General features: G+C 42.1%; 6 protein-coding genes across 11 annotated transcripts; 3 read left to right on the top strand and 3 right to left on the bottom strand.

Moving 5' to 3' along the window:
• Nucleotides 1-5376: 5376 nt before the first annotated feature.
• Nucleotides 5377-27466, bottom strand: LOC115354974 (serine/threonine-protein kinase 38-like). The gene is made up of 14 exons (XM_030045552.1): nt 27077-27466; nt 20390-20529; nt 18645-18696; nt 18202-18324; nt 17756-17839; nt 17280-17403; nt 16328-16482; nt 15718-15820; nt 15362-15423; nt 14639-14756; nt 13138-13261; nt 12404-12499; nt 11831-11922; nt 5377-10569 (listed from the first exon to the last, which is right to left on the bottom strand). Exons 2-14 carry the CDS (start codon nt 20521-20523, stop codon nt 10454-10456), a joined length of 1383 nt encoding a protein of 460 aa, XP_029901412.1. The 5' UTR covers nt 20524-20529; nt 27077-27466; the 3' UTR covers nt 5377-10453.
• Nucleotides 27467-30235: 2769 nt separating this feature from the next.
• Nucleotides 30236-36803, bottom strand: med21 (mediator complex subunit 21). The gene is made up of 4 exons (XM_030045782.1): nt 36706-36803; nt 34868-34982; nt 34023-34123; nt 30236-30825 (listed from the first exon to the last, which is right to left on the bottom strand). Exons 1-4 carry the CDS (start codon nt 36745-36747, stop codon nt 30646-30648), a joined length of 438 nt encoding a protein of 145 aa, XP_029901642.1. The 5' UTR covers nt 36748-36803; the 3' UTR covers nt 30236-30645.
• Nucleotides 36804-37397: 594 nt separating this feature from the next.
• fgfr1op2 (FGFR1 oncogene partner 2) lies at nt 37398-46042 on the top strand. 3 transcript variants are annotated; one of them, XM_030045781.1, is made up of 6 exons: nt 37398-37440; nt 42039-42172; nt 43226-43343; nt 43583-43725; nt 44486-44599; nt 45565-46042. In XM_030045781.1, the coding sequence occupies exons 2-6, from the start codon at nt 42041-42043 to the stop codon at nt 45700-45702; spliced, it is 645 nt and encodes a 214-aa protein (XP_029901641.1). In that variant the 5' UTR covers nt 37398-37440; nt 42039-42040; the 3' UTR covers nt 45703-46042. The 3 variants fall into 3 exon arrangements, with proteins under 3 accessions (XP_029901641.1, XP_029901638.1, XP_029901640.1); XM_030045778.1 differs by lacking the exon at nt 37398-37440 and adding an exon at nt 39742-40027; XM_030045780.1 differs by lacking the exon at nt 37398-37440 and adding an exon at nt 40201-40355.
• A 2412-nt stretch (nt 46043-48454) lies between these two features.
• On the top strand, nt 48455-76664 carry tm7sf3 (transmembrane 7 superfamily member 3). Of its 4 annotated transcripts, XR_003927864.1 has the most exons (13): nt 48455-48745; nt 54976-55130; nt 59750-59900; nt 61191-61311; nt 63529-63700; nt 64471-64648; nt 66302-66388; nt 70209-70289; nt 71952-72104; nt 73121-73221; nt 73951-74113; nt 74706-75333; nt 75695-76664. XR_003927864.1 is itself a non-coding variant. In XM_030045991.1 (12 exons), the coding sequence occupies exons 1-12, from the start codon at nt 48673-48675 to the stop codon at nt 75715-75717; spliced, it is 1458 nt and encodes a 485-aa protein (XP_029901851.1). In that variant the 5' UTR covers nt 48455-48672; the 3' UTR covers nt 75718-76664. The 4 variants fall into 4 exon arrangements, 3 of the variants coding, with proteins under 3 accessions (XP_029901851.1, XP_029901849.1, XP_029901850.1); XM_030045991.1 differs by lacking the exon at nt 74706-75333; XM_030045989.1 differs by having other exon boundaries at nt 74706-76664.
• A 2471-nt stretch (nt 76665-79135) lies between these two features.
• LOC115355335 (nuclear factor 7, brain-like) lies at nt 79136-80577 on the top strand. The gene has a single exon (XM_030046095.1). It carries the CDS (start codon nt 79136-79138, stop codon nt 80531-80533), a length of 1398 nt encoding a protein of 465 aa, XP_029901955.1. The 3' UTR covers nt 80534-80577.
• Nucleotides 80578-84665: 4088 nt separating this feature from the next.
• On the bottom strand, nt 84666-124646 carry gas2l3 (growth arrest-specific 2 like 3). Its single transcript, XM_030046094.1, has 9 exons — nt 124478-124646; nt 107504-107559; nt 99040-99226; nt 96107-96225; nt 94612-94753; nt 91985-92048; nt 91203-91344; nt 88836-88940; nt 84666-87102 (listed from the first exon to the last, which is right to left on the bottom strand). The coding sequence occupies exons 2-9, from the start codon at nt 107525-107527 to the stop codon at nt 85741-85743; spliced, it is 2145 nt and encodes a 714-aa protein (XP_029901954.1). The 5' UTR covers nt 107528-107559; nt 124478-124646; the 3' UTR covers nt 84666-85740.
• Nucleotides 124647-143698: the final 19052 nt, after the last annotated feature.

The following is a 143698-nucleotide window of genomic DNA, read 5'->3' as shown; positions in this document are numbered from 1 at the left end:
GTTGGAGGTGAGCCCATCAGTGCAAACAACTCAGTCACTCAAGAGAAAACAAAAACACAACAGCCACATCAAACACACCCCAAAAAAGTATTTCTGATGCGGCCATAAGCGTCACTTCCAGTTTACACACCCTGTGGCCACTTAATCGGCTCCACCTGTACAGTCTAATCCATAAAGTTTCCTTTTCTCAGCTTTTCTTGTTGTCACGGTAACAGAGGTGTTCATTCACTTCTGTGTTTGGCATTGAGCTCATAGTTAGTGCTGCTGTTGTACTGGACTGCATTTTACTGACAGCTGTTTCCACTATTCTGTCCCTGCTGATTGTATATAAATAGGGGAGGACAAAAAACTAGAAACACTTCTCAATATAATGTAGTCCAGTACAAGAGCTCTGCAAACTACAACCTCAGTAATTAACACAGAATTAAAGTGACACATTCTGCACAATGTCAACACAAACTGAGCATGATAAACTTTGTTCAAAGGTAGAAAGGTAGCATTAGACTGGACAGGTGGAGCTGATAAAGTGACACTGAGTGTGTACATATATATATATAAGGTCTGGGCCAAGTCTACAGTATGCAAATGCCCCATGGAGACCTATAACTTTGAAATCATCCATGTGCTAATGTAGAAATATACAAAAGAAAATACATAAGTAAACCACAACACATTTTTGGGAGAACATGTCCACCTAAAAGGGAGAAAGGAATCCTCGATCATTAAAGATTAACAGCCAGTCAAGTTCAGATCAGTTAAGATTAATCAATAAAGGGGTGAGACCTAGACCCAAGCTTCACAGCATAAAAAAAGTCCAAAAATCCAACATTAAAACACATTGATCAGTCATCTAAAAAAAAAAAAAAAATCTGTTTCAGGGATTTGGGCAGACGGCTGGGAGTCTGCGTCACCACACGTTTTACATTTTCACAGGAAAAGATGTGAGATTCAAGTCCTTAAAAAAAACAAAACAAAACAAAAAAAAAAAACTGGATTTCCAGATTTGTGCTTGTCTGGTTGTTTGTGAATGGAGCGTCAGACTGTGCGTCAGAGAAACTCCTCCTCCGGCCTCTGCGGCCAGGAACATTGTGTCACTTCTTAGTCATTATGGAGGAATTTCACTCTTCCTACAACTCAGCGTTCCCAGTCAATTAGCTAAACGAGCTCCTCGGCTCCCTCCCAGCACCTTTTCACAGCGGCTCTGTTGCCATATGAACACAAGGACTCGATCTTTATTTACAGCCGGGGATCAGCACAACAGCAAACCACCAGCTGCAGGCGCCAAGAGGCTTTTAGGAGAGGCATTTGTTTTCAATTCTTACAACTTAAATCAGCTTCATAATGATGTAAACAATCGATTTATGTGGAAAATAAGTACAGTATCCAAAGTGCCCTGCGAAGAAAAAGCCGTCTGAATCTGAACCCAGTTAAAGCTGGCTTCCTTTCCCACCATCTGCGTATAGAGCAAATATTTTATGGCGGACAAATTCACACAAGAATGTGAGCACACAGAAAAATAAAAGGTGCTCACTGGAACCAAAAATGGTTCTTTGGAGTGATGCCATAGAAGATGGCAGAGATTTTTTGGTTTCACAAAGAACCTTTTAGCAAGACGTTCCTTAACCATTTTTGCAGAAAAAAAAACCCAAAGGCACCTCAAAGAAACATTAAAAATGAATCCTTTTCAAGAGACTTGAAAGATAATTGTGTGCAGGTTGAAAACCAACGTGAATGTGTTGTTGGCCGGTTCTCCACGTTCCTTGTTCCTTCATTGGGTTCCAGACGAGCTATTAAAAATGTCAGCTGTGACGCTGTGGCATTTCTCCGTTTGCTGATGGTTTATAGAGCGAGACATTAATCCATTCACTGAGGAAATAATCTGCACATTAATCCACAAGGAAAAGAATTGTTAGCTGCAGTCCTAATGTCATGCCTTTACTGCTTTAAAGAAGCACAGAGAGTGTGTGAGGAACCAGACCCCACATAAAGAGGTTCTTCAGCTGCTGGTGGCTTTTGGAGAACCAGAGAGCATTCTGAAGAACCATTTAAGAACCAATATTTTTCAGAGAGTGTGATGCCAGAGGAGAAAGAGAGAACAGAGAGAGAGTCAGCTCTTCATAGTTTCACAGAGACGCTCGCCCACTGCTGTTTCCAAACACACTCTTCAAGTTAAAAGCAGCAGGAAAATGTTTTATTTCATGTGAGAGCGATGCTGGGGAGCGTGCCGGGAAGTCAAAATGAGGAACAGGATGAGAGGATGAGCAGATGAGAGGATGAGGAGGGGAGAGGTTTTGAGGTTTGAATCTGGACGTTAGTTTGACGTCACAGTTTCCTCTTGGCTCGGCCTTGTGTGTTTCACTGCATCTCAATCTGCTCTCAGACTGAAGTCTTCTTTTGATTTGTCCATCCTGGTTAAGAATTTGTCACTTGAACCTTTTTTTTTTGCACCGACAGTTTAAACTGAATTACAAGTTAGTGTTCCCATTTTCAACAGGAGGCCGACCTGCAGCGTCAGTCTGCTGGAAATTTCCCACCAATGTTGTTTCCCAAGAACATTAAAATGTTCATCTAAAGGCCAAACGGAGGAAAGTCAACTTGGAGGCTAAAAGTTGCATGCTGGGCAATTTGAGCTATTAGCATAATGAGCTAATTAATCACCAAAAACCACAAAATGGCTTTAATTTTTATTTCTAGGCGACTTGGAAAAGCTGCATGACTTCATTATGGAGAAGAGATTCACTTCTTGACATCCAAACACAGACTCAGACTCTACAGTCGCCTTTCTAAAACTGACTAAAAGCACAAATACAGTCGTTTCCTGGTTTGTGCTTAATTACTAGGCTTCTTAATTTATGCAAATTATGCCAATGTGGACACGTTGTTATGGAAATAGAGTAGTTTCTGGACAACAAACTATATTAGACTCCAAGGTCGCCTCTCTATGTTGACTAAAAGTGAAAATATAGCCATTTTGTGATTTTGACCTAATTTTTACATCATTTATTTATGAAAATTATGCAAATGAGGAAAGTTTGCATGACTGCACCGTGATCACAGATGGATTCATGGATGCCACAAACATGGATTTAGACTCTTTGATCATCTTTTCAAAGCAAAATTAGAGCCATTTCCAGTTTTTGGTGATGAATAAGTATCTCATTATGCTAATTATGCAAATTGCCCGACATGCAACTTTTAGCAACCAAGCTTAATCTCATCTGCTGAGCCTGTAGATGACATTTTAATCCCAAATGTTTTCATACACACCGTACAGGAGTGTTTCCAATAGACTGCATATCAATAAACGCCTGAAACAATGAAAATATTGGGTTAATATGCTGCTTTTTTCCCCTGGAGTTGCTTTTTCTCTCATCTTTTCTGCTGCTCCGCTGTATAAAACACACACACACACACACACAAACAGGCATGCCACAAATCCATTGAAATAGTTTATGTGTCAGCGTTTTCCCCCTTGAATGGAAACGTGTTTGTGTCAAGTATTACGAGGCGAGGTTTTGTTCCATTCTTGTTGAGGATGAATGGCAGCAAACTCCCGCTGCTTTAGAGAAGAAAAAAAATGAAGGGGTTGGGGAATTCAGGCCAAAAAAAAAAAAAAAAAAAAAAACTGTGGCAGCTGAGAAATGGACAGGGGTGACCCATATCACCACCGTGATTTTGGCTGCCACACACAGAGATGACTCGGGGCAGATGTGGTGACACAAAACTGAAATGTGTGTGTGTGTGTGTGTGTGTCCATCACTGAGACAGACAGTCCAGAGGAGAGGAACATCGCCTCAGCAGCCACGCAGCAACAAGCTCATCTGAACCTCCGTCCATCTAAAAATGCCCATAAAACTAATAAAAACAACAATGATGTTAATTAATTTGTACAGCACCTTTCATACAGGGGAGGGTGTAGCTCAAAGTGCTTTACAATAAGAGAATAAAATAAAAACAGTGCAAATGAAACCAGGAGATCAGTTGAACAAACAAAAGAGGCAAAAAAAAGAAGAAAAAAAAAGGCAGTAAGACATAAGAGACAAAGGAAGGGTGTTAATAAAAATGTAAAATGTTAAGGAGGACATAAAACAGTAAAATATGTAAAAGAATAAAACAAACATGCCATTATTCATGGGGTTTTACTTGTTTGTCACTGATGGATGAAAAAAAAAGAATATGAGGAGATAAAAGCTGCATTTTTAAGTTTGTTGGATTAATTTTCCTCAGCTCAGACAGGATCGCGGAGTGAACTCAAACCTGACATCAGTACCAGAGCACAGATCAGCTCCTAATGCCAGCTCTCAGTGGAGAGGCTGGCTGCTATCCTCTTTTGTGTATCGAGGGCGCCCTCTAGTGGCCTCTGAAAACCACAGCAACATTTCTCTGGTTTCTCTGCCTCTAGGATAAACAACAACCAAACTGTGCACGTCACACATCTGTAAAATATTACGAAAACTATTCTGTGGTAATATATATTTTTTTTTTATCTGACCCACTCTTGTGCAAATTAAATTCCTTTTTTCCAGCTCTGACCTGCTTTTCTGTGCAGTGTTCCTGAATTTAATCTCCCTGTTCCATGTTCATGAATCCCCTGTTCTGTAGGCCTGAGCTCTGTGTTTCATGAATATACTAAAATACATACGCCTGATGACTGGGGCTAATATTCTGAGAAAAAAACAAAAACAGAATTTATGAGATTAAACTTGTAGATTTAGGAGAAAAAAATCAGATATTGTCTAAAATTAAAGTGATACATTACCGAGAAAAAAACTGAGCTTTTTTCTCGTAAATTTGCCTCTATAATCTCAAGAGAATGAGTTTTTTTCTCAGAAATTTCCGACTTTAATTACAGAATTTTTTTTTCTTGAAAATTTACCACTTAAATCTCGGATATTCTGAAATTTAAGATTTTCCCAGTTTTTTTCTCTTAAATTTCTGACTTTATAATCTGAGTCTTTGATTATTTTTTTCTCACAAATGTATGTTTTGTTTCTTTGTCAATTCTTAAACTAAAATAAACAACAACACTGCTTTAAAAGTGTTTTATTTATTTTTTATTTTAATTTTTTTTTTTTTTTTTTTAGCATTTTATTGACATAAAAACTCAACAACGGGAATATATTAATGAGTATTTGCACCATCGCTCTGCAGACAGTTCCCTTCAGACGTCTACTACAGTATGTACACATCGTTACACAAAATACACAACAGCATATTCCTGGCCAGTGAGGGTGGTTTCTCTTTTCTTTCTTATTTTCTTTCTTTTTTTTTTTTTTTTTTTTTTACACGTGGAGACTGAACTCTTGCTGTAATGAGGCATGAAGTGCTGATGAAACAATAATTAGTAGCCTATAATCTGGGGGGTGGGGGGTGGGAGGGGTAGCTGCAGGGCTTTAGTTTAATTTGCTGAAGCAGAAAACTGTTTCAGTCTGATTAAAAATAAATAAGAGGGTTTTTTTTTTAGGCCTGGGCAGCGATTCAGTGTCGTCCCTCAGTCGTTCAGTGGAATCAGATCGTCATGTTGTGGACGGCGAGCAACTGACAAAATGAGGTTTTCGAGTTCACGTTATTTTTAACGTCACATCGCGGTTCAACACGCTGGACTTTGTTTTGAATATTTAAAGTCACAGTGAAATGAACCTCGTGAGCTCAGTTCCTGTGTTTCCTGCAACAGACGGGTAGATGCCCCTGAAAAATTGTTGTTTTTCAGAAATAATTTTCCACTAATACAGAAAGCAGTGCGTCCTGGTGGGCTCAAGCTGCACCAAGTAGCCGGGAATAAAAATGACAACCGATGTGATGTTAGAGAGTCTGAGCGGTCGTGCTCATTTTGGCCTGGTGAGGCTGCGTGGGACATGTGGAAGATTGAAGTACGGGAGGGCCGGTGGGACAAAAACCAACATGCAGAACGCGGCCATTTATTATCTCCTAACACAGGCTGAGAATAAGAAAATAAAAGCACTGAGGCAGCCGTTCCTGATATTTGCATTTCTCTTGGTGCAGCACCTGTGGAGATTTAGGGGCATGTTAAAAAAAAAAAAAAAAAATTATCTTATGTTGATATTAATGAGCGAGTGGTGCGGTCGACCCCGTATGGAAGGTCGACTGTGCCCACAACGTGAAGAAAAACACAAACATGACATCGGAGTTTCAGACCGCATTAACGTCCCCGAGAAATGACCTCACATGACCCCAGACGGAGCATCCTGAACGGTGACATCATCAAACTGCACCTTGACCTCAAAGTTCAACCAGTAAAACCTTCATAAACCTTTAAACCCCCTCTCTCATCCTTCAAAATAAAATGCTTCTTTGCACTTGTGAGTGATCCTGCCCAAACTTCCTGTTTCAACACATCAAATCAAGAAAATAAAAGTCCATTTCTTGGCGTCTCTATGAGGTAATAAACAGCCGTGTGGACAGATATTGTGCAGAGGGAGTTTTGGCACCGCCGACCCTCCGTATAAAAACAGGCTTCTGAACTCTTATTTTGTTTTTTGTTTTTGTTGTTTTTTTTAACCTCAAGTCATGATGCTTTAGCCCCCCTTCAGATAAAGTGACACAGTAATGGATTTCAAGTCATTTTAAATATATAGATATATATATTTCTGTATATTTATATGTATATGTGAATCTCATGGATCCCAAATATTTGCCCTCCCGAACCTCGTTAATCTGCGTTTAATCTACATGGAAGAGACAGGAGGGAATAAACATCTAATGTGGAACAAATGGAGAGAGTTCGATGTTTCAAGCTGAGCGTGCACGCACACACACACACACACACACACACACACACACACACACACACACACACACACACACACACACACACACACACACGACGGGTTGCCATGTTGGTTTCGTCGTGTTCCAGTGAGTCGACACATCGAGAACGCGCCGCGGCCACCCGCAAAAATCTCCCACCCTGCACCTGTGCTGCTGCTCGCCTGCACCATCCAAGGGTTTACGCCATGACCTTTGACCCCGACCTGCACTTTCTTTTTTTTCTTGGTCAATTTAAAAAATCATGTTCAGGTTTTTTTTTTTTTTTTTAACCCTTTGGAAACCAGGGGCCTTTTTTTTTTTTTTATTTTGTTTTCTTTTTTTTGGTAATTTTTTTTTTTAATTTTGTGATAATTTTATGGCAATTTTCTTAACTTAATTTAACTTATATATTGCAGGGTAAGGGTTAATAATTGTGACTTTCTCTTAATTTTCTGCTGTTTTTCTTCGCATTTAAATATATCATTTTAATAAGTAAAAATATAGCTTTCTTGTACTTTAAATTTTTTTTTTTGCCAATTTTCATGTAATTTATTTTTAATTAATTAAATTATTTTTGCTATATTTTTACTGGTAATTTTTTTTGTGTGTGCGCTATTTGTCACTTTTTCCCCCACACGTTTTTGAGAGAAATCAAGTGAGTTTGCTGAGGTTTCAAAGGGTTAATCCTGGATATCCATTTGACTGTTTCCAGATTCTTCCTCTCGGAGTCGGAGCAGCAGCACTAAAAGGCTGGAGGGGAAATTTGCACGACGGCTGCAGCTTCAGTCGGATCGCCTGTTCGTACGACCTTCATGCCTCCACTTTGCTTTTTTTTTTGTTTTTTTTTTTTGTTTTTTGACAGCGAGCAGATGCGGTAACAGGAAAGCTTCAGTCTCAGATCTCTTTCTGTCTGACAGGCGCAGGACACAGAAAACAGCAGATCAGTCTCAAAACGTACACGAGCTCGTCTGTAAAGGTGATTTTTTTGTTGTTTTTTTTTTTTTTTTTTAGTTTTTTTTGTTACAAGGTAGTCTGGAAGGTTAAGTGCAGCAGAGGCAGCGGCTACATCTGTTCTTCTGTTTGGATCGAGAGGTGGTGATCTTTGGTAACTACTGTCTTCAGCCTCCTTCTGCTCACAAATCCAAGCAAACGCCGAGATTTAACAGCTTGTTCTGTCGTGAAGCACAGGCCTGATTTTTTTTTTTTTTTTTATTATTATTTTAATTTTTATTTTTTTTAACACTGATGACTCCAAGAGAAACACAAATCTAAATTACTCAACATAACGTGAGGACGCTAAAAGCCACAAATGTGTCATTCTCTTCTTATATTTACCAAATCAACGCCTTTTTTTTTTTTTTTTTTTAAATTATTGTTAGTTTGTGATCTACTTTAGTTGTATCTTTGCTTGTCATCTTGATATTTTGTTGGTTTGCTTTGAGGCAATATGATAAAAAAAAGAAAAAGAAACCATAACTATAAAAACTTTGTGCCAACATCATCGTTTATCACTGAGTTTTCTCCCCTCAGATCGGTTTCACCGGGCGCGAGCGTTTCAGTTTTAAACGCAGAGATGATTTTACTCGTCTTTCTCTGTCAGTAGTCGTCTCTGTTTCACAGTTCCTTGTTGCCATTCTTCTCGCTCAAGCGTTCTTAATCCAAAGCCTGACGATTAATCCTCTGATAATGTCGATAAAACATCTGATCAAATATTTTCTATCGGCTATTCAAAGGCACTTTGCACGTTTTAGAGAAAGAAGCGATTGGCTCTCGGGTTGATTCTAATTGAAACACGGGGGCGGGAAATGTACAACGGTTGGTTAATTGTGGCACTGATTTGATTAAAAAAGAAAACAAAAAAACAAAAACAAAAAACAAACAGATTTATCTACACAGAATCCGTGAAGACAGGATGGGCTTCGTCGAGACGGACGTCGTCGTTTGCAGCGTCAGGCGGCGTTCACGCAGGACGGTACCACACGGGTCTGATTTGAAGTGTTTTTCTTTTTTTTTTTCCTCAGGAACAGGTCGCCCAAAAGCTGCTCTGACTTCAGGGTTTCTGCATTTCTTTACCAGTTTGACTCCAAGACTTTTCCATTAACACGTACCAGACTTCCACGACTGTATTTTTGCGGTGTCACACTGAAGCAACATTTACAATTTTGAGGAGTGGAAACCGAAAACAAATAAAATAAATCTCAATCAACAGCTGCTTTGGAGGAAATAAAAATATCTTCCTTTTTCTCCCATCTCAGGCTGGAGCTCGACCAAATTTCAGCAACTTTTTAAATTTTTTCAAGGATATTTCATCATTTTCCAGAACATTTCCGGCAGATTTTTCAAATTCCATTACATTTCCTGGATTTTTGTGTCTAATTTTGTTGATTTTCCTCCAAGTTTTGCCTTTTTCCTTGTGGGACACTTAACAGCCTGCAGCCTCTTGGCCTCTGATCAAATCAAAAGAGTGTAAATAGAGAAACATTGCTTGGTTTTTGAGTCATAAGCACAAAAGAATCACTAAATTACAGCTATTTAAATCCATGGAAGAGTCACAAGTGCGTAAGGATGGCAATGAGGCATTTTGAACACACTGTGAGGATCTCAGCCACCGATATGGAGGACATGAATTTTTGTATGATATTCTGCTTTCATTTTCCAAAACGTTTCCAGGCCTGTAAAGCACATTTTCAAACTCGGTGACATTTCCAGGACGTTCTCATGCGTGCAGAAACCCACAGCGCATTCCTGTGTGACTTGGTGAGTCTGCCTCCCTTTCCTTGCCTGGAGCTCAAACGGTCAAAAATGTTCATGTGGAAAAACCCGACAGCAGCGGCTCTTTCCCAAAGAGAACGACACGGGACACCCGATATGAGCCACAGCTGCCGGAGGCGACGGGATTTGTTGGGAACTATTTCCCCGCCAAAGAACGCCGTCAAGCTGGATCCACCTGCCCCCCCTCAGCGAGCACCAATTAGAGGCAGATGGATCCTCGCTTTCAGACGTTTTCACAAGTAAAGTTTTGACAGTTTGAGCTCCACAAAACAAAACCATCTCGATGCAGCCCCACTGTGCCGGAGTGAAGGGAGACAGACTGGAAACCTCAACAAATCACACAGAAACTACCTGGATGCACAGAAAACACTTGGGGAAAATACCATTTTGTTTTGTATTTTGGGTGAACTGCTCCTTTAAACTTTTTAATGCATTCGGTTGTGATATTTTAGTTATCATCGAAATGAATTTCATACCGTCCGTATTTTTTTCTTCTATTTTTTCGACGCACGAGAAGCGTCCGTGTGAGCGCCGCCTGAAGACGCTGAAACGCTGACTCATTCTGAAGTTTTTTTTTTTGTTTTTTTCCCGGTGAAGCTCCTCTCCACAAGCCGCTGAACATGCAGATTTGCTGACTTAGTGTCCTAGTTAGTGAACTGGCCTGAGACCTACGGCTAAAGACGGCACATGTATGATACAAACACCCGAGGTAATGCGTTAACGTTCCTCAATTCCCGAGTTGTTGGGTTTTCTTGCGGCGGCTGAGCGAACCTAAAGAGCTTGTTTTGTGATGAGGGCTGAATTGGGACGGCGGCCCGCGCTGGCAGGACGCCTGCAGCACCGGCGGGGCTCGGCGGCCCGACCCTGTGTCCGTAAACGTCACGTCCCCTTCTTCTTCTGGCGCTTCAGGCCTTCATGCCTTCATGTAGGTGGGGATGGTGCCGCGCTGAGTCAGACCCTCGAAACGCTTGTAGGTGTAGTTGAGGAAAACCCAATCCTTCGACTTGAAGTCCGGCTCCGTCACGTTGGCTGGTGAAAAACAAACAAACAAAATATATTAGTGGTCACACACTTTGTTTAAAGGCGCTTTACAAAGACTATTCCATGGTTTCTGCGTAAATTCAATCTAATCTTTACTTTCCATGAGGAAAACAAAAAAGTGCCTATAACTGCCTGTATAAGTGTCTGTAATTCAAATTCTACAGATGAGCCAAAAGTGGCACATGATGTTTAGTGTCCAAAAAAAATATAAAAATAAAATAATAATAATCATCCAAACAAGGTGCTCTTTAGTTTAGAGGATGCAGCAAAGTTAAGATGAAATAAAGGCTATTACCATTTTTTCCCCCCAAAGGAGAATGCCTCAGACTTTCATTTCATTTAATTCAACCTCTCTACAACAGACAGACATTCAAGTAAGCTGTTTTTTGTGTTTATATAAATATAGATTGCTATGTATACCGTGCTGCAACACAAGACTGTCCCAATTTGGGAGTGATAAAAGTACATCTATCTATCTATCTATCTATCTATCTATTGTCCTCTCTTTCTCTCTCTCTCTCTCTGTCTATCTATCTATCTATCTATCTGTGTAAATGGCTCAATTATTCCACCCTCTGTTCATTATTTCTTATTAAGAATTTCAAGCCTTAACAGAGATTTCCGACTGACACAACTTTTCTACAAATTGACATTTTCCATAACTTTTCCAGAGGCTGGAAGCTGGCGTTCCCATGTTCCTCTTGACTGCTAACACTGCACTGGGGGTCATTCTTCTCACTGCCACTAGAGGGCGACACAGACTGTGCCTATCGACTGTCACTCCTTGAGCACCTGCTCTCAGTCTGGAGGTCAAGACCCTCCAGGGTCGTGCCAGCATCATTTTGCAAAAAGAGAAAAAACATATTTCCACTACATATTTATATTATCATTTCTGTTTTTGTTAATTTTCCTCCAAGTTCTGCCTTTTTTCTAGCGGCACTCTGATCAAATCAAATGAGCCTAAAAAGAGAAACTCATCCTGTGACTGGGGGTCCTGAGGAAATATCACCTGGATTCATGAGTCAGTAGCCAAAAAGTGAGTGAGGTTGAAAATAAAGATGTTGTCATTTTCAAAACGTATGACAGAAATCCACACGTTAGCTCTCCTCACCCCCTAAAGTCTGACAGAGAATATTTTGGATCTACATTTTGAACACATTGTGAGGATCTTAGACGTTGTTATGGAGCAGATAAATATATGCATGATAAGTATTTATTTTTTTTTTTTATTTCACGCCTGGTGACCGACCTGGCTGCAGGATGTCTGATTCAGGGAAGTCGTCGAAGTTTGATGTGTCGTCGATGCTTCTGATTTCGATGGAGATGGCGGCCGGACGTTCCCTGTGGAGGCGGCACAGAGGGAATCATGGGTTGGAAATAAAAAATACAGCGATGACGATCCAAGAAAATAAAAGCACAAATCTGTACATTCATTTCCTGAAAGAGAACATCAGCTCTACTCCACATACTGTGTTATTGTAAATACGCCACTCCAAAAATCACTCACAAATCATTTCATTTTGCTTTGATTCTGCTCCTGTCAGGCCGCACTTTACAACACTGGAGTGCGTTTCTGCTTCCTCTTTTTCTGTGCAATACATAAACCAACTCTTCTGCTGTCCAAGTTGCACAACACTTTGCTTCTGTAACCGTTTTTATTATTTAAGCAGAGACTCGCAGTGACTCACAGCACAAGCAGAGTCGCCTTTCCTTCCTGCCACACGCTGTGCAGGCGGCTCATGGCTTTACAGACGGACAGGTTTTTATGCTAAAACGGTGAAAACGCTGCACGTTGGGGTCTTAACAAACGCAGAGGGGCTACCTGATGTGCTCCCAGTCCACCGGCTCGAAGAACGGGTGGCTCTTGATCTCCTCCACGCTCACGGCTCCGATCCGGTTCTCAGCGTCAGTGCAGTACCTGGAACAACACGGTGACGATAAAAATCACACGTTCCCCTTCCACTCCCATAAACTTTATCTGTACAAACTGTTGGAAAGAGGAAATTATGGCGACCGCTGCGTTTTTGTTCCTGAAACGACTCATCGAACAACTTCAATTAGTAACATTTGCTCAGATCTAGGGCTGCAAGTATGGATTATTTTAAGTGTTGATTAGTCAAATTATGACAAATGCTCTTGGGAAAAGATCAGAGCCCAAAGTGACGTCTGATCAGCAGCCAAAAAATCCCCAAAGGAATAATTTATTTAAGATATTAATGGAGAAAAGGAAGACAATCTTAGCATCTCAATGTTTGGGATTTTTACTTGGTAAAAGACTGAAACCATGACTCCAATACAAAAAAATGTAATCAATTAATTTTCTGTCAACTGACTGATCAGTTAGATCAGTCATTTCAACACTGCAGAAGGAGAAGTGACGGAAATATGAATATCAGCAGGATACGAGCAGTTTCAGAGGCGTAGAGAAACAGAGGACGTCATGTGACAAAAGATAGAGCTAAAGTTTTGAATTTTAAACTTAAAATGCATAAATAAATGAAACTGAGTAACACAGTGTATACAAATACACACACACACACACACACACACACACACCTTAATATCAAGTCCTTGGCTCTCTCTGAGATGGGGACTTCGGGCGGGAAGACGAGCGTTTCCTTCCAGTTCATCACCTTCCTGTACGTCTCCTGCGGCGTCTCCGAGCAGAAAGGAGGGTAACCTGAGCGACAGGACGACGTGATTAATTGATTGGCGATTAATCGGTTAAGTCGATCAACAGGAAGTAAATCACTAAAAAGAGCAAGCGTACATGAACGTGCACAATATCAATATATAAAAAGGAAATTATATGGACGATATCAAATTTATCCGTTTGGATCAATAAAATACTCTGTGAAGTAACTGCATTTTCAGAATCAGGATCAGAAATACTTGATTGATCCCTCAAATCCTTAACACAGGGATTAAATTATAAGAAATAGAAAAAGAAATAAGAAATATAAAACATTTGCCTTAGCAACTTCGCCTCATGAAACTTAACATCCACAAACTAGAGGATAATAAAAAAAAAACAAAAATCGTAATAAATCATAATATCGCAATACCTAAGAAATCAATACATATCGAGTCAGCAGCCAAGTGTCATGATAGTATCGAATGAGGAGATAAATAAATATATATACACTACTCACAAAAAGTTAAGGATATTCGGCTTTCGGGTGAAATTTCAGGATGAACCTAAAATGCATTATAACCTTTACAGGTGAACTTAATGTGACCTTCTGTAAACTTTTGAATGCACATGTCCAACTGTTCAATGTTTCAGTACTTTTTGCACAAGTTGCTGTTCTCTAACAAGGAGTTTAACGGCAAAATTCACATCAGGTGTTTGATGCTCCAGCTCATCGAGGTCGTATCATTAGGGAACGGCTGCTGGAGACTGGGGTACCTCAAATGGAGTGGCCTGCACTTTCTCCAGACCTGAATCCCATAGAAAACCTATGGGATCAGCTGAGTGGCCGTGTAGAGGCTCGGAGCTCTGTACCCCAGAACCTCAATGTCCTGAGGGCCGCCCTTCAAGAAGAGTGGGATGCCATGCCTCAGCAGACAATAAGTCGACTTGTGAACAGCATGAGACGTCGTTGTCAAGCTGTAATTGATGCTCAAGGGCACATGACAAGTTATTGACACTGACATTTTTTGTTGTGGTATATCCACCACTGTTGTTGGCTTTTGTTTCAAGAAATTGTTTGAGATGAGGAAATCACCAGTGCATGGTTCTACTTAAATGTCCTACTTTCATGATACAATATCACTGTAGCGTGAACTTTTTATATTGTCCATAAATTTCACCCAAAAGCCAAATATCCCTAACTTTTTGTGAGTAGTGTATATATACGACACTATTCACTGTTTGTAGATTTTCCAAATAAAACACAAACTTTATCTCTTGTGCACCGGTGGCTCAGTCGTCCAGTTTAATTCATGTCACTGTGACTTTCAGCAAAAAAATGCCACAGAAATCTTCATCTTCTTGCATAAAACATATATCGCCTTTAGCTCGATCTCCCTGTGCGGGCGAGCGGCTGCTTCTTACCGATGAGCATTTCGTACATGATGACGCCCAGAGACCACCAGTCACACAGCTTGTTGTAGCCCGTCTGCATGAAGACCTCGGGGGCGATGTAGTCCGGCGTTCCCACCGTCGAATAAGCCTGCCGGTCACGACGAGAGAAAAACATCAAATAAAATAAAACATAACTGGAATCCATGTTACCCTTTGAATACTTTGAGGAAGGAAATGTTGCCAGGTTGAACTTGAGTTCAGCCTTGTTTATATTTTCAGATATCCGTGATTCACTGGCTCATTTATAAACTATGTGCACTACTTGGAGAAAACCTTTCATGCACTGGTTAATATTGTATAAAGGCACAATGCTCTTGAGGATATTCTCTCGAGGATTACAGCCAGGTAAAATTGCTCTGTACCTGGCTGTAATCCTCGAATGATCGAAAAAAAAAAACAAAAAAAAAACAAACATTTGATTTAAGTCCAAATTAACCTGACACACTGGAAACAGCACATTTATTCACAGTCGAAATGTGATTTAACTGCAAAGCCTCCACATCGATCTTAAGATGAAACAGCTTAATGTGAGACGGTGATAATAGTAAGATTTATGCTGTTTACACTGACAAACAGGTGCGGCGTGAACAGGGATTATTTATTACACTGTTTACTCATGTGGCATCGGTTCAATGTGAAAAAAAAAAACAAAAACGTAGAAAATATGACAAAAAATATGAGACAAAGTGTTACCAGCTGCCTCCGGTTCTTCTTCCAGGTCTCTGCTTTCCTCTTGGAGTTCATGTTTTGAAAAGCTGCAGGTTGTTTAGAAAGAAAGAAAAAAAAAAGAAGAAAGACAGAATGACTCTTTAATATTTACATGTCTTAGCAGAATAACTTTTCAAAGAGTGAAAAATACTCTGGATTGCTTCTGTGTTGAGTTTTACCTGAGACTTTGTGCTAAAAATGCCACAATAATAACCCTCTGGTCTCTATAAATCATATGAGAATGTGCTTATAACTGTATTATTATAGTCCCAGGTGGTTTTGGTCTTTCTTCCTGCTGTCAACTTTGCACCTTTTCGACTCAACAGTGGATTTGAACTCACAGAAGTCGCTGGGCGGGTTGTGCGTCAGGTTCCGGTAAAACTCCGTGCGATGAGCCTTTTTCAGTCCCGTGCACAAACCGAAGTCTGACAGCTTGACGTGACCCTGTGAGAAAACAAACGGTTAAATTATTACACTCGATGGAGAAATACATGACCTCACACGGACAGAAAGAGGAAGAAAAGGATAGAAAGAGGAGGGGAATTTTCTGAAGTAAGACCATTCTGTCGCCGTTCTTGTTCACAGACGAGACAAAAAAAACATCAACATCAGGATTCACAAATCGAACATCATGTCTCTGTATCTTCTGTCTATTTCTGGAAGACTCGTCGATGCTGTAATAATATACAAGGACAAACTGGCTGTGTCCTGCTGGCAGCTGCTCACAGGACACTGGGAAGCTGGAATGCATCAAATTAATTCAGCCTTTGACTTTTGGGGGAAAAAAACCCCAAAAAAAACCCAAAACAAAAAAAAAAAAAACAGACATCGCTAATCTAAAAAAATACAGACAGAAAAAGACAGGTAGAATCTCACAAGTAAAGCAACACAAACACTCTTCTCTCTGTGTGTGTGTGTGTGTGTGTGTGTGTGTGCGTGTGTGTGTCTCACCCGGGAGTCCAGCAGCAGGTTGTCTGGTTTGATGTCTCGGTGGATGAAGCCCAGCTGGTGGATGGAGTCGATGGCGAGGACCGTCTCGGCGATGTAGAACTGAGTCGCCTCCTCAGACAGAGTGTCCTTCTTCATCAGCAGGGTCATCATGTCGCCTGGCAACAAGGTCAAAGGTCACACGCTTTTTAAAAATTTTATTTATTTTTTATGTTGTTAAAGAAAATACACGATCCACTGTGTAAATAAGACAGCTTTGGAGTTGCTGTAAACTTTATTTTTTTACTTTTTGACGGAGCCAGGCTAACGACTCCCATAGACTTTAAGTCTTTATGCTAAGCTAACATGAAATGCTACCCATAGGAACTGAACCACTGGACGTAGAGAGGTGAAAATGGTGTCCAACATCTTGTCTCAGTTTGGGTTAAGTCAGAAAAAAGGGTATTCTGCTCAAAACATTGGATTTCTCCTTTAACTGCATGTTCAAATCCTGGGATTTATTAGTCGAGTTAGTCAAAAACTGTGATAAAGCTATTAGAGACTAATGAAGTAGTGGAAAATTGGTAATTTATTGGTGAATTACTTCTTGGCTACTTTAAGATAAAGAGAAATCCAGTCATGTTTAAAAAAAAAAAAAAAAAAAACAAGGATAGGGAAAAACCTAACCCGATATCTTCTGATGCCCTTTCCTGATGTTTTAAATAATTAAACGGAAATAAAACAGGTGAAGCTTTCACACGAGCGTACCTTCAAATAATGAATATAGTGTATAAATATAGTGTTATGAGTGTTGTGGGGGGGGGGGGGGGCAGCACCGCCCATAAAAAGTGATGACTCAGGCATGCGCATTAAAAGAAATTCCACAACGCAGCGTTTTATGGGCTTGCATGCAAATTTAAAACAAATTCAAATTCAAAACACGAAAGCCCGTCGTCACCGAGCGACACACACACACCTCCGGGCAGGAACTCCATGATGAGGTAGAGGTTCCTCTTGTCCTGGAAGCTGTAGAACATCTTGACCACCCAGGCGCCGTCCGCCTCCACCAGGATGTCCCGCTCCGCCCGGATGTGAGCCACCTGCACCGAGGAAACGCCGCGAAACACGCTCACAACCACGAAGCGACGGCATGAAAAAACAACAGAGCCACCGAGCCCCATTCTTAAGATTTACACATAAACATTTCTGTGTTAATGCAATGCTATTACCACTGTTATCATGTGAAAATGATAGAATTATCATGGAAAAGAGTCAAGGAAACACAAGAAACTGTTCGCTCTTGCAATGATGGCACTTTCTCGTTAAGCACGTTACTTTAAAGGAACGTTTTTTTAAACAGTTGGTGACTCTGCGTAAAAATAAAAGCCATGGCACACTTGAGGATGTTGTTTACAGTCGTATCACTGCTCTAAAAATCCATGACGTTCATACCTGCTCCTTCTCCAGCATGTCTGCTTTTCTCAAAATCTTCATGGCGTAAATGTGTCCTGTGTCTTTTTTCTGCACCAAACGGACCTGAGGGCGAAAATATTAAAATATATCTGAGTAAAAAACAAACAAACAAACAACTGCATGTCATGGAAATGTCATTATTCTCTATTACCTTGCATCTTTGCACCAAATTTACATTGTAAAATCACTTTTTTTCATATTATAATTTCAGTACAACTGTCACTTAACAGTCTGGCACAAAGGAAATGAGATAAATGATGTGTTTAAACTGCACAAAGTTGGTTCTTAAAACCCAAGTTTCTGACACCTTGTGCACTCTGCTGGCTTACAAACGTCTTTTTTATGCCCCACAGCAAAGGTTTAGAGGACGTTTTAGGAAGTGTGAAGGCTTTCCACTCTCTCATTTTGCTAAAAGCTGAGCGCACCTCTCCGAAGGCGCCTCGCCCGATGACCTTGAGGGACTCGAAGTCGTCGAGGCCGAGTCGCGTCCTCTTCAGCCGCAGGAACTCCGTCTCCTTGCGGGCGTGCTGGGAGCGCCGCATCACCTTCTGCAAAACACAACGAGACACCGAGTCATCTGAGGAAGAAGAGGTGGAGGAAGGACAAGAAGAAGGAGGAGGAGAAGGAGGTGAGGGAGAGGGTCAACGCAAAGCAGAACAATTACAAGAACAAGAGGAAGTAGAAGGAGAAGAAGAAAAAGAGGAAGAAGAAGGAGGGGAAGGAGAAAAACACTTGCGGCTGCAACAAGGAAGCAGAAAATCACACTTGGCAAATAGTAAATACGTCTGTTTCATTAATATTTACAGAAATATGACTTATGACCTTTCACTGTTTTGATTCCTTATTAAGGAGCATAAACGTACTGTACCTCTTCGTCTGGCAAACCCTCTTCATCCATGACTTTCTCCAGCTTCTTCTGCCTGCAAGGAAACAAAAAAACACTGAAAAAAACCTGCTTTCAAAACACAAAACAGCTATAAAAAAAAAAAAAAAAGGAGACCGGCAGCACAAATATGACCAAACTGTTTTCTCAATTACACTGAAAGATATTTTTTGAATCAATGATGAATCCCATGAGTTATTTGGACTGTTTTCTGAGGAAATATGTCGGGGGAAACTGACAAGAGAACAGATGAGGAGGGATTAGGTGACAAAAAAAAAAAAAAAGGATGACAGCTTGGAACCAAATCCCTTGTTGGTCAAATGGAGGGGCGTTTACTGGGGCGTCTGCTGCCTTAAAGAGACGCTCCGACCCGTCTCATCTGCACAATGCGCCGGCTCTCGGGTGACACCATCATAGAAATAGGTTGAATACGAGCTGCAGCTCTTTGTCACGCTGACTCCCGACGCTTCTGGATTGTTTTCCGGTGTCAGACGGGCTTTTGTAATCAACCGCGGTGTTTACATGCACGGAGAAACCCGACTATTGGCCGTGCTCTCGGTTAAGGTCACATCCTGGTTAAGCTGTTTACATGAACGTTTGATCCCCTGCCACTGATTCTCCCTGCCTCCACGAATAAACCGATAAACAGATTATTCCGGTTCGATGACTGAATGCAAAAGGTATGAAAATGGTCTGGCTGCTGGCTGCCCTTTTTTGATTCTTTGGACGTAGAAGTTATGGCTTTTAAAAGACGGGAAAGAAATGTTGAGCGCAGCAGTGACAGCAACACTAAGTGACACAGTGACATGTTTATTATGGAGGTTAACACGAACACAGGAGAGGACGCTGCACCTCAAAAGTGTGTTTCAGTGCAAAAAAGTGTAAAAACAACAGATGATTCAGTCAGACTTCTCAGTGTAAAGACAATTTTTTTAAGGTTTTTTTGGCCCTTTTATAGCAGTAAGCCAGGCATCTTAGCCAGGTTTGAGCTTACCTAAGTTGTTCTGTAACACTTATATCAGTACAAAATAGGGTTAAACAGGTAAACCAGGTTAAAGAGACAGTTCATCCATTTTGAAAAATCTGATATTATTCTGATATTATTTTCCAGGTGGTACGTAGGGCAGGAGCGACGCTGTCATCTCATCTTTTCACAGGCGCTCACATAAATTCAATTCTCCTGCAGCTACGCTCCTGAGTGTCACACCGGCTCAAATAAAGAGACAATAAACTTTCAGGTTTAGACGTTCAGCCTTTAAAATTCAAGCTCAAGATTTTACACGTCCACAAATGCTGTCTTAAAGTAATCCGTGTGCATTAAATTGTCAAATCCAACAAAATGAGGACCGGTAAAAGTGCTGTTAAAGCTTGTTTGGGAGGATTACATGGCGAATATGTTCCCACTGCCAGGAGGCTGATAGTTCACACTGAGGCCATCCAGTCAGCCAGAGCGGTGAGAGGAGGGGAGCATCACCGCTGCCCCTCAGTGCCTCTTAGGAGGTAAGTAAAATAATTAAAAGAATTTCAAAATGGGTGAACTATGCCTTTAAGGAGAAGAGATCACAGGTTTGATTCCAGAAACAGGCAACAGCCAAAAAATGAAAGGAAAAAAACCTTCACCTGATCTCTCCATTCAAGATGGCGCAAATAAAACAATAAAAAATGGACAGGTGTTTTTTTTTTTTTTGTTTTTAAATGTGTGCAGGTGAGAACGTGCAGGTGTGTCGTACCTCATCTCGCGCTCCTCGTGCTGGGTGAGCAGCGTGCTGTAGAAGTTCTCCAGCGTCAGCTTGGCCACGGTCACCCGCTCTCGGGTGTGGTTGCTCATGGGAAGGGCAGCTGCCGTCCCTCCCGTCATGGCCATACTATCCTGGAGGGGAAAAACAAACAAATCAACAAGCGGACCGACATGAAAAACAGAGGCAGCACGTCAGCCCACAATCGCTGCTTTAAAACTAGCACGGTGTATTTTCTCATTTTCGGCAATTTTCACCATCATCACTTTTCAGAAGACTGTCAATTCTTGGAAAAAAAATATCCTGTAAACACAGCAGCATTTTGTAACTTCCCTGTTAATGTAAAAAAAAAAAAAAAATACTAATGCAGCTATAAGGATGGGAAACATAGGGAATGTTAATATTGCCCACACATGGTGCACTATGCTATATCTCATAAAAAGTCATTAATAACACAGGAAAAATGCCTTGATATGCACCCAACAAAATTCATGACTAACAGCAGCACAGCTTTAAAGAAGGTTTAATGTCGAAACGTATTAACCACGATGAGAATAACACCGTTTTCTCTTTTTAAAGCTGCGCATCTTTGCACTTGAGATTTGTCACCACTCACAAATGACAACTCTGGGATTCGCTGTGAAGCTGCACTTGACAAAATGTGACGTAAAGTTACACTGGTTTTGTTTTATCGGTCCTTTAGCTTTAGCAAGAGAACGGCGCCTCATCCACACTAACTGAGACACTATGGATGTGTCCTGTGTGCCTGAATTCATTTCAGCTGTCGGGGAAACAAACAGTGACAAATCCAGAATCAGAATCAGAATCAGAACCAGAACTACTTCATTGATCCTCAAGGGGAAATCAGGTTATTGGGTCCAAACTTCAGAGTGAAATAAAAAGACCAGCACACAAATGCTCCAACCAGATGAAGCTGGACTCACTTCCAACTCTGAAAAAAAAGTTAAAAAGTTGCTGCTCTCACACAAAGTGACCTTTAAGGCACACATGCTCGGGTTTAATGTGCCAAATCCTGTTTTTTTTTTTTTTTAAGGTTTTAATCGACAGCACCTCCTAGCCCAAAGAAAGCCTTTCTTAAGGTCAGTTTAATGACAATATCTTCCCACCCATAGCAACTGATACACCAGATAAACCAATGCCAATACAATATTGCTTTTTAAAGCTGATACCGGCTGATACGACTGCCTGCTGGTATATCGGTGCCTCCCTGCTGATTACCTTTGATATCCATACAGACGACCACTCAAGGCTGCGGCCGAGGGTTTAAACATCAATAGTGTTTTAGTTTAACTCAGCAGAGTTGCAGCCACACTGTCTGAAGTGAAAATCTCTCTGTATCGATGATATCTTTGTGATGACTTGGCCGAGGGAGACGTGATCAGGGGAGGAGAGGTGCGACGGCCATCGCCAAAACAGTCTGACGTTAGGCCATTAAAAAGTGCGATTGGTCTTGATTGGTTCGCCTGGAGATAAGAGAGCTCTGCAGCCCAGAGATAGGACGTGTGTTTTGTCTAGTCGCCTGACCTTTTTTTTTTTTTTTTTTTTTCCTTTCACCGCTCCCACTAATCTGTGAACAACAAGGGACTTCCTGCGGTCTGAGACGAGCCGCTGCGACTGGCTCCGCTCGAGAGGTTTGTGTTGATGGAAAACGAGACGCTGGCACTGCGGTTGTTCATTTACCGGGGACTTTACCTGGGCAGAATAACGGAGTATAAGATGTGGGGTCAAAGGCTAAATCTAAAAAAACTAAATGATTACTGATTACTGTATTTTTCTGAAACAGCTTGAGCCTTTTATTTCTCCGTGTGGATCTTTTTCAGCTGCACTGGTCAAACTAAATGAACCGCCTCAGTGCTGCCTATAGCCTTTTCATTATTTTAAAGAAAATCTGTCCTTCCATGGCAAAACAGCCCCCAAAACAACACTTTTAGCACAGAAACCAACGCCAACAAAGAGGATTATGACAATATAAACAACAACAAGTCCCGGTACCCATTTTTTAAAGGAAATTAAACGTCTCTTTTCTTGTCATCTTCCAATTTGAATTGGAAAGTAGAGCCAGCAGGTAGCGTCCAAGGAGGGTAAAATGAAGAAGTCACGGCATCATGTTGTGTCATATCATTGGGGTACAACAGATGGCGTGCGATCATAGGACATCAACGCTACCTGCTTAAAACACCTGAGTGGACGCCATCCCTTTATTTCTAGCGCCATCTGCTGTAAGCGTCCAACACTGCAGCTCCAGTTAGGTCGTGTGTGTCGTACCCCACAGCTCCTATTGGGTCAGAGGCTGTGGCTGTGTCCCAATTCAAAGGCTGTACGCTACCTAGGTCGTATTTGTAGGCTGCTTACGTCACGGCGGCGCGACAAGTGCTGTCCCAATTCAATTTTACCGCGCAGGGTCCTGCAAATGCAGCCGACAGATGCAGCCTATTTCTGACTAATTTGCAGGATACACCTCCACGATGCTTCGCGGCGGACATCACAGCCTACTTCCCATGGTACCTTTCGGTCCAGTTGAATTTCTGGATCAGCCACCATTGCTGGAATTATGAAGCCTGTTTTAGACCGTCTTAATGTTTATATCATGACGTTTTGATAAGTTTTCATGCCTATAATCACCACCATAGATTCGGTTTAGCTGTTAACTGTATCCGAACAACGCCTGTAAATGCAAGTTTAGTTAGATGAGTTAGATAGGCATTTTGCATGATGTTTCCATAGCAACCATCAGCGCATCAGGTACGTTACAATGTAGCCATGTGTACAATTACTTTAATTGGGATAGTCTGTTGCAATTTGTGAGGTGTAACAATTATCTTAATTTTCTGCATCTTCACGAAGACAAAATAAAATAAAATACATAAAACTACAGAATCAACGTTGTCCACCTTGAGAGCGTTGAAGCTGCTTATCGTTTTGTTTCATGCACAGGTGTTCACTGACACACCTCCCAAACCTACTTCGGCATTTTACGCTGCATCACTCGAATGCGCTTCGGGAAGCCTCGATAATAATGACGTAGGAATCCTCCGCAGGCTACGCCGTCCCAATTCACTAAACTTTTAGTTCCGGGATACCTGATATCGGCACCTACGTCGGACGCCTCCTACGTGGGCACCGTAGGCTGCGACCTAGAAGTCATCTAGCCCTTCGATTGAGACAGACCCACTGATTCGGCCTCGTTTTAACAGCCTTTAGCCAGAGACACTGCCCCCTGCCTGGATTTTAGTGTTTTGCTGAACTCGGGACTCTTCTGGGCGTCGGCCTTTGGGCAGCGGGTGTGTCGCTCCCAGCCAATCACAGAGTGCAGGGCCAGATCGATAGCACGACATCCAATAGGAAGCTATGGAAATCGTGGACCGCATAGAAAAGTAATTACAACATTTTCACCTGCAGACGAGCGCTGAGGGAGGCGATGAGGTTGAAGAGTGACGTGGTGTTGGCCTCTTTTCTACTGGACAGGGACAGTTTTGTTCCCTGGGATGGCAAGGTTACATTTTGGGTGGCCATTTCATTCCACTGACATCTGAGACATGAAAACTCGCTGCCGGCGGTTCGCTTAGCCAGGGAGGAGGAGCCAGCTTCAAATGTTGTGTTTACAAACGGCAACAACAAATCCCACTCATTCTGCCTTTAACAGATCAGAATTACATGTGGGGGGGGGGGGGGGGGGGGGGGGAGAGCGTACTGGGACTTGTTGTTTTTTTACTTGCTGTTTTTTAGTTATTTTAAAAAGACAAATATAATGTTGAAGCCAGCAAGAAGGCAGCTGACCCTGGGTCTTTCCCTGGTGAAGTGGGTGTTGGAGTAGACTGACCTACCAGATGAAACAAGACATTAAAGAGGAGGAAGCGGGTATTAAAATACGATATATTGCTGAGCCCCACTTCCATATTCAAACCAGCCATATTAGCCTTTATCTATCCAACATCGTGACCTTCCAATAGGCCTATTATGAATGCCACAATCATGGCTAAATAAAATAATCTATTTTTTTAACTGGCCGGAGCTCCTTCTTTGGTGCTCTTTTCTCACAGAGGTGACGACTGAGAGCGGACATGACTCAATCTGTTACGAGCTGCGACGTCAGCGTGGAGGCTGGAGGGATTCAGTCTGGCTTCACGTTCCCAGATCCACCCAACAGCTAAACAAACAGCCGCTCTGCCTCTTACAAGGAAGGCTTTATAAAAGCAAGCAGACCATTCACAGAGCAGAACCAGGGCGGCTCGCGGGCCAAATCTGGCCCTCCTCCAAAATCTACAAACGGTAGCAGAATGTATTCAAATACTGAATACATCCAATATCTGGTTTTTGGAGTAATCTGCCTTGTATGGACGGGTCACTGTGCATCATTATGACTTAAAGCCTAGATGCGTACTTGTTACACTTCTAATAAGCCACCAGCTTTTTTATTAAAGTTTGGGCCACTCCCAAGACCACACCCAAGACGGATCTGAGGCGGCTTCTCATCAGCTTACTGGAATTGTTAAATCTTGCCTCCTGTTGTTTGAGCCAACAGTGAAATTGTGTGATGAGGCTGTGAAACGTCAACAGTACGCCTGCTGGCACACTGAACTTTATTATCTGACCAGGAAACACAACGGGCACAGAGCTAGAATATAAACCGGCAGGGTGTGTGCACTTTGGAAAACAGCAAGAACCACCTGGAGAGATCGTCATTCGATCGTTTTCTTGGAGAGTGTGTCACTTTTTCCCCCGTTTTTGGAATGAAATTCAATTCATTAAAAAAAAATGTATGGAAATTACATGCGCGCACACACACACACAGACACAGACACAGACACACACACACACACACATACACTCTCACTCTCTCACGCACGCACACATACATACACTCCACCCTGTAAGTACTGTAAGTAACTTGGACAGGAAACAGCTTCCGTCCTGAATGAAAGGGCTCAGTCATGAAGCCAAAGTGAGGGAGGAGTGGGGCGCACAAGGATGACAAACACACACACAAACACACACACACACACACACACCTCATACGCCTATAACTAAGATCTATAACGTCCTCAAGTGTTCCAAGCTGTCAAATAAACAACCAACTACTATTGAAAAATCACCACAGCACTCCAGTAACAGACGCCCGCAGTGTTTCTGTGATATTCAGTAATGATCTTATCACATGTTATGGTATTTTGTATTTTGATCTATGGTATCATGACATATCCCTGTAGGAATTTATTGTTTAGCAGTGACATTTGCACAGCATCCTTCTTCAGTTTATTATGGGATCATAGCTCTTTTTGATAAGAGGTTTCTAAGAGGCAGCCTTGTGGTATTTTGTATTGTTTTACCGTGAGAAAAAAAAAAAAAAGAATAAAAGAAAACGTAGCCTGGAGGAACAAAACTAAACAAAAACACAGGCCGATTGTCAGTGGTGATGCTATGCAGACTGAACCTGCAGGAGGTTTGGACTGACAACAAAGGCAATGCATGAAAACAGACGGTCAGACATTAACATGCAGCTCGACGGGTTCCTAAAAAATGCTGGGAATGCCCTCCTGTGCATGACCTCTAACTGGGAATAACATGAGCCTTAATCTGCGGATGGCACAGAGACAAAGGTAAAGAAATATACACTATCCTCCTAAAAACAAACCAAAGAAAAACACTGGGCTTTTCTCTCACACTCATGCAAGGTGTTACTTCCCATGCTGCAACAAAGGAAAAAAAAAACATTCACACCTCACATAAACTTATAGGCTTAAGAGCATGATTGAAAACAGACAAAAAAAAAAAAAAAAGAAGCTATTTAATGTTGATGACATGCATTCAATTCTCATTTGTCTTTACTTGCATATATTATATTTTGTAGTCAACTACTGTAGTAACTGAAATGTCAAATAAACACAACCGACTACTGTAAAAAAAAAAAAAAAAAAAAAAAACATTCACACCTCACATAAACTTATAGGCTTAAGAGCATGATTGAAAACAGACATAAAAAAAATTAAAGTAAATACAAATTCTCACATGTCTTTACTTGCATGTATTATATTTTGTAGTCAACTACTGTAGTAACTGAAATGTCAAATAAACACAACCGACTACTGAAAAAAAAAAAAAAAAAAAAAAAAAAAAAAAACACCATACCATCCCAATAACAGACACCCATAATAATAATAATGATTTAGCGTTTTAGTATTTTTTTTTATCTATGGCATCACTGTACATCTGTTGGAAATTATCATTTTGCAGTGATATTTGTACGGTAGCCTTGTTCAGTTTATTATAGGATCACAGCTCTTTTTTTTTTTTTTTTTTTTTTTTTGATGTCTCAAGCGGCCAAAATGTTTTAAATAGATGTCACCTATATGTGAAAATTTATTTTTGTGGATTGCTGCCTATTCCCAAACACAGACTACCTTCATCCAGGAGTGTATATGTAACATAACGTTATTTTTTATTTTAATTTACAGCCAGGGACGTTATTATGGTTGATATTGGGTATCTTCATCGATTTATTTAACAACACTAATGATTTTAGCCTATTTAGAGTTATTTTGTGCTGATATCATGTTCCCTTTGCCAGGCTCCGTGACAGCAATACATTCAAAATGCATCAATATTACATTAAAAAACAGAAAGAAACAACAGCTTTTATGGAGAATTTAACTTTCCACCTACCTCCGTGTCCTGCTCCAGAGTCAATTATTGGCTTGCCGCCAGCTCACCTCCCAGCTGAAAGAAATGTTTTGTCTTATCTGTGTTTTCTGCCTGTTTTTGAGGCGACTGTTAGCTAAAGCTCCGGTTACCCCCTGCAGACGAGCCGAGCCGCTTCAGCAGCAAACATTGCCGATATCGCCGCAAAAAAAACACAATAAATGCTCCTTGACGGCGCCGATAACTAGTCTAGCATCACTTGAAAATAATTTACTCCATTTCGTTTCCTCCGACCTCGAAATCCACAGCTTCCTCTTCTTTCTTTCTATAAAAAATAAAAAAATAAAATAACCACCGCTGCTGCTGCTTCCTGGGACAGTTGAGCTCACCCAGACGTTCGTGCCACGCAACAGCGTCAAGTGTTACTGACGTGACCGGCAGCCAATCACCGCGGAGAAGAGGGACCGGGTGTTTTCCTCTGACCCATCAGGGTGCTAATACAGTGTGAGCGACGCGTCCGCCGGCCAATGAGAAGCGTCGGCTTGCCACGGGGGGGGAGGGTCGCGTTCCAGCACGCAGGTTCATTTGGCTACCAGATGAAGGCTACACTGAATTACGTAATTAAAGGGCTTTATAGTCAGTGCAAATTAATGTTAACCGCAATGAAAATAACTATAGATAGTCTATGATGCATTTTTTTTTTTTTTTTTAGAAAGTTCTGATATAAACATTACAAGAAAAATATATGACAGGATAGAAACACCTCATAGGAAATATTCCATAATATTTGATAAGGTCATCAAGGTCAAAAAAAGGTCACTCTCTCTGATTAAAATAGACATTACAGGCCTGTTAGAGAACAACAAAGAGTCCGGAAACTTTTATGAATAATACCTATTATAAATCTCTAAAGGATGCCATACAAGGACTATAAATAGCCGCAATACCTCATAGGAATATTTTTAGCTGAGGAAACTTTATAATTTGAGGTGACTGCACCTTGCTGCAATTGCTGAAAATCAAATGGGAATTAAAAGAAAGGGAATTGTGCAGGTTGTGCCTTTTTTTTTTTTTGGAGACGATAAATCAGATGAATATTGATTTATTGTTAAGGCATAGCAAAGGGGACAAAGCCCTCATTCTCAGTCAGCCTGTCTGAAATCCTATATTTCCTTGTGGCCTGATCGGTGTTTACCTAAGGTTTACAGGACAAAGAACAGGTGTTGCCGCCCGATCTGACCCTAATTACTACTGACACGATCTGATAAGAGGAGCACAACGCCCACAACAAGGTTTTTATCACGCTGTCGGTGAAAACACAGACGAGGCTGAGACACAGCGGCACGGTTAGGGGGGGGAAGTTTCTTTGCCACAAGTGTCCTTATTTGGACTTTTACAACACTGTGGCTGCTGCAGCGGTGATGTCAACATGTCCCGGCGGTGGGTGTACCCTCCTAACACTCTTCTGGGTGTGGTGCCCAGTGCACAAGACTGTTTTTATATTGCTCACATCAACCAGGGGCCCACTCGAATGTGACACAGCTGCTATATTTAGATTTCGGGGCTGTAAAACGCACCGGCCGGCCGCCTGCAGCCTCGCAAAGTTTGGTTTGGTTCCAGAGATGAGGGCTCAGATATCACTTTTTTTTTATATATATAATTTAATTTATTAGTTTATTTAACCCTCCTGTTACCTCCACATTTATTAGCATGGTGCTTCATGTGTCTTGTTGATGATCTAAACAGCCTTTTATATAAAACATAACCTCCTCCACTCATTCCCCCCCCCATATACCTCAAAGCTCTTCAGTGGTTCTCACTCTGCTACAGGTGTGGTTATGTTTGGTTCATGTTCACCACGTTTCCGGTTGATTTTCAGTTTCATGCTCCTCTGTGGGGACGAGAAAACGCCTCTTTTTGCTTATGAGACCCTTAAAAAAAACTACAAAAAAAAGGTGAACAAACCCCAAACTGCATGATAACGTACAGATAAAAATCATCGCTGTTCTTCTCAGTTCTGCAAAAAGACTTTTTTGGAAATACAAAGTTTCCACCCCAACTGCTAAAAATATTCGCAGAGCATTTTCTCATTCTCATTTTTAGCTGACACCGATATTCAGAGACACGTCAAAACACCAGAATATTCAAAAATGAGAGGGTCAGAGGTCAAAGCCTGTGAAGCTGTGCTCAGACTGAAACTGAAAAAACCTCACCGTGTTTTCTGGTGCCGTGCGAGTAGCTGTGAGAAAAAAGTGGCTTTTTGTTATTAGGGGGGGATTAATCTTTCTGCAGATATCACATCTGAGCTCCAAGTGACGGCCTTTGACCCTGAAAACACAAAAGGCACGATAAGAGAACATTGTGGTGACGCCGGGATGCAAGAAATACAAAGGAAAATAAATCAGGGACCAGAGGTAGTTTTTAATGAAATACAGAAAGAAATGTCAAAATACGCATCATGTATTGATGAATTATCCGATTTAATACAGTTAGGAATTTATTTTGACAAGGACATGATAGAAACAAGTTTTTTTTTTTTTCATTTTCTATATTTTTTTAGGCAATTTGACAAAATCTGAAATTATATGTACTGTTGTATGTATGCATTTTCAGATTTTTTAAATTATTTTTTAAATGTGTCATAAATTAAAGGAGAAGCAAAGGGGGGCATTGCCTGAAAGTACAAACTGTGATGGACGTTCTGTGTTTTGATTATAAATGATATAAAAGACAATGAATCATGAGCCTTTCTCCTAACAGATCACCAGTTAACATTAACATAAAAATCAAATTATTTTACCAGTAAGAGTCTGGAACCAAAAAATCCACAAGTCTTTATTCAAACTTTATTTAAAAAAAAACAACTGATATTAGGTTGCACTGATGTGAGCAGTTTGTCCACTTTAAGGCAGTTCTGAAGAGTTTTGTGGATGAAGACAGAACTTAACGCATCTGTTTTACATGTAAAAATCATACTTACAATTTACAACACACACACACACACACACATCCATACAAAAAAAAAAAAAAACAAAAAAAAAAAACAAAGACAGACAGACAATCAGATGAGAGTTCAGCTGATCCTGCCTCACCTTCCTCTCAGGAAGTCCCAACTCTTCCATGGAAAATAAAAAGGGACGTGCAGGCCGCCTCTCTAAATAAGAATTTGCTTGACTTTCCCGCTTAAATAAAGAAAATGTGCAGGTAGAAACACAACCAACATCTATTCTATTTTAACCTCTTCTTCTTTTTTTTTTTTTTTTTTTTTGGCAATAAAGACTTTTTTTTTTCAGAGACCAAAAACAGTAAATCAGCTGTCAAACGTCACACTGAAAGGTTTACTTCTTACATTTCGGGCAGGCAGAGACATTCGGCATGTGCGAGAGTGTGTGTGTGTGTGTGTGTGTGTGTGTGTGTGTGTGTGTGTGAATGAGAGGGTCACTGCAGTGAGTTAAAGTCTTCTGTTTGTCTCCAGAACTGTGTGTGTGTGTGAGAGAGGGTCACTGCAGTGAGTTAGAGTCTTTTGTCTGCATCCAGAGCTGTGTGTGTGTGTGAGTGTGTGTGTGTGTGTGTGTGTGTGTGTCCGCTGGGCGTCAGGACTCGGCAGGCGACGGCTGGCTGGGCGCTCCGTTGCGGGTGCGGAGCTGAGACTGGGCGATGTCGGCCAGGGCGCTCTGGATCTTCTCCAGCAGCATGTCGCCGCGGTAAACCACCTCCTCCAGGCGAGCGGCCGCCTCGTGGTTCTCCTCCTCCAGGTGCCGCAGGCTCGCCGCCTGGCCGCCACAGGAGACACGGAGAGGGTTAACGATTTGGGACTGAAACCGAAAACTGCAATTCTCGATTCAGTGAGCTGTCATTCTGTTTCTTTTTTTTTTTTTTTTTTTTTTTGTGCTCATCACAGTTTGTGCAGATAAGACGGCTTCTTAGGGCCATTGTAGCGGCTGGAGGAGGGGCGTTGATATTCAGAGAATAAAAAAAAAAAAAATATCCAGAGATTAAAGTTGTAAATTTAAGAGAAAAAACTGGAAAATTCTGAGAAATTTATGAGGGAAAAAACAGTTTTCCGTTGTTTTTTGGGGTTTTTTTAGATTTTTTTTTTCTTTTTTCTTTTTGGTCCATGGCTCCACATGAGCTGCCCTTGCTGCTCTGCTGAAATCCTGCTGATTTGAGCCCAGAATCACAAGATTGTTTTCCTCTGAATCGGCCCAAGTCACAGCAACGTCTCTTCAGAGACCAGATGCTGAGGAGGAGATTGTGATTCTGGACTCAAACCAGCAGGATTTCCTTCTGACTGAATCCCACAGGAGGAGAACAAACTAGTTTTCACAAGTTTTTTCCTTGTAAATTTGTTACTTTATGGTCTCAGAATTGGACTTTTTCCCCTCATAAATTTACGACTTTAATATTAGAAGTTTTCTTCTCAGAATATTAACCCCCCTTCCCGGGCTCTGTAATTTTTTCCTCTCTATAGAGGCCCTAATAAGCCATCATATGCACCTCACATTTTTTTTAGTGTGCTGTGAAATTACAGCGAACACCGTGGTGTCTGTGACGTTCTGCACTGCTTTAAACTAACCCTTTACACTGTGATTTTCTTTTAAAATTCCCCTTAAGGAGCTTCAAAGTTAGAAATAAGCTTTTTTTTCCCCATGTTGTGTCTGAAATGATGTACAAGACCTGTAGATCTGGACACATTTCCCTGGAATTCAGCAGCTCATGTTTGGGATCTTTGGAAACCTCGGGATCTCCACGAGAATTTAAAGTAAAGTTCTGTGGGTTTTGAACAGAGACTTTCTGTTGCTACGCTGCACAAAGTTTCCAGCACGCTAGCATTTGACTTTTGTGCTGAATTACTGACAGTTTGGTAAATATGTGTAGTAAAGTAAAGAGAGAACTTGTGGTGTTTCCATCAGTACAGAACACACTGCTAAGGCTGAGCTCTTGTTGCAGCAGCCCCTCGCTTCATGCCGTCCCTCCTCTCTGCCCTGTTTAAAGTCTTAATAAATAAATAAACAGGTAAACAAACAAAGAGCACTTGAATTCTGAGTCAGTTCCATTTCTTTCAAGACAAACGCTGATGCAAACTGAATTGTGGAAAGCTTAGCACTGTTGACACCCTGACTAAGAATATCGCACCGGTTGTGGTGTGAACAAGCTTTAGGAAACACAGCTCTGCGGCCCTTTCACTGTCAGATACCAGTAAAAAATCACAAGCGCTGTTTTTCAAGAGGAGCGTCGCAGGGAAAGACGCAGCAGAGATGTTTTTACAGACACAAACAGCGGATGTTTATGTGAACTCTCTCTTTAATGGGTTATAAACCATGAAAACGACTAAATTTGAGCAACCAAAAGGCCACGGCCAAGCACTTATTCAAGAAAAATCCTGTTTAAACATCTTCAACCTTAATTTTCCTTTGTGATTATAAATGTATGTGATGATGGGAAAGGACAAGGCTACATCGTTTTGTTCCTGCTGTCCAGGTGTTGCCATTTATTCAAGTTTTAACGCCGGGTTCAGGTTATAAACATGAATGGATTACTTGCAATTTTTCCCAGGTGGTGACTTTCAAACCGATAACTTATGAGCTTAAAATTTTGTGCAACCACAGCGCTGCACCTTGCCTACTTCTCTTCTCTTTTTCCTGTCCTTGGAAAGTGTGTATTTCCACATGGACCCTATGTATTTCAACAACAAAACAAACTCACTGCACAGAAACGCACTAAAGACAAAACATACATACTATTGTAAGATTTCAGTTTTGGTTCAACACTTGTTTCTTTATGTGAACCATTTCCGAGCCTCGCGTGCGATCAGTGGCTTTCCGTGTGTTCAAAATGACGGCCTGGCTTCCGTGATGTGAAAATATAAATTAACTCATCATTCCTCAGATAATTACCTCTTACATACACACATAAATCTTCAGCTGCTCTGCTCACAACCTGCTGTGTGGTTCTCTCATTAAGTGCGATTTTACGGGAGCTGCTTCAAACAAAAGACGTGAACATCTGTCAGACTGAACCGCAGACGGGCACTCAACCGTGACGTAGTTTCAGGGTGTGTTTTGATTTACATGTGACTTCTGAGTCTCCTTTCAACCGTTTGTATTCCAATTTCCCCTTTAATTTCCTCTCTAAGGAGCCTCAAAAAACATTTTTCATATCTTCTAGGACAATGCCGCATGGATGTTGCGTCTCTGCTGGTTGCAGCTCCTTCACGGCCAAGATGCCATTGTTTTTTTTATGGCTGCAGAGTTACATCAAACAGAAATTATCTGCATGTTGTGTGCATCTTTTTATACACATTTCCCTGCAACACAGCAGGGCATATTTGGGATGTTTGCAGAGCTTAACCCTTATATGGTATTCGTTTTTTTGTTACACAGGGAGTCCTGCTGGATCTGGTGGACCCATTGCAAATTGGGGCTTTTAATTCAACATAATCAAACCTTTTTTTGTTAAAATACTCTGCAGATTTTTACTTCATCCCAATTGCAAGTAATATAAACAATACATATGTTTGTTGTTTGTGAAAATGGGTCCCACAGACCCGAATACCTTATAAGGGTTAAAAACTTTGCTGGAATTTAATAATAAAGCTCGGCTGCACAGGGATGACAAACCCGCTGATGGGGGAGTCAGGGCTGAGGAAGTCTGGCTGGGTTGATGAAATGATTTTAGGGAGTTGTGAAATGGTTTATGAAAAGTACACAGACAAATCTAACATAATGATTCCTCAGTGTGTGCTAATATAAGCCTATTTTCTTTTACAATAGTGTATATCTGCAGCCACTAGGCTTCATCCAATGAATAATTAGCAGAGTAGTCAGACATGAGTTTATACACTGAATGTTCAAGTACTCGGCACGTTTCCAGCTGCACTTTGCTGTTCAGAGCTGTTGAGGCAGCGCTCTGGATCAACACTCGGTTGGCGCCCCCTGCTGAATAAAAGATATGAAGACAGTCGGCTCACCTGCAGAGCTGCAGTGGACTCCTCACTGGGCAGAGAGTCGATCAGCACGTCCACGTCTTTGGCCGTTCTGGCTATCAGCGCTGCAAACAGCTGGGCATATTCTACAAGAAGAAAAAAAAAAACATGTTTAATCCCATTAACAAACACCTCTGAACCATAAATCATAGATCTCTATTCTGCAGTTGATACAGGTCAAAAAAAAAGAAATAATAATGGAACAGTTCATCCAAAATACAAAAATGTGTTTGGGCAAAACAGACACATCTGAGGAGAGGTGGACTGATACATTTTGCTGGTGTTCTTCCGCAGGAAATAGTTCCCCAAAAAACTCCTAGCCCTATTCATTTTGTTGGGGTGAAGGGAATAGAAGAGAAGGAACTGTTTTTTAATTGATTTTTGCATTACTGAATCAATGTAAAATTAAGAATGGCATCGTAAGAAACTACACGACCTGAGGAATCTGGTGGTGCCAAAAATGTCATGCTACATTGTTGGCAAGGTGACTAAATATTGCTCCAAATTTAGGCTACATTTTTCTGAGGGAAAAACTGTCAGCCCCCATTTTACTGTAGTGAGACCATTTCTGACGTTGCTGTATAAAATGACCTATAGTGACCTCTAGGAAAATCACAGCCTCATGAAACTTTACATCCACAAACTAAAGGAGAATTCAAAAAACAAAAATCACAATAAATCATAATATTGAATTGCAATACATGTCAAACTGGCACCCAAGTATCGTGATCTAATCAGGAGATAAACGTATCGTCTCAGCCCTAAGGGAGACAAACTGGAAATGTCACCAAATCACACAGAAAAAATCCTGAGTGAATCATGAGCGCCACCTTCAGTCGGGTTTGCCGGCTGGTCCTTGTTGATGGCCGTCTGGATGTTGTTGAAGGAGGTGGGAGGCGCACACTGCTGCAGCACCCCGATGGCGTTGCAAAACTGATCTGCCAGCTGGACAAGAGGACAAAACACACAACTCAGCTGTGAGATCAAGAGTTACAGAAAGTGAACAGCTGTGGTGAAGCCCCGTTTGACTGGGATGGTTTCACTTCGCTGTGCTTCTCAAATCTCTAAAAAATGTAAGTCCCAGGTTTCATCACGTTTCCTAATTTGCCTCAGGCTAGCAGAGTGTTTTTGCCTGTTCTTCCCCAACGTTTTCCACTTTAGAAAAACTGATTTTCATACATGTGACAGAAACAAACAAGGTCCAAAATAAACACCGGCCATGCAATAAAATTAATCTTGGTATAATTGTTCTTTAGCAGGTAAATTAACAAGGTTGGCCCCAATTATATTCAGCAATTATATTCTGTATAAGTGGGCAAACAGCAGGTGACTTTATACAGAATATAAAGGAGCCCTGAATACAGACAAGGGAAAATCTTACAAACAAACACACAGACACACACATATATATATATATATATATATATGTGTGTGTGTGTGTGTGTGTGTGTGTGTGTGTGTGTATATATATATATATATATAGATAGATAGATATAGATATATAGATTTTTTTTTTTTTTTCCAACATACACACTTCAGTGAAGGTGGGCGGTTCAGATCAAGAGTGCACTCTCAATTCTTATTTATCACTGGAGTTGGACAAAGAAAAGACGTCCCTGTGTTTTAAAAACAAAACTGAACATGGGAGAGATTCAAGCCTCCTGTTACCTTCACATTTGCTAACTTTTTTTTTTTTTTTTTTTGATCAAATAAATGCCAATTTGTGCACCAACAGGACAGTGACAAATACCAGATATGAAATGACTAGCTACGGTTCAAAGTATTCAGAATCTGAAATATCTTTCTTTTTCCTTTTAGAAATGGGTTTAGTGAGCAAAGGGCTTTTTTTTTTTTTTTTTTTTTAACACTGATTAGACCCAACTCACACAAGTTCAGAGGTTATTTTCTGTCATAAAGATCTACAGCTGCAGCTAATAATTGTATTCTTTATTGATTATTTTTTAAATTGACCATTACGACTATAAAATGTTTTAAAAAAAAAAAAAAAAAAAAAAATACATACACAAATGCCTATCACAAGAGTCCAAATTGGTTCAAATCAGCATCAGAAATACTTTATTACTCCGAGAGAGGAAACGGGTCTCAAGAGAAGAATTAAATTATAAAAAATCGAAACAAAATAAATAAAAATATATAAAAATAAGCCTCAATCCTACAAAATATTACAAAAATTAATACAGGAATAAAAATTGAGCATATGTAAAGATAAATAAATAAATAAATAAACAAACAAATAAATAAAGTCTACCCATACACAACATATACACTGTTGAACTGTTTTGTTTTTCGTTTTTAGAAAGAGTTCCTCTGCTTTAACACACAATAATGAGAAACTGACTGCCAGTGCCGACCATAGCGATAATAGTATTTATTTATTTTGTTTTATTATGATTCTTGTGCGTAATGAAAGCCTGTTTGCGTGTTTATGCTTCATTATCACAAGTTTAACGCGAGCTACTTACTTAGCATCGTTAGCACAACGACACCAAAATGACTGAGCTGCTGCTTCACATGACAACTTTTAAATCACATAACGAGCCACAGTGAACGCACTTTCATCGCTAGTCTACAACAAACACAGTATAAAGGTGAAAAAACAAACACAAACAAAAACAACAAACAAACAAACAAATAAAATCCACCATACCGAGTTGACAGCATCTTGAAGCTGCGTTAGCCTGTCCGCCATGTCTGCTGTGTCCTCACGAAATCTCGTTCTCGCGATGTTTCGCGATATTGCGTTGAGGTCAGGGTTGCCAAGTCCGCGTTTTTCCGCCAAATTGGGCTACTTTTTAAGTGTTGCCGCCGGGTAACAAAGTTTGTCCGCGGGTTGGGCTTGGGCATACAAATGATGAATAATGCCTGTGAATAAAGATTCATATTTTGAATGACTAATGAAATCTGCTGCCACGAGTTTGAGCCCAGCAGAGAGATGCTGGCCTTGTTCAGTCCAGTTCTGTATGACAGGGATCTCAACATGTCGAAAAAGAAACTGGACAACGCTGTAAATAGTTCAAGTTCATGGAGTTTTTTCCCGTTCTTTTTTATGTTGGAGACAGCCAGCAGTTTAACAGATGAGCTGAAATGATTTTCAATTGCCTTTGCCTGGGAAATTGCCTTTAATGTTTATGATGTTATTTTATAGATATTATAGTGCATTTTGCAATTATAGCAATGCTGTTGGACTTATAACATATATGGATTTTTATGGGCATATTTTTAGTTCTGGTAGGGGAGAGTGGGGTAATTTGTGCCAAGGGGCAAGTAGTGCCACCCCTGTTATCTAGAAAACCATAGAAGAAGTTGGTCATGTGAACACATATTTTTGAAGAGGCATCCATTTCACTCATCCTGCAAAGAAGGGAGACACATGGCTTGAGAGGTAAGCACATTTCAGTTCAAAAAACATTTTTTTCCCTCCAAAGTAAAATTTCTATGATCAAGGTTTTTTGATTGCTGTGTTTGAACAATTATAGAAAACTTTGAAAACAGTTCACACAGGTTTTAGTACTTTAGTAAGCTACACCATGAGTCTATACAGTTAGCATGATGTTAGCTCAAAACAGCTGGGGGATGCATTTTTTTCAAAATGGTGAGCTTGAGGTAATTTGTGCCAAAGGGCCTTGGGGTAAGTTGTGCCAGTGCACAGCTTGTGATTATATACTATATATTACTTTATTGTATTTTATTGTTATTGTATGTTGTCTTCTTACCTTTGATCACTAAAACTATTCAGATTCAGATGAAGATGATTTGCAGGTGCTCATTTTGGAAGTTTTATTTTGTTCTGGGTATGTGTTCATGTGGTGCTAGGCCTTGTTATAGAAAAGTGGCCTGTGATCTTGTTAAAATAATAAATAAACATTAAATAAATAATTTTGTATTGAATTTGTTTTACTTTTATATAGCATTATCATTTGTGAGATTAAAATGATCTGTTTTACTTCAATTATCAATGGCACAATTTACCCCAGTCTATTCTCTCTAATGGCACAATTTACCCCGCACCGGGGGCAAGTTGTGCCACAAAAACACTTTTTTTTCGAAAGCTATATTTCTCAAACAGTTTATATAAGATCCAAAGTGATTGTTCCCAGGGATGCACAACATCTTAAACTATATACTACCGGCCAGTAGCACTCACCCCGGTGGTGATGAAATGCTTTGAAAAACTGGTCCGGAGTCACATCATTGGACTCCTCCCACCACTCCTTGACCCACACCAGTTTGCTTACCGGGCTAACAGATCCACGGAGGATGCCGTGGCCACAACTCTTCATGCTGCACTGTCTCACCTGGAGCAGCAGGGGAGCTACGCACGGCTGCTCTTTGTGGACTATAGCTCGGCGTTTAACACCATCCTCCCCCACAGACTGATGACCAAGCTGCTGGACCTTGGGCTTCCACTCTCTACCTGCTCTTGGATCATCAGCTTCCTGACGGGCCGCACACAGAGGGTGAGAGTGGGCCCCCACACATCCTCGGCACTCAGCCTCAGCACTGGCTCCCCACAGGGCTGCGTGCTGAGCCCCCTTCTCTACACCCTCTACACCTACGACTGCACCCCCTCCCACGAGAGCAACGCCATCGTCAAGTTCGCCGATGACACTACGGTGGTGGGGCTCATCTCGGGGGGGGGACGAGTCGGCCTACAGGGACGAGGTGGAGCAGCTGTCTGTGTGGTGCAGGGAGAACAACCTGCTCCTCAACACAACCAAAACCAAGGAGCTAATCATTGACTTCAGGAGGAACAAAATGGACATGTTACCACTAATCATCAATGGGGACTGTGTGGAGAGGGTGGCAGACTTCCGCTTCCTGGGAGTTCACATCGAGGAGGGCCTGACCTGGGGTGCGAACTCCAAAGAGCTGCTGAAAAAGGCCCAGCAGAGACTCTACTTCCTGAGGGTGCTCAGGAAAAACAATATCACCCAGAGACTGTTGGTGTCCTTTTATCGCTGCTCCATTGAGAGCATACTAACTTATTGTATCTGTGTTTGGTACAGCAGCAGCACAGCGGCCCAGAAGAAGGCCCTCCAGAGGGTCATCAACTCAGCCCAAAAGATCATCGGCTGCACCCTTCCCACACTGGAGGAACTGCACAGTTCCCGCTGCCTCAAAAAGGCTCAGAACATTATTAAAGACATTTTCCATCCTGGTCACAACCTGTTTGAGCTGCTGCCATCAGGCAGGCGGTACAGAAGCATCAAGGCCAGGACAAACAGGCTGAAAAACAGCTTCTACCCCACTGCAGTAAATGCACTCAATGCTGCTAAGGGACAGTGCAATTAATTGTGAATTTGTGCCTGTGCGTTTTTACTGTTTACTGTTTTTAAATTCTATTTATTATGTGTTTTGTTTGTTTGTCCCTTTTTACAATTTTTTTCTTTTAAATGTTGAATGAATGATTACCACCAGGGATCGCACTTTTAATTTTGTTGTACATTGTACAGTGACAATAAAGACATTCTATTCTATTCTATTCTATATGTGCATATTTTAGTTGGAGGCATTACTGTAATCCCCTCGCTTTAAAGGCACTTTAAGTAAAAATTGGCCCTATTTACCCCACTCTCCCCTATTGGGCTGATTTTTGGGCCGTTTTTATACCCGGTTGGGCGGGTTTGGGGCTGGTTTTGAGTTGCTGTTTGGCTGCTTTTGTCTCACAGATCTGGCAACCCTGGTTGCGTTGGCTGGGCTACAAGGAGAGATAAGAGAGTTAAGTGAAATCATAACCATAATCATTGAGGGCTTCATAGCGAATGTGTGTTTTCGTGTAGTTTGGAGTTTCCTACACGATTTGATTGCATTTGAGGACATAAAAAGAAAGAAAAAAAGGCATCAGAGCCGCGGCTTGTAACGCCAGTTGACCGATGGGAGCTAACGTTAGCGTTAGCCTGCAGCTAGCCACCGAGTATCAACAGGAAGCCGCCGCCTGAAGCCCATGTCCTGCACTTTGAATTCTCCAGGTAAAAACCGGCATTTCTTCACTTTTACACGCCATTTGGCTTTTAAAAGCAGACTTTTAAACACACCGCGGGTGTGCTTTGTGCGTTACATGACTTATCAGACGCTTACGCTGTCACCTTATGAGGCTTAAATGGATTTACATGACAGGATTGTATAGATTGACAGGTCGAGTCCGGCTAATTAGTGAGTTAGCAGACTCTTCTCTCTGGAGTAGATGTGTTTTGTTTTTGTTTTACTCGGCTGGTCAGCAACATAAACGGCTCTCCACTGGTTTTTAACTTTGTTCCGGCTTGTGCTGTGGCTGTTTATTGACATATATTCCACAAGGTAAGCTTACACAAACTCGCACCTGTCAGCCAAAGAAGATTGAGAGGGTAAACTTAGTAACAGGCTGCAGGCGGACGGAGGGCGCCGGTTCATGTTGGCCTGCTTAAACCTGTGAGAAGGACACAGATAATGAAGCTGTTTAATCAGCCAGGCTGTGTTTAATTGGAAATCAGGAGAGTTGGAGGAATGTCAGTTTGTAGGAATCATCAGTTTCAAGTAGATAGATAGATACTTTATTCATCCCGGAGGAAATTCACAGTTTTCAGCAGTATCCACAGAGTACAAGATTAAGTAAATCAAAATAAAGAATAAGTAAATCAAAAATAAATAATAAAAGATGACCCTCGAGATCTAAAGATCTAAGTACCAATGTGCAAAAAAAACAATAAAACCAGTGTGCATCGATGTATACAATGTGCATAGATGTGGGCAATGTCCAAATTCACAGTATAAGTGCCTTTTACAAATGGCTGTAGTGAGGAAATGGCTTGCTTTTACACTGATTAATAGAGCTGCACAATATGGACCAAATTTCATACCTCGATCATATCTCGATAGTGATATGATGTATAATATGACTATGGGTTCACACTTGTATGAAATTGTAAGTGTAGCAACAATGAGAAATAAAGCATTCTTCATAAAACTGCAAATTAATACCAAATGGATGTACAAGAACAACGTATTTCATTGATCAGTCACTGTTTTAGGCCAACCCAAACCATAAATTTGATACCGTCCATCCATATTATTGTCGTTTGAGATATTAATATCTTGCATGCTCAATTGTAGATAACGATATGATAACTAGGCTATATATTGTTCAGCCCCACTGATTTGACCCAACTCAAGCAAGTGCAAAGTTTATTTTCTGACATGAAGTTATAGGGCTGCAACTAACAATTGTTTTCATTGTTGATTTTTTTTTTTTTTTTTTTTTTTTTTTTTCCCAGTTAATCATTTCGACTATAAAATGTGAAAACAAATACTCACAAATGACTATGGGAAGAGTCCAGAGTGATGTGTTCAAATTTGGTTTCTTAAGTCAAGCTAAAACAACAACAACAACAACAACAACAACAACAAAAAAAAAAACTAAGACCAAAAAAGGTGTTTTTATTTCAGAATAATATGAAATGAGGAGAAGTAAAAAGAATCCGAAATAAGTGAATCAGAAACATTTTATTGATCCGTGAGTAGAAGTTGGGTCAGCTGCAGTTGCTCAAATTCTCAAGAGAAGAATTAAATTCTAAGAAACAGAAATCAGAAATATAAATATTTGTGCCTCAGAAAAAAGTATGTGCATTAAGTATAAATATGTGCATTAATCATAGTTTAAAAAAACAAAAACAAAACGTATACACCATATATACACGTGGTATTGCACTGTTGAACTGTTGTAAAGTCTTACAGGTTTAAATTACAACACAGTTAAATGGTGAAATAAACAGTGCAATAGTGTGCAGTTTTGCATTCTGTTAACTGAGCTAATCAATCAGTTTCTTGTCGATGGACTAGTTGATTGATCGGTGTGTTGTTTCAGCTCTGTAACGCTCTAATGGAGGTACAAAGCACAGATGAAATGGAAACCAACGCGTCAGAGCGTTATAAAGGCGAGGGAATCAGTGTCGACTGTGACAAACAGAGCCCCGCCCCTCTGGTGATGTACCTGTGTCTCCTCAGGTATGACTTCCTTGGAGAAAGTGCTGGCAGACGCCAAGTCGCTGGTGGAAAGGCTCCGTAACCATGACAACGCCGCTGAGATGCTGATCGAGCAGACAACGTCCCTCAACAAGCGGGTGGAGGCCATGAAGCAGGTAGCAGTTCCCTCCCTCTCGTTTCCAGATTATTCATGCAAGGGATTGGTTTAAAAAAAAAACAAAAAACAAAACACTTTGGTGGCACCAACTATCATCTGATTTTTTGCTGTGCAGATGTGTTAGTACAAAATCACAGAAAAGTCCAGAACTTGAAGAAGAGAGCAAACAGTGGATGGAGTCAAACCTGTAGTCAGAAATATTCACATTCTATTTCTGGGCAGTGAGCTGGGAAAAGATCGCACCAAATTTAATTAGACTAATTTACATCCCAGCAACTTAAAAGCCGATCCCAAGGTTTCCACATGTTCAAATTTGCATAAATGTTACACTTTGAAGTGTGTTAAGTGGGAATTTAAGGGAAAAATCAGAGTTTCAAGGGTTGGCGTCACCAGCACCTTAAACCCTTGAAGCTCTGATTTTCCCTTTAAATTCTTTCTCAAGAAGCATCAAAGTTTTAAGCCTCTTAAGGAAGAATTTAAGGGAAAAAGAGCTTCATTGAAGTGCTGGTGACACCAGGAAGAAAGAACGTCCAAAATATTGAGGAGAAATTATGGAGCTGGGGAATGGGGTTAATATTCTCAGAAAAAAATAGAAAAGAAAGATTAAAGAAGAAAGAAAAGATTAAAGTTGTAAATTCACAAGAGGAACTCACAAATTTATGAGAAAAAACTTGAAAATTTCAAGATTAAAATGGTAAATTTACAAGAAAAATACTTGGATGCTCCCTGACATTAAAGTGGTAAATTTAGGGGGAAAGAACTCACAAATTTATGAGGAAAAAACTCAAAAATTTGGAGATTATAAAGTTACAAGTTTATGAGATCTATGAGTTTTTTCTTGTAAATTTACAACTTTAATCTTGGAAATTGAGTTTTTCCTGTCTGAATATTACACCGTCTCCCCCGACTCCATATTTATTTAATCCCCCCCGCCCCCAGTAGTCCTAATACGCTGCTATAGAAGAAACACTATCCTTGTCATGTAGTTGAGACTAACATTTTGGCATAAAACCCCTTCAGCCATTGAGTCTCTCTGTCTGTCCGTCTGCAGTATCAGGAGGAGATCGACGCTCTGAACCAGGTCGCGCGCCATCGGCCTCGGTCCAGTCTGGTTCTGGGAATCCAGCAGGAGAACCGCCAGATCCGCGAGCTGCAGCAGGAAAACAAAGGCAGGTGCAGTACTGTGCGGAGCAACGTTAAGACATTTTTACCTCAACATTTTCACAGGTAGAGCTGGGTACCAAACACAGACACTTAACCCAAGCAAGTCAGTTACGCTTCAGCTCACGTTCTGTAAAGTTTGTATTAATGTCAGACAGCAACGCATACCACTAAACTTCCAGATTTTGGGGTTTTAGGAAACATACAGATGCTAATGTGTGTGTGTGTGTGTTGGGTCTTCCTGCAGAGCTGAGGACGTCGCTGGAGGAGCACCAGTCGGCCCTGGAGCTCATCATGACCAAATACCGGGAGCAGGTGTTCAGGCTGCTGATGGCCAGCAAGAGGGACGACCCGGCCATCGTGACCCAGCTGAAGGAGCAGCACACCACGGTCAGTAAGACCCCGGCCGCTTCCTCCTGTCGCGCCGAAGTCATCCAGAGTAGAAGAAAAACTTTTTTTTTTTCACATAATTTGTGACTTTATAAGCTCTGAATTTTTTTTCTTGTAAATTTAGCACTTTTATCTCAGAAACTATCCAGGTTTTTTCTCGTAAAGTTACAACATTAATCTTGGAAATTAAAGTCTTAAGTACACCTGTGCCACTTGGCAGCTGGTTTGTCTTGAGAAAGGCTCTTGTAACTGAAACATCCACTGACTCCCTGAAATAAATTAGTGCAGATGTGAAAAAGTGCCTGGGAATGGGCTTCTCTCTTTGGGGAAAAAAAAGAAACATGACTTCGATTTTATGGGCTTGTTAACCGAAAGACATAACAGTGTAGCTGAAATTTACAGATGTCAGAGAGACGGGATCACCAGTGAGTCTCCTAGTTACTAAACCTGTAAGACCCCTAAATCCTATGTCAGCTTTCTTTTTTAGAGGAGTACATTTGACTTTCACTCTGTCCATGACCTGCCAGCTTTCACTTCAGGCCACCAAAGAGGAAACAGCAAAGTGCAAAAACTTTTTTGGAATTGTTTTGCATGGTCAAAATGATTTATGCAGAGTGTCTGTCATGGTAGCTCCAATCCAGAGAATATCATTTGCAGAAATCCACACCAGTCAAACACAAGCGCTAAAAATAGTCTAAAGGTATTTTGGTTAAAAAATGGCAGACCTGTGTCACAGCGTGCTCGGCCTCGTTTCTTGCAGGAGATGCAGGCGCACATAGACAAGATCAATGAAATGGCCACGGTGATGAAGAAAGCTATAGAGGTGGACGAGGGGAGGCTGTGTGAGGACGAGGAGAGGATCAAGCAGCTGGAGGTAAAACGCACAACATCCTCATGACACCACTCAACTCAGCAATATTAATATCACAGGAGCTGCTGTTGTTTGGTAGATGGTACAATGTGCGACCGATAGATTATAAATGAACTCTTGTGGAGTTGCAAAATCTACAAAATCATATTCTCCAGATCTAATCAGCCCAAAAAAAAAAAGTTTAGAATAAGTATTGGATTTTAACTGCACTGGGACACTGCACAGTTATTTATGTGCGTGCATCTTCATAAATAATACATACAAACACTTTCAGCAGTGCTAAACAAGTGACGGATAATCGTCCTGAAGACTGGAGCACTTATCTCACTTATTTACTGTCATGTTTGCACTTGAACGAGCACTTGGGGATTTGCTTGAAAGCTGCACCGGGCAGGACCGGGCATGATGTTGATGCCAGAGGAGGTTTGGAGCTCTGCAGGTACTGAGGCAGCAGAGCGTTTTACACTTTTACGCACTATGAGCCTCGGCGCGCGGCGACCCCGCTCTGTAACTTTACGTGGTGCTGCCCCCTGGTGGCCGAGTCTCTGTGGTTCCTAAACACTTCCACTTTGCAATAATCCCACTTCCAGCTGATGGTGGAATATCTAGGAGGGAAGAAACTTCACCAGCTGACTTGTTGCAGCGGTGGCTTCCTGTTCCATCACTGTTCCAGCAGCACGCTGGAACTCAGTGAGCTCTTTAGAACGAGCCTTTCTTTCACTAATGTTTGTAAAGGCAGACTGCATGGCTAGCTGCTAGATTTAATACACCTGTGGCAACGAGACTGAATGAAACGCCAGGATTAAGTTAAGAGCTGTGGCCCAAAAGATACAAAAGATGCACAGACGCACCAGTGGGCGACATTTTCCTTGTGCATCTTTTAATGAAAAGTCTGATAATAAAGTAGGTAGTAAGTAGCAGCTGAATTTCTAACTGTGTATTTCTGCATGTGTGTGTGTGTTTGTCAGCTGGAGAACAGCGGGCTCAGGGAGCTGCTGGGAATCAGCCGCGAGGCGTTTCTGCTGCTGAAGAGAGAAGACGCATCAGATAACACGTCGCTGTCGGCGCTGCTGACCAGCACCGACGTCAGCTTACGAAAGAGTTAAAGCTGCAGTGACACACCTGTACAGCCCATCCCGACACACCGCCTGCCTTCTGCTCCACAGACTGCAAACACACACTCACACACATACACACACCTCCCCTCCGCCCCATGTTGCATTTTAGCATGGCGCTACAGACAGAGCTGCACCCCGCCAGCAGACACAGCAGCCACACTAAACATCCCATCTTATTTTTAATATATATATTTTTTTTGGTACTTTCATTATGTTTGCTAATTTTCCCAGCATGCATGAGCCCGTGGTGCCTGCGAGGGTTTTAAAGTGTGAATGAGCAAAAGAAGCGTCTGAATTCTAATAAAACTGTAAACCTGTTGTCATGGTCTCTTCTGGATTGGATTTGTTTTCTGAAAGCACGTTCAGAGGATGACGCGGCCTCGTTTTTAGCAGCAGCTGATCAGAAAGATGTTCAGCTGCAGTTTCTACTGAGCTGATTCAGATGCAGGGAGATGGTCTCATGTTCCCTATAAGCTTTTAAGCCTCTTACAGCATTGCAAACATCTGACACACAACATCCAAGGATGCTACATTATGGAGTCGTGCACAGCGGCTGGAGAATGCCATTTTTTTTTTTCTTTTTTGGTTTTTGGTCCCCATTTTCCACAGATGCCCAAATCGATGGCGGCTTTCTGATGATACATGTGTGCTGCACGTGTCGAATATCATCACGATTATGGAATTTCCGCTTTGTGTGACCATGTTTTCTAGGCTTTGTCATTTCATACAACTGCAAAATTAGAAACAAAGTAAAGAAAACATGGTCTTTCATTTAGGAAAAAAAAATGTTTACCGCAAAAGGTGGACTGATTTATAGCTGAGCCTGACTTGTACTCGCATTTGTATTTTGAATCTTATATTGGGAGATGTTGGTGCATCCCTAGTGTAAAAGCAGGAATAGAAAACATTGATCAACACTCCAAGCACTCCCTCTGCTGTTCAGCTAAAACAAGCAGGAGCAGAGAAGCACAGGGAAGACAAGAGCTTCAGCTTTTCCTCTGCTCTGCATATTTGTGCAGAGAAAAAAAAATGCATGTTAATGTGAAAGAAGTAGATTGTGGAAGAATTGGGCAAATGCAGGCAAGACCTCTCACTCTGCCCAAGATTTTTTTTTGTTTGTTTTGTTTTTGGATCTCACAACCCTCAAAGGAGAAGTGAGTCACAACCTTCTGTTGTAGAAATCTGTTTAAAACATTTAAGGTTTAGGAAAACCAAACTAGGCATAAAACATCAATGTGTTCGTTTAAAAGCAATTATCAATTCAAGACAGAGTTATCAACTTGGTTTCCTGGAAACTTTTCAAAACAAGCATGTGATTCTGGGTCTGAGACTGGGTTGATTAGACTTGAAAACATTTTGATGTTCTTATTTGTAACAGTGACCTATTTGATTGATGGAAACTGGCAAAAACTTGTGTGAGATGCTGTTTTCAAAGAGCTCGCAAGAAATCGGAATCAGAAATAATTTATTGAACCCTGAGGGGAAATTGGGTCAGCTGCAGTTGCTTGAATTCTCAAGAGAAGAATTAAATGATAAGAAATAAAAAAAAAAATACAAAAATATTTGCCTTTGAAATTTGTAATAAGAAAAGTATTACATAGCAATATGTGCATCAATCCTACTTGTGCAACAATTCTACAAAAAAAGTGTGCATTATATAAAACGTGACCTCTTAACAACACTGATCGGTGACTCCTGTGGGAAAATATATGGCTGTTTCAAATCTGATTGGTTGTGATAAGTCTGACCACCACAAAAGCATAATGACAATAATCAAATTTCATATTGAAAAATAAAAAAACAAGAAATGAGTGAAACCAGTACTTCTAGCTAAGGAAACCATTTTCCCCAAAGATTGAGTACAATGCTAAATGCCAGATTTTTTTTGTAGGGTCATTTATTTACTTAGTTACTTATTTTGCCCATCAGTCACTAAGGAAGCAATGAAATTCTTGTGTTACAACAGCAATGGAAACATAAATTTAAATAGAATAAATGCAATAAAGACTATATACAGTAAAAAAGACTATATACAGTAAAAAATATAAACATCTAACAATATGAAAAATATAAGTAAGTATATTATACCTAATATACTTACTTATAGTAAGTAAGTAATAAATATATTACTTACTTATTTTGATGCCCATCAGTCACTAAGGAAGCAATGAAATTCTTGTGTTACAACAGCAATGGATACATAAATTTAAATAGAATAAATGCAAAAATATATACAATAAAGACTATACAGTAAAAAAAAAAAAAAAAAATAAAAAATAAATATATATATATATATATATATATATATATATATATATATATATATATATATATATATATATATATCTAACAGTATGAAATATACAGATGGTTGCAATATTTAAAAACAGAATGAGTGTATATTAACTAAGATATAAGTAATATAAATAATAAATTAACAGTTAAGGTGCTGAGTAGTGGAGGACCAGTGTTAAAACTAAACAGCAGAGTTGTGAGTTGTTTCTGTGTCCACACAATCAACATTACATGCTAAATGCCAAAAAAAAAATGTAAATGTTTAAAAAACAACAACAAAAAACATTAATTAATTCATGTGTTCATTCATTCGTCCATTTAGCTGCTAGCATAGATATCATGTGGTAGTTTTAAGTATTGAGTGAGTCATCTTCCGCGACGTTGACGATCTTTCACAGGGTTGTAGTTTTTCCCGGCTGTTATCGCGAGACTGGGTCCCCCAACTCTCGCGGAAGCATCGCTCCTCGGCAGGAGGAGAAAATAAAACCGCCGCGCAGCGTCAAAAACGGGCAGTTTCTGCATCCCGCACCATGTTGCTTTTGCGGTTCTCGGGTTTTTCAGCAGCTAAACGAAGGCTGCGGTGTTTTAAATGAACTGAAGCCGCTGGGAATAAAGGCGTTTTTTTTTATTTTTGCGCTTCGTGAAGAGGAGCAGAGGAGGAAGATGTGCCGCTGGATCTGGTACCTGCTGCTGCCGCTGCTGCCGCTGACGGCTCCGGCCCAGGCTCAGGAAGAAAGTCAGTTTTCACCTCATATTCACGCACTTTCACTTATTTTTCTAAATTTTATGTGTTAACCGAGTCGTGCAAAGGTGAAGTAAATATTTTCCGGAGTCTTAACATGTGAATCAGTGAAGTGTCAAAGTGGGTCAGTGCCGCGCTTCAGGAGGGAAAAAGGGAAATGTGTTTTTTTCTTAAACGCCCTTCTCGGTTTGCATGAATATTAATGCACATTGCATTTTGAAGTGAGCATTTAAAGTTAGTATGTAAGGTTGTGAGAGGATTTTATGGTTGAAACACATGAAAAACACATGAGTTCCAATAGGAGCTTGCTTGCGTTCATAGTGATCGTATCGTGCTTTGTTAAATATATATTTTAATACCAATTTATTGTTATTTTAGTATAGCATAAAGACATTAACCCTCCTTTTCCATTCAAATTAACATTTTTTTTTTTTTTTATCAATCGGGGTCAATTTAAACCTAATAATATTAAATAATAAGAATGAGTTTATGTGTCAGGCACTTTATATGTCTTGTTTACGACCCAAATAGCCATTTAAATAAATTATAACCTCCCTCACTCTCCCCACCTTATATATCAAAGCTGTTGTGGGATTCATGTTTTAATGCAGTCATGAAATACGAAGCAAAAAAAATGTATTTAGAAACGTTAAACTGATAACCACAAAGACAATAGGAGTGTTAATATTGTGTTTGCAGTAACTTTTTTGACTATTTTATGACTATTTTACTGCATTATTTAAACTGATGAATTGTGTAATTGTGAGGGCAAAACATTTTGTTTATCCAGTCAAAGCTAAAATAGAAACTAGAGGGATCTGCTAATTATATAGAGGCCAATTAAAGGAAAATATGAAGTCAGTGTAAGCCAAGGTGTTTCTTTGGAAGGTTATGGGATGGGTAAATACATGAACTGAAATATGATGAGTGATGGAGATAAAGTCCTAAAACTAAAAAAAAAAAAAAAAAAAAAAAAACTAGATCCATCCTCAGTTTAGCTATTGATCACTCGGTTGTTAGTTGTGAATATTCAGTAAATACACAAGGTCATAAGAATACAGCCAGGATTCAACTAGTATAGGTAGCTGCAGGCTGATGTTTTTTGAATTGAAGTCAGCATTTTGTCGTTGACCACCTCTTTGTCAGCGAAAATAATGTCAAACATCCGGGTTTCCCCTCATAAATAAATGGTGTGTTGTTATCTGGGCGGAAGAGCCTCTGAACGATGAGTTTAGAGCATCGTGGGACACTAACACACTCTTCACTGACAGCTAAACTAATGCCAGGGAAACTCCACAACACACCACCGCTGCATTTACACGAAGAATTAATGTATAAGATCCTAAGTGAACAACAGAAAATGGCACTTTTTTCTGTGGCTGTTGATATTAATATGATAATCTATGTGTTGATAATAATATAACAGCGATATCGGGCAGTCTAGTCCTAAAGTGAGCACATTTTTTCAGATTCACATGACAGAGTAATAAAAAAAAAAAAAAAAAATGAAGCGTAGAAGGTCAAACCTGACCTGGAGTCTGACCTAGAAATGGTTAGTGTGGATAACTGGACACGTGTGGGGAGTTAAAACAACAGAACAGGGTCAAATCTGCTCCGGCGTATTAGCCTCCATACTTGTCATTCCTCCTGTGTGTGTGTGTGTGTGTGTGTGTGGGTAAACATCCACAAGCATTTTCCTCGTGGGCAAGAGCTGATCTCAATCTGTGCACGGCAAAAAAAAGAAATCTCCACCTTTAATAAATCATACAGTCGCAGCCCCACTTCAACGATTATCATTGGAAACAATGGGACGATTTGTTTATTTCCCGATTCAATACGATCACAATATGAGGGTGCCGATTCCCAGAAAAAATACTGAGAAAATGTGAAACTGCAGTGGGAACAAGTGGGATTACCTCATCCCACTGGCAGATTTTATTTTTTTTACCTTACTTGACAGAAAACAAGATTTTAACACTGAAGATGAGACTCAATATCTCATGTTGGTCGTTATGAGCGACATGAATCTCAAAAAAAAAACACATGAAACACAAACCCGCTTGGGAAATCGGATGTGTACAGAAATGTGTGTGTTTTCAGATTTCCCCGGTGGCTTAAGACGACTTTAAGAGTGAACAGCCAGATTCCGGCATGAAGTCTGACGTTAAAAAATGAGCTGCAGGAAGAGAGAGAGCGAGTGGGAGGTGTAAGTACAGCTCAAAGCGAAACTTACTCCAGGGCCGGTGAAGAAACAGCACGATCAATCTGACTGATGGGGGGGGGGAAAGGTCACCCCTGTAGAGATAAGTTGAATTTTGGCAGCACGTAGGAAGGCGGAGGGGTTTGAAGAACTTCACCTCCACCCCCACCTGACCAGAGTTGCATAACAGACGTGTAACATGTTGCCAGTATTTCCTGCAGCACCACATATCTGTGAGATGTCATCACAACACACACCGCTCACACTGAAAGCAGCTGCAGCCAAGCAGCGTTACATGGATTCAAAGTGTCAGCAGATTAATCAATCAGCAATAAATCCATCATCACTGTGATTAAAATATAAATGACCGCAAGAAAACATGCAGCGTTGACGTAAGCAGAAGTTACAGAGATCACCGACCGGCCAGCCGAGATATTTGACCCCTCGGCCCGCTCCAAAGTCTAACAGATAAACACTTTAAAAAAAAAAAAAAAAGGTTTTGATAAGAAACCCTCAGGGCTGCACACAGATAAACACTGTGATTATCTCGCTGGATATTGAAATTGCACGATCAGCTCTGTTTGAATGCAGATTTTTTTTTTTTAATTATTATTATTATTATCACTGCCGGAGCATTTGTTCAGTTTGTTGTTAAAAAGAAAAAAAGATGTGAAAAAATGTGTGCAGGCCTTGTAAAACTTCACCCGCCGTGTTGATTGTTTTGATTCCAGCCGGGATCACATGACAGTCACACGTCAGACGTCACCAAGGCCTCCGTTAGACCGGTTTTCACCGCCACGCCGCAGCACCGAAGAGGCGTTTTCAAACAGATCTACTCAGGAGAGAGCTTTGTTTTTTAAAAAAAAAAAAAAAAAAAAAAAGTTTTGTGTGGAAGAAAACGCCGTTTCAGTGTGGACAGACGGACCCAGTGGGGTTTTCTTCGAGCCAGACGGTGCAGCCTCAAACCACCGCAACAAAAACCATCCGCCTTTCCACCGCCTCGCCGATCGCCCCTCAGTCTCAGCACACACAGCAGATAGCATAAGCAGACCTGTAAGACGCTGATTAACTTAAAACAGCCAAACTGGAATTACAGTTAACACCTTTGAGCGTCTATAACACAACTAGGTGAAGAGCTTGGTGACTGAATCTGCCTTCGCCGTTACGACCACGCTGTCCCGGGCGCTCTCTGTGGGGTCTTTTTTCCTTTGGACGCCCCTTTGTGCGTTGTGTGCTTTAACTGCCTTGCAGACCTCAGTTTTTTCAGTTTTTTGCAGAGCTGTCCCATTGTGTGTTGGGTCCCCACCACTGCCAGCTCTCTCTCTCTCTCTCTATATCACATAATGTCCTCATTTCGGCGAGCACATCTGATTTGGCGTTGGACGTTGTCCTCTGCCCAGACAGCGAGCAGAGTCCTGATGTCCTCGTTTGACCAGGACGGCCGCTCTTTCCCCACTTTTCTTTCCTCTGTTATTTTTCTGCTCCAAAGCGAGCTGCTGCGCTGACGTCTGCACGGATCAGCTGCACCGTTGCCCCGCCCACAGCCAGGTAAGCCCCGCCCACGAGCCTTAGCCCCGCCTCAAAGCTCGGTTAGCCCTGTCTGACCAGAAGCGACGACGGAAACGGCAACTGGCCTCGGCGCACACTCGCACGCCGGGGTTTGGCGCGACAGTGGAAAGACAGCTAAATGCATGCGCTGAAATGGCCTGACATCAACAGTGTGATAGGTCAAGTCAACAGGAAACTAACAGATTATAATTCTGATTACCGAGCAGTCTTTTATTTTTTGTCAAGGAAAAATTCTGAGGTGCGGTTTTCTATTTTCATTGTAAAATGAATACTTCGGCTGCTGGTTAGACTATGGAAGCAATCGGAAGACGTCACTCAGGGCTCTGCTGACTGGTGATGACCGTTGGGTTGATAGTTAATTGAAATGAATGATCTCTGTATTAATGAACAGCAGAGAGAGGCTGGTCACAGTGAGCCTCAGTGGGAGTCAGTTTAGTGACTCCAGGCCGGTCGCTGTGTGAGATCCCAGCCTGTGATCTGACCGGGACTGAGGCGGCCTACTTGGCTCAGGACCAGCACTCAGGTCCTGCAAATCAAAGCCACTATCTGTCATTTTAAGTTTTTTTTTTTTTTTTTTTTTCCTGTCACATTTTACACATTTGGCTGCCGCCGCTGTCCACATGAAAGAAAATCAGCGACGCGAGCTTAACGTCTAAGATTATCAGCATCACGGAGGTCGGCAGTGAAGAGTCGCAGTGTATTCCTCCACCAACATGTGAGAGAGATTTGAGTTCGCAGAAGGGAAAAAAATACTGAGAAGGTAGAGAGAGCTGGAGATATCTTTTATTATTTTAGATTCGAGCCGATCAGAGCGAGGAAATGACAAAAGAGGAGGGAAAGGAGAACGGGTGCTGTTTCCTGTTTTTTGTTTTTTCTGAATGGAGCTGAACCCCCCCCACCTCCACCTCCACCTCCACCCACCAAGGTTAATTTCCTTTAATGAAATGAATAAAAAGAAACGGCTTTGCTTTCCCCGCAGAGTTGGCTGAGCCTCCATCGAGTTATCTCAATTTAACTGGATGATTTTGATTATTAAGTTTTCTTTTTCCCTGGTGCTCGTCTCATACAGGATCATTGTCGGGTCACAGGGAGAGCGTAAGGACACTGCGGCTGCCGTCCTTAACCTGACTTTTCCTATTTTTTTTTTTTTTTTGTGTAGATTTAGACTGATCTTTTATTAAAAATGACATACATCCTCCAGTCTGTGTCATCCAGTTAGATAAATACAGTCCAGAGAACCTACAACGAATTTAACTTTCTTTGCACGCCTCACGTTTTCAGTTAATTTTTCACTGTTGAAGGTCAGTTTGTTTTTGATTTAAAGACAGTCATGTGAATTTTGAAAAATAGGTGAGGCGGTCACTTCGGGGTCCAAAATGAAAACCATTTACATACCAAATGCAGGTAAATTTGGGGTTTGGTGTATAAATAAATCCTAATGAATTAGGTTTGGTCTGAACGAAGCAGGAGCCCTGAGAGCATGCCTGAAATATGAAGCTAAAAAAAAAACAGGATGTAAATGACTCATGAAGCAGTTTTATGGCTGGTAACAAATATATTGGCTGGTAAATCTTCTCAGTTTACCTGCCATCAGCAAACAAGCGAAAAAGTTAATTATAGACCCTGGGGAAGTTTGTGTTTGGAGCCGTAGTCATTTAGGAAAAATTACAAAATGAAACTAATAAAAAACTAAAACCTACAGTCACTGTCTGGATTGAGGAAATAAAGTAAATTACTAAGTCGCCCCGTAAAAGTTATCATGAGATTTTACACATTTGATTTGTTGTAAGTGTGTTGGGAGCACTGCCGCTGACTAGAATAGTGGATTACTCAGTAAGCCGACCAACAAATAAAGTAGCATTTTTATCTTTTATCATGTAAAAATCCAAAACATTTTCTTTTCACTGCTTCACTAAGATGCTGAGACTGTCTTCTTATCTTTATAACATTAATGCTTTGGGGTTTTTTCAGGGTCTTACTAGACTAACATTTGAAGTCATCACTTCCCTTTAGACTTTGGTCTTAATTTTGACACATTATTAATTTATTTATGACATATATATCTTAATACATGTATTTATTTTAAGCCCCCTGTTACCCTCCTTTGAATTTTCTAACTTTTTTAATCAGTTGACGTCAATTTGCACTCCATTTTAAACCTCCAGAAACTGTTTCTTATACAAATTGCTACCCAGGTTAATGTGTCATTTATGATTATTTATTATGTTTTATACAGCTAAAACAGCCACTTTGACATTGTGTTAATTTCATGTTTACCCAATCGTCCCCATTAAATTAGGAGAAGTCATTAAATATGAAGTTAAAAATGTTAATGATGTGTTTAGAGACATTAAGCAAAGATAACAGGAGAGTTAAATAATAAAAAAAGCCAGCAGAGTGAATTGGAGTGGGTTGCCGTGCCAACAGCTGACGTTCCCTCCGCTCTCTGCCGCAGACCGGGTGGTTTTCCTGCTGGGAACCTTCCAGAACGTGAGTTTCTCCCACAACGAGACGGTGCAGGCCGTGGTGTCCCGGATCCCGCCGGAGGTCGCCTTCATCACGCTGCAGTTCCACACGCAGCACCGCAACGCCACGCTGTCCTACAGCCGGGTAAGACGCCGCCTCGCCTCGCCGAGCCTCGCCGAGCGGCCGGGCCGGGAGGGGAAACACACCGGACACAGCTGACACAATTTATTTTTTTTAGTGTTTTTTGGGAGGGCGATTCTGTGATTTCCAATTGAGAATTTCTTTTATTTCCCTTTTTCCTTTATTTAAACTGTAATCAGCTGATGAGCTTACACACAGCACAAATTATCTGAAGTGATCAATGAAATGACAGATTTTTAACTGCACAAAATTTTTCAGATTACAAAAAAATTACAAAAAAGACTAAGCAACTAAACTAAGCAATTAAGCAACTAAGCAATTTAAAAAAAAAAAAAAAAAACGAAATGAAACCAGCAAACCTGCTTTAAAAAAGAATTAAAACTGAACTGAAACTGAAACTGAAAAAAAAAAATAGTCCAGACAAAATAAAAATAAAAACACTAATGACAAATGCAAAACTATGATAACCTGACATAGTGTTTGTGTTCTTTTTTTTTTTTTTTACTTTCTCACATTAGCAGCCACCAATAAGATTTAACCAAAAAAAAAAATTCTCTCTCTCTCTGTTTTTCGCCGTTATTTTCTCCACAAAATAGACACAGTATGCAACCACGAATCTTCCAATGCACGTGGAAGAAACTTTAACTTTTGCACCGTCTAAATCAGCAAAACTCAGCTGCCTCAGCCTGAAAACAGGCGTCACTCTCTCGCCTGCGGTCTGCCTGCCTGCGCTCGGCTCTACATCTGCCGGCTCAAAGAGGCTTTGTGTGAGTTTCTCTCTCGCGACTGTAGAAAAGTAGAAGTCAGCTGATGTACAGTGTCCTGGTCATGGGTGGCAGACAGGGCGGCGTGAGGGAAACCTGACCTCTGCCCCACATGGCGGCAGCGCCGGGAAAATAAAGGAGAGAGAAAACAAATCCAAAGACACAAGGAGAGGAAAAACTCCAGCGATGCCTCAGGAATCATCTGTTCCATTTTTAACGATAAAAATGGATTTCTAAATTCAGCAAGGAGAATAATACAGTAGAAGTGTGTGTGTGTGTGTGGTAGAGAAGTGTTTAAAGAGTGAATAAACACACTCTCACTTCAGTTTTCTTTCTTTCTTCCTATTTATCACGTTTCACATTTTTGTTCTTGTTTTGGTGTTTGTTTATTTTTCCATTCTGTCATCCTCTGTGGTGTTAATCGTCTTACTGTGGTGGTTTTAGGACTGCACTTCCCTGTCAATCAAACAATATGGGCGGGGCTTGGACTCTTTACATTTACACCTTCTAACCGCGCCAAAACACAAAACACTCTCCACGGTGGATTCTTCTGAAAATGCCATTTTCCTTTTGTCGCCGCTTTGATCATGCAGGTCATTTCAACAACTTGTGTTCATTTGTGATTTTTAGGAGCAGCTCAGCCTCCTCCTCTGTCCATATGAACCACTCAGCCTCGTTTTTGATCGTTCCCCTTCCTTTTCGCGACAGTTTTCGACGTTCTCAAAGACGTTTTGATGCGGATTTGCTCTTTAATTTGTCTGCGGCGCCTCCTCAGCTTCTCTGCACGCACTCAGACCGCCAAGATGGTTGCATTTCTGCGACGTCACGTATACAGAGATATTTCTGGAGGCTCTCCCATGTGGGCGGATGTTTTTATTTTTATTTACAGATAAATATAGATGGCTTAATAAAAATGAATCTTTATGTGTAGGGACCAAGATCAGTCACTCCTTTGTTTTATTTAGTGACCGGATACAGGTAGCAAAACATTTATTCACACGAAAATGAAACAGATTATTACTGCTTCACTGTGATCCTTGTAGGTCTACGTCCATCATGCAGCCTGTGGTTTACCTGACCGTGCAGTGCAGACTCAGGCTTGGTTGTTTTAATAGATTACAGGCCGGTGAGGAAGTGGTTTGAAGTCGTCCCGCGGTCTCCACACAACAAACGGCTCCGTCTCCACAGCAGATTAGATCAATTTGGTGGAAAACCAATCGAACGCTGAATCCCTTCCCACCCGCAGCGCCGCCCGACCCAGACCGGCTCCTCACAAAGAGCTCATTGTGCAGACGGGGAGTGCGGGGACACCAGCCTGTCACACAGCCATGTGTACAGTAATTCATTATCCGCCCATAGCAAATATGCAGCATCAGAAAGTATTAACTCTGGGAAATATGATCGCCTGCTCTCTGCTGACTCACAGCGTGTTGTATTTTATTTATTTATTTATTTTTATAATGGAAGAAGGAAGCGTTGCCGTGCCACTGAGCGCTCTCATGTGACAGGTGCTCTCTGGACGGGCAGGTAAATAACAAGGTCCTGGAAGTCTTGGCAGCCAGACAGACCGAGCAGTCGACCCAGTGCATGTTGGCCCGTTTGGTTGTTTGTATGCTGAAAGAATAAAAACAGCATTTTTTTCACTTGAAGATGGCGTGCCTTGCTGTTTTTTCCTTGGTTATATTCGCTACTCAGAATGATTTTTTTTTCTACAAAGGCAAGACTTCCAGGACCTTGTTTTTTTTAAATATTTTATACATAAAGTTGCGGGCAGACTGCTGGTAAGTGTCCCCTCCCTGATGACATTGGAGGGTGAGGACTGTGAATCGCGATGCATTTATCCGATCCGTCACATAGCGGCATAACTTCCAAACAGATGCTCAGATTTCCACCAGATTCGTCAGGAAGGTTGGACAACCTGGCCAACAAGAAACAACTAACTTCTTGCGACCTTCGGCCAAAAGCGGGTGTGGTGTAGGGCATGGCATATCGCAAAAAGACACGAAAAAAAACTTCTGAACGGATTCAGATGTCATTGCAAAACTTTGACGAGGTATTCCATGGTTCAAACTAGAAAAATAAAGAGTGGCACGGTGAAAGTAAGGTACAAAGCTGCGGGGTGAAAGTAAGATCAGCTGACAGAGTAAATGTGTTACACAGTGTTTATTGTAAATAAGATTTCAACCTCAGTTGGTCTTCGACATTTCCTGAGTGGACTTGTGGTTCCTTTTCCGTCCTTTGGCCTGTCTTAGGACATTATCGCGTCTCTTGACCAGTGACTCTAATAACTGTGTTACGCCGTGTATTTTGCATTCTTCTACGTTTTGATGATCCTTCCAGAAATCCTTTAAGGGGGGGTTGTAATACGTGTTGTTTTGTGATAGGATCAAGTATTTACCAGACCCTCGTGGCAACTTGGTCAAGGTTTATTGTTACTGACACACCTGAAGAAGACCAAGCGAGGTCGAAACATTATACTATTCACGATAAATGTTTTGGAGCAGCTTGCTGTTATGAGGATATTCTACATTTATCAGGTATTTCATGGATCAGAGACGATATGATGATGATCTTTGCAGGTCGTTCAGTCAAAAAGTCGAGGAACTTCCCCAATTTTTTGCAGATTCTCCAACGGACGCCGTACCAGTTCTCTGGCTTGGCGTGTAGCTGTCAGCAAGTTCGTTGACACACGGCCACACCCGACATGTTAGGCTGTCGAAGCTGTCCGCCTTGGTGTGGCCAAAATCAACAAAATCAAGACTTTAATCGATTTTCACATCAGAACGTCCCATAAATTTAGTCAGAAAACAAGTAGAAGCATTTTAAGAGCCTCTTCCTTAATGGTGTGAATGAAGAACTTTTGTATTAATGATTTTTTGGGGGATTTTAGGTATGTTTTTTTGACCATGTGTTCATTAAGGACATTTGTCAGTTGTCAGTGTATTAATTCTGTGTAACATTTCCTGTGTATGCTGAAGTGACTGCTGGTTAGCCTCACCGGATGATGGTGCCATTTTTGATGTATAGCATGATGTTTTTAATATCTCTGTAACCCTGGTGAAGGCTAAAACTAGACTAGCCTCTGAGGTTTCTCTTTCAAAAGAAAAGAAAACAAAATAAAATCACTCTGCAGTGCTTTGACTCACATGCAAACAGAATTATTTCTGTCCGCCTGCTGGTCACCAGAGTCTTGTGAGCTTTACTGCCACTTAAAAATTTCACTGTCATGAGCGTGCCAGGCTGTATAATCCTCAGCACGCTGTGTGTGCAGCTTATTAGCACAGTAATCCATGAAACAAAGAAGCGTTATGTGTTAGAGAAATGTCAACGTCAAGGTAAACTTTATTAACTCGATCCCACCCCCCCCAATAATGTAGAAACAGATAAATACTTGACTGCATCAGGGTTAAAATCAACTAATAAACACTTTGCATCATACAGATGTTGCATAAGAATTACCATTACACATAGCCCTGGCCACAATATCATCAAATCCTATGTGTTTCTTTTTTTACCCCAACGTTGCTAAATCTACTTCTGTATATCGGCTTGCCTGTGTTGTCATCTGTGCATTTATTTACCTATTCATAAAGATCTTTGCAATTTTATGAAACAATTCAGGTGTGGATCAAAAGGAAGATCTAAAGTTTTCAAAATCAGGAGGATTTGTTCTTCAGAGCAGATAAATCCAACAAAACCAGAAGTGAAGTGACAGAGTCTGAATGAAGTTTTTATATCTCAGCCTGGAAGAGTTTGGCGTTATCTTACCGTTTAAGGTGATTTTGATTGTATTTGATTGTATTTTCCTCTCATGGTTGAAAACATGAGTGTTAAAGTGTGTGTTTGTGTTTTGTCCAGATGCCCAGTCTGGGTTTCTCTCTGACGGCGGTGGACTCGGGTCTCTTGTCTCCGCTGGTGCCCAGTCAGACGACGCTCTCCCTGTTCCTGTTGTCTCCTGACGGTGGCGCTGTGGCCGGCACAGGGGTCATCCTGCCTTACACCAGCGACGGTACGACTGTCCATGCTCATTTATTGACTCATTCATTCATTTTTACCAGCATTTTTTTTACTGTACAAAGTAAGTGTTCACTTTAACTTTCAAAAAAAAAAAAAAAATAAATCAGTTTGTCACACTTCAGTCAGACAATCCCAGACAAACTGTCAAGATCTGAGTAAAGACGGTGCATTTTCGATCGACACAACCATCTACGCCTTAGTGTTGAAGTTCTCTTTCCATCTGCACATACACAACATATGTGCAAACAGAAAATGCAGCCAGTTGATCCATAATTATTGTCTTTACTGTTTACTTTACTGTGGTCCCGTTTGAAGTCTGACCCCCTGGAGACTCTGCAGTGCCTTGTTGTGCCTTGTTGTTGAGTCTTGTAACTAGGGATGGGTGCCTAAGGACATTTTGGTATCATATGAAACTAGACAACCTAAGGAATCCGTTGGTACCAAACTTGTCACATTAGGTTGTTGGCAATGGGGCTAAATATGGCTCCAAAGTTTGGCTAAATTTTTGTGAGGGAAATCTGGTATGACCATTTTCAAAGTGGGTCCCTTGACCTCTGACCTCCAGATGTGTGAATGAAAATGGGTTCTCTGGGCTGCTAATCCCATGCAGTTTGGGGCCACAAACCGTGCAGTCCAAACTCATGAACAGCCAGTCACTACATCATGTTTTCTTTGGATCGCCTTAAAAGACATAAAACAAGTTCTGCAGTCTGACTCATGCAAACGGGCACCAGCCAGTTAAATCAGCTCGGCTGCATAGTACTACTCACTTCTGCTTCTTGCTATATTAGTCACTCAGTTGGCAGAAATTACATTATCTTCCTCAGATGTAGGTCAGTGGTCACGGTGGCTAAAAAGTCTGTTTTGGTCCTCGAGCCAACATTGACGTAGACGATGAGTCCGCGTTGGTCTGATGCCTGCAGCGTCGGAAAACGAGAGCGTTGGGTGTTTCAGTCCCGTGTGGTTTGGGTTTTTTGCGCTGAGAAAACTACTTACTCACCCAACGTTTTCTGATTGACTCGTCAGAAAAATGACTGTGCATTTCTGAAAGCCGTCTCCCAAAACTGCATGTTTGCTGCAGACGTTCACTCGATGATGAGTGAACGAGGTCGTGTAAACCACACGGGGCCGCGGCTCTGACTGCAGATCCCTTCCTTTTCTGTCGTAACACAGTTTGTCTTCCGTTCCTGGTATGACAGGAAACACAGACTCTCTGATTTTTTTTTTTTTTTTTTTTTCTCTTAGTGGTTGACGATAACAATGTCGCTGTTCCTCTTTTCAGATCCGGTTCCCGGGGCCTGTAATCTGGAGTTTAATCTGGACATCGATCCAAACATCTACCTCCACTACAACCTCTACGAAACCACCATTCGCTTTGCGCCGGCCAACATAGGATATGCAAGGTAACGCAGAGACCCGCTGCTCATTGTCTGCTGTGCATCCACAGTATTATTATTAATTATCGTGTAAATCAGGCATCACCAATTAGCAAACTCCGGTCCAGGTCCAGACCCAGGAGAGGTTGGGAAAGCTTTTTATTCCCATGTTTTTAAAGAAATAAACTAGTAAAAAACTAAGAAAAATAACTAAGAAACTAAGAAAAAAAATTACCAGAAATGCATAACTAAATTTATAATTATTAGAATTGTATATATTTAAAATTACATTACAAGAACAATTCACAAAAAATAAATAAATAAATAAATAAAAATGCCCACAAAAAATGACCACAGAATTACAAAAATGTGAAAAATAGATTACAAGAAAATCAAGTTCAAGTACAGAAAAAATCGCCGGGGGAAAAAAAAAGAGTTATTACTCAAGTTTGCATACATCTTATGGACAATTATTAGAATTGTATATATTTAAAATTACATTACAAGAACAATTCACACAAATAAAAATAAAAATGCCCACAAAAAATGACCACAAAATTATAAAAACGTGAAAAATAGATTACAAGAAAATCAAGTTCAAGTACATAAAAAATTGCCGGGGAAAAAAAAAAGAGTTATTACTCAAGTTTGCATACATCTTATGGACACAGATCTATTCATGGTAAAACACAGGGGCCCCCAAAGTATTTTTTGGCTTGGGCCCCCAAATGTCTCGACGCGGCTCTGCTGCCAGGATGTGTCCTCCAATTGTTTTTTTTTTTTTTTTTTTTTTGTCATGTACAGTCCTTTTGTTTTGCTCCTGCTCACGTGAGCCGGTAGTACTCGCTTCATTTTCTCAGGAATGTCTGTTATGTGGCCGCGTGCCGTCTCTCAAACTCACGGCGGAGCCCGGAGACAACGGACTCGTTCAGTCGGTAAATCACATCCTGGTGGCTCATTACCTCCCAATCTGGAGCTGCACCGTCGGCATTGTCCCGCTAACGCCGCAGAACGGTTTTGTCGATTAGGACAGATAACGCTTTTGAGGAAGAAAAGGCTGCAGCGTGCCGGCTTCTGCCTCCCAGCTACAGGTTTGTTTGTTTTTTTTTTGTTCCTTTCTGGATCTTGTCATCGCTGCCATGTGGGAGTCCGTGAAACTCTGATTTGCCTTCTCTTGTTTTCACGCCGTCTTTAACGTGCTTACATGTAAATTAGGTGCCCTCAGGCGTATGAATTTCACTTAAAACTGTATTTTTTTTTGTCTATTCCAAACAGCAGCACCGTGAAATCTGCCAAATACTGATTCCAACTCAGTATTAGTGTTGCGTTTATTAAGTTACTGTGTATTCCAGCTGCTTTTGACCAAATCAAACCGCAACTTTCTGAAACACACCACTTCTTTTAAAGGTGTGGGCAATCATTACAGACAGGATGTTTTTTCACGCTGTGTGTCAGCTTTTCCTCCAGTCTGTGAGCCTCGTGGTTCACAAGGCATATTTACACCGGTGTTACCACACACAGGATGTGTGTATGCACATGTGTGTGTGTCTGTGTGTGTGTGCATTTATATTCAAGAGGAGATAGATAAATCAGTAATGACAATATTTCAGATTGCACTGGAACGAGAATATTTACAGAACCGTCGTGTGTCATGTTTAAAGAGGGCCGGAGTTCCTCTTCTGTGCTTGAGCTCTTGCAGCCACTTTAAGGCCACATGAGGCAGGATCTTTAAATAGAAGTGCACCTGTTTTATCAGCTTCAACCACAAAGTCTTAGTTGGCTTGTCAACGTGCACCTTTTCCCCGGCGCGGTATGAAAAATCTCATTAATTGTGTCTTTATTTAGAATTCGTGTAGTCAAAGAATTTGTCAAGTAAGACGATAGATGAAAACTTTTTGCCTCCATCGGCTCATTTGTTGGAAATTTAGTTGGTTGTTTTTTTTGGGTAGTAGGATGGCAAAGCAACAGAAATGCTAAATGCCATGAATATAAAAAAAAAAAAAAAAAAAGCTAAATCCAACACTGGAAATCAAAAGTAGCTCCAAATTCGCCTGGATCCTGCCCTCGTCCTGAATCGTTTTTTAATTACATGGCGATTCCTGAGATCTGGAGCTGCTGATTCACTCGGATTCGGTCGGAGATGTCCTGATTTTAGGGATTTCATGTGTCATCAAGAAATGCTGCAGCACCAGTGAACTGAGAGGTGAGGTGTTGTGACGGGTCCTGTGTCTCCCTCCCTGTCAGGGGCGCGACTCCCCCGGCCTGCGACGTCTCCACAGGGGGCGACACCCGCTGGCGGCTGCGGTACGACGTCTACCAGTCCTTCCTGCCGGAGAACGACCTGTCGGAGCGCAGCCTGTTCAGCAGCATCCAGGCGGTGGCCGACGTCCGGGGAGTCGCCAAGAACGCCAAACTGGTGGGTGGAGGACTGTGGTTTTGTTTTCACAGAGCTAAAAAAAAAAAAAAAAAAAAGAATCCAAGTGTGAGCTGAGGATTTCCGAAATGTCAACAATGTCAAACAGGTTCAGCTTTATTTGTAGGGCAGAGATTCAAAAACCCTGATGCTCTATAACATTTTCGGGCTATGCACTGTTCAAGTTTTTATGGGGTTTTTTTTTTTTGTCACTTTTACGCCTCATAAATAAATATCAAATTTCTCCCTTTTTTTCCAGTTGGTGCAAGCTCTTGTTGCTCTCCTTTTGTCTTTTTTTCTTGTCGGACGTGGTTTCTGGGACAAGCCGCTGTCTTTACAGTGACTTGAAGTCTCCCTCTGCTCCTCAGCACACGGTTTTCATAACTATTTTCTTTTTCAGTGTTTCAGAAATGACAAAAGTGTTTGTGTTATGTGGCTGCTAATACTCGGAATTAGCTAAATATCACTCAAATTTATCCTTCAGCAGGATTCAGTGCACTTTTGTAGATGCTGTCCTGCAAAAAAAAAAAAATTATTAATTAAAAAAATGTTGTTTTCAGAGACAGAGTAAGCATCTCATGCTGTTAGGACGTTGCACCAGTCAGTATTATAATGTTAATGTTTTGGTTTTTGGGATTGGATGCAGGGCAAGAATAACGCGTGACTAACATTGTTTATATTTATGGAAAGAAAGTAACTCGGTGCAGGAACGCACAGACATGCAACGCGCTGATACTCGGATGTGACGGCGAGTTTGTCCCGTTCCCTCTCAGGTGCTGACGCTGTCGTCGGACGACACGACGGTGGCGGTGTTCAGCTCCATCCCGGGTCAGGGCGTCATTTACTCGGTGGTGGTCAGGGATCCTGTGGCGAACACGTCGGCCTCCTACGTCCCCGTCCACACCTACGCCTGCAGCTTCACCTCCACGCTGGACGGCTGTGCCACGCTCGGTGAGTTTCACGCCATCGACCCGGAAATCGCAGCTGGCAGCGGCGTCGCTTCCTGAGTCGCTTCACTGTCGTGTTGTGCTGTAACGCTGCTCCATGTGCTCATTTTTAGTTTAGTTTAGTTCAGTTTATTAGTTTATTATGTCGTGGACAGTCCCAATTAATTAACTGCAATTCAATGACAGTAAAAAGGGAAGCTTTAGCCAACATGGCTAATATCCTGCTGTAGTCCCCGGCCAGATGACAATAGGTACCCTAAAAAACAACCAAAAACAACAACAATATATTACAGCACACTGATTAAAAAGAGAGGGTTAAGACAGCTAAGAGACAAGATAAATCAGTAAAGATTTTCAATATTTAATTTTTTGTAACCTTTACTGCCTTTGTGGATCTACTCTTACTTCTTTGTTAGATTTTTTTTTCCTCTTATTTATCTAAAAATATTTTTAATTGTCTTTATATTTTTTCTTTTTTGATTTGCTTTTAGTTGTTCATTTTCAAATATTTGTCTTTGATTTGATTTTTAATAATTCATTTATTTTATATTATTTAAACATTTTTTGTAATCTCACTGCTTTGACGGAAGTGCTCTTGCTTCTTTGTTTGATGTTTTTTGCCTCATTTTTAAAATTATTTTTAACTGTCTTTATATTTTTCTTTATTGATTTTCGTTTGGTTGTTCATTTTCAAATATTTGATAGGATTTTTAGTTAACAAATTTTTCTTTTTAATTTTAATTTTTATTTCAGTTTTATTTATTTATTTTTAGTGTGTTTAAGTTTTGTTTAACTTGGTGAATGACATCGACAGCCCCTCTGTGATGAATTTCCAGTGTAATTGATTGTCTCTTGCTTTCCCTTACTTTCACTGCGTCCTCCCTCAGATGGAGGTGCACTGCAGTCACACCGGCGAACGCTGACACGAAAATGTTCTGTGTCTCCAAAATGTGAAGAAAATCAAACAGTAAAACTCCCTTTATTTAAAAAATTAGTCAGATCAGAAGATCACACAGCGAGCACATCGAGCACGGTGGTGTTTTGCGCAAATTTAAATCCCAAACTGAATCATTTCTCCAGACTCTGAGACCAGAATTGAGTGTGTTTGTACGAGACAATCTGCTGCACAACAAACTGCCCCAATGGGGACAATAAATAAGTTTAACTTGAACTTGAACTTGAACTTGAACTTGGTGCAGAGCCCTTCACACACACACACACACACACACACAGAGCAGAGGTGTGAACTCGTTATGAAATCGAAGTGTGATTGTGGTGACAAGTGTGAAGTTTCCTTTCAGATCGGAGCGGCTCGGCGACGCGACGGCGATCAGCAGCCGAGTGCTCGTGTGTTTGAAGAAGCTGCACCAAATGAAACGCGTTTGCATGCAGTCACTTCCGAAAATTCAACGACTGAGCTTTTAAATGTTTTAACATGACCTTCATCTGGTCTGTTCAAACTTGATTTTAGACGTCTCTGAACAAACTGGCCTTTCAGCAAACAAAAGGATCACACCGCATGTCTGTTAGTGTGTGTGTGTGTGTGTGTGTGTGTGTGTGTGTGTGTGTGTGTGTGTGTGTCACTATAGGAGAGGGGGCTTCTGTTTCCTTTTTTAAATGCATGGTATTTATATGAATTTGTGTTTCTTTGTTTCAGGGAAGATTTCCACAAAAGTGTTTTTCACCATCGCTGGCTTGGCCGGCCTGTTCGTTTGCTTCTTTGGACATCGCTTCTTCAAATGTGGTGAGGAGCTTCTCTTTTTCGGCTGTTAGCCCATCACATCGCCTGATATTATTATCATTATTATTATTATTATTATTATTATTACCATATAATTACAAATCACTGATAGTGATAGATTTGCAAAACTTGGAGGATTTATCTTAACAGTAATATGTTTTATTACATACCTGCACTTGCAGTTTATTCTCTTTGACTCATTAATAATGACGCACCTCTTACATCGTCTGGAAAAGAATGAAAAAGTATGGAATATGATTTTTTTTTTTTTTTTTGGATAATTTCCAGGAGTGGAAATGTGTGGAAAAACATTTCAATTTGTAGACTATTGTTTATATTAACATCTTTTCTAACATGTGTTATTTACAAAATCACAACAAATAAATCTTGATGCGTTTTTCGTTGTGAAGAAGCCAAGTTTTACATCCAGAGAACAATTCAGACGCCTTCTTGTCGGCTGTTTTCGAGGCGTCTGTGCTGCGATCGAACAACAACAGTCGCTCCTCTCCCTCCAGTCCTGTCCCACGGCCACGCGATGGGCGTGTGCACGTTTTCAGAAAAGGGGAAAAACCGTCCGAATTATTCAAAACGGTTAGAGAAGGATCTGAAATCTGAAGCCAGTAAAGCCAGTGACTATGTGCTAAAGACTTTGATGGATCAAACACAGCTGAGGGAGAAAGCAGTCAATCAATCAATCAATCAATCAATCAATCAATCAATCAATCAATCAAACTTTATTTACAGAGCACTTTTCATACAAAAGGAGCAGCCCAAAGTGCTTTACATAAAAACAATACAACAAACTATAGACACAAGACATATCCCCCCTTCTCCCACACACACACACTCATACACACACACACACACACACTCATACACACACACACACAAATTTAAGAACACTGAGGAAACGCTCGCCTACACTCGCCGCTTTGAAGTGAGGAACCACCAGAGAGAAGATAATCGATACTATAGAGATATAAGACGACTGTATAGATTAAAATTCAGTAAATATCTAAAAAAAATAAAAGTAATAAAATAAATAAAATTCAGTTAAAGGCCAGACTAAAAAGGTAAAAAATAATCAAATAAATAAAATTCAATTAAAAACCAGTCTCAAAAGGTAAAATAAATAAATAAATAATAAAATAAATAAAATTCAGTTAAGAACCAGACTAAAACGTTAAAAATAACAAATAACTAAAATTTAGTAAAATAAAATTTCGTTAAAAGCCATACTAAAAAGGTGGGTCTTGAGTTTGCTTTTAAAAATGTCCACAATGTTTCACAAACGTGGGCCGTAATGGTAAAAGGAGGCCTCACCGTGCGTTTTGGTTAAAACTTTTGGAATAATTAAAAGGGTGTTGCCTGAAGACCTGAGAGTGCTAGAGGGCACAAATGTCAAAAGCAAGTCAGATAAATAATTTGGACCAGGAGCATTAAGAGCTGTCGGCAGCGTCCTCTGCACCGGGCCGGTCGACTTCTCGGTCTGAATGAGAAACGTTTGAGAAACGTTTAGTCAATCTTTAGAGGAGTGTGAAGAAGTCCGTCTGGAAAAAGGTATGGAATCATGAAATGGAGGATGTGTAGGAGGCGTGTGACGGGACGTTCCCACAACATGTTGCTTCATTCTGACAAATCACCGAGTCCCTGCCAGGCCGTCTGGACCGAGGTCAGAGGTCATGTTTGTGGCCCTGAAGCACAACTAAAAATAAACCTCCTGATGGGAGAACGTGGTGTGTGTGTGTGTGTGTGTGTGTACTTGTATTTTAAACTTCAGGCTTAATTTTTTTGTACATTTATGGCTACGCGTCGCTCCCTCACCGCGATTCACTGTCTACCTCGCTCGACCACCGATCGTTACGTCGCTTTCCTGCCTCGTTCGCTGTGAAACTCGCTCGTTTTGGCTTTTTAAGCCTTTCATGCATGAACTATAAAAGCCTGAGTCCAGATTTTTTTCTTATGTGTTTTTACTCTTCTTAGGGCATGAACATTTCTGTGATTCTCCATACTTCGTTAAGGATGCAGGAATGGTGTTACCATGTCATGATACTGGTATTAATATGTTTTCAGCAACAAGAACTGACAGTCTCTGCATAAACCTCAATGGAGGAGAGCAGCAGAGAGCACTCTAACAGCTGATGTGCAATTCCACCATTAGTCCAGTAATTTTCGGCCAAAATTGGGGTCAACCTAGGACAAATTGCAAGAGAAACAAACTCAACTGATTTTGTATCCTCAGTTTGTCCTGAGTGAGGGAAAAAAAGTCCCAAGAAATCCCATTGGTACTGTTAAGTTTTGAAAATCACCAATTTATGACCACATATTACCAAAAAACACTGTTTTTAACACACAGGGGAAAGGGGTTCAACATTTTACTTTCAGATATCACTATAAAAATTCACAAGTTGATTACACACACAAAGACAAGAAAAAAAGTCAATTACAAGTTCTTTGAATTATTCTGTTTACACATGCATATCACACATTATCTGATTTGATATGCGCTAATAAGGAATATAAGGAATAAATGCCAGGAGAGACATTTAAACAGTAAATTAAAAAGTTACTATATATATAGTAACCTTGAATTAAAAGGTTACTATATAACAGTGAATTAAAAGGTTACTATATATATAGTAACCTTTTAATTCACTGTTTAAATATCTGTTCTGGCATTTATTCCTTATATTCCTTATTAGTGCATATCAAATCAGATAATGTGTGATATGCATGTTTAAACAGAATAATTCAAAGAACTTGTAATTGACTTTTTTTCTTGTCTTTGTGTGTGTAATCAACTTGTGAATTTTTATAGTGATATCTGAAAGTAAAATTTTGAACCCCTTTCCCCTGTGTGTTAAAAACAGTGTTTTTTGGTAATATGTGGTCATAAATAGGTGATTTTCAAAACTTTCCACCAATGGGATTTCTTGGGACTTTTTTTCCCCTCACTCAGGACAAACTGAGGATACAAAATCAGTTGAGTTTGCTTCTCTTGCAATTTGTCCTAGGTTTTCTCCTAAAATGACTGGACTACATAGAAACCAATGCATTTAGGAGAAAATTGACTTTTAAACAGCTGTCCACTGTAGTGACCTTTATGTGCCAGAGGGTTAAATCCGGCTGTGGCCTTTTATTTATCAGCCGTTCCGAGTCAACAGCCTGCATTTAAACCCCCACGTGGGGTTAAAATAGGTTACATCTCCACTGTAAAAAATCAAACCACATGAGTGTTTCTTGAGCCAGTGGACAACAGACTGCAGACTGCAAGGCTTTAGATCCAGTCACCTCACGTCCACACCTTTTATTTGTTTTTGTTTTTTTTACTGCAGTGGTCCCACATTGGTACTCAGCATCGGCTGATGTGCAGGTTAATGTATCCGACTCGGCTTTGGAGAGGGGAAAAAAAAAATGATATTGGAACATCTTAACTTGCAAATCGACATCTTCACCCCCAGAGGATCTTTTCCACAAGACGTTTCTGTTCTCGCACGTGACGCCACCGGCATGTGATGTCGGATTTTTTTTTTTTTTTTTTTTTTTTTTTTTTCTTTCCAGCTGACCCCATGAGTGTGATTTGGCTGCGCTCCCAGTGGTTTCAGAGCTGGAGAATATTATCTGTCTGCCTCTGAGGGAAAGTTTTTCTTCAGGACTTTGACACAGAAGCGTCTGATTAGCATCTGGTTACAGCGGCTGATTGAATTTTCAGGAGGATTAAAAGTGTTTGTGCAGAGCGGTCAGGCCACCGGGGCAGACTCATCCAACCCAGGTGTCTCTCTCTCTCTCTCTCTCTCTCTCTCTCTCTCTCTCTCTCTCTCAGAGCTCTTCTGCATGGGCTTCAGCTTCGCCGGGTTTTTCTTCTTCGTGCTCATCACCAGGACCACCGCCCTGGACTACAACAGTGAGTTTTCTCCACTTCCTTCCTCCGTGCACACACACACACACACACACACACACACACACACACTTCACTTTGTCCTCATGTGCCCTGCCTGGTTTGCCTCAGGATGTTTGACTCGTCCCCCAGAGCCAGAGCTGGACAGGTGACAGATCACACACACACACACACACACACACACACAGATTTGGTGTCCAGCTGGGAATAAAAAGAAAACAGAATCACCCTGATCGTCTCCGGCCTTGATCCAATGCAGCTCCATACAAGTCGATTTTGTTTTCAGCTGAAAAAAAGCAAAGCGAAGCCTTTCATCACCATCCCCTTTTTTATTTTATTTATTTATTTATTTATTACTTAGAATTTGGGAAATTGCAGTTGATGTGATTTGACGACAGACTTTCCATTAGTGAGTTTATTTTGACCTGGAACAGCAGCCTGTGGCCAGGAGGACTTTTATTTTGAACAAAATTCACTTTATTTCTTTTCATTTTTAATGTCTGTAGTAGTGATTTTAGTTTTTATTTAATTTTATTGTATTTTTATTTATTTATTCATTCATTCATTTATTTATCATGCAAATTTTGGAGGGGTAATGTTGTAAATTTATGGTGTAATAATTTTATTTAGATATATATTTTATACTAATTATTTAATTTATAAAAAGGATTTTTGTATTTTTTACTATTATTTTTCAAGTAATGCTTTACTAATTATGTGATTATTATTGCAGTTTTTATTTTTTTTATTTATTTGTATACATGTTTTTTTTATGATTTTGTCATTTTCTGCTCATTTTCTTGGACCTTTGTACTAGTTTCTGATAAACTTTCAGGTCATTTCAGGTCAGTTTGCTTGTTTTACCATCTTTGTTCCATGTTTTTGAGAGAAATCAAGTGACTTTGGCTCAGGTTTCAAAAGGGCTGCAGGTAATGATCAAACCCGCCTGCCTTACCATAATTATTAAGATTTTATCAGTGGAAAATAAAATAATTCTCACAACCTGGAAGAGCCAAACTGTTCCAACACAAGATGAAAGACACACCCGAACACACTCAGGTTAAATGGGGTGAGTGAATTACAAAAAAAACAACAACTGAAAACCCAATTAAATCAAATCATAATTTGTTTGGCTGACTTTAATTAAGCCTCTGGTTCCTCCAACATGTCAGCAGCTCCTCGTCACATGGCGGCGAGTCGCGTCGCTTCACGGCCATAAACATCCTGCCCACTTCTTTGTATTTCAGTATTTTAATCTGCAGCCAGAGCCGTCACAAGTTTTCTTCTCTTGTCCATCTTTGTCCAAAAAAAAAATCAACGTGAACTCTCATTGTGGGCAAAAAAAAAAAAAAAAAACAAATCCCAAGAAATCCCAGAAACAAGATAAGGGAAAAGCACGGAGAGCGGGAAGCCCCTTGGCGGCCGGTCAGAGCTCGTGCAGAGGGCGGCGAGCGGGAATCACAAGCTCTAATCAAGTAAAATCAAATTCATCAAATTTCAATCAATCAAAGTGTTTCAGCAAAACGAGGTCGAAGTCGGGCGAATATTACAGAACAAACACAAAGCAGAGCAGAGAGAGACACTTACTTACTTCATTACTTAGCGTTGTGTTTGTTTACGTGTTTTCTTGTTTGTTGTGTCCCCCTCCACCCCCCCACCCCCCTGCAGTCCGGCTCTCTCTGACGGCGGTGATCGGCGTGCTGGGCGGCGTCGTCCTGGTGATGAGCTGGTGGCGGTTCGGCTCGGTCATGGCCTGCGTCGTGGTCGTGGGCCTGATGCTCGGCTTCCTCCTCGCCTCCACCGTCTTCTTCACGCCGCTCGGTCAGCCGCTCGCTCTGCAGACACGACACGTTTCACTGAAGTTAAACACTAAAGTTTGGTTTTCTGTGCCTTTTCTTCCTCCTCTCTGTAAATTTGGGAAGCTGTATTGCGGCGAGATTGAAATTGAGAAGATTAAACTTGACAAGGCATGGTCCAAAATTTTTATAACTGATTATCATCAAACTGAACATCAAAGGGGAATCAGCTGATAAAGAGTGTGTGTTTGTGTGTGTGTTTGCGTGTGTGTGTTTGCCTGGAAAAAGAAAAAAAGCTGAATTTCTCCAGCATCTGTCACTTTGAACATCCAGTGTTCATCTTCAACCCTCTGAAACCCACAGGCTTTTATTTTGAAAGCTGATTTTACCCTCTGAACAGAATTGCCTTTATTTGATTTCACTTTTTTTTTTATTATTATTGGTACTTTGGCTCATGAAGATGCATTCTTCTGTGTGTTGGAAAATGTAGAGTCTTGTCTAAAAAAAAAAAAAAAAATCTTGACCCTGAACCTGCAGTGAAAATAAAAAACAGCCCAACAAAATCTTTTCCTTTTTTTTTTTTTTTTTTTTTTTTTTTTTTTTTTTTTTTGGTTGTTTTGTGTTTTGACTGTAGGTTTAGGGTCAGGATTTTTTTTTTTTTTACAGTAGAAAAGGAATAAAATGTAATTGAAAACAATGGTTATTTTAATTGTATTTATTTATTCATTTATTTATTTATTTATTTCAATTTTTTAAAAATGTTTTAAAAAATGCAATAAATAATAATGATAATGATATTGAATATTGTAAAAAAAAAAAAAAAGAAAAGAAAAGAAAAAAGAAAGAACTTTTTGACAAGACTGTGCTTTATATTTATTTATTTTTATTTAATTTTATTATTTATTTATTTTTTTTTGTATGTGATGAGTCCAGATTAATGAAGCAGCCGCAGCAGCTGTCGGTGTGTCTGTGTAAATGTTCATTTTTGTGTGTGTGTGTGTGTGTGTGTGTGTGTGTGTGTGTGTGTGTGTGTGTCCTCAGGCGACCTGGACGTGTTCAGGACCTCGGACGCTGTTTTCTGGGTCACGTTCTGCTGCATCGTGGTCGTCGTGCCGCTCTTCTTCGTGCGCTGGCCCAGAGAGGTGAGACCACGACCAGACACTGTGTACCGACTGATCTCACACACACACACACACACACACCCACACACACACCGTCGCTGTGCCGCTCAGAGCCAGCGTAACACAAAATAAAATAAAAGCAGCTCCTCTCCCCCTCAGGACGGCGGGCTTCCTGTCCCGTTCAGAGACAAAATGTTCCCCCTCCCTAAAAACTGACAGAGAATGAAACAAATTAACTGTAGAGGAGAATTTATGTTTAATATTCTTAGTTAATTATTTTCTCCCACAAACGAACTAGCTTTAGTGCTGCATTTCTTCAATACAGATGCACCTACCTGACTGCATAAACAACAGGTCTGTCCTGTACTCTTATTGTGAAGGCCCACTGGCAGATGCAGACATAAAATACAGTGCTTTACAAAATGTACACATTCACAGGGCAAAACAAGAAAACCCTTCAACTTAGTTTATATAAAACATGCCTTTTTTATTTTTGTATGACATCTTCTTTCAAACAAAACTTCAGGCTGATACTGATATTTCATTTTGAGGCCGACATTGTGCCAATATCATCAGTCATCCCTTTAGTCTTCATCTGAAAACCTGCCTGGGTTTTGATTCTTCTGATGTTTTACTTTATGAAAGCGGTTGGTTTTTTAAGTGATGATGCAAAGCAGAAACTTACTCATCTAATGTGTCGGTTATCTGGTTTAATGATCACGTCGTGCGCCTCTTCCCCCCGGTCGTCAGGGCAACATCACCACGTGCGGCATCGTGGGTGCGTACGCCGTCGTGCTGGCCGTCAACGCCTACGTGTACACCAGCCTGTCCTACATCACCCTGAACATCCTCAAACGCTTCCTCAACAACAACTTCAGCGCCGCCTTCACCGACGTGCCCTTCCAGACCATCGGTGAGCGACACTCTCCTCCTCCTCCTCCTCCTCCTCCTCCTCCTCTTCCTCCTTCTTCTTCTTCTTATTGTTTTTTTTATTTTATTTTTTACAGTTCAACACATTTTCTGTCTGAGGGCTTCACTCTGCTCTGTACGACGGCTTATTAGAGCCGTTTTAGGGGGAAATCTCAGAATCTCATCAATTTTTTTTTCTTGTAAATTGACCACTTTAATCTCAGAGAAAATCCAATTTTTGTTCTGTGAATATTACTCTGAATATTATTATTAATTAAAATTATTAAATTAATATCATTATTAAATTATTAAATTATTATTATTATTATTAAAATTAATTAAAAAAAATCAAATCTTAGTTATTTCCCCTTTTTTATTACCTTTATTCCGTTTTTCCCCTTTCTTCTTCCCTCTCCTTTCCTTTCTTTCCCTTTAGATATCCATTTTAAGTTTTTCAGTGAAAATAATTTCAACTCAATTTCAAACATCTCAGCCTCACTCTTGACAAATCAGATTTTATTTTTGTGAGACATTCTGCCAGTGAGAGGCGTTCCTCTGTGCTGAGACCTTCTGGTTTCCTGTCTGTGTGTCTGCAGACTTCGTCATGATCACGGTGTGGGTGGTGCTCGGCGTGTCGGGCGTCGTGCTGCAGCTGCACCGCGAGCGCTCGCGCCCCTTCTTCCCGCCCAGCCCCTACCTCATGTGGCGGCAGGAGCGCGAGCGCCGCAAGACCAACGTGCTGGACCCGAGCCACCACGTGCCCTCGCTGCCCGGCCGCCTGATGGCGCGGGTCCAGCAGCTGACCCGGCGGAGGGAGCCGGCGGGCGAGCACACGCCGCTGCTGCTGTGAGACGCCACGGAGAGCGCCGGCGGCGTCACCGGTGCCTTTTGGTGTTTTTATTTGACTCTGCTCCTTTTGCAAGAGACTTGACGGGAGCGTGTGAACAAACACGAGTCACGTGATGCCCGACGGGACGTTTGGCTCCAGGACGCTCGAGCGGCGGGGCGACGGCCTCAGTGTCACTGCAGCAGGACGCCTCACACGCGTCAGGTGGATTTTTATTTAAAAACTCAACACAAAGAGTTGATTTGAAGCGAGACTGTGACATTCGCCCTCTTTTTCTCTCCTCCTTTGACTACTAACGTCACTTTTACTGAACACTTTGATGACGCGTCTTTATGAGCCGCTGGAGCTGACCGAGGAAACGAACAGATCAGCGGCAGGTTTGTGCCTGAAGCCTCCGAGCTTTTTTATTATTGCACTAAAGTCACCGACTACTAACAGCGAGGCATTTTAATCTGTGGTGAGACTGTGTGTGTGTGTGTGTGTGTGTGTGTGTCCAGGGCTGTTCCTCAGTGTCAAAGCATTAAAGCCCCGTTCCAGGATTTGATCTGCAGGTCTCCGGGTCCTGAACACTACGTTTTTTTTTTTTGTTTTTTTTTTTAAATCAGTTTTCTAAAATCTCATAAGAAAATGAGTTTTTTAACGTCTCTGGGTGCAACTGTGTGTTTTTCTACAACATGTGACATCAGACGGCCAATCACCAGCATTATTAGATCTTGCTGCTTGCTTATTGGCTCACAGAAGCTGATGGGATTGACAGCTGAGGTGTTCGGTGCCATAAAAGTCTGTTGAGTTGGGTCCCGGCCTCCCAGGAGGGTCATTCCAGAACCCTTTGACTCTGCGCTGCCCTCTAGTGGACTTCCTGCTGAACTTCCACGGCAACAGGAAAGAGATGAAATCACGTGGGCGGTGACGTTTACATTATTTTCATACATTAATGCAGCATCAGTGAGCAATAACTGTAATCTCTGCCTAATAAAAGTCTAATAGAGTGAAAACCTACAAAATAAAATAAAAAAACACTGACACAGTAACGCACTATTGCCTCTCCTGTGCTGATTTGACGTCTGTAAAACTCGATTTGTGGTGCTTTTTGTAATCCCACTGCTGAAGAATCAAGTCGGGCGTCTCTTTCAAATCCCAGATTGGGGCTTAAAAATAATAATAATAATAATAAGTTGCCAGCTTGGTGTGTGTTTGTGTACTTTTGTGTTTTAAACTGAACCTCACGGTGTGGACGTATTTGAAGAACACAGAACACGTTTACTAGTTTGTGATGTCAGAGTTTCACATTTTAGATGAAGAATTTTGTTTAAAAAAATCAAAAATTCAACAGGAAAAAATGCAGACTTGGGCCTCTAAAATTGAGATTTTTGGGGGGCGGGGGGTCAAATTTCAGCTGGTTATTTTTTTAGCTTTTTCCTAATTAATATTTAAAAGTTTTGGAAAATGAATTCATTGATTCAGTCATTTTTAATGCGCATGAATCCCTTTAATATTAGATTTTGCTCCATTGCAGTGCTCAGCTGAGATGTGATTGGTGGAAAAACAAAGTGGGGATGGATTTCTGTACATGAGCAACAAAACAATGTCATTTTCTTTCTTTTTTTTTAATTTAATTATGTGATGAAATAATGGTGAGAATCTGATTCCTGCTTTTTACGATGCAGCGTTTTGAACATCCTGGTTCTTCTGGGTTTGTAGTTTGACTGAAGAAGAAAAAAACAAAACTCCACAAATCAGTCGGTCACTTTTTGTAATTTGCACACTGGATTTTATGTATTTAATTTGCCTACAGAATGTACTGATGCTTTGATTGATGTTTTGTCAGAGACGGACTTTGATTCTGTTTTTATCTCTTCGTTTCGCTCTGAGCTCCCAGATTCAGCCTTTAAAGGTTCAGCACTCACAGAGCTGAACTTTCTGTCACATGACGACGTTTTTAATCCAAAACCACGTGCAGGAGTCTGTGTTGTGTCTTTATGACAAATGGATTGTAATTCAACTTGTTTTGATATTTAATTAAAAAAAAAAAAAAAAAATGAACTGCAAACAGGATTCCCTTCTCTTCTTTCCTCAGTCTGCGCCGTGTGGCCAAGGATCATAAAACATTTTTATGGCTTTTCAAGGAATTCAAAGATCCTTTCACAGCAAAAAGAGCAAATACCAAAACAGGAATAACAGTTTTACGGCGTTAACTCCAAAGCAGGAGGATGAAGTGACTCAGCAACATGGAAAATAAACGACGAGGACCAGGATCTTTAAAAGTCACCTGGAAACCTAAAAACCTGAACAGTAAACTGACATAAAATTATAATTCCTGTAAAATAAGACAGGAAATGATGAAGTCAGAAGTGTTGCACAGGCGAGGAACAGCAACAACTGATTTTCAGGTTTTTCTTCCTTGAACAAAAGTAGAACGTGCATCATTTAAAAGTATTTATGAGTTTAATTTCTGCTGCTGTGATGAACTAAACTCCTTTACAAAATATTTACATCTGTTTAGCATCTCTCCCACAAGACTGTAAAAAAAAAAAAAAAATCTAAGAGCAGGAAACCAACCTGCAGCGTTCATGTAAGCTGCTGTTCAGATGTGGACCGCTGCAGAAAAAAAAATAATAAATTATAGCTGCTGCGCCAAAATGGTCGGGGCCGGGCAATTTTAGGCAATTCTGAGCAACAAGTGGAGAATAGGAAGATGAAAAGAAAGGTGGCATTCTAATGTGCATTTTGCATCAGTTTAGGCTTGAACTCCCAGTTTCTGGCATGAAGGACAACGCTCTATCTCACTGAGCTAATTGGCAAATGTCAGCTCATGTGAGGCTTCACAAATTGACTAAGCCAGTCACATGACAGCAGCCGCCTATGCATGGAAAGACAGATTTCAAACCACTAACAAAAAAAAAAAAAAAAAATCAGTCATCAAGACAAAAATCTGGAAATACACATATTGCATCTAGACAGCAAGGAGATGTTGGTCATTTGTTTTTAACAATGACTGATTTGCTCCATAAGTGAAAAACTGATGTTTAAGTGTAAAGTGAACAAAGGTTTCTTCAGTATTGAAGCTACATTTTGATGAAAGTTGCAAAGCTGTAGCACATATGGTTGATTTGTTATGAATTTTCAACGTTTTGAAATTTAGAGGCTTGCTGTAGCGCCACCATCAGGACTATTGGCTTGTGTTTGCAGCTGAGGTAATCTGGCATGGGACTGGACCTTTGTGCAAAATTTGATGAGTTTTTGTGCATAGGAGGTAGGACGTCCTCGGAAGAAAGAAAGAAAGAAAGAAAGAAGAAGCAGAGAAACACACGAGGGGAAAGGTAAGTGACCTGAAATGAGAGGAGAGTTAAATTTCAAAATTAAACAGGAAGTCACGAGACAACACACAACAAAAAACAACAATTTTCTAGACATAACACCACACACCATATTCCACATAAAGCATCGCAGTGAACTATAAAATATGGAAAAATAACTGTGATTGTCAAAACCAAATTCATGTGTTTTTTCTTTGTGTGTGTGTGTGTGTGTGTGTGTGCGTGTGTGTGCGTGTGTGTTATATGTTTCATAGACACATGGAATACCACAAAAAATCATTTTCTAAACATATGTCAGAAATAACAGCATCACCTTGTGTTCATCCTTCAGTATATCAACGTCTCTCTGATGATCTAACGATATCTTTGATATTTCTATTTGGATTCAAACTCTAAAGAACCAAATCACACACAAGTTCACAAGTTCAGAAGCAGCAACGTGGAACGAGGCTTTGCTCTGATCTGTTGCAGTAAACTGCTGACACAAGCTCCGCCCCTCACCTGACTCACCTGAGACAAACCAGGAAACAGGCTGTCATTCTTCCACTGCTCAGTGACAAGACACACACACACACACACACGGAGAGACGGATGATAAGATTCATTTTGGACTTAACCCATGACTTCCACTGAGGGAGGAACTACAGGAGGAATACTGGGAACACTGGGAATACTGGACCTCCAACCTGCTGCTGACTCCTCACTGAATCAAAGTTTTAGAAAAGCCACGACTCAAAGTGACTCTAAAGTGAAAGGAACTTCCAGGGAACTTTCCAGAGCGGGGAGTGTTATCACGACCGACTGACTGACTTCCTGTTTGAACCGTCTGCCTGGTGAGTTTTTCTCTTCACTCAGAGACAAAATGGCTTCCAGATCAGAGGAGGATCTCTGCTGTCCTGTCTGCCATGACGTCTTTAAAGATCCTGTGCTCCTGTCATGTAGCCACAGCTTCTGTAAAGCCTGTCTGCAGAGCTGGTGGACAGAGAAACCAACAAAAGACTGTCCAGTTTGTCAGAGAAGATCTTCTAGGAGTGATCCACCTTGTAACTTGGTGCTGAAGAACCTGTGTGAGGCCTTCTTACTGCAGAGAGACCAGAGAGCTTCAGCAGGGTCAGAGCTCCTCTGCAGTCTGCACTCTGAGAAACTCAGGCTCTTCTGTCTGGACCATCAGCAGCCGGTGTGTCTCGTCTGTCTGCATTCAGACAAACACACCGACCACAAGTTCAGACCCATTGACGAAGCTGCAAAAACTCACAAGGAGGAACTTCAGGAATCACTGAAGCCCTTACAGGAGAAACTGGAGCTCTTTAATAAAGTCAAAGGAAACTGTGATCAAACAGCAGAGCACATTAAGGTCCAGGCCCGACGCACAGAGAGGCAGATTAAGGAGGAGTTTAAGAAGCTTCACCAGTTTCTCCAAGAGGAAGAGGAGGCCAGGATCGGCGCTCTGAGGGAGGAAGAGGAGCAGAAGAGTCGGACGATGAAGGAGAAGACGGAGGCTCTGAGCAGAGAGATAGCAGCCCTTTCAGACACAATCAGAGCCACAGAGAAGGAGCTGAGAGCTGAAGACGTCTCATTCCTGCTCAACTACAAGGCTACAGTGGAGAGAGTCCAGCGCCCCCTGCTGGAGGATCCACAGCTGCTCTCAGGAGCTCTGATAGACGAGGCCAAACACCTGGGCAACCTGAGCTTCACCGTCTGGGACAAGATGAAGGAGGTGGTCTCCTACACTCCTGTGGTTCTGGACCCCAACACTGCACATCCAGAACGTTTCCTGTCTGAAGATCTGACCAGTGTGAGACGAGGAGAGAGACAGAAACTTCCTGATAATCCAGAGAGATTTGACTGCTACCCCGCTGTTCTGGGATCTGAGGGCTTCAACTCAGGGACTCACAGCTGGGATGTTGAGGTTGGAGACAGTACAGACTGGGTCCTGGGTGTGATAGAAGAGTCTGTCCAGAGGAAGAGAAGCATACAATCTGGATTCTGGATAATATTTTTCTGTAAAGGTAAATACTCAGCACGCTCCCCATCAGATCCAGACACTGATCTCCCAGTTCAGAAGCTCCAGAGGATCAGAGTTCATCTGGACTGGAACAGAGGACAGCTGACATTCTCTGATCCTGATACTAACACACGCATACACACCTTCACACACACTTTCACTGACAGGCTGTTTCCATACATTGACACCAGAGACAAACTCCCACTGAAGATTTTACCAGTGAAGGTCTCTGTGACAGTGGAACAGCTCCGTTAGAAATAGATGACATCAATAACAACAACAAAATTATAACATCAAAAAATGTAGAAAGAAAGAACGAAAGAAAGAAAGAAAAATAAATGTCAAACAGTAAAATTTAGATGAAATATCCATAAAAAATAAATCACAGCCAAAAGCGGCGAAATGCATCAATATTAATTCATACTAACAACATTCAAATGAATAAAATAATTTTGCTTTAGCTCAAAGCTTTTTTTGTACATTTAAAAATTTGAACAGAAAAATATGAGGTTGATTCATTGTCACCAATCTGACGTTTAAATATATCGTCTTAATTACGAGAAATATAGTTTTCTTTTTCCTCCTAATTCTTTACTCAGGTTTAACTTTTGCTATATTTTTCCTAGCAGATTAATTTGATTTTTCTTTCTAATAAATGGAGAAAAGGTGATGCTGAAACATGTTTTTTTTTTTTTAAATGACAGAAAAGCTGTGTTTATAATGATAGAAGTTCTATATTTAAAAGGTCAGATCACTGATGCTGGATCAGATTTCTTGTGTCACTGATTCTTGAGAATTTGGATAAATCATGTCCCACTAAGAAAAATGCTATTTCTGTTGGAAATTTACAACATTTTAATGAATAAAAAGAATCAAGGGCATAATCAGGGGGTCCTTTGCACATTTGTAAGGTTCTTTTATAGGTTTATTTTTAATTTGTATTAATTTAATGATTATATGTTGGCCCATGGCCTACAAAACCAGTTGTCCTCAGATAGGAGATAATCATTTCAACTTGATTAAAACAACAAAAAGTAATAATTTCATTGAATAATATCTTTACCACATGAAAGAGTAAATCATAATATGTATTAAAAACTACAAACAATGGGTTTTGAACAATATTTACTATTATTTTGTGGTTGCTCAAAATGTGTCCCACATATTCGTCACCACCGTCAGATATTTATTTAAAAAATAATAATAAAAAAACTACAAGGTCAGTTACATTCCTGAGGAGCCCTTTTCAAACCTTCAGCTCTACTGCATGCTTCAAGACCGCTCAGGCTCCTGGAAGTTTGCTATTTTCTCTTAAATCTCTTCATATTTTTGGACATTGCTACTGTCACAACCATAACATGTCAACACCGTCACTTCTGTATAAAAAATATTAAATTAGATTATGGAATAAATGTATATTTTTTAAGAAGAGGTCTGATGCAGGTAGCAACAGGGCGAAAACAAGATGGCTAATGTGAACAACTCGTGTTTATCATGTGAAAGAGCAGGTTTTTGTCACCACCGTCAGACGTCACCACCGTCAGGTTTTCTGTCTGACGGTGATGACTGAAGTCTGAAAAATGCTTATAACAGAGCTCAGGATTGTTATTTTTTGTACCAAATAGTTAAATAAAGTTGTTAAGCAAGAAGCCATTGACTTGAGTGGTATACATTTTGGAAATGTATGAGGTATTAGTGTCACCACCGTCAGAGGCTGTTATATTTGTTTTAAATGAATATGCTTACAATATGTTTCTTTGGTGCTGTTGAGTTATTAAAGTATTAGTCTCTTTAATACAAAAATATGTTTTTCAAATAATAAAAAAAAAAACATTACGGTGACAGTGTTGACAAAAACAAAGTAGCCTAATAACTGGAAAAACCTGTTTTATGAAAAAAATGCAAAATGAGGAGGTTGCACCGGTACATTGCTGAACAGCCAAGACCTTGGCCTATAATGATATACCTTCATATTTTGTAATTTAACACACTTTTTTTTTTTCAAAATTAAAACCTGTTTTATCCAAATTCCCAAGAATCAGTGGTGTATAAATGCTTGACTGCAACTCCTCATTTTGCTGCAACATGCACACCATCCTGGACTTCAGTGATCTGTTGTCCATTAAAAAAAAGGACCATCATTTTAACTCTGTGCTGTCAATCATTATATCAGGTTGGGTGTCATTTAATTCAAAAGGTGGACATATCAGTTGGTTTCAAATTGTGTGTAATGTTGCTGATTTAGGCTTTGAAGCTTTCTTTACTGTTGCTCTCATTGTTTTGTGGCTTTGTGAAAGATCATCTGTTAAATTCTGAAAATGAAACTGATTCTGTATGTCAGCACTGTCACATTTGACCTGATTTTGTCTATTTTCAGTCACTTTTTTGGTAACTTTGCATGTAAAATCAATAAAGAATGAAGGTCAGATGGAAACATGTTTGTATTTCCTGACTGTGATGTCAGCAGTGATGTCATGGTGTTCGGGTCTTTCTGTGTTTTCTGATTTGAAAAAGGGTGAAACCAATGAAGAAGTGTCAGTGGATTTGCAAGAGAAGACTCCTGCTGTGCTGAGAAGGTGGTGGCTGTTAACAGAGATGTTGGGCTCTAAATAAACTTGAACTTGAACTTTGTGATGAAGGTCACATGGACCTGAGGGCAAATTCACTTGATTTCTTTCAAAAAGATGGGAAACAAAAGGCAATTAGAGAATTAGGGGGAAAAAAAATCAACAGATAATTCCCTCATAAAAGATAATCATAATTATAGCAGCGATGGTCGGGGACGGGCAATTTTAAGCAATTCTGAGCAACAAGTGGAGAATAGGAAGATGAAAAGAAAGGTGGCATTTTAATGTGCATTTTGCATCAGTTGAGGCTTAAACTCTAATTGGCAAGTGTCAATTCATGTGAGGCTTCACAAACTGACTAAGCCAGTCACATGACAGCAGCCGCCTATGCATGGAAAGGCAGATTTCAAATCACTGTAAAAAAAAAAAAAAAAAAAAAAAAATCAGTCATCAAGACAAAAATCTGAAAATACACATATTGCATCTAGACAGCATGGAGATGTTGGTCATTTGTTTTTAACAATGACTGATTTGCTCCATAAGTGAAAAACTGATGTTGAAGTGTAAACTGTACAAAGGTTTCTTCAGTATTGGGGCTCCATTTTGATGAAAGTTGTAAAGCTGTAGCACATATGGTTGATTTGTTATGAATTTTCAAAGTTTTGACATTTAGAGGCTTGCTGTAGCGCCACCATCAGGACTATTGGCTGGTGTTTGCAGCTGAGGTAATCTGGCATGGGACTGGACCTTTGTGCAAAGTTTGGGGAGTTTTCACGCATGGGAAGTAGGACTTCCTTGGAAGAACGAAGAAGAAGAAGAACATGCAGGAATACAAGAGGGACCTGGCAGCCTAAGCTGCCACTAACAAGAAATCTCATTTATATTTTAAGGTTTAAAAGCAGTTAATTTTGTTTATTGCAGGACTTCCTCAGAACCAGTAGGGGGCGGCACAGCGCAGCAGTTACCTCGGACTCTGAAACAAACCTTTAGCAATGACAGCCTGAAGGAACTCCATGAAGTGGAGGACAAAACTGAGCTGGTTTTCAGTTTGCAGGATAATAAAACTCCAGGCCAAAGAGGAAGGAAAGTTAAGAGGCCACACTGAAGTTTATACTGTTTTTTTTTTTTTTTTTTTTTTTTTTTAACTACCAGGAGAAAACTAAACAGCAGGTTTCCTCCTCTGGAACTGGGACACTAAAATTTGGTCACTTTCATGTTTTATGCCTGTTAAAGTAAATTGTTGTTAAAGTGCATTATCGCTGTTTGTGTTGGATATAAAGGAAGAAACTAGAAAAAAAAAAACATATATACATACACTTTAACAATAACACAAGTTTCTGTGCAAAATCATGTTGATGAATTTCCAGCTCAGATTTTCACTGAATATCAACCTGAACCTAAAAGTCCACAGGATTAGAAACACACGTCAGAGTCTGCGAGCCTCTAAAGCAAAACAAAAACACACACACCATGTTCACAACTTTTTTTTTTTTTTAAAACATCCGTTTATTAATTAAAATGACAAAGGTAGCTGGAACGAGAGACACAATCAACAGGATCAACATTCAAATCGTGACAAACACGCAGGTTTCCTTAAAGTGCCCGACAAGAAAAAGCCTCACTGATAATATATATATATATTTCTATACACACACACACAAACACACACATACACACTCACAACATAGAAAACTAGAATTTTAATATACAACCAAAATTAGAAACCACGTAAAAACAAGTCTATGACACAAAGTAGACGGGTGAAGGCCGCCGGCGGGCCTCCGCGTTGCTTTTCGACGTTTCCTTTTCAAATGTTTTTCGGAGAAGAGAAGAGGCGATTTGATCAGTAGTCGTTTTGTCGCGTGCGACTCGGCGAGGCAACCAAAGTCACGATGAGTGCTCGTCCACGCTGTGCAATTTTCATCAGTAAAAAACATTTAACCCCCTCCCCAAAAAGAGACATCTAATACATTCTACTGCCGCTCAGAAACGAGAGGCTTCTGATCGAAGGCACGCGAGGGAGGGGCGACGTCCCTGACGGCGCGTCGCCCGGCGCCGTCGGGACAAAACCCCCCGCCTCCTAAATGTCATTTATACAAAACTCACAAAGAGGAGATCTGATTCCTCCAATGGAAACTTTGTTCTCATTGGAGGAAAGTCATGAACCACAACTTTCGTTCCAGTTGCGTTGCGCTCGCCGCCCAAAATATCAAAATATCCCGACTTTGGTTCCAGTAACCTGCCTCTGAGAACGTTGGCGTGAAACCCCGCGGCGTGTCTCCGTTTGGGGATTTCCTTCTGCCAGTAAAAAAAAAATGCGATTTATTTCCTGCAAAACCCGACACACTCTGATCTGAAGTGTGTTTTTTCGCTAAAACATGGCTGTTTCCTGACCTGGTTCACACCTAAAAGCACTTCCACTGAGGTTCGTCTTAAAAGAGTTCCATGAGGAAATCCAGTCCTTGTTTCCTTTTTCAGACGGTGTCGGCTCGGTCGGTGATAATGCCACTTATGAGCAGGTAGCAAAACAAAAGAAAACCAAAACACGGTTTGAATGAAGAGTCCAAATGTAAACATTGTGCGAGCTTAGTGTTCGAGTGACCTGACCTCTGAAAACACGGAGACCGTCAGAGAGGAAACAACAGCGACAGAAAACGTAAAATCGACGTCTTTGACCCTTTTGGATTAGAAAAAAAAGACAATTAAATAACAAGTTTAAAAAATTCAACAAACAAAAATAAATCTGCAAACTTATAAGAGTCAGAATGAGAAGCGCTCGGATGAGGATGAGTGACTTTGTGTATTTGAGCTCGTACAAGTGCTGTGTGTTTGTTGTTGTTGTTGTTGTTGTTGTTGTTTACCAGCCTGCTGGTGACAGCGAGCGTCGGGGCGACGTTACGTCTTCTGCCTCCTGCGACTGTTCATCTCAAAGTACGGCTCCTCGCCGCGGCCCCCCCGGCCCGGAGGCTTCTTGCAGCCGCTCGGCTCGCTCTTTGCCGTTTTGACGTTTGGGCTGTTCCTCTGCGGGGCGAGGGCCGGCGTCGGCGCCGCTTCGGGCTTCAGGGCCGCCTTCACCGGATTGGACGGGTTGGCGGTGACCGGCTGCGTTCGCCCCGCCCTCTGGGCCGCGGCTGCTGCTTTCTGACTGACTTTGCCGGCGGCGGAGGGGCCAGCGTTGCCCCCTGGGACCCGCCCTGGGGCAACATTACCGCGTGGAGGGGCGGCGGCCGCCCTCGCCGAGACCGGCCCCGTGGCTTTGGCTACGGCCTCTTTAGGCTTCGGCAGCGAGGCGGGAGGTTTGGGCGAGTCGGTGCGTGAGCTGGGCGTCGGCGTCCTGCTCTGCTGAGTCGGCGTCGCTGGTCTGGGAGTCGGCGTGGCGGCCGCCCGCGCCGCAGTCCGCGCCCGCCGGGCCGCTTCCAGACGGAGCCGCGAGGCCGGGGAGCCGGGACGCCGCTGCGTGAAGCGAGAGCGCTGGCTGGCGCCCGTGGGCGGACGGGCGTCTTTCGGGGCGGGCGCCCGCGGTGGGGCGGTGGCGGGGCGAGGCACAGAGGCGGTGGTGGGTGTGGTGCAGGGGGTGTTGGGTTTAGGGCACTTGCAGGACGGCTCGGGGCAGACGGGGCTCCTGGGCTGCGAGGGGGCGGTGCGCGGCGACGGCCTCAGCCTCAGTTTGGGGGTGGAGGCTGCGGCGGGAGGGGCGGAGCTTGAAGCTGGGGACGGAGTGACCGCTCTGCGCTGGCCCCGCCCGCCCTGACAGCCGGGGCTGGGCGACTGCTTCGAAGAGCCGCCGACAGGCGTGGCCGGCAGAGAGGAGGAGCCTTTGGGCGGGACGGGCAGGGGGAGCTGTGTGGGCTTCCTGGGGGTGGACGACGCCATCTGGAGGTTCTTTTTGGCGGCTGCGGCGGCGCCTTTCCTGGGCAGCGTGGGCGTGCAGACGGGCGAGGCGGCGTACGAGCGACACGTCTGACCGGCGGCCGCCGCGGAGGAAGAGGAGGAGGACGAAGACGAGGAGGAAGAGGAGCAGGAGGAGGAGATGAGGTTGTTGACGGCGGCGAGGGGGTCCATATCGGGAGGGGGCGGGGGGGCTGCGTTGCCGTGGATACCGCCGCCGGCGCCGGGCGGGCCCTTCTGAAAGGCCAGGATCTTCTGCTCCAGAGTGGTGAACTGCAGGACGCGCAGCGGGTCGTACTTCATGAGGAAACCTCGCAGAGTGTCCCAGCCGCCGCCCACACGCACCATCACATGTTTACCATGCAGCATCTGGACACACACACACACACACACACACACACACACACACACACACACATCAGTCTAATGTACAGACAATAAACATGAAGCTACATAAAAGACATAATGTATTCATAATTGTACAGCTGGGATGATATGTTTATTTCTTAATTCAATATTCTGATTTATTTTGAGTTTTGTTTCATTATTTTAAATCATCATGATACTTTAGTGAATCGGTTTTTCCCGGCGCCTTCATACTGCAGGACGAGCATCACAGGATAAACAAACATGGCGACGGAGCGACGTCCCATCAAACAGCCAAAATATCGGCCGCAGCGCTAAAACCAGCCTCCGTCTCTCCAGGTGTCCTCTCTGAACGAGTCTCCGACTTCGGCCGCAGGTGGACGGCGATGTAATTAATGATGTAATCGCCTAACGTGATCCCTCCCTATTGGATAACGAGCTTAGCCTGCTCTAAGCCAGCACACACACACACACACACACACACACGCACTGAGACCTTTTGGGTTTTTTTTTGGATGTTGCTGTAGAAAATGACCTCTAGTGACCTCGAGGAGAATCACAGCCTCATCAAACTTTACAGACACAAACCGGAGAGCGAGGCCGTTCAGGGGACGTCTCGTTTTCCAGGTTGATCGACAGGAATTGTGAGTTTCTGAGACGTTTCCGCAAGAGAACGCTCGACATCCGGTTCTTACAGAAATCTCCAAATGTCCGAAGTTTTCGAGGCCAAATCGAAGCCTGAATGTCGACGGCGCTCCTCAAGGTCTTAAAGTCCCGATGTGGTGTTCTGGAGTGTCAAAAATACACTACTCACAAAAAGTTAGGGATATTCGGCTTTCGGGTGAAATTTCAGGATGAACCTAAAATGCATTGTAACCTTTACAGGTGAACTTAATGTGACCTTCTGTAAACTTTTGAATGCACATGTCCAACTGTTCAATGTTTCAGTACTTTTTGCACAAGTTGCTGTTCTCTAACAAGGAGTTTAACGGCAAAATTCACATCAGGTGTTTGATGCTCCAGCTCATCGAGGTCGCATCATTAGGGAACGGCTGCTGGAGACTGGGGTACCTCAGATGGAGTGGCCTGCACTTTCTCCAGACCTGAATCCCATAGAAAACCTATGGGATCAGCTGAGTCGCCGTGTAGAGGCTCGGAGCTCTGTACCCCAGAACCTCAATGTCCTGAGGGCCGCCCTTCAAGAAGAGTGGGATGCCATGCCTCAGCAGACAATAAGTCGACTTGTGAACAGCATGAGACGTCGTTGTCAAGCTGTAATTAATGCTCAAGGGCACATGACAAGTTATTGACACTGACATTTTTTGTTGTGGTATATCCACCACTGTTGTTGGCTTTTGTTTCAAGAAATTGTTTGAGATGAGGAAATCACCAGTGTATGCTTCTACTTAAATGCCCTACTTTCATGATATAATATCACTGTAGTGTGAACTTTTTACATTTTCCATAAATTTCACCCAAAAGCCAAATATCCCTAACTTTTTGCGAGTAGTGTGTGCGCCGCAAACGGTGTCGACGCAAAAATCGCCGCAACAGCTTCTGACACACGACTGATGACGGGAACGGCCACCATGTGCTCGTATCAAAATGTTTAACCCCTCACACACTCTGAATACATGTTTCAACTGTTTGAAAGCAACAAAAACATGAGTGGTTTTGTGTGTGTGTGTGTGTGTGTGTGTGTGTGTGTGTGTGTGTGTGTGTGTGTGTGCACTCACCCGGATAAACAGGGTCTTGTCTCCCAGGCGGTAGCGTCCCTCCGACAGATACTCGATGGAGACTCGGTTGGAGCAGTTGCAGGGCGGGTCGTCCAGGCCGTGCTCCTGACGGGGAGAACACACACACACACACGCACACACACACACACACACAGGTTTCAGGTGGCATGACGACCCGCGGCGGCGTCTGGATCAGCTGACCACCGCCTCGTTGTTGTATCGGTTCGAGGTCGGACTTTGTAAGATCAGAAAACGTCACATCGTCGTACAAAGAGCTGATTTAACATCGTATCGTGACGGAGCTTGTGATTCACACGCCTCACACACACACACCTGATGAACACACCGGCTCACACAGCAGCATTAGGACATTACTACACTTCCCTGCTGGCGACTTAGCTCACGCCACTTTTTTTTTTGTGCTTTAATTTTCACCGTTTGTGATTACAAGCTCAGTAATGTTCAGTTACACAGATTTGAGACGATAAATAATAAGATATAGAGATGTTTGGGCACATGAATCGTTAACTTATCGCCTCACGTATGAAAAAGCCTGTTCTGTTTACACGGCAGAGGCTGATCACTTTGGGAATTCTGAATTTGCACGGCCTCTATACATTTTCGATTCCCCCGTTTCCTGCACGGCACCCTGGGAACAAGCCTCTCCTGTGTCTGTTTACATCTGTGTCCTGAGCTCCCTGCTGTGTGTGTGTGTGTGTGTGTGTGTGTGTGTGTGTGTGTGTGTGTATCTGTATCCTCGGGGCCACATGTGCAGCAGCGAGTCACGCGGGCAGCCGCCATGCGTCACGCAGCCTGGGGGAGGATGGGTGTGTGTGTGTGTGTGTGTGTGTGTGTGTGTGTGCGGGGTTGAGGAGGCGGTGTAATGAGGCAGTAAGAGCGGCTGCCTGACGCCATCTTGGCTCGGCTTCAACTGGGTCGCACATGTACCTCCTGTGTGATGAACATGCTAATGAGCACCGCTGGAGTTTTTTTTTTTTTTTTTTTTTTTTTTTTTTTTTCATCTCGCAGGTGAGGAGCTGAGCAGGAACAGAGAGACTGTGCATGAATCCATCACCTGACCTCATGAAAAACACTGTAGTTGTGTCTCTTTCTGCTACAGGGAGGCCGGCGTTCACTCTCAAGAGAAAGACGAGCAAAACCAAACGTTCACCAACAATCACAGCGAACACATCGATGCACTGCAAAAAGTCAAAGTCATCTTACCAAGATTATTTGTCTTATTTCTAGTCAAAATATCTCATTACACTTAAAATAAGACATGATCAGCTCAGAAATAACTTGTCTTTAGACGATTTTCACTTGTTTCAAGTGAAAATTAACTTGAAACAAGTTAAAATTAGCTTGAAACAAGAAACAAATTTTGCCAATGGAACAAGCAAATTGTAAAAATTGTAATGAGATATTTTGACTAGAAATAAGACATTTTGACTTGAAATAAGACAAATAATCTTGGTAAGATTTTGACTTTTTGCAGTGTGTCACTTTTTGCCTTTTTAAAGGCAAAAAGTGACACACTTCGTCAGCGCCTTGGGCCGGACGTAGGGATGCTAACCGGCGGCCGTTTGACCGCTTGTTGACCGTTTGAACTTTAACTGAATCATCTTGTCGGTTAATTTTAAGGCTGAACGTCATATTGTCATATTGTAAATACCGAAACGTCCGTAAAGTTTGCTCTATCGAAAAATTTCAAACTGTTCCTGAAAGCTAAGAAATTGCTCATGAGCCCACATGCAGTTTAATACGGTAACCATGGTGACGGGACGCTCTGCCGGGCTTGGATTACATCATCACGCTCAGAGCTCAGCTCGGTAGAGACAGACCGGAGAAGCGAGCCAAGCTCATGGCGCTCACGGAGAGTTTTGAACAAAGTATGTCATGCAAGTCTGCAAGAGTCATAAAACCACCAAGCAGACTCATCGAGGGATCTGGAGACAATATTTTTCCCGAGGAGAGAGATTTCTTCTACACCACGATAAGCAACATGCGTAAATTACATAATGTTTGTAGGATATCATGTCGGCTATGTACAATATTTGACTTCGGGATGAATGGTGTTCCATATAATCTTGTGTCTGAACTGGTTTTGGGCCCGCTGAGGGGAGATCCGTGCTACAGAACGGACACGGTGAACTTTACAGACAGTCAAATAATATTCTCGTTTAACCGAAATAAACCGATTAATGAGGCCCGGTGGTCGACCAAGAAAAATTTCCATTTTCGCCATCCCTAGCCGAACGACAGCTCAACGCGACCGAACCGGACCAACTCGGAGGAGGAGGGGCGGAGCTAACAAAGCTGTCTCAGGGTTTAAACCAAACTGAGCGGCGTGTTGGAGGCGGGACCCACCCCGGCCTGGTAGAGGCCGCCGTGCTGGCAGCAGACGCTGAAGGTCTTGACGGCCGGCGGCGGGTCCTCGGTCATCAGCAGCGTCTCCTCCAGCTCGATCTCTTTCTCCAGCTTCACCAGCACGGGAGGCTCCACGCCGTACCTGCAGGGGGCGCACGCACGCACGCACACACGCACACACGCACACACACACACACACACACACACACACACACACACACACACACAGGCTCTGTTTACTACATTACATTTACGGTGCAATTAAGTCAGTTATCATGTGATTATTATAACCAACAGAAAATGAGTTTCAGAACATAAATGTGATGAAAGGCATATAAACACTCTGACTAGTTCTTCTACTTATTTAAGTGTGAATAAATTTACTCGAGTAAAATCGTCAACATAACCTAATTTGTATCAAAGTATTTCAGATGTGACATTGTTCAGATGTGATTTATTGTTGTTTTCATGTTGTTGCCAGACAAATGAGCTGATTAGCTACAACTGGACCAGCTGTTATGTTGTGCATAGCTCCTGTCAAATAAACTGAATTAAACTAATTTCCATGACTTCATTATTGCATTAATTTCATATTCTGAGTGCCTCGTATTTGTGGAATTTGTGGAAATAACTATATTATCATATTAATGTCAAATTAAAACATCGTGTCTCTAAGAGATAATAGTAACAGGGAGTTTAGTTTCCTCATTTCAAGAAGAAACAAATCAGTAAATCGACAAAACCCATGAAAAAGCTTGCTGATGGTGCGTTCGAGGACTCACTTGGAGACGATGCGGCCGATCTCCAGCAGGCAGAGGCAGACCTGCCGAGGCTCCTTGTGCAGAACTGAGGGCAGAGGCAGAGGATCAGACGAGCTTTTTCACAACACAGATGAACACAAAGAGAGAGAGCAGGGACAGTAACCTCAACAACAATCTGCCCTTTTGGCTTTATTTATTTATTTATTTTCTCTTGGCCAGTGTGCGGTGGAGAGAGAGGTGATGATGAGGTGTGACCAAAAAAAAAAAAAAAAAAAACAAAAGAGTCAGATCCGGAAAATAAACGTGACACGACGGAGAGCTTAAAATAAAACGATCTCCCCGAGGCTGAGTTGTGTCGCCGGTGCAGAGAGGAGCGGGCGAACGAGCAAACGGCACAAAGAAAGATAAAAATAAAAATGTATATAAAAAAAGAAGATATATACGTTAAAGACAAAGCGTCTCTATGGAAAGACATGGGCCTGTTATACTGATAAAAACGCAAATTCAGAGACCGAATTCCCTCTGGACCGTCATCACCGGTGCAGAAAACTGCTTTTGGTTTCCGTTCTTTCTACGTCGTCCCAATCAATTTATTTTTTTTTTTACTGGAGAGACTTTACTGGTCTCTCGGGGTGCTCGCTCTGCACCACAGATCCTATTAAAGCTCCGAGCGGCGCGGCTTAAACCGCAGCCTGACGGCGGCCCTTTGGGACGCATCTGCTCGGCAAAGTTATTAGAGGCTTACGGCCGAGTTTTAGTCCCTCTCATCCTGTTAGATCCTCGGCGTGAAGCCCCTCGTCAGCCCCGAGGACGGGCCGCCATGCTGCCATTTACAGCTGAGGCTCTTATTCTGAAAGACTCGCAAAGAGTCAAGCAGAGAAAGACGCTTTAATTCCCAGAAATCATCTGCCAGAACAAGTCAAATCTACACATTTTCTCAGATTTTTTTCTCTCCGCGTGGTCCTACCATTTTGTGTTTGTGTATGTTTGTTTGTTTTAAAAAGGGATGTATGTAGTATGTAAGAAACCCAGAAGCCTGTTTATTTGTTTATTTAAAAGGATCCCCATTAGCTGACGCCAAAATGTCAGCTAGTCTTCCTGGGTGGGTGGCCTTATTTTGAAAGGCTCGCTTTACTTCCCTTTTATTTTATTTTATTTTATTTATTTTTTTATTTTTGGGGGAATTTTGTTAATTTTTCTGTATTTTTTGTTACAAATATTTCAGAAATTTTGTGATAATTTCATGGCTATTTATTTATTTAAAAAATTTTGGGGGGTCACCTTGTGATAATTTTATGGCTATTTTCTTGGAATAAATGTTAAATACATAATTATAATAATTATATTTTATTGTAACAAATCTTCTGTTTGTTTTTGGATTGTCTTTTTGGAAATCATCTTTTTTTTTCATGTTTTTCCAAAGAAATCCAGTGAACGTGCTCAGGTTTTACGAGGTTTAAATGTCGGTGCATCGATTAGCCACAATCATATTGATTATTGATTGGCTGGATGTTGAAGCTCCTGCAGAGGTTTGTGTTGAAGAGGCATCAGCTGCTCTGCCTGCTGCTCATTTCGCTCCTGAATGAGACTCACGACCGACTCTGGAAACTGACTTTGACTTGACTTTGATTTATTTATTTATTTATTCATTTTACTGCAGACCTGGGAGGTACAGGCATAAATAAAGGAAGGAGAGAAAGAGGAGGCTTTTTAACAAGCAGGCAAATCACACATCAGACCTCGGAAATCATTTGTGACTTGGTAAATCTGAAACTTGAACTTTTTCGGTTATCAAACAGCCCGAGTGACAGACGGCGATACTGTGTGTGTGTGTGTGTGTGTGTGTGTGTGTGTGTGTGTGTGTGTGTGTGTGTGTCCCCGTGTCCTTACAGGAACTCTGAAACCCCCGGATTCCCGACGTCACGACCAGGAAAACCAGGTTTCCAGGTCAGATACGGACAAAAACAATGAATGTTCTCATTTTCCGACAATTTAAAAAAAAAAAAAAAAAAAAAAAAAAGGTCAGATCTACTTGGAAGCGAGTTCACGTCGCCCCGGCCCGGATCCGACTTTGTCCCACATGAGGCGGAAAGTCACAGAGCAACTGAGGAGACTCGACAAAGTGAGGAAAACTCAACATTTGTCGACTCTGACAGAAATGACTGCTGGGATTAAGGCAGGACAACTTAAATACCTGGAGATTTAAAGACCACTGTCCACCAATCAGCACCATTTCTGTACGAATGCAAATGATCTTTGATTTTGATGATTTTTGAAGTGGTGAGAAATTAATTCCAGGCAGCTTTTTCCTCAAAATGAAAACACAGTTCAAGCTGAAATCAGAGTATTATTTGGGGACCTGATCCACGTTCTTAGTTACGCCCCGATCTCTCTGTTACAGGACGGTGAAAGTGTATTAATTTGTCACTTCCAGATTTAGCAATGCAAAAATTTTAATTTGGTGGAAAAAATATACAAATTTCCGTGTTGGGATTTCACTTCAAGACAAGAAGAAGGTGGAAATGAAGCATCTAGAGGAGGAAAAAAACTGTGTGCAGGGTGTCAGCTCTGTCTGCTGCTTTACAGATTTTACACAAACGGCAGACTGAGGTCACAGGTGAGGTCACAGGTGAGTGTTGGGCTCTTACCGAGGCCCTCCGACTCGAACAGGTACGTCTCCTCGACGCCGAGCTGGCGGCACCAGCACAGGAAGTTGGCGGTGTTGTCGCGGGCGAAGAAGGACCCCGGCGAGGCGTCCCTCTTACACGCCACCTTCCTCATGGGAAACAGCTGTCGGGGGAAAAAAAAAAAACAATTAAACTCACGAGTCACAGAACAGATCTGACCCGTGGATTTGATATAAACTTGACGGATTATGGCTTTATCTCAGTTTCCTTTTGATATAAAACACTGCCAATGATTCCTTGTTGCCTACTGAGGGCAGTGAATTGCCCATTTTAGGATAAATAAAGTTTTTCTGATTCTGATTAAACCTTTGGTCAGAGCGGGTGATGGATAAAAAAAAATAATAATAATAATAAAAAATAAAAAATAAAAAAAATCTCAAGGAAAAACACAGACTTCACGTTTTCTCTAATAATTCCTCTCTTTTTATTCTCTAAACTCTACAATATTCTCTAAAATGCCTATATATGGGTAACTATTTTCCATTTCCGATGCTTATATCTAATTTTCTGACTAATCTCTTGTGTTTTTTGTTTTGTTTTTTTTATTCTGTATTGACTTGTCGTGGTATTCTCTGGGTTGTTGCGGCTCTATAGGTGAGGCCTGCAGCCGTACTCTCTGTTTCTGAAGCTGCAAATGATCAATGAGGTTGAAGGATGAATGATTAATGATTAAGCCACTGCGATAAAGGCGTTTTAATATTCTCTTCCTCGCCGTCACGTTTCCTGATATTTGGAGCGGGCTTGGATTAATTATAACAGAAAGAGGACAACTGAGAGGCGGAGAAACCAAAGAAAATGTGGCCTGAAACTCAGTTCAACAAGGTCTAAATGACAGAAAACAGCACCGTGAAAAATCGCAAAAACCGACATTTCACAGCTGCGCCACATAATTCTGCATGCTGGAGGCTCTAAATGGCACCGAGCGGTAACAGAGTGAAAAATTTTTAACTTTGACAACTTTTTAACTTTTTTTTTTTTTTTTTTTAACACTTTTAACCTTTTTACACGCACCTTTTATCAACATATCTATCATCTATTATCACTGGGGGTTTTTATGTATTTTACTTCTGTGTCCCATGATTTGTGTTGTTTTTCTCTCCATTGTCATGTATTTCTTCACTTTGCTGCTGCTTGTGACATTTTAAATTTCCCCTTGGGGATTAATAAAGTAATCGATCTATCTATCCTGCGAGAGGTTTTGCCGTTTCACGTGCGGATCTCGGCTGGCGCGGCTTTTAAAGTCCACGATGTGAGAGGAAAAGGGTTCATTTAGTTAAAAGCTTCAGGTCAACGAATCCAGTCAAAGAGATTTTATTCAGAGAGGAGTCTGACTGTGGCTCTGCTCTCTCTCTCTCTCTTTCTCTCTCTCTCCTGCAAACCTCCCCCGAGTCTGAACATGAAACACCGGCCTTTGCACGAGAGCCTGAGCTATTCTGGTCGCGGGCGCCTGACTCACCTTGCTGAGCTCGGGGGGGCAGCTCTGGGCGATCTTGCTCTGCAGCACGCCGATGAGCCGGCACAGCTTCACGCCGTTGTTCAGCTCCTCCATGAAGAACTCCGCTCTCACCTCCTCGCCTGGAAACGGTTGGTTTTTTTTGGACAAAAAGACAGGAGTAAACAAACACGGATGCTGGAAACAAAGCGCAAAGCCAAGTACCTTTTTCAAGTCCACGATGGACGCTCTCAAACTTTTTCCACTGCGAGGATCTTTGCTGAGACCCGTCCATGAAAAAAGGGACAAGTGCATTTATCTCTGCACTGTATTTTTTAAAAATAGTCCGCAGGCGTCCCAGTACCCCACTTTGGCACACAAAAATACAGCAGGGAGCCAAAAGAGTGTGCAGCTTTCCTTTCCCGTATCATGTCTGAACTGGAGCTGCACCCAACGATGACTTTCGTTATCGATTCATCGATCAGCCGCTTGATCCGTAACTTGAAATGGTGCAAAATGTTGATCACAGTTTCCCGCAGCCCAAGTTTGCTGGTTTTGTGCCAACCAGCAAAACAATCAACGACCCAAAGATATTTAATTTACCAGCACAGGGGACTAAAGAAGCCAGAAAATACTCACTTTTGAGAAGCTGCAATCAGAGATTTTGGAGATTTTCCTCTTTAAAATGACTCAAAACAATTGATCACTTATCAGAACAGTTAGAAACTAATCGATTATTCGACTAATCGATGCAGCTCTGATCTGAACCTCGTTAAGTTTTGGGTGTGTGTCCACTTTCACCCCACATCTTTTTTATGTTTAAGTGACCATAACTGTTTTTTTGACTGTTTAGCCAAATATCTAAAAAATATATAACTTTCACATTTCTGCTGCTCTCCTCCCAGAGCGAGCGGTGGGGTTTCAGAGCTGCCACATCACTCCTCCTCTCTTTCCTCCAGCCGCTGGTTTCCATTCATTCCACGACGATATGAACATGAACTTTCAGAGCCTTCACACTTTCTTCACTCCAGTTTTCCATCAGCGGAATAAAGTCCTCCACATGAGTTTTCCTAAAAGCAGCAGCACTGTTGGGTTTTCGGGACTTTTTTCAAATTGGGGGCAGAGTGAAAAACAAAACGCTCCCTCCTCCTCCTCCAGGGAAAATAATTCCCGAGGAAACATTTTGCTTTCCACAGCCAAATATCAGCTGCGTGGTTTCTGAATGTTGAGGACTTTGTTCGCCGCAGAAGCAGAAATTCACATTTTGATTCTATGTTGTGAAATCTTTAGAACCCTCATAAGATCTGCAAAATGGCTCCTTTCCATGTAAAATGTGGGAAAACTGTCAAACAGTCAAAATTGTTGGTGTGGTCCTTTGAGTTTTGGATGTGCCTCCACTGTCTGAGGAGTTTTTTTTCTCCAACCTAACCCCGTCTTTTTTGTGTTTAAATGTGTTTTGCACAGTGCTGTGTACCTGTGACTTTTCATTGCACTACTTTACAACAAGGCTGATGAAATTTTAACCTTTTCGACGGTTGCAGAGGACTCCCCTGCAGCCCTGTTCCCTGACCCCGCCGTGTCCCAGGACGCCTCGCTGGGAGCCTCTGCTTCAGGAAACTCAATGAAGGCCAGCGGGTCAAACTCAAGTTTGTTTCCCACCGGGACAAAACGCACAATAACCGCAACACTAAGCGACACAGATCGCTCCACAAAAGGTGTATTTCCCACACGACAACGGCCCGGCCTCGAGGCCAGAAACCCTATCCGCGGCACGCCACCTGTTCCCGCAGCATCCGACACCTCAGGTCTGCAGATCGTATCGGTCGAAAAGGGCCTGAACATGTGGAATGCAGGTCGCGGCACCAATAACTCAGCGTCGCCGTGTGCAACACCTCTTTGCATTCCTCGCTGGGAAGAAAAAAAGCAGAGGCCCGCGTCTAAAGCGGTTTCGCTGCTCAACAATAGAGCCGGTTTCCAGTCAGCTTCGGTTTCAGCTCTCCTGTCACTGCGCCATTGTACAGCCGAGCACAATGCATGTCAGTGTAACAGTGGGGACGGATGAAATGAGGGATTTTTTTTTTTTTTCTTCCACTCCCCTATTTGTGGTCCGCTAAAGCCTTTTGGAATTAGCAGTATCTAAATCCAATTACGTCGGAGAGCCGTGTCGATTGTGTTTTGGTATTTTCCCCCGAGGCCGAGGGGGGAAACTGTGTTACCGCAGAGCTGCCAAGTGTTAACTTCAAATTTTCACTGGTCGGGACCCTTTCGCCCTGTCGTCCTCGCCTATTCAAACCACCGCGTCCGACTCCTTTCCAGCCATGCAAAAGGAGAGAAAAATACACTGGGAAAAGAGAAATTATCCCCACCCCCCAAAAAAATCACTGTCCAAAGGGTGTAAAAGCAAACAGTAACAGGACAAGTTCACAAAGCGAGTTCAGGCACATAAATAAATTGCTTTCGGACAGACAAACATCTCCCACCGGAAACACGATAGTCTTCCATTTAAAAATGGAAGGGCAAAAAAACCCCAAATCACACTCTTGTAACAGAAGGCATGTGGACTCTCAGTGCTCGCCTCAGCCTCCATGTTAATCAGATTTCCCCTTTTATTTAGAAAATGTTTGGAAGATGCTGAAACTGCTGATATGTGACCGATGAAAAAAGTCGTTTGACGATGTCGCTTTTTTCTAGAGAACGACTCCAGCGGAAAACCCCTTTCTTTTAAAAACCAGACATAGAAGAATATAAAGACAGTAATGTGCGCTCACATAGGCTGGCATTACTGTCTCGCTTGTTGGACACACAGTTGGACGCCTGCTTCACCTCAAAAACCATTTTTTCCGGCGTTAAAATAGCGAAAATCGGACTTGGCCACGCCCTGAACGCAGCAGCGCCGCGCTCCCCAGACCGCGCTCTTAGCTCGTTAACACGGAGCCCAAAGCGCGTCCCCTGCTTACCCAGCATGCCGCTGAGCCAGATGGCCAGATCCTCCTGCATGGGCACCAGCGTGGCCTCGTGCCGCACCGCCAGCCACTGGTCGTACTGGAAGACGTCGGCCAGGCCGGGGCCGTGCCGCTGCGCCAGCGGGCTGCGAGGGCTCCTGGGGCTCAGCAGGGGGGCGTCGAACTTCTCGCCGAACCATACCTGGAAGAAAGGACACCGGGAAAAAAAAAAAGAGAGAGTTAGTTGAGTAGTCTGATTTTACAGACAGTTATCTACAGTTTCCAGTAAAACACATGACTTCTCCAGACCTTCAGTAATACACAGTGTAAATTTGTGTGTTTGATAATGATGAGTTTTTCGTTTTCCTAAAATGTTCTCAAGATATTTTAAATTGGATTTGGAAACTGTCAGGATGGTTTTCTTCACTTTGCAAAACCCCGACAGGAACCCAAGTTTGTTCTTGTTTTTCAGGTCAGCAAGTTCACTGTAAAAATGTATATGCAATACCCACTCGATCACTGAAGTGTGACCTGGTGAGATGAACCTCAACATGCCACTGAGCACGGTCATGAAGCTGTCTGGAGGCAGGAGTCACACACACAATCAGAAACAGCTTTCACTGCTTGCTTTTATATGCTTATACAAGAAATTTAACTCTGGTTTACAGTAGCCTCATGTGTTTTGTTTTTTTAGTAAAACCACTTCCTGATCACATGTATGTCTGAAATGTAGGTCACGTTTTTCATCTCCAAGTCGACACAATGGCCTTTTAAAGCACCGTCACGCGTGCTGCTCTGGAGTCTCGCCTCGTCATGAGACTGCAGGAGTTTCTGTGAGCGCTGCAAGCGGAGAGGCTCGGTCGGGGCTGCGCTGCACTTCCACGCTTGGCTGGAGCTGGAGGCGCGCTCGGCACGCTCCAGCACCGCCGGCGCGCTCCAACTTGGCCTGGCAACCGCTGCAATTCGCCTCCCGTTTGAAAGCCCCAAGACCACACGACTCCATGTTTATCTCCGGCCACCCGATCCATCATGTCAGCACTTCCTTTTGTTTTGTTTTTTTTATTTGAATGTGTTTCAGGATGAATCCAGAGACAGCGGCGTCACGTTTATTTTCATTAGTCGTGTCCCCAAAAACCGGGCAGCGTGCACTCTGCTGTACGTGACTGATTAAGTCGATGTCTGGCGCCGTTCCACCGTCCCGCTCTGAGATCGAAGGGCTCAGCTGAAGCCGGACGGCAGCGCCTGCAGCTTCTGACGCCGCGCTCCACGCCGATGTCCCATCACATCCATCTCTGCTGTCACGGCCGAGGGAGTTAACCCCCCTCCCCCACGCCGTTTCCCGTTTCGTTCACACTTCAGTTCCTCGCCCTCCTTCATGCCATCGGTTCACAAAAACTTGGAAATGAAAACAGCCAGAGAGAGATACTGTGCAAGACCCCTAAAATCAACGCTCACTGAGCCCCAGACCCCCACCTCAACTCATCTGGCCTCCTGATGTGAAAATGTTTTGAGTTTTCTGATTATGAAATAGTATCATTCTTGCCACATACATTCAAAGTGGTGAGATTTCTTTTTCAAAAACATGGAGGAAAAAGCAGTGAGTGAATCAGAAAGAAATTATTTAAAAATTAACAACTGGTATGTATAAATAAATAAATAAAATAACCAACAAATTAGAAAAAAAAATAATTACAAGAAAATACCCCTTAACCCTTTGAGACCTGAGCAAAGTTCACTTGATTTATATATTTAAAAAAAAAAATAATAAAATAAACATGGGGGAAAAAGGTGAGTAAATCAGCAGGAAATAGCTTAAAACTTGAAAACCAATTAGAAAAAAATACCAGAAAATTAGCGACACATACCAGAAAAATCAGCACAAAAAAAAATTCTGAGAATGATAAAAAAAATATTTATAAAAATCATATTAAATTAAATTATATTTACATTTGTTATATAAAACGTTGTATCAGTGATGATGGATTGACACCAGATTTCTTGTGTATGAATTAAAGTGCAATTAAGCTGCTCCTCATTTTGTTGAGGACCCTCTGGAGGACTCTTAAGGACCACTCAGAGCCCCAGAGGTCACTGCTGAGGGAAGAGTCTCCTTTAATATTTAATCACAAACTGTGTATTTTCTTTTGTGTCATTACAGTGTGTCTGCTCCAAGCATTTCAATTCAAAATGAGACATTCATCATTTGGAAAAGACTCATGGAAAATGTTTGATGGGACTTTGATGTGATTTTTAGCAGGACGGTGAATAGCTCGAGCTCTTTCTTGACGAAATGACACCAACTTCACAGGCAGAGACCCATGTACCCACACTTTACACACAGAGGAAAGGCAGTATAATCTAGTGACAGTAACAGATCTTCAACACTTGTCCAGACGTCTTGCAGCTCACGTCTGCATGACAAAACCTCGTGTCCGGCTGACGGCCGGCATCCGTTTATGCAGCGGCGCCTGAAGCTGCAGCCTTTAAATCTCTACGTTCGCCGGATGCCGCCGGGCAGAAACCGGACGCGACGTCGGCCTCGCTCAAGGACGCATTGTCTCTCAGGAACAAGGCTGGGTCTTGTTCGGGCCTCGGATCCGTCACGTTCACTCCTCACAAAGAGGAAGCGTCCTCCGGTGCCCGCCCGGCGAACAGAGGTGCCGTTATGGCCGTTCTTCCACTGACGCCAAGAGCTGCCTGAACAACAGCTTTAGGCGACTCTCTGTGTTTTCTGGAATTTCGATCCTTACGGACGAGCGAATGTCCTCACAAGGGAAAGAGCAAAGAGGAAATTCTCCCCACAGCCCTTCTCACACTCGGGCTCCTAAACCCTGTGCTAATTAGTGCTGATTAACCCAGGCCTCACAGTTAGCTATGGATTAAAGTCAAAGCGCAGGGGTTAATGTCCTTGAAACAGTTGTTGCACACTTTTGATTGGACGACAAACACTCCTTTGCTTTTCCAAATTGTTCTGTTGCTGTTGTTTTAACCTCGATTCCAACCCTGATACACACTGCAGACCTGTGTGTAGAAATAGACTAGTTTCTGTTGTATATTTTTACGCGGCACTTTTACACAGAAACATGGGTCAATACATGTCTTGGAGGGTTTTTTTTAACAAATGAGGTTGGTTTCAGGAGAAGTTAGATGGTAGAAGTATAACCACTGAACAAGTTTATCCTCCATCTATCGCAGTGATCCACACACTGCTCACCGCTGTAGGTAGAGGAAGATCCAGCACGAATTAACGTCTCCTGAAGCCCTCATGTGTTTTCTTAAAATTCAAAGATGCTTCAGAGCTGCTGTGCGGTTTGATCTTTCACTTGGACGGAGCCAGGCTAACGACTCCCATAGGCTTCTAGTCTTTATGCTAAGCTAAAGCCAAATGCTACTACCCATAGGGACCGAACCACAAGACATACAGAGTGTTCCTTTAAGATTACAGCTATGATTATCATTTAAACGGGGTGGAGCTTCAGTTTATGATATAGAGGGTAAAGGTTTGATTTGGGGGTGCGGGAATGAATGTAGGAATGTTGTGAGGGACGGCCCTCACAACTGTAGAACAAGTGTGTGTGTGTGTGTGTGTGTCTGTCACAGAATGGACCTCATTGCCATTTGGGTGCTTTTGTTTTCCTGCTGTGATCCTTTCAGGGGTGACCTCTGAACCCTAATGACAGGGGAAGACAACAAGGGGCGACTGTTGTTGGACACAGCACATCAATCTCACACACACACACACACACACACACACACACACACACACACACGGGGCGAAAGAGGCAGAAACACCTGATGTTATGTTATTACGAAATGAGAGGGGTCGCTCACTTCACAGACAGATGAACCCTAAGATGCAGCATGTGAGTCGACCCCCCCTCGTCCTTAACATCACTCACACAGACACACACAGACACACACACACACACACACATTACATAATGCAGTTCAAAGGACAGGCAGCCACTGCAGGTCGTGACAACAACATATGTCTATTTGTCGACATCTGACTAATTAGAAAGTGAAGACCTGCGGTGCAACGTGTACAAGTTATGTAAAGCACGCCACGCCGATCAGAATAGATCACTGCTCCAGTGGGGATTATCCAACCTCGTATTCTCACACACACAAACACACACACACACACGGGGATCACCTGACGAGATGCAGGTTCATAGTGGGCATTCAGGTCTCCAGGTTTTAAGCAGGCCGGCTTGACAAACTAAAATCTGTGTTGCGCATTAAGAGCGGCGACATTTCTTCTTAATCTCTGTTCTTACGCCACCTACGACCTCGTTAGCCGCCGTTAACGAGGAGGAATGATAATCTGGCCACCTAGAAATGCAACCTCCTGCCGCATAACAGATACCGTACGCGCTTTTACAGCCGACCTCGTTAATATGGAGGAAAAAAGGGTGGATTTGTGCTCTGTTCTGTAAACGGGCGTTTCGTAATCACGTTGCCGTATAGCTCGAGGTTTGTGCTCGGATTTGCCATTTACACTTCAGGTGAAAACGTCACGCACAAGCTCCCTCTTAAGTACAAGGAATGATAATCTCATAAAACAAGAACTGTTATTATTCGAACACGGAAAAGACAACAACAGCCGAAAATTACAAATCAAATCAATATGAAGTCCATAATACATAATATGGCCTTGCCTGGTTTGTGTTTTTGGGGTTGTTCTTTTTTTGTATTTGGGTTGTGATGTCTGTGTACGTTTATTTATATTTGACATGTTCCGTTTAAGTGACGAGATATGAAGATACTGAGGCTGAGCTGGTGTGTTTCTGTATGTTTTTATTTTCTTTTTGTTGTTGATTTTGGTTTTGTTTGAGAAATCCTTTCTATTAAACCTTCTGAACATCTGAAGCAATGTTTTTCCCCCAAGGTTTCATTATCTGAGATATCATTGACTGTTTGCATGCTGATCAATAATGTCTCTGCAGAGTATTTAGCCCAGCCCCCTCTTCCCGCAGCCCTGATCGGTTCACCTTTGACCCTCTGGGAGCGAGGAGGAGCCCGGAGCTGCTTGGTTTGGCCGGGTTTTGTCTAATGAGGTCAGGCTGCTCTTTCAAATAGTTTGAGGGCTAGTTTGGCTTTTTGAATTGCATTTGGTCATTTTCCTTAAGAAATGGGGGAAAAATCGTACTGTAGTCTTGGTTTTAATGAGGAAAGTTAAGAATGCAAACAAACTCATCTTAGGGAGATGGAAAAACAGGTGCAGAAAATATTTAATTTCTACCAGCTACATAATTATTCTTCACATTTGTTGCATCCCTTCCTGTGCAGCAGGAGAAGCACCACTAGACACCGGAGCGTTTAGAGCAGAAAAGAGTGGAAAAGATTTATGAATTGGATACAGATTGCCTCCATGTTGAGTTACATCAATTGAAAAAGTGGAAGAAACACGCTGACATCTTTGGGCGTGTGGTGCTACGTCCTGAGAGAGAGGTTCAAAGATGGCCGTTGTCTCACTTTTGCGACCAAAGATAACCTGGGACAAAATTTAGGATGACCATCTCGCAATGTGACCGCTGCTACGACCTATATCTGCTAACCAACCAATAGGAACGCAGCATAAAATGATGGTCAAAATGACACTGGCGCTATACCCGATGATGGAGGTAAAATGAGCAAAACAAAATGATGAGACTCCAACGAAGAAAGAAACAACCAGGTCCAAATTCTCCTGCTTCTCTTTGTATTTTTGTCCTAACACATTAATATCACTTAATATGAATAATTAATATTAATACATTAATGCCACTACATTGTTTACCAATACAGCGGTGCAGATGAATCACGTACGCCGATGACATTTTCTTGTATATTAACCTACACCATAGTCTGTAAGATTAAGTCTGTGATCATCATACAGTCTGCATACATATCAAACAACTTTTTTTCCAGACCTAGATTTACTTTGTACCTGGGTTTATTAGATCCACGTTACATAGAGTGGTTTGCATTAAGCTTAAAAGACTGCTATAGGTGCAACTCGTTCTTGAAGAGATCCGAGGTTCATCACCCGGCCGTGACGACACGTGGCTGCCGCAGTCGCAGATCTTATAGATTCATTCAGGCACAAACTTGGTTACACTGGACTTACACCTGCAGATATTTTCCATTGGCTGTGTTGCTCTGTGGCATGAATACAAACGCACATGTGCCACTCACACTACCGTGTGTGTGTGCGGATTTTCAGCACGGCTGGTTAGAGCGGTCAAAGAGCGACCGGTTGTATTGAACGTGACTTTTCTCTGCAGAGGCACCGAGGCTCTGAACCGAGCCTGATGAAGTGAAACGTCCAACGTTACGGTCCACAGCACAGCGGGAAACAGGAGAACGTCACCAACACGGCGCATTTGGAAACTCTATTCTTTCATGTTCTATTATTGCTTCTACTGTTATGAGATGTCATGGAAAAATACAAATACAAGACTGTCTCTTTGCATTAGCATTGCATTTGTATGACATTAACATTATTGGACAGATTGTGTTCCTTGAATGTGTTTTTAGTTACAATTAAAATATTGTTTGCATAACGGCTTTGGAGTCAAAGGACTTCCAGTATGTGTTTCTGTGCCTTTCCTGCAATCCCTCGAATTTGTTTTGTTTGTTTGTTTTGTTTTGTTTAAAATTTCATGCTGGCAGGAAATTCCTCCCTCATTGGTTTGCGTGTTGGCTTGATTTGGTTGTGACTGGCACAACACTGATCCTGACACAACCACAAAGCAGGTTTTAACTGCTGGCTCAAAGATTTATTTTGGAGTGGAAAACATGGAAATCACAAAAAATATCTTTATTTGTGGCCGGCATGTGTTAAAAAAGGCCCAAACTAGTGCTTTAGTACGTGTACATGCCCACACCAGGGTTTGAGACAAACAGCATTTCAAATCCTCCATATGTCCTGTTCATGTGACAGAACTGACAATAAATGAAATGAAATTGCTGAGGAGCAAAAGGTAATCTACAGTGATACTGACTCATGTAAACATCATCCACCACAGAAAAACAGAAGTGGAGACTGGGGGGTTAACTCCTAGATGTTCTGACGACCAACTCACTGTCTTTCAGAGGCTGTTTGTTTTTAAAGCTCGAGTGAAGACACAGTGGTATCATGTGAGACTAGACGACCTAAGGAGGTGAGGGAGAAACTGTCGTGTCTGTTTCCAGCGGGGTCCCTTGACCTCTGACCTCCAGATGTGTGAATGAAAATGGGCTCTCTGGGCAGCCACGGCTCTGCCCTTTGCAGACACGCCCACCTTCTGCTAATCCCATGCAGTTTGGGCCACAAACCCTGCAGTCCACATGTGTTCTTGTGGCCTGTTGTAAAATGGTGTGTGTGTGCAGACTGGGGCCTAAACAGTCTTGGAGCTGCACCAGTTGGCTTTGACTGGAAAGCTGAGACTCTTGTGGATTCAATGAGCCACATTTGATTCCTGTGTGATGATGTTGGCCCCCATAGCAGCCATTTCACTGCAGGCAGAGACTTTTGTCAAACTGGACGTCGCTGTAGAAAATGACCTCTAGTGACCTCTAGGAGAATCACAGCCTCATCAGACTTTACAGACACAAACTAAAGGACGTCGACCTCTGCTTTTCCAGGTAGACTGACAATAAGTGCGAGTTTCTGGGCATTTTCCAGAACGGAATGCTCACCAATTCATAAATGCAGAAAAATAAATAATAAATAGGTGCCTGATCAAAACACAATGTTCTTTACAGATTTGTGACTATAAGAACCTGATGTACAGTGCTGCACTGCATCTCAAATTCATCTTGAGGTTCCCAGCTTTCAGACGATGTTTACCGCTTCAATGCGGCATCAACATTTGACCTTTTATCTCCCCCTGAACATCCCCTGTCCTGTAATGTGGCTGCGTCTGAAGGCAGCATCCAAACAGTTAACCAGCGGCTCTGGAGAAGCCCTGCGAGCCTCGTCAGTGCCTCGGCGTTCCTCCGCGGGGCTCGCTGCCAAACGTTACAAGCAAGACGCTGGAAAACATATTTTGAACGTTCAGCGGTCCAAGGCGGGCGGGGAGTGCCAGGATTTTCCGAACCAGATGACAGATCCGTTCCAGGCGAGATATGCCTGGAACGGACGGCTGTGACTCATCTGAAACACGATACGCCTGTTGTTCTGCCTGGATTTCGGGGCGGCCGGCGCTGCGTTGCTGGGAGGGGAAGGGAAAAGTCTTGTACATTCCACCCGCTCCCCCCTAAAAATATGCAGAGAAACTCCTTGGAGCGCGAGGGCAGGGACGCCTGACACAAAACAACAACAACAGGGCAGGGCGCTTCGAGACAGATGTGCAGTGGAATGGGAAACAGACTCAGTCAATCTGTCTCACTTATGTAATCCCAGACACAGACACATGCTCTATCTTCTAAACTTGTTTTTTCCTTTTCTTTCTCTCCGATCTCAGGCCTACACTCATGACCTTATCTCATGAGAAGACGGCGATGGGCTTACCTGGATGCCAGTCTGCACAGCCATGACTGCAATCACAGATGATTCACTTCTTCATTCTGCAGAAAAACAGAGAGGGAGAGGTCATATCAAATATCGCACACTGGGGTGCACTGGCATCATGATGCTGTACGGAGACAGCAGGACAAAGTCAAACAGAGACTGCAGACAGAAAATACGCTGATCGTTTCTGACCTCTGCGTTTCTGTTCATCACGATGCATGACAATAACCCAAAATGCATGCGCACACACACACTGTACTGCACGTGACTAAAAACAAAAGAGGACAAGAGACCAAAAAGTTAAGACTTATTCCCCTGTGGTCCTCAAAGCCCAAGATGGCATCAGGTTTGTAAAACCCAACAACAGAATATCTGATAAAGACCCAAATGAAACACGAAGACACACATCATAACAGTCAAGAACATGTTACTTTTGAAACCTTTCGAAACCTACATTCATTAAGCTTTTGGAAAGTGGCTGCCCAAGGGTTTTGTTTTTACTTAAAGAAAATCACTGCGACCAAGTTTCCAGCCGTGCAAACCGAGGTGAAATACTGAAAAAGAAAGAATCTTAATACTCAGATTCAACACAATATAATCAAGGACAAACTTTTTTTTTTGTCCTGGTGAAAATGTTCTAGCTGAAAACTTGGCATTAACTCTTCAAAGAGAAAAAAAAAAACTGCGACAACATCCGCTGCAGATTCGAGCCGGCTCTCTGCCCAGACAGCGGCTCTGCAAATTAACGTGGGAAAAGCCTCGGAGGGACCTCGTGGTGACGTGCCGGAGCTTAACCGGCTCCCGACAACCAAGTCTGCACTTCAGTCAGGGGAAATAACAAATCATCGGCAGCGAGGGCCAACATGAACTCATCTTCGGCAGCTCATCACAGTATCGGCACTGGATGAGAAAGCACAAGGCACTCGATCTTCCTGTCCACACGAGTTCAGGTTTAGCAAATGGAAAACATGTCGAGGACCTTTGAAATGGAAGGTTTTCTGTGTTTGACGCGTTTCCACAAAACATACAAACTGATCGCAAGCGAAAACACTTGAGTGTTTGAATGACCCAGGCGTGGCGTCCTGTGTGTGGGAGTGACAGGACGTTGCTACGGGCGACCGGTTTGTTTGCTGGCTACATGGCTGTGCCTTGTTCTGCAAAGATGCATTTCTGCATTTGTACTTCCAAACCTTGACAAATCATCGTATTTGCGCCGCTTTTTTCCTGCCTAACATCATTCCATTCTTTGCGTATACGAGTCAGTGTTTATTTCTTCATCTGTCCACCTGGACTGGCTGACATTACCGCCGTCCGCCATGACGGCAGCTCTGAGGTCAGTCAGTGACAATAATTATCCCAAAGTATTGGTCATCTATATGAAATGTTCAATAAAATGTCAATAAATCTCAATATGCATGTCTTCTGTGCTAGGATGCACAACGAGCCAATCAAGTAGCAAGATTAGAGAAAGGTCAAGTTGCACACCCAGTTATGAGCGAGGACACACACACACACACACACACACACACACAGGTTAGCATGATGCGTCTTCTGGTGTCCCTCAGAAGCCAGAAGAAGCCTTTCAACGTGGCCTGATAATTAACTGATGGACTAATTCACTGTTATGACCTTGATAGCATCTTGTTACATTTCTGAGATTTTACTCAACATCTACCGCTTGCGTCATGTAATTTTTTTATGCAGTGCGGTAAAATCCACAGGAAAAAAAGTGTTAATGGAAACTGTGTGTGTGTGTGTGTGTGTGTCTGTGTGTGTGTGTGTGTCGTGATCCCGACATGCACAGGCTGAAGCCGACAGACACGCCGTCTTTGTTTAATCGCCTCAGGCCGGATCCTGTCAGGTACCCTTCATGTTTTCAGGCAAACAATTCCAAATCTGATGACGTCGAGACTAAACAGGCCGAGGTCGATTGACACCTTAAAGACCCGACGCGTAATATCCTCCGCTCTGGGTGATTATCTCCATGCAGCTGCGGTGCGTTTCAGGTATGTGGCTCCGGTCCAGACATATTCCAATCACTGTCACGTACCAGAGTCTCTGAGTTTTTTCCCTTCATGGTCCGTGTCTGCAAAATGCCTCAACTGTGATCTCAAAATTCAAGCAGACAAATATGGAAAAAAAAAGTCAGATATTGCGGTTGTAATCAAATTTACCGGCACAAATTCAAACTCTGAGGGGCAAATTCTGGCGTTTGAGCATCCCCGACCCTGACCAAGCAGCTTTGACGCGCGTCACCCTCCCAACCAACCTGTCAACCACCAAACCAAAGTAAACATGCTCCAAAAAAAGAAGAAAAAAAACAATAATCTGGGGAAAAAATGGGTTTGTTGTTGTTGAAAGGCAGCCAGCCCTGTGATTAGATCATTTAGGAGTGTTAATCAGGATAAAAGCGGCGAACACGGGAACTCGGGAAGCTGCTAACGGCCCTCGGGGGTTTAAAAAGAAAATTAAAAAAATTAAAAATCCAATGAGATCCGTTTGTTTTTATGAGCTGCACGGTGGCTGTTATTGGATGAGACTTTCTCACGAGGAAGTGATAGGGTTAGGCTGAGTGCTCCTCTCGCCCTTTTCCCACACAGGATGTGAAGGATTAGCCCCATGCTGAACTGTCCCCTGTGGGCGTGTGTGTGTGTGTGTGTGTGTGTTTGCGTGTGTGTGTGTGTGTTTGAGAAAGAGAGAAAGGGAATGGGGGGAGGAATGCAATCACAAGCACGTAGATCCTAATGACAGTGATAATTTGGACACCACAGCTGAGACAATATCACACACACACACACACACACACACCCTTTCCCTTGCCCTCCCCTCCTCCTCAAACACACACAAATATCATCTCAAACAGAACGGCTCATGATTTCAATAAAAACAGGTTTGAGGAACTTCTTGCTTTTATACATCAAGGTGTTTTACACAACCGACATGACAATTAGGGGGAAAAAAAAAGTCCTGCGTCCTCATCCAGGTTTCTTTTCATGATCCCCAAAAAACATAAACAACAACAACACAACAAAACCACATCCTCAGCTGCATGGGAGCAACGAGAGCCTGCGCCCCGTGAACTGAAACCAAAACTGCAGCCCCGACGGGGGAGAAGATGCAAGTCAGCGCCGCCGCTTTTGATTCCTGCCAAGGACGGGACCGCACGGGACGGGACGGTGATGATGACGGACTTACCTCAGAGACGGGCGACCGGCAAAGAAAAACAGTCAGAGCCAGAGAGAGAGAGAGAAAACAGTCGATTCTCTCCTCAGCGTCGGAGACTCGTCCTCATCGCCCGCTGGATACAAAAAAAAAAAGCCCCGACACAGAGCGGCTCCTGCCTCGCTGCTTCCAGATCCAGAAGTGAGCAGGGGAGGGAAGAGAGGCAGCCAGAGAATGACAGGGGGAGGGAGGATGGGAGGGGAGGAGGGGAGGCAGGGGGAGGGAGGTGCAAAAGGAGAGCCCTGACTAATGAAGTGGCTACGCTTCGCTAAACCCTGACCACCCTCCCCTTCACCCACCAAACAATCCTGTCACGGCGGGACCCTCTCACAAAGCCCCCATTGTTTTCGTGAGCCTGCCCCTCCTCCTCCTCGACACACTCAGCCAGCCCAGGAACTCCCCGACCAGCCTGGGACGGGAGCAGTGGGATGGTTTTAGGGGTAACCGCCACTTCCTTTGCTTTACTCTGTTCCCCCTTTTCCTCCCCCCTCGTATTCCTTTCCGACCGGCTCCCGGCAGAAAGTTGGAGTTGGGAAAAGCAGGAAAGCAAGAAGCGAGAAGGAGGGTCGGGGTGGGGGGGGGGAGGCGTTTCGTGACACGTCAATCTTCAGGGGTAGGCTTTCGCTCGGCGCTCTCGAGAGATTCAGGTTCAGGTTTCCAGTCCGAGCCAAAACCACCTTCGAGGGGTATAAATTTATCCGATTCCTAAGCCGCAAACATTCGTGTTCCTATTGTTCCGCTCGATGAAGTCAGCACAATGACGTTATGACCCTGGTGGTATTCCCCTGATCCAGTGGTTCTCCAGTGGGACGCAAGAGGTATTTATGGGACAAATCTATCTCTGAATCATTGTTTTTTTTTGGTTGGTTTGGGATCTCTTGGTTTCAAGGGGTCCTGAGCCAAAAACATCGAAGAGAAGCCCAAATTTACGGTGTTTGAGGCTGTATCGCATCCAATAAAACAAACCTCAGACATGGCTTCAGACTCTTATTAGCCTAAATGGGATCTGTGGTCCTCCACAGGTGAATCTGGTGGAGGGCGTTGATATGGAAAACTGCCTCCGAGCAGAAAGTTTGAGCTGGAAGCAGAAAAAAGAAAGAAGAAGAAGGAGACTTCCCCCTCAAACTTCTTGAGAAATGTGTGTTTTGCACGTCCAGGAGCTGATTTTTACTTTATTATTAGCGCACCTTCGAGCCCCATAAAAGAAGGCGTTCACATCCGTGTTTCTTTCGGAGAACGTTCTTCCGAAGCGCGAATTTATCGGGAAGTGAAGTGACTGCATCTTCACACTTTGGAGGCGGGCGGCGTGCTTGACACTTGACGTCACTCCGTCGCTCGCGGAGCACAGCTGTTCGTTTCTGCAGCTGTTTCAAAAGGCTCGCCGTGATGATGTCGCTCCTGCAACTAATCCGGGGTTTTTCCCACTCTTCCTTTTTGTTGTCCTTTGTTGTCGACTTCCAGGATCGCGATCCGTCCAACGTGCTTCTCTTTTCTCGAAAGCACATGAGCCGCCAGATATTACATTTAAACCTGTCATGCATGACTGTACCCTTGATAAACACCACGAGGCAGGGTTTTTCATGCACAGTATCTACTAATTTCGACATCAACCCACTGAAATAAAGTGATCTAAAGCACAGCCAGACTCCCCGTGCTGTTGAAAATTTAATGAAAGCTATTAAGAGTCAATCGGATGATCTATGAAGTGGCAAATCCATGTTGACAGCAAGAAACAGAAAACTCTCTGATCTGAGACAGGAAAGACAATGGAGATCTTACTCACTGATCGCGGAAAAGGTCACAGCGGAGCACCGGGAAGCTCGATTTCTTGGGCTAAAAACTGGCCTTCAGAGCGAGCCTGTGGGGAAATTTCCAAAGCACGCTCGCGTCTCTTAAAGCTTTTGTTTTGAGAAGGTCCGCGATGCGTCACAGCGCCCAGACACGGTGACAAAAACGACATTTAGGATTTCAGAGGAGAGGGATAATCGGCGTCACTTCAGTGCGGAGGCATGCGCGAGGACAAAGGGCAAATCTTTGGCTCTGGGCTGCAGTTGTTTGCAGCTGGGGGCCCCGGCAGAGCCCGAGAGGAGCCCGACTCCCCACCGGGACCAAAGGCTCCCACTCACAGCCAAATGTCAAGCGAGGAGGAGGGCGAGGGAGCTGAAAAGGGGAAGCAGAGACAAAACATGTTTTATGGTGGATGTGAACTTGGGAGCGGCCCTCTGGGAAAAGGACAGAGCTGGACGCTGGGACACCGGGCGCGACCACGCACATTCCTCGGCGGTCGCCGGGACAAAAACACGAACGCGAACAATGCCGGCTTCTCTTCTCCCGTCCCATCTGTAGTGCCCCCGTGATGTCGAGATTCGGCATCCTGCTCGCTGAAAGGCCCCGGCAGTGTTTTTGGGATTATGTTCTTAGATTTCACTTTGGGCCAAACATGCGCCTGAGCCTCTCTGGAGGATCGACTTGCATCGTCGTCATCTCGTCGAACTTTGTGAATGCAGAAAGGAGCCGTGTTCCTGCAGGGGAGCAAATGTTTATTTTTGGCATTACCCAGAGACCCAGTTCCCAGGATGTGGAGGGGGGGGGTTTACAACTTTCCCAGCATCCCAGCAATCTTTCTGCAACAAGACTGACACTGTCCAACACGTTAGCTTTGGCGTAAGAGGATATGTGAGCCATTCCTGTATTTCTGGTGTCACGTTAGGATTTAGTGGGTAAATGAGGCACAGAAACCCAGCACACAAAGGAGCCTGAGCTCTGACCTTCTCAGGTTTTGCGTCGACCGACCTGAATTTCTTGTTGGCGGCTGCGAGTCTTGAAAACCGATTTAAGTCCGTTTTATGCAAACTTTACCACCAAGGGACGTTTCCAGATAATAAACGCAGCGTTACATGTCCAGTCACACCTGCAGAGAGCGGGGATTTTCATTTTCAGGCTACACTGCCAAACGATTCCATCAGTGTTTACTGCACTGTTTTCCCAAGATCATTTCAAGATTACCTGAAGTTTTTAAGTTGAAATGATCTGACTACATTCGTGTCTTGCTGGGGGGGAGCAGGAAGCAGATTCTGCAAGGAGATACAACCAGTTCAAAAAAAGTAAATCACAGACGGATTATTATTTATTGTTCAATTTTCTCAATGTGGCATCAGAGATCAGTGGCATTATTACGCAGAGCCTCATCCTGGCTGCACAAAACACCTCTAATCCCATCATAAATAACGGCATCAAACCCCCAAAGAGGCACTTTACATCCGGCCTTCCCGAGGATCCATAAAACAGCGAGCTGTCACAAGTTATTCACTTCACATCCTCAGTCGTGTGTTCGGAGGCGTGTTTCCTTCCTGCCGGCCTAATGTGATGAACACAATCAGAGCAATTGCTTTTGTCAGGGTACAAACGGGAGGCATAATAGACTTGGATGTGATGAAAAGAGTGGTCTTGCCCGAGCCTGCCTGTAGCCTAAGATAAAGATGCAGGCTGTGTGTGTGTGTGTGTGTGTGTTCGGGGGGGGGAGGGACATCTGTCCGCATGTTCCCCCACGCTCGTCGTCTCTCTAGTTGCAGCCAGTAATCATTTAAGAGGATCAGCGCTATTCCAGACAGCAGAGCCCGTCCACCTCCACGGCGCTCTGTCACCACAACACCGAACACGTGGCACATGCAACGCCGCCGCCGCCGGGCGCTCCGGGCGCCGCACGCGTGCACACGTGCATGAGGGCGCTGAGAAACGAGAGCGATTACGTAATGCGCTACGGGCGGAAGGAGGTTTCATGATGTCATTAGCAGACGTGCATGTTTGATTTCCACTAGACTGCACCGTCGGTGGGCGATGCATTTAAGATCGGACCAGCGGTTTCAAGCACATAAAAAAACAGATTGTTGCAGAATAAAAACCTGCTTACACTTGGGCCTCAATGGCTTAGACCACCGCTTCCCAAAGCTGCAGTCGTATAAAAATGAGAACGTGTTTCATTTTGCTTAGGGCTTTGCACAGAATGGGCAAAATTCACACCTCAATTTCTACACCGAATGCCTCAATTAGCAACGCGTTATCACTGTGGGTTCACGCTTATTTTAAATTTTAACAGTGAAAATGAGTCATTCTTCAAAAAAACACAAAAACGATTTAATCATAACAGAATAAATTTGATCCGAACAGACCGAGCAGTGTCTCAGGCTGACCCTAAATTTGATATCGTCCGTATCGTTGAGGTATTTTGAGATATTAATATCTCGCATGCTCGTATCCAGATGATGATCTAATGACATAGCGTTCAGCCTGAGGTTCACTGTTGTTTCGCTCAGTGGGAGTCAGCACAATGCCAGCATGTACAACAATGACTACTTCACTCTTCACCCGGCTGGTATCCCCCCCTAATCCAGTGGTTCTCCAGTGGGTGGGCAAAGTGATTTATGGGACACATTCATCATCATGTCATTGTTTTGTTTTGTTTTTTTCTATTTTTTTTGTGTTTTTCCTTACATTAAATGGCAAACAGGCATGATCCACAGCCCAAATTACAGTGTGTGAGGTTGTGTCACATCCAACAACAACACACTCTTACTCGCCTAAGCGGGGTCTGTGGTCCTGTGCAGATGAATCTGGTGGGGGGTCGTTGATATTAAAAATGCTTGGGAAACCGCGGTTTATCTTTATTTGTTTGGTATTAATCTGGATCAGCCGAAACAGCTGAGTAATATCCAGCCTCTGTGTGTGTCCCCAGTACCCACGGTGTGAAATGGCTTCGGGCCAGCACACGGGGGGCGGTGGGGGGACTAAGCCCCCAGGTCACCCTGAGCCTTCCCTCCAGTCCAAACAGGGTTCTGCTAGACCCAACGTCCCCCCGGAGAATACCGCCTCCCCCTCCATTAAACTCGCTCCTGCTGAGCCCTTTGTGTCTGGACTTAATTACCCCGTCGGAGGAGCGTTTCATTTGGAGCCGGGCCTCTCCTTTTTCATTACAGATGGGGCCTGGGCCGCGCTGTGCCCACAGGAAAGCACATTCACCGGGGGAAAGAATGAAAAAAGCAAATACGCGACGACGGTCTGTTGCCGAAGCGATCGCCGCGCGCTCAACAAACCTCCAGTTTCCAAAGCGATGCGGTTCGCCCTCGGGCTTGTACGAGCTTGCACATCACGGCCTGGCTCTGGGCAAATGACTACACCCCCCTTTTCAAGCGGGATTAAGCTCAGAACACACCATCTCTTCCTGCCTCCCTCCCCGTGTCCTTGTGGAGAGGCCTTCCCTTTCGAGGTGAGGCGGCGTGAGTAAAGCCCATCTTAAAGGCTTGAATGAGCGGGAGCCACCTGCCAATCCCATTTTGATTTGTTGCTGCTAATCCCGAGCTCACTACACACCACCAGGTCAGCTGCAGGAGGAAGGGAGTCCCTGAGCACTGGCCCACGATCAGCTTTGCTTTCCTCATTTTCCCCCCTCCCAACGTTGACCAAACTGATTCCGGAGCGGTTCTAAAGGAGAACCTGAGCTTCACATTCAAGCCGTCGTCCTCGGCGTAAATCCTCGCCACAAACGGAAGACGAGATTAGCCGTTTAACCACCGACACCTTGGGGTGCGTTCGCTCCTCACCGTGAAAACTTTCTTAACCAATTGGAATTCAAAATAAAGGCAAAATTAGCTCAAAATTAGGCTTTGCAACGTCATTCAAAACATCATTCGACTAAATTTTGTCGAGGGAAAAACAGGCATTTCCAGCGGGGTCCCTTGACCTCTGACCTCCAGATGTGTGAATGAAAATGGGTTCTCTGGGCAGCCACAGCTCTCCCCTTCATGCTAATCCCATGCAGTTTGGGCCACAAACCCTGCAGTCCACATGTGTTCTTGTGGCCTGTTGTAAAATGGTGTGTGTGTGCAGACTGGGGCCTAAACAGTCTTGGAGCTGCATCAGTTGGCTTTGACTGGAAAGCTGAGACTCTTGTGGATTCAATGAGCCACATTTGATTCCTGTGTGATGATGTTGGCCCCCATAGAAGCCATTTCACTGTAGAAAATGACCTCTGGTGACCTCTAGGAGAATCACAGCCTCATCAAACTTTACAGCCACTATCCAAAATCGAATCACAATAATTACTGAATCAGCACCCGAGTCCTGTGATGGTATCGAATCGGGAGGTAAGTAGATCATCCAAGCCGTCACAGCGAGCTGAATTTAGATAGAAATCTACCTTAGCACACAGAACGGATCTACACATACACCTTAATCATTTGTTCAGGTGTCTTTTCGTCTGTTATTTGTGCCACAGAGCTCCATGACGCCGCCACACTGCAAAAACGCAAAATCTTACCAAGAATATTTGTCTTATTTCAAGTCAAAAATGTCTTATTTCTAGTCAAAATATCTCATCACACTTAAAATAAGACATGATCACCTCAGAAGTAACTTGTTTTTAGACAATTTTCACTTGAAACAAGTGAAAATTTGCTTGTTTCATTGGCAAAATTTGCCAGTGGAAAAAGTGAAAATTCACTTGAAATAAGTGAAAATTAGCTAGAAACAAGAAACAAATTTTGCCAATGAAATAAGCAAATTTTCACTTGAAACAAGAGACAATTGTCTAAAAACAAGTTACTTCTGGGGTGATCATGTCTTGTTTTAAGTGTAATGAGATATTTTGACTAGAAATAAGACATTTTTGACTTAAAATAAGACAAATAATCTTGGTAAGATTTTGAGTTTTTGCAGTGCAGCTGTGGCTGCTGGGAGATTTGTGACGCCTCTACAAGCACGACACGTTCACATGCCAAAATTTAAAACAGGAAAAAAAAAAAAAAAAAAAAAAAAAATCACAGTTTCAAAGGTTTCCTGCTTCATTTGCCTCGAGGTTGCCTGCTTCGCTCTATAACGTCTAGATTCAGTCGGCTGTGTGAATCAGCAGCGTCACGCCTCCAACACAGAGGCTCGGTGTCCTTTAAGCTGCAGCGGGCCTGGCAGGACGCCCACTCTGAGGGTTTCTGCTGAGCTCTCCCTCTCTCACACACACACACACACACACACACACACACACACACACACACACACACACACACCCGAGCCAACGGCAATGACATCACCTCTCCAGCGTCCAGCAGGCTGACCCGACCGTTTGAAATACCTGAGCCGCCTGCAAAAACAAACTTGACCGTTGATCTCGGCCCGGCCGTGTTTTTGAACGCGATTATTGACGCTTACCTAATCTCCCGCAAAACAGAACTGTGTCACATCACCTTTAAACTGAGCTCATCAACTGGGACGTGGAAAAAAAGAAAAAAAAAAAAGAAAAAAAAGGAAAGGGCCAATACTGAGAGGACCTCCGAAGAGAAACGGCTGCAGAAAGCTTTATTTGAAAGTCTGTTTACTCAGCTGACAAAAGTTTTCCGGGTGTCGTGATGGATGTAAGTTTTAAACTTTTCAAAAAAGGTTAAACATGTTTTGAAAGGCCGGTTCCCTCCTTCTTTATTGCCAACATCCCATTCATTTAGAGGAACGCTATTTATAGTCTGTTGTGTCCTTATGAAAAGGTTTTGCTTGGTAGTAGGGATGCATGATATTGGATTTTCTGCCAATATCCAATATGCCGCTATTTTCCAGCTCTTTTGGCCAATTGCCGATACATGCACATGTTTTCCACCTAATTGCAGAGAAAAATCAAGTCTCTCCTGATGTGGAATTATTAACATTTTACTAAGCCTGCTCTTATTGTGAAGGCGCACTGCCAGATGTGTAAAAAAATGCCATTTTTATTTTTGTGCAACATTTTCTTCCAAACCAAAACTGTAAGATTCAATCTACTGAAACAGGCTTGGATGACGCTCCCTTAGGCAGCCACAACCAGGGCAAATCTGATCCGTCATACCAGCAAAATTTTCATTTGAGGTCGATACTGATATTTCATTTTAAAGCCGATATTATCGTGCATCCCCACTTGGGAGTTTCTCCTCGTCTTGGCAAAGGATCCAACGTTGATGGACCGGTAAAGTCTTTACGACGAGCTGCAGAGAGAAGCCTGACTTGATGTGACATTTTACATTTGCGATAATAATCAATAAACAGAAATACAACTTGCAGTCTTAATTCTGCCTTGAGAGTTTACACACAATCCATAAGCACTGTTTTCAGAAGTGGACAGGACAGGCCGCAGACGACAGGCTTTATCAGGGTCAGTTCAGATTAGCCTGGGCAGCTGAACCCCCTCCCCGCCCCGCAGAGGTCAGGCCAAGGAGAGTTAACGGGGTGGAGGGTCGCCACGTTCAGCCAAATTAGCCAAGCTCGCTCGTCTGGCCGATAATCCCGGTCAGAGCAGGAGGACGAGCCGTCAAACTGGGACACCTTTCACCTTAATCAGGCTCATCGGGCGGAGAGGAAACCTGTGCTCCATTAGGTCCTCAGTGAGCAGCCCACCACCCCACAGAGAGGAGCTCACCCTCCGACAACACGAGTGATTAAGGCCACGTCCGCACTGAGCCGCTAAATTTGAAAACAAATCTTTTCTCCTCCACGTTGGCCGCCCGCCCACACTGCGCCGGCGTTTTCCATCTGGGGGCTTTCAGCAAACACTGAGCTGTGTCAGTCTGAAAAGTGGCGTTTGGATTAGGCGTTTCCCAGCGGGAGGAGCCACTTTGTGCATGCCAGAAAAGTTAGATTCTGATTAAATGCTTATTGGATCACTTGTTTAGCGCTGATGTGAACAAATAAGCGGGAATCTAATCAGAATGATTTCAGTCGGCTCGTGTCATGAGAGCTAAACTGGTAAGCCGGTAAGCGCCGGGAGTTTTGGAAAACTTCCCAAAAATGCTAGTGTTGTGTCGTGCAGAGGGAACACCTTAACAGCATTTTATTTTTCAGTTAGATTAAAATTTACCCATCTTAGGGTGGACATGACCAAAGAAAAAAGCCAATGTTTTTTCCCCACCAAAGAGCTCCGATTGGAAACTGCACAAAACAGCGTCTCATCTCAGACGCCAAAAAGATGAGGCGTGAGCGTGAACCACATTACAGGTTACTACTGAGGCTGTGCATCATCTGTTTTCAAAAGGACAGAGTAGCGACTCGATTTTGAGAAAATAAGGTCATAAAACGCACTCGTGCTCCGAAACAAAAGACTTCACATACGAGTCTGAAAACGGGTTTCTGTCGAGAGCTGCGTCTGATGGTGAATCTGCCTGTAGCCCTGTTCTGCAGTCTGCAGCTGACCTGGATACACAAAGGCAGCACAAGACGCGGTCTATAGAAACAGACAGCCCGCATGACTGTGAGATAAGCCTCGTTCATGTAGTTCAGCGAGGTCGTTCCTCTGGTGTCAGACAGCGCGAGCCGAGCAGCGGCACCAACAGATCCCACAGGAGAACAGAGCCGCAGCCCGAACCGTTCAACGAACCCGCGCTTCGGTTTGGACGGCCGACCACGGGTCACGGCGTCTATTTCTAATGTTCTCCGTATTTATTTTAATTGCAACATTTGTCATTCAGAGATTTGATAACCATATATGCAGTTAACAAATATTCTTTCAAAGGCAAAAATGCTGCTGTGTGATTGTAAAGGGAAAAAAATTACTGAGCCGGGAGACGGGATTACAGTCGTAGATTTACGAGGAAAAAAAAAAAGCACAAATTTATGAGAAAAAAGTCTAAAAGTCTGAGATTATAAAGTCAAAAATCTGCAAGAAAAAAACTATGAGAAAAACTCAAAAATTTGTGTGCTGCTTTCTTCTGAATCGGCCCGAGTCACGGCGATGTCTCTTCAAAGTCCAGATGTTGGTGAGAAGATTGTGATTCTGGGCTCAAACCAGCAGGATTTCGTTGTTTCCAAATCCCACAGTAGAAGAAAAACTATTTTTGCAGTTTTTTTCCTCATAAATTTGTGTGAATTTTTTCTCACAAAAGTACAACTTTAATCTCAGATTTTTTTTCCCCCTCAGAATATGACCAACCCCTCCCTCGGTTCTGTAATTTTTTGCCCCTACACTGGCCCTAACACGCCGTCGTAAAAAAGAGAGCCCACTTTAACAAAATGACTGACAGAGCCACAAATCATGGTGCTTAAAAAAAAACAAAAACAAACAACAAAAACTTAAATCTCTGCTTGACAAAGAAAGTGAAATAGATTGGGCCCCCTAAATTTTAAAGGAACTGAATTATGATTCCCCCATCCCAAGAGGCGGATGCGCCTTACTTTCCATCTCCTTCAGAGAAACTCAAAAACACGTCTCTAATCTAATCAACACCTTAAAGAACAACACACAACAATGTCAGTTGTCTTTACAGAGACGTCTATTTACAGGAGGCTTAATGAGGTCCATCCTGCTGTCCCACCTAAAGGCATAAGTCCTGTCTGTCGCCCCCCCCCGGACCCCCGCCCACCCGTCGGCCCACGCTGATCCCTCATTTCCCCTCCCACCAGTCCCTTTCTGTAAGCTGCTGTACCCTAAATAAATGAGGGGTAATCCAAGATTTCATTATCTTCTGCATTGTGTCGCTGTGCAGCATCGCAGCCCATATGTGCCCACGTGGAGCTTTAACCCATTAAGCCTCCCCTTGTCTCAGCCATGCCACTCAGTGTGTGTGTGTGTGTGTGTGTGTGTGTGTGTGTGTGTGTGTGTCTGAGCCTCTTTTCCAGAGCCCTGGCAGCCCCAAAACAAGAGGCCTGATGCCAAAGATCAAGCAGATGGTGCTTATGAAGACAGTGGGGATCGGGGTTGCTACTCATGCGTGCGTCCATTCATTCATTCATTCATTCATCCGTCCGGAGCCGAGCGGTGGCGGCGGCTTTGTCTCAAACCAAAAAAATAAATAAATAAATGACATTTCGTCAACAATCTGATAACTGATCACACTTCAGACGACTGCTGCCCAGGTTTCTTTTCATTGGTCCAAACTTTAGCGGGTAACTTTATCTTGTCGGATGTTTGCGTTTGGTGCGTTCAGGTTCACGCTGCTCGATTACAAGCAAAAACTTCCTCTTCCCATCAGACTTTGGCTTCAGTTTTGACACTTTATAAACTAAACGATTATTCCAACAATGTCTGACGGATGAATCAGTGATGCAAATAATCAAAAACAATGTGGTTTTCTTGTTGTCACAGTAATAGAGCTGTTCATTCAGTTCTATGTTTGGCATTGAGCTCATAGTTAGTGCTGCTGTTGGCCTGGACTGCATTTTACTGACAGCTGTTTCCACTATTCTGTCCCCCATTATGTATAATAAATAGGGAGGACAAAAAATTGGAAACACCTCTCAAAATAATGTAGTCTGGTACAAGACCTCTGCAAACTACAACCTCAATGATAAACACAGAATTAAATTAAAAGTAGAATTTATGGCAGAGCTGCTGAGCTGAACTGCATTAGACTGGACAGGTGGAGCTGATAAAGTGGACACACTGAGTGTGTATTGCCCAGGAATTTCATCACTTCCTGTGTACCGGTCAAACTTTGAATGCAGTAAATTCACCACACAGGAAAACTCATAATTCACACCCAAAGTCACGAGTCTTCGTCTGGGGCCGCAGCATCAAAGCCGGAGCTGTCTGAACCTCTGAGGAGGGAGTCTGGCCAAAAATACAACCTGCCTCAACACATCCCATAAACACATCAGCAGTGTGTGAAACGTCCCGGGTGGCTTCACTGGGCGAGTTTTCTCTCTCTCTCTCTCTCTCTCTCTCTCTGCAGGAAACACCTGCCCCAGCCTGCGCTCCGTCCTCCTTCCTCCAGCAGGAAACCCAGAGTGCCACATCTGGACCAAGACGAATATTTCATCTGTCCTCCTGAAGGCCGACGTCGCACAACCAAGAGCCTGAGCCCCTGACCCCGTGATCCGTGAGCGTGGGCTGTTTTTGGCACGCGGAAATGGGAATTGAACCCCCCTACCTTGGCTGTGTCAGTGCCTTGTTCTTCCCTGTTGAACCCCACTGGCCTAGAGGGCTCGTTCGGTCCTGTCAGTCGTTATAATTTCCCCTCATTTTGACGTGATATCTCCGAATGTAAATAAAAACACAAACCACTGAATCTACAACACACCCGACAGAGTGCAGTGTCACACACACACACACACACACACACTGTATGAGAGCCATCCAGTCATTAGTCCAACAAAAAAAAATCTCAGACATTCTCTGAGATTAAAGTGGTAAATAAGAAAAACTCAAAGTTATGAGAAAAAAAACCTCAAAAATCTTGAGATTATAAAGTTGTGACTTTTGAGTAATAACTTATAAAGTCACTACTTTAATCTCAGAGATTTTTCTCAGAGTTTCTCAGAGTTTTTTTTCCCTCTGAAAATTCTGAGATTATAGAGTAGTGACTTTATAGGTGACGTCTTTGTAATCTCAGAATTTGAGTTTTTTTCCTCACTAATTTGACTTTTTTCTTGTAAATGTACCACTTTAATTCAAAGTATCGCATCAATAGTGTAACTACGACCGCCTAGTTTTTTTTTTCTCCTTGATGTGCCAAACAAACCGAACCCAAACCAAAACCGTGACCCAAACAGAGTGATAACCACCGAACCGTTTCAGCCCGGCTCTGCAGCCGTCCCGTCCTCAGTTTACTCCTGCACCTGATCCCCTCTCCCCCGTTTATTCCTCCGAGCCAAATCAGGGATCAATGCCTGCATCAGGCTGCAGACTGCCGCTTCAAAGTCAGCCCAAGCACGCACAGACCTGTCAATGCCAATTTACAGCATTATGTAATATGCTTGCACAGAGGGAAAGGGATCCTGCATGCATATTGATTTTATTTCAATGATACAATGTCGGAGGCAGTACACTAGGAGCCCATTTCTATCCCTCAAGGTACACTTTACACACAAATGTCCCCACTATAGGGCTCATTACTGGACCTGAAGGTTAATATGTGAAGCTTTCTCAGAGCCAAAAAGGTCCATGTATGTTCCCAAAGCAATAAAAAGTTACATACATGAACCATTTCCTCTAAATGTAAAGCTACAGCATCAGCAGACAGCGTTCATTAGGCCAAACACAATGAAGTAATAAATAAATACCTGCAATAAATAAATAAGTTAGCTAATTAAATATGAATTTAAGGTGGATTTTCACTTGTAGGCTATAGTTGAGTCACCTTAAAATGAAATAAGTTTTGTAGAATTGTGGATATGAACAATAGGTATTCCAGTTATACCATCAATGCAGCTCTTTATAAGGTAACAAACCACAAGTAGCTAATGTCAAGGGTGCAAAAGCTGCACCTTAGAGGGTACAGGACACTATCTGTACCCCTAAAGGTGCAGTTATGTGCTTTATTTTGAGAGAGAGTGTATTCTCACCATGAGCATTCCCAGTAAAGTAATAAAAATAAACTTTATCCCTTTAGGTGAACATTTATAAATATATATATAAGAGCAGGAGGAAGCCAGTGGAGAATAAATAGGCTGTAATCTCATTGGCATGCAGGGAGAAGCGACAACAATCAGCCCCAGCGGGCCGGGCAGCCTGCCAGCCTGCCACGCTGCTTACTCTCACACTTTTTTAAAAAATAATAATAATAACAACACAAACCGTGACGTCACGCACCTCATCTGCGAATAAAGCAGCTTTTAACAGATCTAAATGTATTTTATCTTGGTGTTAAAACTGAGTCGCGGCTGCTAACACGAGGCTTCCTCATGGATCTGAGGGAGAAACCGGAGGAAAAGAAGAGAAAAAAAAAATCAAAGTGCAGACGCGAGAGAGAGAAAGTTTGGCACAAGTTTTTTTTTTTCTTCCCTCCGCGAGACAAATAAAGTGAAACTCACCGTTGGGGAGTGAAGAGAAACTCCTTCAGACACGAAATCCAGTCACTTTCCGTCTTCTTTAAGTGTTTTTTCATATATGTGTGTCTGTGTGTGTATAATTAGAGGGTTTGTGGAGCTGCAGGATCCTCCGCCGCCTCCGTCCCGCTGCTGGAGTGGCTCGTGCTCTCCACTCCGCTGCGCGTGGGCTGCGCTGTTCGAACCAGCCAATCACAGCGCTCCGTCACCCAGAGGGGGCGGGGCCATGGACACACCTGAGTGTCATCTTTCCTAATGCGTGAATACCCCATTGAAATAATAAGAGAACTATTGAAAACGATTATTCAAGCAGGAAAAATAACTTTTGAAAGCAGTTTATTTCCACTTCTTTATGCTTTTCTTCATTTTTTCTTTCCTTCATTGTGTTTTTGTGCTGTTCATTTATTTTCTCATCATTGTCTCTCCTGTATTCTTCCATGCCCACTTATGTATTATAGCATAAGTGTATTTTTTATTTTATTCAGTCATCACACACAATACAACACGTCCAAACAGTCTGGACAGTATACTGTAAACTAAGAAATCAACAGTGATAGTGATATGCCAGTTCTACATTCTTATCAGTGTAGGTTACCTTCCAAAAATAATGATAATAATAAATAATAATAAAAGTTAAAAAGTCATTTAACTCTTGTAACCCTCAAAAATAACTTTATAAACCATTCTTTTGATGACCAAAAGCAAGTTGCACATTTTTAAATAAATATTAGTATTGTTCCATAATTTAACCCCCATTTGAAGTAGAAATACGTATCTTTTTAAATCCTTCTTTTTTATATATTGTGGGCAGTAAACTTGCAAACCTCTCTCAAATCATATTTGTTCTCATGTACTTGGTAAAAAAAAAAAAGCTTTGTAACTTTTTAGCTTTGAACTGAACATAATTTGCAATATTTTATAATATACCAAATCATTAAATTTCATAGCATCGGAGTTTATTATAACCGGTGGATAGTGCGATAACCAGCTGTATCAGTAATATGTACGGTTTGTTTTTGTAGTAATTTATGGTCATTTTAAAGGTTGACCCCTCACTATTCCACACAATAAGATATGTGAGGAAGTACAAGTGAGCAATAAATCATGCACAAAGCTTTATAATTTAATATATCCCTCTACTTATGCAGGATTGTGTGCTCCAGTGTGAATTCCTCTACAGTTTCAGATTAAGAGAATGTCATGCAAACTGATTTTAACAAGCAAACAGATAAACACATGATGTGATGTGATGTGATGTGGGTTCAATTTACAACCTGAGCTGTAAGGTTGTTTTAGAACAGATTTGAAGGTTTTAGTCCTAATTTTCACACAGGAAATTAAAAATGCGTCCCACAGATTGCAGAGCATAGTGAGAGTGTGCAGCAAAATTGCAGGCATGAACCTTAATGATCTTTCTGATGTGTGCAAGCTCAGAACCCTAAGTAAGGCCCGCTCACTCCTCACTGACCAGAGCCACCCCTTGGTTGGTGAGTTTGTGTTGCTCCCATCAGGCCGCAGGTACATCCTGCCAAGATGCAGGACAAATAGATTAAAGTATTCTTTTGTCCCTGCTGCCATAGGTCTTCTAAACAAGTGATTGATTAATCTGTTTGTTCTATTTATTGTTGTCTTCTGTGCTATATGTTGGTGTTACTCTGTGATTGTTGTTGATTGTTTTTGTTACTGCTGGCTGTAGAGCGATTTGCCCCACGGGGACAACAAAGACTCCTTGAACTTGAACTTGATGGCCGCTCAGTGGAGGTGAAACCGTCCTGGGTCATCTGTTTGCAAGAAGAGTCCTGGGCCGCGTGGTGCGACGTGACCCCGGTCCTCCAACACTGACGTGTTTATCCGTCCTGCTCACGGTCCAGTTCACAGGGTTCGGATGAAGTTAAACTGCAGCCTCTGATGTGGCGGTAAAGCTGAGAAAGAGACAAAACATGGACAAACAGCGGAAAGCGAGGACAAAACAAAAAAGAAACAAACACAGTGAGGGGCTGATGAAGTCCAGAGTCCAACAGAAAAGTGTTTTGGAAAACGTGGGTATGGAAAATCAATGCGCGTTTCCAGGAGGAAAAACAAACAAAGTTCAAGTCAAAGTAAAGATACAGGTGTCTTGCGAAGGGGATTAAATATCGCTCCAAAGTTCGGCTAAATTCTGGCAAGGGAAAAACTACAATTTCCAGCGGGGTCCCTTGACCTCTGACCTCCAGATGTGTGAGTGAAAATGGGTTCTCTGGGCAGCCACGGCTCTCCCCTTTGCAGACACGCCCACCTTCTGCTAATCCCATGCAGTTTGGGCCACAAAGCCTGCAGTCCACATGTGTTTTTGTGGCCTGTTGTAAAATGGTGTGTTTGTGCAGACTGGGGCCTAAAGAACTGATAGATAGATAGATAGATAGATAGATAGATAGATAGATGTTCTTCATTGATCCAAAATTGGGAAATTCTTGAGTGTGCCTATAAGAAACATACAGGAAAAAAGAAAAAAAATGCATACACTATAAGAGTAATAAAAAATAAAATATACTAAACCATATCTATAGAATATCTATGGACCTTTCACCTTTGAACATTTGCATAGTGTAATGCAATACATCAGCAAAATATCTATAAAGCAGCACATGTATATCGAGAGAAGATGTATACTCGTGATGTTTAATTGTTCATATAATTTCCAAGTGGCCGTCCACAAAGTGAATCAACAGGTAGAAAAAAAACTACTCTACTTAACCAGTTACAAAATAAGAAGGGTGATTCCTTTATAAGGTTTATAAGTTTCATGGTGGCACGGGGGAGGACAGGTGTGTGTTGAGTTTCAGCCGCACCCTCCTCATTGTGCAGAGAAACCTCTCGGCCTGCAGTTATTCTTTTTTTGTCATAAATACGTGAGGAGGCAGGCAGCATCGCAGCTGCCGGCTGAGCCGCCCTGCAGCTGACCCTGCAGCACTCCCTGAAACTGGAGAGCACACACACACACACACACACACACACACACACACACACACACACACACAACCACACAGCATGAAGCCAAGACAAATGTGCTCATTAACTTGACAAAAAACTAAAGAAGTTAAACTTAAATTAAACTAAACTGCAAAAAACAGTTAAAACATAACGAACCCACCGAGCTGCACATCACTAAACCAGTCAGATAAGTCAGATAAATGATCAAATACGTGATAAATCCACCAAAACTCCTGATTCCAGTGTTTTTATGTTATTCTGGAGAACTTCCAGACCCATATTTGAACGGTCCAACTGCCTGATGTGATCTGTTATTTCCTTTCAGATAAAAAAGAAGAGGAGCAACCATCTGGCCAAGTTGAAAAATTAAGGCCAATCTATAAAAAGGGATGTAAAACGGACCCGAGCAACTACAGACCTGTCTCCATTCTAAGTGTGATCTCCAAGGTCTTTGAAAGAGTAGTACACGATCAACTTTACGATTACATATGCAGCAACAATTTATTTTATGATATGCAGTCAGGTTTTAGGAAGTCTTGTTCAACCGACATGTGTCTTCTGTATATTACAGATTTTATTAAGATGGAGATCGACCAAGGAAAAATGTGCGGCCTTGTTTTGTTAGATCTCCAAAAAGCTTTTGACACTGTCGACCACAATATTTTGCTGTCAAAGATGAAGGCCTTTGGACTAGATGGTTTAGCGATCAGGTGGATGAGGTCATATCTGACTGGGAGAGACCAGCGAGTTGATGTAGGCGGAGTCCTGTCTCAGGCAATGCCCATATCCTGCGGCGTTCCTCAGGGCAGTGTGCTGGGGCCTCTGCTCTTTTTATTATATATCAATGACATGAAGGCCGCCTGCTCTAACGCCTTATTTTTATACGCCGACGACTCTGCCATCCTTGTATCGCATGAAGATAAGGAGGTTATCCAGGACAAATTAGCTGAAAACCTAGACAGAGTGAAGACTTGGCTGTCAGAAAACAGATTGTCGCTACATTTAGGTAAGACTGAGGCACTTTTACTAGGCTCAAGGATTAGATTGAGCAGGGAGGACAAACTTATTATTACCACTGGAGACATAACAATTACATCCCAGCCTTCAGTTAAATACTTAGGCTGCATCCTAGACGGGACCTTGAGTGGTGCCCCCATGGCCCTTAATGTCCTCAGTAAGGTAAACGCTAGAATTAGGTTCCTGGCCAGGAAGGCAGCACTGCTAAACAAAGAATGCCTAAAGATCTTAGCCTCCTGTTTAGTCCAGTGCCACTTTGATTACGCCATCACTTCCTGGTATTGGAACCTTACTAAAGCCCTGAAACTAAAAATGCAGATAGCACAGAACAAACTAATTAGAGTAGTCCTTGGCCTTAATCACAGAAGTCATATAGGAAAGGCTCAGTTTATTCAGCTCCACTGGTTACCAGTGGAAGACAGGGCGAAGCAGCTGCAGCTTACCATGGCCCACAAAATCCTCAACAACAGAGCCCCCAAATATTTTAATAATTACTTTACGAGACTTGACCACGGACACAACACTACAGGTAGCTTAGGTAATGTATCCCTCTACAGGCACAGGACAAAGGTTGGAGCACTCTCTTTCAGGTACAGGGGTGCTGTGGAGTGGAATAAACTCCCTCTCTCTACTAAAGAAGTTCAGAGTCCAGCCATTTTTAAGATGAGGATTAGGAATGAACTCCTCAGTGGTCTTCCTCTCTAACCATGCAAACAGTGCAGGATGAATAGGATGCTCGTGTATTTGTTTTGTGTGCCTTGTCCAATTTTTGTAATGTCCTGTGTGCTCGTTCCTTATTTATTTTAGTGTCTACCTTGTTTGTTGCATCATTGTGACCTTAGCTTTATGCTGGTCTTGTTGTATATTGTCTGTGTCGCTTTGCTGAATTGTTATGTCCTACCTGGCAAATGCTTTTGCCTTGTGCTATGCTGAAATGTCTGTGCCATGTCTGTCTCAATGTATTCCTCTTACCTATTTTCCTCCTTTATCCTTTTAAAAGGACCACAGTGGAAATAAATCACTGACTTTTCTGTGTTATCCTGGTTAGTTTTTGCTCTTTCTTTTTAAGACATTCTCTGTGTCTTTTAAAAACTAGCAAATAAACTAAACTAAACTATATAACTGTAACATTTGTCAAGTTAAACGCCTGTCAGGCTTCCTCATGACCTTTTTATTGTGGAAAACATTTGACAGGTGAGGTTTGAGAATGCTGCACCTCCAAAACAATAAAATAATCACAGTATATGAAGTTCTGGTCATAATTAGTCACTGTAAATGTTTATATCTGGGTCTGGAAAAAAGTTTCAGTAATTTTATTTTATGACTTAAAGTTTATTGAATATATAAATTACAACACTATTAACAGAAATGAAATAAGATCTAATAAAATTCAAATAAAATTATACATATCAGGTAATAAAAGGAAAGAGGATATTAAACAAAAATAAATAGTTAAACAGTCCATCCTGTCTGGTGCACCATAAGGGATCACTAGTGGAGTAAGAAACGATAATGAGGGGAAAAACAGAGGAGAAAATGTCTCAATAATGATTTTTATTTTTCATGACGTTACTGAGAAATTCATCTACTCATAGCAGCAACAAATACACTTTATTACTTAAAAATATGTGATTTTATCTGAGGGTTCATCTGTTCAGGTTGTCTAAGCTGGACTGAGGTGTTTCACTGATGATTTTTCAAAGCCATGAGACACTGGCGCCATCTAGTGATGAAAAGTGGCATGTGGTCATTTCAAATGAATAATAATGAATAATTGATTTGAGAAATCACAGTTTGATGCCCTTCAGGCCCCCGGATTGGGAGGATGAACTGAACAACAGCAGCAGAGAGTTTATTAAAAAAAAAAAAAAAAAAAAAAAAAAAAACCTGAATCACAAAATTAAATCATTAAAGCTGATGTTTTCTCCACTTTTCATTTGTACTGATTTAGATTTTATTTTTTTCTTTTGATTTTTAAATGCTTGACAAATGACGTATTCACATAGAATTAACTTGCTGCAGTCAAACATGTATGATCATATCTCTATTGTCTATTCATGTACGACTACTACTACTACTACTACTACTACTTTATTTCTATAGCACATGTCAAAGCCAGAGGTGCTTCACAAAATAAAATAAAATAAAATAAAATAAAATAAAATAAAGTAACATAAAATGAAATAAATTCAAAGAATATCATACACAGACAATGCAATAAAAACAGGGGTTTCAAAAAATGGTCAAACATAGAGATAAAATAAATAAATAAATAAATAAATAAATAAATAATATATAATTATATGAAAATGATTTTAAAACAATTGGATAGATATAAAAAACTAAAATAAAATTAAAAAGTTTAAAAAGCTTTTTAAACTTCTATTTAGCTCCTTTTACTGTTTTTATTGGTTTTCTTTCTTTATTTTATAATTTGCTGTGCTGTTTATTTGCTCTCTGTGTTCCTTTAGTTAGTTGGTCTTCCTCCCCATCAAGCAGCACATTCAGCAGTGCCCTACTCACATCCAGTGGCCTGCCGTCGAGATTGCTGTGGAAATTGGAGCACTCGCTCACACTCAATGTAGTGTGGAGCGTCCCCCTGTCCCAATGATGTCCTCCAGGGCTGTCCTGGACCACATCACCTGCAGATTGCTGTCTGTCGGCACAAGCGTAGAGGCAGCATGGATAGATCCAAATCCAAGTTGTTAGGGCTCTTTTGTCCAAACATGGACATGGACAGCATGAACCTGATGAAGGGATGGTCGTCAACAGCCTTGATCGCCCTGTCCAGAAGACCTAGCACAAACTTCTGGTCCTGTGCTAGGACACTGAACCTGGACGGGTTTGCCAGGCTGTTCTTCTGTACCGAATCCCCCGCCATGTTCCTGCTGTCCAAGTTACGCAGAGCCTTGACAAACGCTGACCGGATCTTGTTTATCTCGTCATCAGTTTGGCGGGGGGCAATTGTGGAAGTGAAGGAGGTGTGGTTAACCGCCTTCAGGTCCCTGGGACCCACCTTGACGTTGACAAAACACCCACCTGCTGTCTGTGCATGACAGCAGCCGTGGATATTTTTCAATGCATCCCTGGTGCCAGAGCTGCAGTCCCTTAAATTAAAATGCTTTTTAAGCATATGATAGTGGGGCTTGATGTTTCTGGGGCCGGCTGGAGGGAGGGTGATGAAGGGGATGTGGGCCTTCACCCCCTCCAGCCTCCCAAGCTCAACCACCACACCAGCCACATCGTACTTTGCTCCATAAGGCCCTCCTCCCTCTCACAGGTAGAGGCAAACACCAGGATCCTCACCCCAGAGTCATGGAGGAAGGCCTCCATGTCTTCCTGGCTCTCATACGCATTGATAAGCTGCAGGGTGTTGTCCCTCCCAACTTCCACAAAGTCAGACATTGCTACTTGGTTAGTTAGTTAGTTAGTTAGTTAGTCGGTCAGTTGGTCAGTTAGTTAGTTAGTCAGCCAGTCAGTCCGTCAGTCCGTCGGTTAGTTAGTTAGTTAGTTAGTTTGTCAGTTAGTTTGTCAGTTAGTTAGTTAGTTATTTAGTCAGTCAGTTAGTTAGTTAGTTAGTTGGTCAGTTAATTAGTTAGTTAGTTAGTTAGTTAGTCAGTCAGTTAGTTTGTCAGTTAGTTGCTCAGTTAGTTGGTTAGTTGGTCAGTTAGTTAGTTTGTCAGTTAGTTGTTCAGTTAGTTGGTTAGTTGGTCAGTTAGTTAGTTTGTCAGTTAGTTGGTTAGTTAGTTAGTTTGTCAGTTAGTTGGTCAGTTGGTTAGTTTGTTAGTTTGTCAGTTAGTTGGTCAGTTAGTTGGTTAGTTGGTCAGTTAGTTAGTTTGTCAGTTAGTTGCTCAGTTAGTTGGTTAGTTGGTCAGTTAGTTAGTTTGTCAGTTAGTTGTTCAGTTAGTTGGTTAGTTAGTTAGTTTGTCAGTTAGTTGGTCAGTTGGTTAGTTTGTCAGTTAGTTGGTTAGTTAGTTTGTCAGTTAGTTGGTCAGTTAGTTAGTTTGTCAGTTAGTTGGTCAGTTAGTTAGTTTGTCAGTTAGTTGGTTAGTTGGTCAGTTGGTTAGTTTGTCAGTTAGTTGGTCAGTTAGTTTGTCAGTTAGTTGGTCAGTTAGTTAGTTTGTCAGTTAGTTGGTTAGTTAGTTAAGTACGCAGAGCTGGCAGCTGATGCTGAGCAACGCAGGTGCCCAGAGAAAAATTTTACTGCTCAAAGCTTGCTTTTCTACATCTCCGGAGACAAAACTGAGATTCTTATTTCAGCCTCATTTTGGTTTCATTTTAGATTCTATTTTGTCTTATATGTTTCTCCTAAAATTCACTAGGAGAAATAGGTGAGACAGGACAGTGAGCAACAGGAGTCATATTTGAGACTTAAAGGAGACACCTTGCTAAACTCAATTTAGTTTCATTTTAGGCTCTATTTTTGTCTTATATGTTTCTCCTAAAATTCACTAGGAGAAATAGGTGAGACAGGACAGTGAGCAACAGGAGTCATATTTGATACTTAAAGGAGACACCTTGCTTAACTCAATTTAGTTTCATTTTAGGCTCTATTTTTGTCTTATATGTTTCTCCTAAAATTCACTAGGAGAAATAGGTGAGACAGGACAGTGAGCAACAGGAGTCATATTTGAGACTTAAAGGAGACACCTTGCTAAACTCAATTTAGTTTCATTTTAGACTCTATTTTTGTCTTACATGTTTCTCCTAAAATTCACTAGGAGAAATAGGTGAGACAGGACAGTGAGCAACAGGAGTCATATTTGAGACTTAAGGGTGGCAGGCAACACTAAAGCTAGTAGGCAATACTGAGCAATACAAAAGCTAGTATGGAGATTTTATAATACATACATACATACATACATACATAGTATGTATGTATCACACACACAGTAATAACCAAAAACGAAAAAACAAAAAACAAGGACACTTTTACAAATGCTGAAACAAATTATTGTTGTTTATTGTTGTTGGGCTTTTTTTCTGAATGCTTGGGCACTATATTAAAGGCTGCTTTCACAAGACTTTACACAATAACCACAAAAGCTCACAAAACCAGCAGAACATTCTACATCTCTTGCAAAAGTCAACAATTCTTGCAAAACTTTTAACTTTTAAGCCCAACGTTTCGACCATGAAGTTTTCCTAAAAATGCTTTTTAAACACTCCTAAAACAATAAAATCACAGAAGAAAAAAACATCTATACTAGAAAAAGTCTTTAAAATGCCCTCATGCGGCATTTGTTTATCAAGGCTTTTTTGAGTTTGGTTTTCTCCACTGCTGTCCATCCATCGAGCGCACCACAGCGCATGATGTAAGCTGCACGAATAAAAGAAAGCACAAATTAGATATGAATTCCCCTTACATACAGTGTCAATGTCTAGTCTTTGCACTTAGCTTGTTTTAATGTTTTATCCTGGTGCTGGACTTCAGCAACTGGTGTTGAATTTGAGCAACTGCAACTAACCCAATTTCTCCAAGAATAGGTAGAGCGAACTGATCACAGTACATGACGCACACATGGAGAGATCAATTTGAAATCAATTATAGATCAATTAATCAAGCACATCCCTAATTGTAATAGCAGTTAAGATAATTTGGTCAACAGGGCTGCTTGGTCACAATTTTCTCTCTTACACTAACACACACACGTACACGCACACGCACACGCACACGCACACACGCACGCACACACACACACACACACACACACACACACACACACACACGCACACGCACAGAGATGATAATTATTGTTACTTCTCTTGACCTAAATTTGTTACCAATATCCATAAATCAACATTTGTGGCTGGAGCTGCACAATATGAAATAAGAGACTAGGCACTGTGTAAGATTTTGGTTATCATATTAACCAAAAATAAAAAATAAAAGTGAATTAATTGGAAAAACGAAATAAAATAAACAAAACACACATAAAATAAAAATGCTGTGCAGTAAAAGAACAATGTTTCTGTTACCATCTTCATTATCTTTAGGTGAGCCAGGGTCTGGTTCATAAAACTTTATCTTCTTGGGGGGGTAGCGCAGTCTTTTGGGCATCTCTTTTTAAAATTCTCCTGCTGGGCATTCCATTCTGTGAAATATGTAAAAGCACAACACATTTTATTTGTATTTTTAAGTGGTTCTTAGGTAATTTCATAGAAAGACAAACAGTAGGGTATGGAACAAAGAGGGGAGAACACATTATCACATTACACATTATATGAGTGTGCAGCAAATTTCATCATATAACATATATACATTATTTGAAAATAACCCTAATACCTAACTTGTAACTATCTACTGCCACATTGCTCCCATTCTCCTCTATCCAAACCCTATTCTTAACCCTGCAATTACACTAGCTTTTCCACACCATCGGAAAAGCTCCGGTTCTCTGCTTTCAGAAACCGTCTGATTTTTTTTCGATCGCACCATTGGTTCATGAGTTACGGTATGAGAAGCTCATATTACAAACATGTGACACACCGGGGACTCTTCTGTGATTGGACGGTCGAAGTGTCAGTAGTCCTACAGAGTTACCGTAATGGCACTGTATATAGGCGCAAAGCGCCGTTTCTCCGATTCCCGACGTTTGTTAAAGTTTCTGTATGTCATAAACGGCCTAGGGGATATCGATATGTAAAGTAGGCATACCGAATCCTGTCGGCGCCGACATAATTGGTTTAAGAGACGTCTTTGCTGTCTTCCCCGGGCTTCATGAACCTGCGGTCCATCCTGTGGGTTGCAGTGCGTCACTGAAGGCTAACGAGACTCACTTCCGACGGCACACGGAGCGCCTGATTGTAAACAACCAAGTCCCGCCCCTGTCCTACTTCTGATTGGCTAGTAGGCCTAGTTAGTGTGGTTGAGAACGAACTTCTATTGGATCCAGAGAAATGTCTGTTAGATAAATCTGGGCGAACCCAAATTTGTTCCCCCCGCAGTCACGCCCATAGACATAATATACGTAGACGCCTCATAGGCTGCCGCTGCCTATTGGAGCTGACGTAGCAGCCGGCCGCCATCTTGGATGGGTCTCTAATACGCTGCCACTGCATTTATTTCTACTGTATCCCCAACTTTAATAATCCATAACTCCCCGACTTTTTACCCGATTTTTCCACGGTTTGGTTTGTTACAAACAGCAGAGTTTCAGTTATGATACAGGATGCTGTCACACATTAAAAATACGTACTTTCATGCTGAAAGACGTTGTATTATAACAAAAACATATGGTATGGCATATAGATACATGTATAAATGAATTAATTTTATAATTTAAAAAAGAAACAAGTTTGATTGTTCATTTGAATTTATTTCTCTCTCTTTCTCTCTCTCTCTCACTCACACACACACAGAGGACATGACTGACAGTCTGACCCATCCTGCTCACTACAGAGCTTTGACGACTCGGTCACAACAAAACCCTCCCGTCTTATAGCAACTTCCCACTGCCTCCTCAAGCCTGTATCACTGGGAAACCTTTAAAAAGAAAAGAAAAAAACCCCCAGCAAGAGTCAAAGAGAGAGAGAGAGAGAGAGAGAGTACCAGTTCCTGCTGTAATAACGTTACACGTAAGTAACGATGATATAATATTATAAATGGTAAAATAACCAAAATTATTGTTCAGTCTTACTTCTGAAAGGTAATCCCACGCGATCTGGTTTAAATCCTGTGCCGGTTATTGCAATTATAAGCTGCACAAAATACCGGCATTTTTGCTAGCTCTCCATTGACTCTGGTTGACTCTGGTGCTAGCCTAGACTGAAGAGACCCATCCAATATGGCGGCGACGCTGCTCACGTTCCAGCACGTCATGAGGCGTCTACGTATATTATGTCTATGGTCACGCCGGTACACCGGAGCTCCGACACGGCGCCGGAATGCTATCACCCCTGCGGGTCCCTCCCCCCAGTCAAAGATGGGGCAGCCAGTGTTTAGTAACAGTTAACAGCAACACTCACTTGTAATCAGTCCATGCTGTGAAAAACACAGATTTTAGCTGCAATCGATGCGCAACTGTCATTTTATAACTAAGAGAACATTTTTTTTCTGTCCCCGGGAGGACGACATGCCTTTTGGTTAGTCTGTAGCCCTGATGATTGTTTGATGATGATTAATTTCAGTTGATGATGACGGTGCAAATAAAGAAATTAACGTCAAGCAACTCACGAAAATTAAGGTGATCCTCCCATAATTTGGCCTTGCTGCAGTAGCTAGCATTAACATTGATGAAGTTTGTAGCCAAGAGTGGGCGCGGCCTAGGTTAGCTAACGTTAGCATCTGCCGCATACGCAGACCGGATTTTTCAAAAAGTAACAGAACCAACATAAATACCGACTTTTTAAATGATACAATATCGACTCAAATTGCAAACAAACAAACATAACAAAGATTTTGCTTACCTTCTTTTGCGAGGACCTACAGCAACCTTTTCTTCCATTTCTCCTTGCTGCCTTCACGGACGCGGTTCCAAAGCGAGCAACAACCGTCAACCCACCTGACACATTAACCAATCAGCAGCGTGTGATGGATGGCGGTGTTGTCCAATGAGATTTTCTAACGCTGCTGTTGTGCCCACATCATCCAGCGGGTTCACAATTCAGATCTTTGTGCGCAAATTTAAGCTGCTTCCGTATTGGGTACGCGAATAAAGCTATTTAACCTAAAATTTCTTTGACCAAAGATGAATTAATTCACTTTTTGTGATAGTAGCGTAGAGTACTGATGCTGCATTCGGTTGTACTGGGAAATGGGAAAAATTCTTCTACTAAGAGGTCTTTGAATCACTGAAAATATGTTATCTAAATACCCCAATAATAAAAAATTTTATTGAAATAAAAATATTAACAGCTAACAAATGATGTTAAAGGTGTTATTTAAGTAACTTCTTTTCAGTGCTTTTTACAATTGGGTTCATCAAAATGTTTTATTCACTAATCACATTATCAAATGTGTTATCAGGTACTGACATTTCTATATCTATCTATCTATCTATCTATCTATCTATCTATCTACTTTCCAATTTTAAAGTGTGAAAACCAGCAATTATCATAAATATTACACCTGTGATCTGTGATTTATTATGATTATAATGATGCTTCATCGGAATCTTAATCAACTTTTTAATGGGGAAAACTTTGATTTGATGTTCTTTCAGGAGAAAACTTTATATCATATAATGTGTACCAGAATATGCAAAGTGTAGTAAAATCAACTGGATTCGAATAGCTATGTAAATGAAATTTAACTTTTTTAATGTGCCTTTTCTGTCATCCCTAGTTTCACTGTCCCAGCAGCTCCAGCTCCAACACCAGTCAAGCTGTATGAGTTTGGTGTTATAGTGGGGGCAAGTCTTAATTACACAACCTTATTTTATTTTGATGTGTTCTGATGCTGTAGTATTTCTCAAGATCACAGGGGCATTAGATTAAACACATACAGATGGGAAACAAATTAAAGGAAAAACAACATTAAGTGTCTTAGCAAGGTTTTGGGCACCACAAACCACGAGAACTGTTTAAGTGTGCTTTTTGAGTTTTTGAACAGGATGGATGAACACCATTCTCACAAAAGATCTGTACATGGAGAGGGATATTATAGTGGGGCAGCAGTGCATTAACACTCATTACAAAGACAAATGCACATTTGAGAGTTCAGTGGTGCGAAAACCATCGGCACTGGTCTACAGATATGTTGAAAGAAGTGATGTGGTCTGAGGAGTCATCCCTCTCCATATTCTCCACAAGTGGGCGAGGTCATGTGTAGCATGTACCAAGATAACGCTACAGGTCTGAATGCTGCACCCCTAAAGTGAGGGGGTCTGCTGGCTCTGCTATGCTGTGGTGGGCATTTTATCGACATGGATTTGCTCCCCTTGTCCCTTATAGCATTTTTTCCACTATAGTACCGTGCCGCGCCGCGCCGTGAAATTCACGGTTCCGCATTCATTCCCACTACACCAGCCCGCTTGGTTCTGGGAACCAACCGTGAAAGATTTCTGCCCGGTTTGACATCTGGTGCTGGCCGATTAGAACGGGGCCGCGGAGGCGGGCCTAAATATGATCTCCTTCGTGATTGGTCCGTTAGAATGTCAGTTAACCAGGCTGCTACAAACTGACAAGTGACAAGCGTCAACCATTAAACCTTCAGCCAGTAGGCTATTATTTACAAACATTAGTTTCTGGAGACATTATGGAAGAAATTGATTTGCTTGCTGAGTTTTTTTGTTGGGTTTTTCTGTTGTGTAGCCTAGTTTACATTTTTCTTACAAATGGAAATGGAAATGTGACCACTAAGCACAGATGCAAAAGTGGAGAAAATCTGAGAATTATTATAGAACTTGTTGAGATCTCTTTTGAAACTTAAAAGGAGTCTAATTTGAGCATTTGTCCATCTTTTTGCTCTGGAGAAAAAAATGAGAAGCAGGAGAAATAAGCTATAGTCTCACTTGGGTTTCACACAGATCTCATAGTTGTCTAGGAGAAATAAATGAAACATTTCTGAGAGCTCCTTTCTGATTTTCTTTTCCTCTGGGTGGAAAACCAAGGTCCGCCCAGTGGAAGTCGGCTGCAGAGGCTTCATGGGCAAGTCAACCATCAGGCTCCTTAAAGACTTGGGAATTCGAGGCCAAACCCAACACCAAACCACCAAAGCTCTCTCAGGCATAGCAGAAGAAGCAAGTCGGTGGCTCTGGGTGGAGAGGGAGACACCTCCTGGGCCCCAAATAACACCGGTGGCATGTAAGGGTTGGAAGCAGAGGGGGGAACACCTGGGATGTCAGGTGTTGCTGATGAGCCCTCTGGAGGTGTTGTGGACCTGTCATTGAAACACTAGTGAAGGAGGGTGCCCACCTGAAGACCTCAAGTAGACAGTCAGACTGAAAATGAGCTCTCTCTCAGTGGCTTCCCCTTTTATACCCTGGCAATTTTGCACTGCGCTTGTAATCGTCTTTTTTTTTTTTTTTTTTTTTTTTATTTATTTTAGTCGTCTAAAAAGAATTGGTTTGTCTTTATTGTTTTTAACCCTGTAAAAGTCCACTAAAAATACCTTTTAATACTTTTTACCTATATCGCTATGAATTAAAATTTGTGATGACTTTTAATATGGTTAATAGGGTTAAGGTTGATTTTACAGGTAAGTATAACAAGTATCACTGTTAATGGCAAAATGGAACTCCTATCCTCAACCGTAACCTCATGGACTGTTTTATTGAAATAATTAGCTTTTATCTATGTTTTATATTCATTCATTCATATTCATTTATTAGTTCATGTGCCCTGTGATGGCGACCTGTCCTGGATGTTTCCCCTGCCTTCTGCCCAATGAGATGGGATAGGCTCCAACAACCCCTGTGACCCCTTGGAGAATGAATGTGTTCCTCAGAGGAGAGTCAGCAGGGAAAAATGTTGATGCTGTTTGTTGTAACGCTGATGAACTTTATCATTCACTGCCATCGTCTTGTGAGCAGGATGCGTCTTGTGATGCGGCTCCTGTCCTTTTCATGTTTGGTTTGATGTTTTTCACACACATGACTGCAAACAGAATTTATCCTCCGGGACAATGAAGATTAAACAAACTGCCTGATGACAAACAGGGCAAAGTGCATAAGGGACACAGCTACCTGGTTATGCTGTTACTCCATTAAAAACTAAAAAAAAAAAAAAAAAAGTCTTTAAACATGCAGTGGGGTGATGGTGCATCAACAGGGGGCACCATACTCCAATTATATACTCTGGATTACAAAAAAAATCTAGATTAGCATTCTCTAAATGCCCTTGAGAAACAGTGCACTAACCACACATCCATACAGATTTTACATAATTTAATAGCCGCAACAAGTGATGTGACCATACTTATAAGGTTTTCTAATGTCTAATAATAATTTAAGTTTATGAAGCACGACCCTCTACTTTATGAGCTTGACTCTTTATTTCTGAGGGTTTGACTGATGCATTTTCTCCACCCCTGGTGTTTCTGTAGAAATTTTGTTGCTCTCATTACACACGAGGCTCTGAGTGATGTGACGCAAGAGTTTGTAATGGAGATCCTTCAGGTCCGACCGGCCCCTCAGCCCTGGTGGTCCCGGTCTTTCATCTATTCCAGATTAAAAACAAAGAGGGATCCAGCCTCTTGCGGCTCCAGCTCCTGGGCTCTGGAACAACCCTCCACCGACTCTGCTGCTGCCTTTAAACACCGCCTTAAAACTTCTTCAAAATGGCTTTTCCCAACAGCTGATAGTATGTACTTCCTTGGTTCATGTATGACGGTGCACTAGGGCCGCTGTACGGAGGAGAGGGATTACAGAGCCGGGGGACGTAGTGATATTCAGAGAAAAAACTCTGAATTTTTTATATTAAAGTTGTGAATTTACCCCATTTGAAAGATGGAGCAAAAATGACAAGAAACTGGCTCAAATACTTTTGGCGGCAAGTAAAAAGGTGGTCACAAGGAGATGGCTAAAACCAGACCCACCAATCATTGATGAATGGATAGAAATAGTACATGAAATATAGATTATGGAACGGCTGTCATTTTCCCTCAGAATCCAAAAAGAAAAATTCTAGCTGATATGGACCAAGTGGGCTGAATACATTAGACCAGTAAGATCAGATTTTGATTGATTCGATTCATATGTAATGTATGTATGTAGGTATATATAGGTGTATTTATACACATATGTTTTGTTGTTCCCTTTTTATTTATTTATTTATTAGTAGGCAAGCTCTCTGCTTGTTAGTGGGCAAGCTGTCTGCTTGCACACTCACGTTATTCGTCATTTTTCGCCCACACAATGAACTGGGAAGATGTGCAGCCCAATTGGGAGAGGTGTGCTATTACTTTTATAAGGAATCCGACTCACGGAATTCTCAAAATTCCAATTTTATGGAAAATTTCGGCCATCCGAAATGAATGGCCAAAACTTCCGAAGGCTCCAGGGCGCAGAGCTTTTGACCTGCGTCCACACACCAAATACGAAAAACGTGCGTCTTGTGGAGAAGAAGCGGCGCGTCGATTTTCAAGGCGCTCTGACTTTGCGTTTTTCCGCAATTCCGTTGGAATTCCGGACGCAATACACACTAATGGTGTCAGCTAGAGTGAGTGACATCACGGCTAGAGTGCAGCAGCCCTGAAAAATCGTCTAAAACTTTGGTCTTTCACTCGCTCCCCCGGCCACAATTTTCACTCCACATGCACAGATTCAGGTAAAGTAGTAGGAAAACCAGTTGTGCTTTGAAAAATGGAAAAACCCAAAGCCCAAAGTGTTACCTTTCTCATGATACCTTTTATTTTCTGCTCGGAAACTGCGCGCTGCGGTTACTCTTCCAGCTTGCCCACACGGTTTCCCCAGAAACTGCACAATTCTAGTTTATTATTCTTTCCCCTACATCTCTCTTTAAACTATGAGTGGAAAGCTTCCCATGTTCAAATGTAAATAGTTAGTTATGCCATAAAGGGACATTTCTTGAAATTTTTTAAGCTGATGTTGTGTGAGCTTAATATCATAATGCTTAACACTATGTGAAACAATGTATAAAGAATGCTTTTCCAAAATAAAAATAAAATTAAAAAAGCTGTAAATCTACAAGACAAAACTCGGATTTAAAAGAAAAGAGCTAGAAAAGTCTGTGATCATAAAGTCACAAATCTACGAGAGAAAAACTTTTTCTTACGCTTATCTGTCTCTCACTTACCTAGAGGAGCCACATGGCTTCACTCTGCAGGGTTTGAGCAGCCACAGCAACAACCTCATCAAATTCTGCTCTGCAATGGGATTCAGTCAGAAGGAAATCCTGCTGATTTTAGCCCAGAATCACTAGATTGTTTTCCCCTGAATCGGCCCAAGTCACAGCAACATCTCTTCAGAGTCCAGATGCTGAGGAGAAGATTGGGATTCTGGACTCAAACCAGCAGGATTTCCTTCTGACTGGATCCCACAGGAGGAGAACAAACTAGTTTTGACTGTTTTTTTTTTTCTCAGAAATGTACGACTTTAATCTCAGAATTGCTTTTTTCTCGTGCAAATCTGTGACTTCACGATCCCAGAACTTTGATGTCTTTTCTCATTAATTTTTGATTTTTTTCTTGTTAATTTATCACTTTAATCTCTTTACCCACTTTTTATTTATTTATTCATTTTTTACAGAATATCACCTGGTTTTGCCTGTTTTTTCTCTTTTTTTAAACCTCTTGCAATTGTCCCTAATGTTACTTATGTTTCTAATTTGTGTATATATGCATAAGTTTAGCTCTTATATTTACTTACATATACTTTCTTTAATCTCTTGTTGCTACAGTTCTGTTGCTATTGTTTTGAAACATCCCAAATTGTTCAGTACTGGGTATTTATTGCTTGAAAAGTGCTCCATAAATAAAATTCATTATGATTCTTGTTGTTGTCGTTGTTATTTTTATGATCATTATCATTATTATTGATATCTCAGCCTGACCTCATCTGCAGGAGCTGCCACAACCTCTGATGCAGTTTCATCCCTTCAGTCCAAATGGGCAGGGAAGTCTTTCAGTTTAGGAGGTGAAACATTTTTCATCAGTAAAATACATCTACTAAATTTAGTCGAACCACAAAACAAGGCGTGAAATTCAATTTACCTGTAAAATGTCTGTGTTGGGAGGCTGTGCTGGTCATTCCAACCTTTATTTGTTGTATTTGTTGGTGATGAAATGAAGTAAAACCTGGTGTTATGTTGCAAAAGTCTCCACAGAGGCTACAGGCATGTAAAATGTAAAATGCTGCAGCCAAACCTTCAGTCTGATGTTTATGGTGCACCTGCTAGGGGGCGCTACAGGGCCATAATGTCTTAGCATTACTCCAAAAATTACCTTTACACCCTCTCATTTGAAATACACTTGTTTACTTGACTGATTCCTTACTGTTTATGTCTAATAATGCACCACTTTATTATTGTACTTTTGTTTTATCTTATAGTATGCTTTATTTTATTCCTACTTTTATGTTTCTATAACATGTGTGGTTCTTCTTTTTCATTTTATTTTATTGCATACTGCATATTATTTTGCTGTTGTAAAGTAAGTACTTTTTTAATGGTACCATACAAATAAAGTTTATTTAATTTTTTATTCCATTGATCATGCTGTACTGCTTGGAATGAGTAGAATTATTTGTTAGGAATTTGAATGACGGGGGTTAGTTTGTTATTTTGACATGTGACCCCTTGAGAATGACCTTTAACAAA

Source organism: Myripristis murdjan, chromosome 23 (assembly GCF_902150065.1).
Source record: "Myripristis murdjan chromosome 23, fMyrMur1.1, whole genome shotgun sequence".
Taxonomy (NCBI): domain Eukaryota; kingdom Metazoa; phylum Chordata; class Actinopteri; order Holocentriformes; family Holocentridae; genus Myripristis; species Myripristis murdjan.
The sequence above is the reverse complement of the archived record's forward strand: the minus strand, read 5'-3'. Positions and strand labels throughout refer to the sequence as shown.

Bases quoted from the DNA above. Each gene is read 5' to 3' on its own strand.
- LOC115354974 (XM_030045552.1), bottom strand. From the start codon at position 20,523: ATGGCCATGACGGGAGGGACGGCAGCTGCCCTTCCCATGAGCAACCAC. The intron at 16,483-17,279 runs GTGTGTGTGTGT...CCTTGTTGCCAG, and splicing joins CATGGAGTTCCTGCCCGGAG to GCGACATGATGACCCTGCTG. The intron at 10,570-11,830 runs GTCGGTCACCAG...GTTTTTCACCAG, and splicing joins ATCAGACATCCTGCAGCCAG to CCAACGTGACGGAGCCGGAC.
- med21 (XM_030045782.1), bottom strand. From the start codon at position 36,747: ATGGCGGACAGGCTAACGCAGCTTCAAGATGCTGTCAACTCG. The intron at 34,983-36,705 runs GTATGGTGGATT...CCTCTTGTCCAG, and splicing joins TTCAAGATGCTGTCAACTCG to CTGGCAGATCAGTTTTGCAA. The intron at 34,124-34,867 runs GTGGCGCTCATG...TTCTTCTTGTAG, and splicing joins GCCGGCAAACCCGACTGAAG to AATATGCCCAGCTGTTTGCA.
- fgfr1op2 (XM_030045778.1), top strand. From the start codon at position 40,003: ATGTCCTGCACTTTGAATTCTCCAG. The intron at 42,173-43,225 runs GTAGCAGTTCCC...GTCCGTCTGCAG, and splicing joins GGGTGGAGGCCATGAAGCAG to TATCAGGAGGAGATCGACGC. The intron at 44,600-45,564 runs GTAAAACGCACA...TGTGTTTGTCAG, and splicing joins AGAGGATCAAGCAGCTGGAG to CTGGAGAACAGCGGGCTCAG.
- tm7sf3 (XM_030045989.1), top strand. From the start codon at position 48,673: ATGTGCCGCTGGATCTGGTACCTGCTGCTGCCGCTGCTGCCGCTGACG. The intron at 55,131-59,749 runs GTAAGACGCCGC...TGTTTTGTCCAG, and splicing joins CCACGCTGTCCTACAGCCGG to ATGCCCAGTCTGGGTTTCTC. The intron at 61,312-63,528 runs GTAACGCAGAGA...CCTCCCTGTCAG, and splicing joins GCCAACATAGGATATGCAAG to GGGCGCGACTCCCCCGGCCT.
- LOC115355335 (XM_030046095.1), top strand. From the start codon at position 79,136: ATGGCTTCCAGATCAGAGGAGGATCTCTGCTGTCCTGTCTGCCATGAC.
- gas2l3 (XM_030046094.1), bottom strand. From the start codon at position 107,527: ATGGCTGTGCAGACTGGCATCCAG. The intron at 94,754-96,106 runs GTGAGTCAGGCG...TTCCCCCGACAG, and splicing joins GCCCCCCCGAGCTCAGCAAG to CTGTTTCCCATGAGGAAGGT. The intron at 92,049-94,611 runs GTAAGAGCCCAA...CTCTGCCCTCAG, and splicing joins GTTCGAGTCGGAGGGCCTCG to TTCTGCACAAGGAGCCTCGG.